The sequence below is a fragment of the Capricornis sumatraensis genome, chromosome 6 (genome assembly GCF_032405125.1).
Source record: "Capricornis sumatraensis isolate serow.1 chromosome 6, serow.2, whole genome shotgun sequence".
Classification (NCBI taxonomy): domain Eukaryota; kingdom Metazoa; phylum Chordata; class Mammalia; order Artiodactyla; family Bovidae; genus Capricornis; species Capricornis sumatraensis.
The window spans coordinates 33245644-33389822 of record NC_091074.1 but is presented as its reverse complement, the minus strand read 5'-3'; the positions used below and the strand labels follow the sequence as shown (position 1 = coordinate 33389822).

At 37.8% G+C, this 144179-nt stretch overlaps 2 protein-coding genes across 11 annotated transcripts; one reads left to right on the top strand and one right to left on the bottom strand.

Moving 5' to 3' along the window:
- Positions 1-56499: 56499 nt before the first annotated feature.
- Positions 56500-137144, top strand: DENND4C (DENN domain containing 4C). Of its 10 annotated transcripts, none has more exons than XM_068974074.1 (32): positions 56500-56804; positions 57916-58168; positions 59124-59193; positions 61095-61264; positions 64325-64563; positions 65468-65534; positions 66590-66648; positions 67590-67734; positions 70614-70789; positions 77727-77827; positions 78415-78633; positions 84435-84580; positions 86471-86506; positions 86596-86726; positions 88536-88668; positions 90808-91014; positions 94418-94546; positions 94731-94875; positions 95171-95299; positions 99608-99718; positions 100808-100954; positions 105349-106502; positions 111742-111919; positions 112747-112856; positions 113182-113357; positions 120271-120453; positions 121550-121745; positions 124264-124509; positions 125902-126019; positions 132247-132397; positions 133823-133887; positions 134133-137144. In XM_068974074.1, the coding sequence occupies exons 1-32, from the start codon at positions 56500-56502 to the stop codon at positions 134267-134269; spliced, it is 5832 nt and encodes a 1943-aa protein (XP_068830175.1). In that variant the 3' UTR covers positions 134270-137144. The 10 variants fall into 10 exon arrangements, with proteins under 10 accessions (XP_068830175.1, XP_068830176.1, XP_068830174.1 ...); XM_068974075.1 differs by having other exon boundaries at positions 95153-95299; positions 105349-106463; XM_068974073.1 differs by having other exon boundaries at positions 95153-95299.
- Positions 137145-137165: 21 nt separating this feature from the next.
- RPS6 (ribosomal protein S6) lies at positions 137166-141923 on the bottom strand. Its single transcript, XM_068974084.1, has 6 exons — positions 141839-141923; positions 141209-141340; positions 140467-140677; positions 140159-140305; positions 137669-137826; positions 137166-137579 (listed from the first exon to the last, which is right to left on the bottom strand). Exons 1-6 carry the CDS (start codon positions 141842-141844, stop codon positions 137484-137486), a joined length of 750 nt encoding a protein of 249 aa, XP_068830185.1. The 5' UTR covers positions 141845-141923; the 3' UTR covers positions 137166-137483.
- Positions 141924-144179: the final 2256 nt, after the last annotated feature.

The following is a 144179-nucleotide window of genomic DNA, read 5'->3' as shown; positions in this document are numbered from 1 at the left end:
ATCTTAGTTTTTTGAATGTTGAATTTTACACCAACTTTTTCACTCTCCTCTTTCACTTTCATCAAGAGGCTTTTTAGTTCTTCTTCAATTTCTGCCATAAGGGTAGTGTCATCTGTATATCTGACGTTATGAACATTTATCTTGGCAATCTTGATTTCAGCTTGTGCTTCATCCAGTCCAGTATTTCTCATGATGTACTCTGCATATAAGTTAAATAAGCAGGGTGACAATATACAGCCTTGATTGTCTCCTTTCCCAATTTGGAACCAGTCTGTTCCATGCTCAGTTCTAACTGTTGTTTCTTGGCATGCATACAGATTTCTCAGGGGGCAGGTCAGGTGATCTGGTATCCCCATCTCTTTAAGAATTTCCACAGTTTATTGTGATCCACACAGTCAAATGCTTTGGCATAGTCAATAAAGCAGAAGTGGATGTTTTTCTGGAACTCTCTTGCTTTTTTGATGATCTAACGGATGTTGGCAATTTGACCTGTATAATCATAAGGGATTTGATTTAGGTCATAGCCAAATGGTCCACTGGTTTTCCCTATTTTCTTCAATTTAAGTCTGAATTTTGCAATAAGGAGTTCATGATCTGAACTTGTTTTTGCTGACTGTAGCCTATAAAATTACCCACCCCGATAAAAACTGGTAACTCCATACCGTAGGGCTGCTCTTACCTTCTGAGACGCTCACACTCTGTCTGTGGAGTGTGTTTCTCTTCATACCTATCACTTTGTCTTTCACTGAATTCTTTCTGTAATGAGACATCAAGAACCTGCATCTCAGACTTCCCCAGTGGCACAGTGGATAAGAATCTGCCTGCCAATGCAGGGGACACAGGTTCGATCCCTGGTCCAGGAAGATTCCACATTCTGTGGGCAACTAAATCCCATGGCCAGAACTACTGAGCCCATGTGCCTAGAGCCTGTGCTCTGCAACAGAAGACACCACAGTGAGAAGCCTGGTCACTGCAAACTAAAGAAAGCCTATGCAAAGCAATGAAGACCCAGCAAGACTGAAAACAAACAAACAACAACAACAAAAAACAAAAAACAAAAAAACCCTGAGCTTCTTCAAGTCCTGAAAATCAGGTGTGATCTCAGTTAAAAGTCTGTGGGTTCAGTCTGGGTTTTGGCTGGGTTTGAGTCCCAATCTGAGTTGCACGGTTTCATAAGTGTCAGTGTTCCTTTCCTTAGCTTTTCCACAGATGTAGAATTTTAGCTCTGGCTCACACTCTTCAATTAAATGAAAACAAAAATATGACTGTGAATTAAGATTAATTTGCAGGCAGCATGGTGAGATAGAATGATTTAAAATTTTTTGTGCATAATACAACTCATTTATCAAATAAGATACAAATTGGAAGCTTAACATGTGGAACAAATGCAGGTATTATAAATAGAGCTCCTTTGATAGAGGTATGGAGGGAAGAAAGCCTTTGCCTCCTCTCCTCCAAATAAAAGCAACTCAGCACAGCTTAAATGGTGTGGGGACTCCACATCCCAGTCTTCGGCAAGGTACAGAAACTCCATGGGCTTCTATTTCCTGTCTGTCAGATGAAGGGTTTGACCTGAAACTTCAAAGCCCCTTACTATTCTCAAAGTCTACCATTATGTGACCCTAAAACAACTAACACCAAGTCTAGTAGCTCTTGGTTTCTAGATGTTTACCAGTCACCCAAGAGCTTAAGGAATGAGATCAAAACAGGACTTAAGCTAAACAGACTTTTCCCAAACCTGTAAAGTAAATAGCAAACTCTGGATGAAAATAGCAGGGCTTATATCAAAGCCAGTGAAAACGTCTGAATAAAGGGCATCTGGTTTCCACTGATCTTTCTTATCTTTCAGATAAAAGTAGTTAATGGGCCATAAATACAAACAAAGGATCTGCCTCTCCCAAGGAGGAAGGCAGTACAGACCTCCCTTCCAGGTGGCAGCATCTCATAGAAAAGCAGAACAATGGGGCTTCTTCGAGACAAGGAACTGGCTGCTCGTCGGAACCACTATGGGACAGGCTAAGTACACACTATGCAAACTCTTAGTTGCAGCATAGGGGATCTAGGCTCCTAACCAGGGATCAAACTCAGGCCCCCTGCATTAGGAGCATGGTTTTAGCCACTTGACCACCAGGGAAGTTCCTCAGTTAAGCATAGGTTAATCTGAATTAATCCTGGCATGTGATAGGTAAAAGATGATATACGATTAACCAATGCCAAGAGTTCTCATCAAGGAAAAAATTCTCTTTTTCTTTGCTTTCTTCTTTTATTGTATCTACATGAGATAGTAGATACTAACTAACTGTGGTTATCTGCTATTCACCTTAAACGTATGCAGTGATATATGTCAGTATCTCAGTAAAACTGGGAGAAAATTCAGTGTAAATGAAGAAGTGGAATTCTAGCATTCTTCAGTTCAGTTCAATTGCCCAGTCATGTCTGACTCTTTGCAACCCCATAGACTGCAGCACACCAGGCTTCCCGGTCCATGAACAACTCCTGGAGATTACTCAGACTCATGTCCATCAAGTCGATGATGCCATCCAACCATCTCATCCTCTGTTGTTCCCTTTTCCACCTGCCTTCAATACTTCAATTCTTACTATCTGGTAAATCTTACTTATAAGACTCCTGAGGGCTGGGTCTGTATCTATTTCACTTATCTAATACACTGCCTTACTGTAACTAGCACTAAATAAATAGTTGAATAAGTGAATGAAGACACAATTAGTACTTTAAAGATAAATTTTATGAAATGTGAATTATACTTCAAAAAAACCCCACCAAAAAAACCTACAATATAATTTCTAAGGGTGGCATGCCAGAAACACCAGACTTAAGCTCCATGAGGGCAGGGCCCATGTCTGGTTTTTTCACCACAATATCCCTAGTAGCATATGTCTAGCACATTGCTCAGAAATATAGGAATAAATGAATGGATGAGTACATGACTGGAAGACAAATTTTCCACGAATATACCTGAAAATGACATAGACAATTAACTACCCTTTAGAGGAAACTTCCCCTTCTTTAATCCTTGGAGTCTCATGAAATCAAAGATGAATTCACCTGACATTGAAAAGGAGCATTAATCTGCTGTGTAGTGTGATATGATGCTTATCCTCACAACTCTGAGTTGAATTTAAACTTTACCATAAAAAGGGGTGAAGTTTAGCCTAAGATGAGTCTGTCTTACACATTCTAAAGTTTGTTTTAGAACGCAACTTATATAGCAGCTTTATCTATAAAGAATTCCCTCTGCATGAATCCTGTCATGGCAGTCCTGGGCAATACTAGGAAAATAAGGAGTTTATATTTGACCCTTTCAGAATTTTTTAAACTTTAAAAAGTATTTTAGTGTGACATTTCATACATACAAAAAAATGTGTTATAAGAATTTGTGTTCTGCTTAAAAACAAGAATATCATCAACATTAAGATTTACTTCCTTTGGGATCATATGCTAATTTCTGAAGGAGTCTGGCTTCTGCTGCTGCTGCTGCTGCTGCTGCTGCTGCTGCTAAGTCGCTTCAGTCGTGTCCGACTCTGTGTGACCCCATAGACGGCAGCCCACCAGGGTCCCCCCTCCCTGGGATACTCCAGGCAAGAACACTGGAGTGGGTTGCCATTTCCTTTTCCAATGCATGGAAGTGAGCTACCTAATATTAATGTAGAAGGTTTGAGAAATACATATTTAACTAGGTGCTACTTGATGAAAATAGTTTTACATTTTTACCATCCTTGGGTGCATAAACATTTTTATAGCATTTTTTCTGATAATAAAAGTATATATATTCAATATAGAAATTTTGGGAAATAGGGAAACATATAAGGAAATAAAAATAGCCAATAATAATCCGACTGTCTCCAGGTAATTGTTCCAGGCAAGAAAACTGGAGTGGGTTGCCATTTCCTTCTCCAATGCATGAAAGTGGAAAGTGAAAGTGAAGTCGCTCAGTCGTGTCTGACCCTCAGCGACCTCATGGACTGTAGCCTTCCAGGCTCCTCTGAGAGGAGTCCATGGGATTCTCCAGGCAAGAATACTAGAGTAGGTTGCCATTACCTTCTCCAGGGGATCTTTCCGACCTAGGGATCGAACCCAGGTCTCCTAAATGAAGGCAGATTCTTTACTTTCTGAGCCACCAGAGAAGCCTGGCCCATGATATGGGTATTAATAATTTAATATTATAATTCAAACAAACTGGCATCAAATTCATAAACTCACAATAAGCTAAGAGTGTTCAGCCAAATTCATGTCAAGTAATCATGTACCTGATGCCATCTACACATTCACAGATACACGTTTATCTGGACTGATGGGCAGAAGACTTTAAACAGTGAAATGATACCAGAATAGAACTAAGGTACAAGGTAACCTTAGCTCCTTCTAATAAACCATGTACCAGACAAGCTGTGTAGGCAAATGTGTCAATTGGGAGAGTAAATGAGCAGATGAGTATTGAATGTAAGACAGACAGGCTTCGAGTGTGTATCATAAATGTCTTTTCTAACAGAATGATGGCAACTAGTACAACAGGTTGTTCTTGTCCCCTTGGGAGAAAAGCCTGTACATACAGATAATTCTTGCACAATGCTTTTTGAATTAACAAATTTTGGTTTTTATGTGAGGACCCTCCACCTAAGAGGAGATCATATCTAGAGACTAAGAAAGATGCTTTTCAAGCTGAGTTAACATTTCTCCTGTGGTTTCAGTCTCAGTTTAAGAGATGTGTGGGTGGAACTTGTGGAGGGTGTCAGGAATTTGAATTACAGCTCAGGAAGAAACAAAAGTGAAAAAATATGACAAAGGTAGGATCCAAAATATGAGGAGCCAAAAGAAACTAAAATCAGAATCTGAAGTTAAGGTCATAAACCACAGTGCCAAGACTAAAAACACCAACAGTAAGATTCAGACTACAAAGAAATCACAGGAAAACTGGTGTCAAATAGTCAGGTCTGTGTATTTTTCTAAAGAGGGTGAAAAATGTAAACAATTGCCCATGTGAGTGGATCTGGCAAGCTTAGAGGGAGATGAGGTCACTTCATCTCTTATGAAGTCAGAGGTTCATATTTGATAGTCAACCTTGATAGCTGACTATGTTACGGATGTTATGGATTAAATCAACCAGTGTAGGTATCCAGCAAACAATGTTAAGCAAACAAATAAGTAGGGCTTACATTTGTCTACATTATTATACTGAGAAGGAAGTCTCAAGAATTAATTTTCAGTTGTGATATCGATAGATAGATAAGACTGTATAATTCACTTGAAAGAGGTCTTCACTTCTAGATTTATCAGAGAATTACCATTTGTATGCTATAAGCTACTGCCAAAAATCTAAACATAACAGCTCAATCTTGCAAAAGCCACTTGCCTACTAATCATGTATGTGCTTAATAGTTTTGCTAGGTTTGATGTTCCCACTATAGCTTTAGGTTTCAAATTCAGGATTCTGGTCATAGTTTGTTCCTTTGCTTCATGGCTATAAACTGATGTTTCATGTTATGTTGATTACATCAACATAGTCCAAAAGCTGGACTTCAGGAGCAGGGATGTTTAACCAAGAGGTAGATCAACACATTTTTTACATCCCTGTTCTCTCTGATATGAAAGTATTTAATACATAGAGGGCTCTTGTTAAACACTAAGCTTAGTCTAAATAATATCCCTATCAGGCAAGATTTTACTGAAAGCATACGCATAAGCTAAATGTAATACTTTTACCACATTTCAAAATATATCACATTTTGGTTTTATGCCCAGACCAAGTGGGAAGGCTTCTTTCTAACTGACCATGAGTATGCTGCTGCTGCTAAGTCACTTCAGTCGTGTCTGACTCTGTGTGACCCCATAGACGGCAGCCCACCAGGCTCCCCCATCCCTGGGATTCTCCAGGCAAGAACACTGAAGTGGGTTGCCATTTCCTTCTCCAATGCGTGAAAGTGAAGTCGCTCAGTCGTGTCCGACTCTTCGCGACCCCATGGACTGCAGCCCACCAGGCTCCTCCATCCATGGGATTTTCCAGGCAAGAGTACTGGAGTGGGGTGCCATTGACTTCTCCAACCTTAAGTATAAGTCTTATAAAATTTCTTCTCCTGACAAGATGGTTCCCATACTTCAGGCCAAACTAGTCTCAAAATTCCTCTGGTAACAAGAGCTCAGTGGGTTTTTCTCCAGCTTAATGAAGTCCATACTATTTTCTTGCTACACAAAATTACTCCAAGAGTTAATTGAGGCTGAGTTCTCTTAGTACGCCTTGCCCTCCAAATCAGTTCAAGGTCCTTATCAGTTTCTTCCTACTGCTTTGTTCTCTTTTCATTTGGTTTGAGAATTAACAGTAAAGAGATGATAGTCTCAAAAATACAACCTTATATGGCAGAGAGTCATTCACTGTCCTCTTAAAAAGAGAGCATACCTCCCTTACCAGTAGCAATCCAGATGTTTCCCGTTTGCTTTTATTTCCTTCATAGTCTAATTCTGATAGACTTTTATTTTTTAACATGTGCTTCATTTAAACATTTTTATAGCGTTTGTCAGATGATTGTAATATCTGTTCATTGAAAATACAGTTAAGTAAATTGAAAATAAATTCTCCATGACCTCACTGATCTCAGTGGCAGTGTTTTTCTATATATGTGTGTATGCATATGTATATTCACACTAATTTAAAAAGCAATCCTCTGTGCATTCTATTTTTTTGGCCTGTACTTTTCCATATAAAAATATATTTTCAACATCATTTTTAATGTGATGCATAGGAGTCCATCTCATTGATGTTGTTCAGTTCAGTGGTTGAATATTTATTATTTTAAATTATTTTTAAGCTATTGGATTTAAACAATCTCATAATTACCTCAAGTAAAAGTAAGCTGTAGCCTTATTTTTTTCATTAAAATTCCTGCAAATAGACTCATTGGATAAAAGTTACACATGATTTGAAGCTATTTAATAAACACTGCCAAATTACCCTGCTAAAAATACTATGAACGAATACTTCTCTTTTAGCTTATAAAAGTGCCTTTTCCCTTGAAACTACCACTTCCCCCTTTTAAAACTCTTTTTACCCCCTATTCTTTGCTGATATGCTGGATGAAAGGCAATAGCTCACTCTTTTTTTTGGATTTAAAAAAATTTTTTTTATTTTATTTTACTTTATAATACTGTATTGGTTTTGCCATACATTGACATGAATCTGCCATGGGTGTACATGAGTTCCCAATCCTGAACCCCCTCCCACCACCCTCCCCGTATCATCTCTCTGGGTCATCCCAGTGCACCAGCCCCAAGCATCCTGTATCCTGTATTGAACCTAGACTGGCGATTTGTTTCTTACATGATAGTATTCATGTTTCAATGCCATTCTCCCAAATTATCTATAGCTCACCCTTTTAATTTGTGTTTTCCCCTTTTACTAGGAAACACATATATTTATTTGCCATATATTTGTATATATTGATTTGTCTTTTGTATTCCATCTGAATTGTCTTGCACTGCTTTTGTTCATTTTTCTCTATATAAATATATTTTATGTTATTTTGTATGTAAATTTGATGCTTATATTTTTTATTATTGATTTGAAAAAGTTGGTTATATTAAAATAGTTTACTTTCATATATTTATCAGAACTTTCTCTATAAGAAAGTTTCCCAGGTTAGAAAAATCCAAAATATACATTAGTAAGTGACTAAGTAAATACATTATCATTCATTCATATAATGGAATATACAAGGCAGATGTTAAAGACAGTAAAGTAGCTGTATATGCGTTGACGAGGAAAGATGCCCAGATACAGTGCTCAGAGAGAAAGACTGGATACAAAATATAACTAAGAATGATTCTTGTTTTGAAAAACTTACATATTTAGATACTCACACTATATGTATATATATGTATTGATGAAAGTCTGGAAATATATAATACACATTATTAAAAGTAGTTACCCATGAAGTGAGGGATTGAAGAAAAGGAGATCCTAATTATCTTATACAACTCTGTATGTTCGATGTTTTTACATTTTACAGTGAATTCACCATGTTTTTACATTTTACACTGAATTCACAATGATACTTTCACAATTGAAAAATGCTAAAGAAAAATGAAACACATTTTAAGTTTTGGGTAACCATATCTTTTCCTGTATGTTTTTTACCTTTGACATCAGGCCTAAAAAGATCTTTCTTGTGCCATGATTATAAAATTATTTTTCATTTTACCATTTTTATGGCTTTACTTTTTGACATTTACACCTTTAATCAATTACAATTTATTTTGCTGTGGTATGAGTCACAAAGCAACACTAACAAAAATTCATTGGTTTTTAACTTTATCTTAATGTAAATTACTTTGTATCCTTAACAAAATCTTGAGTTAAATATTCTGTTTCACTGATTCCTCTTCCTAGTTGAACACTGATATCACGCTTGGTTTAGTCTTCATAACCTTAAACAGATTTTAATGTCTGACAGGTAAACAAACATAATCTATGGTCTAAAGTGAAACTATTTACAACATATATAATGAAAAGCAGTAAATATCCCTAACACGTCAAGAATTTCTTTAAGATGCCTTAGCTGCAAGTATCAGAAACTTATCTTAAAAGGCTTTAAAAAGAAGGAATTTTACTGACTCATACAAATGGAAGTCCAGAGGTAGACAGGGCTCTAGGTTCAGCTCAGTCACATGCTGGCTCTATTTGCCTGTGAATTTCTCTGCTTTTCCCCACGTAAGTCAGCTTTGTCTTCAGAGGTCAGCTTCTCTTATTATCACAAGATGGCTTCCAGCACATACTAGGGCATGTTTCCACCCAAACCCTTCCCTTCAATCCACTGTACCAATTCTGGCAATTTGCCAGCCATGGGCCAAAACGGTGTCCAGGGTTAGTACTCTATGATGATGATTTGAGTAGGAATTACTTCCTGGTCCTTTATCCCCATCCCTAGTTATTTCCCTAGAGAATTCTCATATCTTGGACACTTAAGACACAGCTCTTTTTTCATGCAGTGCTTTTGTGAGAATTCTTTTCTCTGAAGAAATCATCTCTTCATGGCTTACTTGATTTGGAACTCTATAGAAAAGAATACAGCTCAGTTTCATGATAGAGCTGCTTTATTTCACTGTGGTATTTTTGTAACACTTTTGTTTTTATGGCTAAATTTTAGTAATGTGATCTACTGACATCAAGAAAGCTGATATATTTACTGACAGTTTCCCTTTGTATACTGTGTGTGTTAGTCTCAGTCCTGTCCAACTCTTTGTGACTCTGGAGACTATAGTCCACCAGGCTCTTCTGTCCATGGGATTTCCCAGGCAAGAATACTGGAGTGGGTTGCCATTTCCTTCTCCAGGGGATCTTCCCGACCCAGGGATGGAACCCAGGTCTCCTGTGTCGCAGGCAGATTCTTTACCATCTAAGCCACCAGAGAAGCCCTTGTATACTGTAGTCAATGTTTAAAAACATATTTCTATTTAAAGGCTCAAGTTGAGGGAACATCAATTAATACTGGCCAACATACTACAGTTCTGAGCCATGAATGATTATCAAATGAAATATTCAGCATATCATTTGAAATTTAATTGGGGGAAAGGAAAAAAAACACTTCTTAGACTAAATGAAAATAACAGTGAAAAATTTTAACTGTAGAATATTTCATGCAATTTTGGAATTTTTGTCTGTGCTCAGTAACCTGAAATTAATAAACTGCTATTTAATAATTACCTGCAAGAGAAAAGATAATTATCTTTATATATTAAAATATTCAGAGAAGGAAATGGCACCCCACTCCAGTACTCTTGACTGGAAAATCCCATGGATGGAGGAGCCTGGAAGGCTGCAGTCCATGGGGTCGCTAAGGGTCAGACATGACTGAGTGACTTCACTTTCACTTTTCACTTTCATGCATTGGAGAAGGAAATGGCAACCTACTCCAGTATTCTTGCCTGGAGAATCCCAGGGATGGGGGAACCTGGTGGGCTGCCATCTGTGGGGTTGCACAGAGTCGGACACGACTGAAACGACTTAGCAGCAGCAGTAGCAGTAGCATACTAAAATACTGATATATAAATCCAAATGAAATAAATTAGAATAGTGAGGAAATCCCAGGGACAGAGGAGCCTGTTGGGCTGCCGTCTATGGGGTCGCACAGAGTCGGACACGACTGACGCGACTTAGCAGCGGCAGCAGCAGTGTTATCAAAAGTACTTTAGGCATAATACTCTTGGACAATATCATGAAGACAAAAGCTATGTTACAATGAAGTTGAATTTTAGGTTTTTTTGACAGCAGTTTGCATATACTATTCAAATAGGCTTATAACAAATGACCTTCTGAGATGCTGCTGCTGCTGCTGCTGCTGCTGCTGCTGCTGCTAAGTCGCTTCAGTCGTGTCCCACCGACTCTGTGCAACCCCATAGATGGCAGCCCATCAGGCTCCCCTGTCCCTGGGATTCTCCAGGCAAGAATACCAGAGTGGGTTGCCATTTCCTTCTCCGTTCTGAAATGAGAAGGACATATTGAGAACTCTCTTACGAACAAAAATACAATTGTTCAGGATTAATGAATATTCACTTGTTACATAAATTACAACTAATAATATTTTTAATTTAAGTAAGGTGTGGCAGCTCCAGGTATACAAACCTTGGGATAGATGCGAGTCACCTGAGATAATCTGCTCAAGATCCTTGCTTTCACACAAAACATACCAAACTATCCCCAAATCTCTCGTCAGTTTCTTCGAGTGTTTAGCCACCTCAAATGAGAATGTTCTTTCCTAAGAAAGCAGTGATAATAATGTGCCAGGCAGAGTCAGAGAGACCTGAAATCAAATTTAGGCTCAAGGGCCACGCTCCAGAACCTGTGAGCCAAAACTACTAAGCCTGTGTGCCACAACTACTGAAGTCCATGAGCTTAAGGCCTGTGCTCTGCAGCAAGAGGAGCCACAGGAATGAGAAGCCTGAGCATAGCAACTAGAGTAGCTCCCACTAGCCAGCCACAACTAGATAAAGTCCATGAGCAGCAACGAAGACCCAGCGCAACCAAAATAAAATGAGAAAAGACTGCATTAAAAGTAAAAAAGAAAAAAAAAAAAAAAAAACTCAGGCTCAAGTTATTTAATCTCTCTGAATTCCAGATTGGTGGTGGTTTAGTCCATAAGTCATGTCCAGCTCTTGTGACCCCATGGATTGTTGACCATCAGGCTCCTCTGTCGATGGGATTTTCCAGGCAAGAATACTGAAGTGGGTTGCCACTTGCTTCTCCAAGGGAATCTTGGGGAACCCGACCTAGGAATCGGGTCTCTTGCATGGAAGGGCTTCCCTTGCAGCTCAGTTGGTAAAGAATCTGCCTGCAATGTGGGAGACCTGAGTTCAATCCCTGGATTGGGAAGATCCCCTGGAGAAGCAAAAGGCTACGCACTCTAGCATTCTGGCCTGGAGAATTCCATGGACTATACAGTTCATGGGGTTGCAAAGAGTTGCACACAACTTTGACTTTTCACTTTCTTTCTCCTGCATTGCAGGTAGATTGTTTACTGTCTGAGCCACCAGGGAAGCCTGAATTCCAGATTCCCTGTCTATAAAATAAAGAAATAACAGTAGCTACTTCATGGGGTACTTATAAGTCTTAACTGGGTTAATGTATATAAGGCATTTATCAAACCGCCTGGCAGCTATTATAATTAATCATCATTATTTACCAAGATTTTATTCATGTGTAATGCCATCATCAAAAAAAAGTTGCCTTAAATTGATCTTAAATAAATATTCTAGTTTTCTAAAGCTATTCCAATTTTAACCAAAATTGATATTATGCAAATTAATCTTTTCTACATTTAAAAATCCACTTTGATGTAAATTATAAATATATGCAAAGAATTTGACACATGCTCCTACTGAAAAACATTCTTGGAGACCAAAGAGCCATGGAACTCAGTCATAATATCCACATTCTGTTTATCATACATAAAACCCAGTTTAATAGTCTTAGCCACGAATATTTACTTCCTGAAAAAAAAGGGAAGCTATATTTCATCTAGGTTTATGTAATTAATGACTTGCATTGATTGAAAAGAATAAGAATCACAGCACTTTAGAGATTCTCAGCTGAGGACCTAATTCCAGTTGCCTAGGTTCAGTTCAGTTCAGTTCAGTCGCTCAGTCGTGTCCGACTCTTTGCGACCCCATGAATCGCAGCACGCCAGGCCTCCCTGTCCATCACTAACTCCAGGAGTTCACTCAGACTCACGTCCATCAAGTCCATGATGCCATCCAGCCATCTCATCCTCGGTCGTCCCCTCCTCCTCCTGCCCCAAATCCCTCCCAGCATCAGAGTCTTTTCCAATGAGTCAACTCTTCGCATGAAGTGGCCAAAGTACTGGAGCTTCAGCTTTAGCATCATTCCTTCCAAAGAAATCCCAGGGTTGATCTCCTTCAGAATGGACTGGTTGGATCTCCTTGCAGTCCAAGGGACTCTCAAGAGTCTTCTCCAACACCACAGTTCAAAAGCATCAATTCTTCGGCGCTCAGCCTTCTTCACAGTCCAACTCACCCAAAACTCTTGGCTTATTTCTTTCCAGGACACAGTGCTACACCTCAAATGGAAAGAAATTCTAGGGTGGATTCAATGATTAGTTTAACTGCAAAAGCAAAAGTTATGGGAATCTTGCTTTTATATGGCTTCCATTTCTGGATCTCATCAGAATGTAAACTAAAAAAAAAAAAATCATCAGGCTCAACATGTAAGCAAAAATAGTTCTAACACTTCCCCCCTCTTTTCACTTTAATTGGGTAAATTAAAAGTAACTGGCAAGGGAGACGTGGTAGTAGAGGTTAAGAAGACAGGGAAGGCAAGGGATGAAATAATGTTCTCACTATGCCTAAGCTCTTAAGTAATCAGATAATTGGGCAAGCTACCACCAGTCCCAATTCCTGTCTCTTGGAACCTTCTTCAAACTTCCAGCTAAGTGTCCTGTAATCCCCAAAGCATTTTAAAGAACAATTAGGGTGTTCAAAGCTGACTGAGCCCTTGTTAGGAACTGTAAACACCCAGTCCCCAACAGCCCCCTTTTCCATTTCCAGCATAATTTTTCTTCTTACATTTACAACTTCTATCATATTATGTATTTTCCTACTTACCTTGTTTATTGTCTGTCTTCCCCCACTTGAATATAAGCTCCTCATATGAAGGAATTTTTGTGAGTTTTGTCTTGCTGTATCCTCAGTGCCCAGTACAGTGGAGACATATAGATAGATATTCAATAAATACTGAATGAGTGAACAATTACAGCCCCATTGCTTTTCTTTTACTTACTATGAATGTTAAGTTAGATGGGTTTTCTGGCTGATTTACATACACAATTATGGGTCTTTCTCTAAAAGTAAAATCTTTTTCTAACATTTCAGCTCAAAAACCTTATTTTTAGCACACCAGAACATCATTACTAATAGTGTTGTGATTTTTTAGGTGCCTTCTGAGTAAACCAGTCTGTAAGTCCAGCTCTAAAATAACTTTCATATGTTTAAAAAATTAAAGAACTGAAGAAAATCAGAGTCAAACTGAAAAAGAAAATAAGAATTAATTGAACTTAATCTAAGTAGGTAAAGTTAAAAATGCTTCTTAGTTTTGTCCCCAAATAGGATGGAATTTCAGAAGAGTTACCCTAAGATATCAACTCTGTCAATGTTAAGCTAGTTTGAACTCTGCTTAAAAATTCTGGAGATGCTATGACTGGCAAAACTCAGTTTTTAAAAAGGCTTATAAACACTGAATGATGAAAAACAGTAGAGATAAGAGTATATATTAATGAGTCACAACTCCCCTGAAACAACACTGCAGGTGGTTCCTTGTTTGTTTTTTATACTTTCCAGAAATCTCAATCCTGTTACATCACTTTCCTGAAATTAAAAAAAAAATTTTTGAAAGATGATGCTATCTAAAGAAAAAGCAAGAGCATATCAAAAAACAAGATTAAGAACTTCTGACAGTACGGTTTCACTTTCTTTTTAACCACAGAAATATTTCAAATTACCTTTCTATAATCTGGCATTCTGACTGCTGCAATTCCAATAGGTTAAAGAATGAAAACAACTTGATTGATTAACATTGCTGACTACCTAGAGTTAGAGGATTGATGTTGTAAGGCCTGCTCACTCCTGGCCTACAAAGTTTATAGCTCAGACCACTGTCTTCATCAGGCCACTGCCTCTCCTAGCACCTGAGCTTCTACTCAAGCTAGAGCAAGTGCACAGTAAGAATCTTTTGGAAATTGTGAAGCCAGATGATTCCGCCATGCTTATCATTCCTGTCATCATCTTCAATCACTGTTCAAAATCTAAGTTCTTTTTGTCATGGCTTTTTGTGCTGCCCACATTTTTGCTTCCTTTTCCCACTCCCAACCTCCTGATGGCGGAGTGCGCCTATGGGCGTTAGGGAGCAGCTTCAGAGCTCCCAGACGCTCCTTCAGTTACGCCCATTCTTCCGTATGGGTAAGTGACAGTTTCCTTAATCAGTGATACTCCTAGGTTCCTTCTGTTATAAACATTCTAGGGCCACCACTGCTCTTGCTCTTCCCTTATAAATCTTTCCACTCTGCCTCCTGAGACTTTCTATGGTAAACAGATTTCTGCTTTGCATATCTATTCATTGAGGACTTTCTACCTGGCTCTCTGCTGAGGAGTCTAATTCTTCCCTGAGCATGTTGCTTGCTACTTTCTGTATCAGAGGCTCCTCACTCTGCACTATGCAATGTATCTGGAAGTCACAAATTAGGATCTCCATTCACATCCATTTCTGCTATTCTTCCTTCTTCTTCTTCTTTTTTTTGGTAAAAATCTTTGCATCTTTGAAAACTAGTCATTCATGACCCACTCTCTAGCCCTGCTTGTCTGCTTTATTTTTCTGGCCTCCTGCTTAAATAAAAAGTGTATCAGGGACTTCCCTGGTGGTCTAGTGGTTAAGACTCTGTGCTTCCAACGCAGGGGGCATGGGTTTGATCCCAGGGGAACTAAGATCCCATACGCTGCACAGCAAGATCAAAAGGAAAAAAAAAAGTACATCAAACTAACTTTAGTTGGTCTTCTAGCACAGGAGTTGGTGAACTTTTCTGTAAAGGATCAGATAGCAAATAGTTTTGTCTTTGTGGGCCATATGGCCTCTGTCACAACTCGTCAATTCTGCCATTACAGTGCAAAAGCAGCCACAGACAGGAGTAAACAAATAGGCATGCCTGTTCCAACAAAACTTAATTCACAAAAACAGGCATCAGGCTGGATATGGCCCACGGATTGTAGTATGCCAACCCTTGTCCAAGTATATGTCAGTTACTATGACGAGGCTTTCCATATATTATATCATGAGAAACCACAATGACAATTCCCCTATAAGGTTAGGGAGTAGACAAGGAAAGTTAAGTGCTTAGCATAGTGACTGGCCTATGGTAGATGACTGATAAATAGTTGTTGCAAATGATAATTAATCTTATAGGACTCTGCAAGATGGATTATTTCATGCAAAGGGAAATAAGGCCATTAAATAACTTGCCCAGGGAATAAGTCAAAATACTAGGAACTTATTTACAAAACAGAAATAGACTCACACAGGGCCCAGAGGCGTGTGTGGAGCCTTGGTTCTGCCCACTGAGAGGCCCAAGCAGCTTCTGGGCAGAAAACAGAGAGTGCTGGCAGAGATGACAGGGTCCCACCTCAGCAGAGAGGACCTGGGCCGGTCTGGGCAGGGTTGCAGTGACCCAGCTTACCATCAAAGCTCAGCCCATTCTCTCTGACCAGCCCCTCAAATTTATGCTTTCCATTTCAGGCAAAAAGGTTTTGGTTCTGCCTACCTCTACCCTCACAAAGAGTGTGCCTCCCTGAACTGCCCCCAAATGGGCCAGGGCAGACAGAGGTGGTAGGAGTTCTGGACAGGATGACTGCCCTGGGGCGAGTGGCCATGGATGGGCAAGGAACCTCAAATGCCAGCTCCCCCTTTGCCACTAAGACAGCCCCAGAGGGAGAGGGATCCAGGCTGCTGTCAGCGGGGGCAGTAATGACCCTTGTTAGCAGTTATTAGCACATCATAATAGTATCAAAATAGCAAAAACCCTTATGATTAAAGTAAACACAAATATGATTTTTCTTTTGACGTGCTCAAAATACTCTAAGTATTACTAGAGCACTGCGCAGCTTGCAGGATCTTAGTTCCCTGACCAGAGATTGAACCTGGGACCATGGCAGTGGAAGCGCAGAGTCCTAACCACTAGACCACCACAGAATTCATTCCAATAATTCTTGAAGGTAGCAGTCATCAGTAAATAAGCCATTTAGTTGAGAATTAACATGGCATTCAAGTCAGTTAAGACAGAATTTACTAGCTTGCTCTTCACTTTTAGGCATAAGTCAGTTAATCGTTATTGCTATTAGAGAATTGTTTACAATCATATTGAATTCTCTGGACCCAACTCGAAGAACCTTCTTACATAAATTGCGCACAGAGAAGAAATATGGATAGTAAGAGTCCCAGAGACTTCAGACATGCTCAGGCATATTTACAGGATTGGAGAGGGGAGGCCAGCTGATGTTTACCTGTGCTAGGGTTTCAGCAATTTGAAGGACAGAAAGACAACCAGAAGAAACACAAAGGCTGAAAATTGATGGAAAGAATAGACTCTGAAAACGGTTGCTTAATTATGTGAACGATTCAGCATCAAATATTTAAGGAAAATTACTACTGCTTTAGGTAAAAAGATAATAAAAGTTTAATGAAGGAAAATAAAGTTCCTATCCTTAAGTAGCTTACATACTGGTAGGGAAGGTAGTAAACACATAGATAGATAGTAAATGTCATTGACAAGAGTATGAGGAATATTTAAAACAGGGCAGGATGGTATAACAAGATGGTATAACCCTGTTCTAAATAAGGTAGACAGAGAATACTGAGTTAGCAAACACAGCCATTGTTCCTAGCAGAAATAACTGTTAGTTTTCTGAGAGCTTCTATTTGCAACATTTGTGTCAACCGACATTTTTATCAAACACTTGTGTTAGGTGTGTTTCTGCTTAAAAACACCACATGTAACATCATTATTCATTAATATTGAACTCATAGTCAACAACACTGTAACTCCTGCTTATCTAACAAATGTTTTCTCTGTAAGGTGGTGGCTTTATCTTTGCCCAGTCCCTCCCAAGTGTTAGCGGTAAGGTTTTTCCTTCTGTACTACCACTGCTCCTGAGGGTGTCAAGTCAGCCTGGCCTGTATCCTGAAAAACTAAAAAGGGGTAGTTGTTTACATGGACAATGTGGTTAGGGGTTCGTCTCAGGACACAGGCTTACACTCCCTAACTCAAGAACCACAGTTATGAGCAGGCTGCTGTCAATGGAAGGACCATACCCTTCAATCACCAGCCACACAGGTAAGGTGACAACTTTACATGACAGCATGTTATGTACCCCTGAATGGCAATCAATGATCTGCAGACACTGGTCCTTGTGTGGCTCCCTGGCACTGTCCCTGAAAGTGCTGGACAGTTTCATAGTGCTGACTCCTGCCCCATTTCTCTTCTAGCGTGCCAAATGATGTACTGCTGAACCTCGGTTCAGCTGATCCATCTGTGAATCTGGTGATTAAGGAAGATATCATTTGGTAAGAGATGAGATGACGGTATCATACAGTGAAATGAGATAGCTTGAAAAGGAATAGGTCTGGGGTGGGAGGTGATGCAAGACAGGAAGGGAAATAAGAACTGTATCTTGAACATGTACAGTGTGAGATGCCATTTGGACACTGGAGGTAGTTTGATGGTTAAATCTACAGCTTAGGGAAAACTGGAGCTGGAGCAGTAAATTTGGGAGTGAACAACACACAGATAATGCCACCGAGCCGAATGAGATCACTTAAGATGAAGAAGAGCTTAAACATAGAACACAAAGGGGTTGAAATAATTATTTTCTATTGATCCTTTAAAGAGATGGCTTATAGAATTTAGTTCATTTTCTCCTTTTCTGTGTGAAAGGAACCATAAAACTACAGGGAAATTTGAACTGGTATTAAAGGTATCAGCATCAGATCCCCAGTCTTTTTTGGGGGGGGTTAAATAGCAAGAAGAGAAAAGAAAGCCTTCTTCAGCGATCAATGCAAAGAAACAGAGGAAAACAACAGAATGGGAAAGACTAGAGATCTCTTCAAGAAAATTAGAGATACCAAGGGAACATTTCATGCAAAGATGGGCTCGATAAAGGACAGAAATGGTATGGACCTAACAGAAGCAGAAGATATTAAGAAGAGGTGGCAAGAATACACAGAAGAACTGTACAAAAAAGATCTTCACGACCCAGATAATCATGATGTGATCACTAATCTAGAGCCAGACATCTTGGAAAGTGAAGTCAAGTGGGCCTTAGAAAGCATCACTACGAACAAAGCTAGTGGAGGTGATAGCATTCCAGTTGAGCTGTTTCAAATCCTGAAAGATGATGCTGTGAAAGTGCTGCACTCAATATGCCAGCAAATTTGGAAAACTCGGCAGTGGCCACAGGACTGGAAAAGGTCAGTTTTCATTCGAATCCCAAAGAAAGGCAATGCCAAAGAATGCTCAAACTACCGCACAATTGCACTCATCTCACATGCTAGTAAAGTAATGCTCAAAATTCTCCAAGCCAGGCTTCAGCAATACGTGAACCTAGAACTCCCTGATGTTCAAGCTGGTTTTAGAAAAGGCAGAGGAACCAGAGATCAAATTGCCAACATCCACTGGATCATGGAAAAAGCAAGAGAGTTCCAGAAAAGCATCTATTTCTGCTTTATTGACTATGCCAAAGCCTTTGACTGTGTGGATCACAATAAACTGTGGAAAATTCTGAAAGAGATGGAAATACCAGACCACCTGACCTGCCTCTTGAGAAACCTGTATGCAGGTCAGGAAGCAACAGTTAGAACTGGACATGGAACAACAAACTGGTTCCAAATAGGAAAAGGAGTACGTCAAGGCTGTATATTGTCACCCTGCTTATTTTACTTATATGCAGAGTACATCATGAGAAACGCTGGACTGGAAGAAACACAAGCTGAAATCAAGAATGCCGGGAGAAATATCAATAACCTCAGATATGCAGATGACACCACCCTCATGGCAGAAAGTGAAGAGGAGCTAAAAAGCCTCTTGATGAAAGTAAAAGAGGAGAGTAAAAAAGTTGGCTTAAAGCTCAACATTCAGAAAACGAAGATCATGGCATCCGATCCCATCACTTCATGGGAAATAGATGGGGAAACAGTGGAAACAGTGTCAGACTCTATTTTTTTGGGCTCCAAAATCACTGAAGATGGTGATTGCAGCCATGAAATTAAAAGACGCTTACTCCTTGGAAGAAAAGTTATGACCAACCTAGATAGCATATTCAAAAGCAGAGACATTACTTTGCCGACTAAGGTCTGTCTAGTCAAGGCTATGGTTTTTCCTGTGATCATGTATGGATGTGAGAGTTGGACTGTGAAGAAGGCTGAGCGCCGAAGAATTGATGCTTTTGAACTGTGGTGTTGGAGAAGACTCTTGAGAGTCCCTTGGACTGCAAGGAGATCCAACCAGTCCATTCTGAAGGAGATCAACCCTGGGATTTCTTTGGAAGGACTGATGCTGAAGCTGAAACTGCAATACTTTGGCCACCTGATGCAAAGAGCTGACTCATTGGAAAAGACTCTGATGCTGGGAGGGACTGGGGGCAGGAGGAGAAGGGGACGACCAAGGATGAGATGGCTGGATGGCATCACTGACTCAATGGGCATGAGTCTGAGTGAACTCCGGGAGATGGTGATGGACAGGGAGGCCTGGCGTGCTGCGATTCATGGGGTCGCAAAGAGTCGGACACGACTGAGCAACTGAACTGAACTGAACTGAGGGCATGTCAAGCCTTACTTAGCCTATTACACTCAGATTAAATGTATATTGGAGATGATCATTTTTGAGATTTTTAGGCAGTCTCATTCTTTAAGTATTGCAGAGTTTTTGAACTGGATAATAAACCACTTTTGAAGGGAAAATCTAAAAAGAAAGAATCCTTACCCTATATTCTCTGAAGCATGGACAGAACTAGAAAAAAGCTGGGACTGGGAAGTTAACATTCTAGTGCACCAATCAAAAAGGAGTATGGCAAACTCAAACCCTCTGGGCAGGAGTTGTATCCAAGGGACTAGATCCACAAATAGGAAGGGGTGAGAGAAGGTGTAATATCAATATGGTAAGGTTCTTGGTCATGAAAAACATTAACAAAATATTTACTAAAATAAAATATCAATTTAAAAAATTTAGGGCTTCCTTGGTGATCCAGTGGTAAAGAATCCACCTCGCACTGCAGGGGATACAGCTTTGATCCCTGGTTGGGGAACTAAGATTACACATGCCATGGGGCAACTAAGCCCAAATGCTGCAACTACTATGCCCACACTCTAGAGCCTGTGCTCAGCAACAAGAGAAGCCACTGCAATGAGAAGGCCGTGTACTGCAGCTAGAAAGAAGCCTCTGCTTCCTGCAACTAGAGAAAGCCCCATGTATAGCAATGAAAACCAAGTGCAATCAAAAAAGAAAATAGACAGAAAAAGTTGAAAAAAAATTTTTTAATGGCAAAAATGACCTTGTGGGTATAGTTTTTAAAAAGTCCTTATCTTTATCTTACCCACAAAAATGGTGTTATGGGTATGGTTTTTATAAAGTTCTTACAGTTATCCTGAAATACTTACAGGTGAAACACAATGTTGAGTATTTGCTTCAAGATGCTCAGAAGAAAGGAGTCAGAAGGGAATACATGATACAAGATTAATTATGAGTTGAGCCAGGCTTCAGCAATACATGAACCATGAACCTCCAGATGTTCAAGCTGGTTTTAGAAAAAGCAGAGGAACCAGAAATCAAATTGCCAACATCTGCTGGATCATTGAAAAAGCAAGAGAGTTCCAGAAAAGCATCTATTTCTGCTTTAATGACTATGCCAAAGACTTTGACTGTGTGGATCACAATAAACTGTGGAAAATTCTGAAAGAGATGGGAATACCAGAGCACCTGACCTGCCTCTTGAGAAACCTGTATGTGGGTCAGGAAGCAACCGTTAGAACTGGACATGGAACAACAGACTGGTTCCAAATAGGAAAAGGAGTATGTCAAGGCTGTATATTGTCACCCTGTTTATTTAACTTATATATACAGAGTACATCATGAGAAATGCTGGGCTGGAGGAAGCACAAGCTGGAATCAAGAATGCCGGGAGAAATATCAATAACCTCAGATATGCAAATGACACCACCCTTATGGCAGAAAGTGAAGAGGAGCTAAAAAGCCTCTTGATGAAAGTGAAAGAGGAGAGTGAAAGAGTTGGCTTAAAGCTCAACATTCAGAAAACTAAGATCATGGCATCCGGTCCCATCACTTCATGGGAAATAGATGGGGAAACAGTGGCTGACTTTATTTTTTTGGGTTTCAAAATACTGCAGATGGTGACTGAAGCCATGAAATTAAAAGACGCTTACTCCTTGGAAGGAAAGTTATGACCAACCTAGACAGCATATTAAAAAGCAGAGACATTACTTTGTCAACAAAGGTCTGTCTAGTCAAGACTGGTTTTTTCCAACGGTCATGTATGGATGTGAGAGCTGGCCTATAATGAAAGCTGAGTGCCGAACAATTGATGCTTTTAAACTGTGGTGTTGGAGAAGACTCTTGAGAGTCCCTTGGACTGCAAGGAGATCCAACCAGTCCATCCTAAAGGAGATGAGTCCTGGGTGTTCATTGGAAGGACTGATGCTGAAGCTGAAACTGCAATACTTTGGCCACCTGATGCAAAGAGCTGACTCATTTGAAAAGTCCCTGATGCTGGGAAAGATTGAAGGCAGGAGGAGAAGGGGATGACAGAGGATGAGACAGTTGAATGGCATTACCAACTCAATGGACATGGGTTTGGGTGGACTCCAGGAGTTGGTGATAGACAGGGAAGCCTGGCATGTTGTGGTTCATGGGGTCGCAAAGAGTTGGACACAACTGAACCACTGAACTGAACCGAACCGATGGGTACAGAGGCTTCATTATACTCCTATATTTTTTTTTTGTATTTTATCGTTTTGTTTTCTATAATAAAATGCTTTTTAAAATTAACCTTTGAAATAAAGAATACATCTATTTTTTTGATCAGTGGTCAGGACAATGGCACCCCACTCCAGTAACTCTTGCCTGGAAAATCCCATGGACCGAGGAGCCTGGTAGGCTGCAGTCCATGGGGTTGCTGAGTCGGACAGGACTGAGCGACTTCACTTTCACTTTTCACTTTCATGCATTGGAGAAGGAAATGGCAACCCATTCCAGTGTTCTTGCCTGGAGAATCCCAGGGATGAGGGAGCCTGGTGGGCTGCCTGCCGCCTATGGGATCGCACAGGGTCGGACAGGATTGAAGCGACTTAGCAGCAGCAGCAGCAGCAGCAGCAGCAGGACAATTTGCTATGATGTTAGGAATTATCAGTCATGTTTGGGGAGAGTTGGATAAAGAATGTGCTGAGTAACTCCAAAAGACTCTAGATGAGCCTTTACTGATAAAGTTGAGACAGAGTCTCCAGCCAGATAAGATACTGGAGTTGAGAACAAAGAGAAGAGTGTGCTGGAGCTCCCTGTGGAGAGTGGAATACACTGAGTCATTTAGATATCATATGAATAAAGCAGATCTAGTGTTGGCTGATGTCATTCTTACTAAAAACTCTTTCTAAAACAATAAACTAAGAGTGCCTACAGTCACCAGGTCTTCAAACACTATGTTTTTGAGAATTCATTATGAGGGGCTGGAACGAAATAATTTGTTAATCTACAAGGTATGGATTATATGAAATCTGGAGCAAGTTATTCTGTTTGGGAAAATAAAGAGCCATGAATTTAGTACTGTTGACCCCTGAACAACATGTGGGTTAGTGGTACCAATCCCCTTGTGCAGTCCAAAATCTGCATATAACTTTACAGTCAGCCCTTCATATCTGCAACTCCACAACCGAGGATTCAACCAACTGCAGATCTCATAGTACTGTAGCAAGCACTTACTGGAAAAAATCCCCATATCAATAAGTTTGCACAGTTCAAATCCACAGTTCAAACTGCAGTTGTTTGTCAACTGCAGTTCCTACTCAACTATGAAATCACCAAAACTGAGCCTGGGAGACTTCTATTAATAAGTAAGTTAAGAAACTTGGCTAGGCCTTAATTTCCCCATCTATTAAATGAGGTAATTAGACAATCTCTATAGAGATTCCCTTCAGCTCTTTTCAGCTCTGAAATTCCATGAAACAATTAAAACAATGTTCTTTTTACATGAAATTTCAAAAAGACATAAAATGCAGAGAACAACATAAGGAAACCTCAAGTACCAATCACTGCACTTCAACATAATGTCCAATTTTATTTTACCTCAACCCGTACTCACCTTCCTGCTCCTACTATTATTCTGAAGCAAATTCTAGACATCATATGAGATATATTTTAATGATTCTCTTGAAGCAAAGATAGTTTATAAACAACATATCACACAAGTCAGTCTCTCCACTTTTCCAAGATGCCTTCTCTTACTGCAACTGTAAACACTGTCATTTAACTTGACATTGCAGAATGCTAAGGATCACATGCTGAACCCAGATAACACTCAGTAAAGGAGGAGTTACCTTTTTTTTTTCTTTTGCCCTGCAGGTGTAGCTTACAGGATCTTAGCTCCCCCAGCAGGGACTGAAGCCAGCCCCTTGGCAGTGAAAGCATGGATTTCCTAACCACAGATCCACCAGGTAAGTCCCTAGTATGGAAGGACAAGAAGTTCACAAATTAATTCTGAAGTATTAGTTCCTTTGTAAACTTTTGACCAGATAGTCACTGTCAATGACTGGTTACCACTAGGCTGAAAATGATTCCAACCTAGTATTAAATAAGACATTTTTATTGCTGTGCATTTCTACTGAATCAACTCTTTACTGCTAACATGGTCAGGGAGATAGTTTCTGCACCCCATATAGGCAATAAAAGTTGGAAATAAATTGTCAACAGGGCCCTCATGACCAAAGTTTAATCTCATACTTTTCAGAAAAAAAAAGTAAAAAAACATTTAATAAGGAGAAAGTAATTTTCAGGAAAATGATCACTGTGTGTGTGAATACTTATTAGATATGCACAAATTTTGTCAATTAATTCTGACCTGCCACGGAATCTACGAAGTCACTCGCCATTTTTTTTTTTTTGTCCAGAAGGTGAAAATGTTCTAATTTGTTTTAAACCATTTGCTTCTTCCTGAATAACTAGCTGATATTTTTTCATGTATATATAATTGCATATATATAATTATTTCAGGACGTAGTCTAAAACATCTAATTTGTATTAAGGGAACTGATTATGCATGCAGCCGTATATTATATAAGGAGGCTACACTTTAAGGAGCAGGAGCGGGCTGATTATTTAAACGAGAGATTTCCAAGTTCCGAGTTCCCATCGCCAAATCTCAGCCAAAGCAGCGACACCAAGCGCGATCTAAGACTCTCCAGGGGCGCTGCAGCCGGGAAGGGCTTCCGGAAGCCACAGTAGGTGGGGCTCTCTCCTGTCGGGGAGGCCCCCAGTCATACGTGGGAATTCCAACTCCCACCCCGAGAAGGAAGCTTCTTGTCCAGAGACCCGTATCCCTTTCGACAGTGTTCTCAGTGACTTTGAGCGACTTGGCGTCACTTTCCCCGCCTATGAAAAGCCCGAAAGGAGCAGCTGCCACCTGCCCGAGGCCAAGGAAATAAAGCCACACCAAACTGCAAGTCTGAGCCCCGCAGGAAGGGTTGCAAAGCGGTGCCTTGAGCCTCTTCTCCCTGACTAGTTTCTGCTCGGGATCCGCAGGACGGACGCGGAGGAGGTGCTCTCTCAGGGTGGCGGCACCTGGACCGGGCACCCCGCGGGGGTCGCGGATAGCGAGGCGAGGAGGGAGCGGTGGCCTTGCGGCCTCGGCCCTCTCCGGGGGCGGGGCTCGGGCGCTGCCCCGCCCCCCGCGCCCTCTTTTCTCCACCCCTCCCCCACGCCCTTTTCTACCGCCCCCGCAGTAGGAAAGGGAGCGGGAGTTCGGGGGAAGGAAAGTGCTGTTCTATGGAAAGGGGCGGAAGGAGGCGGAGGAAAAGAGAAAAAGAGAACAGAAACATGGCCGTCAGCTGTCGGGACGGCAGTGCGGCGCGCAGCTCCTAGGCAACCCGCCGCTAGCACGGCCGGCCTCCGGTGAGCCGAGGCGCCGGCGCGAGCTCGCGCTCCCGGCCGTTACCCCTCGCTGCAGGAGGCGCCCCTGGAGACCCAGCCCGGGAGCCGGCGCAGGCGCAGACCAGGCGGCGGTGGCCGCGGGAGCCAGTCCCCCGCCCTGCTCTGCCGAGAGAGACCAGGCCCGAAGCCGGCGCTTTCATGCCCCAGGAAGGGGCTGTGCCCGGGTGGCGCTGAAGGAAGATCGGGCAGCAGGTGAGTGTGCGGCAGAGGACCTTTGGCGGAGGAACCCTGCGCCGCGCCTCGGCCGGCCCGAGCTTCCGGGCCGGGCGGGCGCTGGGCAGGTAGCGACTGGGAGGGCTGAGTTCCGACGGCCGGCCTGCGGGGGGTCGCCCGGGAGGCGGAGAGTGGAGGGGGCTGGCATTCCTGGCCTAGTTTCTCTGCGGTTTGCGGGGGCGGGGAGTCCCCAGGAGCCTGCGGGGTATGCTGCGGGGGGAGGCCCCGCCGGGAAGGGCCTCCCCGTGCAGCTGCCCGGGCTTCGGAGAGCCACTGCTGTGGAAGGAAGCGCGAGGGGTCTGGGCCTTGGGGACCGCCAAGGGGACCCCGCGTGGGTGGGGATGGGGGGAAGGGGCGAGGACGAGGGTTCTCGAGGGCTTTGGGGCGGAGTGGGTGAAGAGCCGAGATCGGGGGTCTGGAGAGGGGTTTGGCGCCAGGGCGGGGGGAGAACTCGGGACCTGGGCAGGTGTCGCCGGTGAATTGAGGACATCTCGTCCGCCTTACCGTGGCGGATCCTCAGGGCTTCTTTGTTGGCGGTGACTTTTAGGAAAGTGACTAAACACAAATAAAACCAACTAATGAGCCCCTAATGCTGACTCTTGTAAAGAGCTGTGACTTTTCTACATTGAAGATGCTATCATCTGTCTGCCCTCCCATTCTCCCGGTTTTCTGCTTCATAGACACTTCCCTCTGAAAGATGGTGCCTCGTCAGGATAAATAAATGACCCAATTTTTAAACAGTGCCCCCCCCCCCATTACCTGTTTGTTTAACACTGGAAAATTTAGGTCAGTTACCGAAGTTACTTGTGCAAACGCGAGGAAGAGTCATCTCCAGTAATAAGCCCTCAGCTGTCTGTGTGTTTTGCTTCTGAGAAATTGTCAAGCCTTGTAGTTGGGTAATTGATTTACTGAACCCGCTTAATTGTGTGGGAACTCGCGTTAAGAAGTTCTCGCTAGACCCTAATTTAAGGTAGGGGTAGGTTTTCCCTTCCGGTCTCTTGGTTTAGAAGATGAAAGGTGTGGTAAGGAGAGAATGTTAGTGCTAAGGCGCTAAGTTTTCAATAAATGTTACATTTGAGGTGATCATGTGTATTAAGCTTTCCGAAATTGAGAATTGTATGATTTTTATGTGTACACGTGACACGAGCAAAACTGAAGGAAGACTTCATCTCAGCACTGAAGGATACCTATTCTTTTATCAGTATTACCATGACAAAAAAAAAACCAACCCTCGCTTTTATTTTTCGCCCTGTATTACTGTGGAAAATTTGATAAACTGCTTCTTAGTGTGAGACTGGAATTCAAAACTGAACTTAGATTTGTATTCATGAGGTTAATCTGCTTCTCATTTAAACTTGCTTTGACTCGTTTTTCTAGTAATGTCAAACTCGATCCACACTTTCCCCTCATTGGTATCTCCTGTGGCCATTTTGCCGAATAGTTGATTAGGATTATATTATTTACCGACAGTGTGGCAGTTCACTTTGTCCGTAGTACCTCACTTACTTTACTGTTTAGACTTGCATGATGGAAAAGCTATGATGTTAGAAATTTTGATGTTGTAAGGTGGGAGTCATTTACTAGTGTGTGATTTGTAAATGAGTGCATTATGTTGCTGAGAGTAAATATAGTATTTTGTAGTTTAAACTTGAGCTTTCAGCTGGGGAAATTGGCAGTAGAGTTGGTGTGTGGAGACTGATTTTAAAACACAACATGTTTTAAATTACAAGGGACTGCAGTGGTGTGTGTAAGCTGTAACAATTCATAGTGCCAGATTTGGAAGGTTATTTGGTTGAGGCAGCTCTGTAAGGAAACATGTTAAGTATCTGCAATAAAAGCTAGTTTGTAGCTATAGACAAGAGATTCTGCATGGTAAATAATAACCCAAGGAGGCATCTTTCCTCTGTCAATTGAGACCAAAATATTTCATGTTTTCACTGGAGTTTCCTGCTAAGACAGATACTGATTTTGCATTGAGTTTGCTGCTCAGTTTGAAAGTTAGGTTTCAGTCTTATTCTTGCAACTTAAATACAGGTTGTAAAGTAAAAAAGGAAAGCTGCTGAGTTAGGGGCAGGTTGTCTCATTTCGTCTTTTTGATTTGCAGATGGAATTTGTTTTAATTTGTATTTCCAATATAATCTATTTTCTGAAACTTAGATATTAAGGGTAAATAAGCTTTTATAGTACATGAATTAAAATTTTGACTTGTGTATGCTGGTACCACAAGTTTTAAAATTGTCAGTTTGACATACTTGCAGTAATAGGACACCTTGTTGGAACTGGAGAATCATTTGAAAGAATTAAAACTTGGGGAATGAGTTTGTATAGTATAGCTGGTATAAAATGGTAAGTCTGTAGCATCAGATTGTAGGAAATTCCAAAATCCAGTAACTTCGTATTTGAAATTTAAAACTTAAATTTTAATTAATAGATTTATTTATTTAGTGTGGGGGGAAATGAGGTAGTGTTTAGTTTTTAAACTTAGAATTTTTTCTAAATTTGTGTCAGTATGTAATACATATGAGTAAGTAAATGTAATAGAATTCTCTTTGTGTGGTATTTGAAAACTAACATGGTGCTCCATATTGCTATATTTTACGGTTTTGTGTAGTAGTAGTCCAAAGTTTACTATCAGTTTACTGTGATAACAGTTTACTGGTTAAAAGCAGTATTCTGTCTTTTTAATATTTTAGTAATTCCACGTTTTGAGTCTTAAAATAATGCTATAATGAAATCTTTTTGCTAGTATGATGGTCCAACCTACATTAAACTTTTGAAAATGTTATCATTCTATGTACCACCTTTGCAGTGGATCGTGAGGGCTGTTACAATACAGTATTTGATTGAGGAATGAAAGCAAGGTGAAAACTGTAGATGTGCATCTGTGACTTGACTTCATTGGGTAGAGATCAAAATATAACTTCACAAGTCTCTGTTACTGATTTGCTGCAAGTGTTTCAATATAATAAAATTCTTAACTCTCATAGTAATATTGTGGGGCATAAATATTTCTAACTGGACCCCATTTCAGCCAAATTTAACATTTGCAAATACATGTTTATAATCATTTGACTTACAGAATAGTTATTTTATGGTTTTTTTTTTTTTAATCTTTGAAATATTTTAAAGGATTCTTTGACTCTCATTTATCATTGTGTATGTGTGGTTCCTTTGTCTCTTAGGGATGCCTAGATTCTGAAAGCATAAATGTTAGGAGTCTTTGTTTAATTGTAGAAACAAGTCTCTATTAAATAGGTACTGTGCTATCTGCTAGGGATAAAAAGATGAATAACATACAGTCTGCCTGTTAAAGTCTAGCAGGATGAACATCCTAGTCGTGTAGACAAGCATCCACATCATGACAAACCTAGAATAGAGTAAATGGTGCTGTTGTAGCAGAAAGAAATACCTAGGTGCTTTTGGTGTGGATTAAATATAGTTTACATAGAAGACATTTGACTTAAAACTCAAAGATGTGAAAGGCACAAAGTAATGAAAGAATGTGATGGGCTTTATTAAAATGCAAGTAATTTAGTTTTGGGGCACAGGTAATTTTGAAGGGAAGTGGGGAGTAATCTAGAGGGGTAAATAGGGACTATGTCATGAAGAATCTTAAAAGTCAGATAGGAAATTAAGACCATAGACACTGTAGGGAACAGGGAGTCATTTAATGATATTAAGGTGTTCAGTATCTGGCTCAATAGTGAAGGATGCATTTGGGAAAGCAGCTTGAGTGAGGCTGCACATTCATCAGCTAGAAGCTCTTGTAGGCATCTGCACGAGAATTGAGAACACCAGTGGTAGGGATGAAAGCAAGTGGGTAGAACTGAAAACTGTGCAGACATTTTCCTTTGCTTGAAAAGCCCTACCTCTGTACTTGCCTTCTGGACACCTGTCACACCAGCCTACTTTTAGATTGCTTCCCTCAGAGCCTTTGTATGTACTGTTCCATTTACCTGTTACTTTTCCGAGAGGTCTTTTCCATTTCTTTTCCTTTCTTTTTATTTGGCCACGCAGCATGGCTTGTGGGGTATTAGTTCCCTGATCCGGAGAAGGCAATGGCACCCCACTCCAGTACTCTTGCCTGGAAAATCCCATGGACGGAGGAGCCTGGTAGGCTGCAGTCCATGGGGTCACTGAGAGTTGGACAGGACTCAGTGACTTCACTTTCACTTTTCACTTTCATGCATTGGAGAAGGAAATGGCAACCCACTTCAGTGTTCTTGCCTGGAGAATCCCAGGGACGGGGGAGCTTGGTGGGCTGCCGTCTGTGGGGTCGCACAGACACAGAGTCGGACACCACTGAAGCGACTTAGCAGCAGCAGTTCCCTGATCAGGCATTGAATCTGGGCTCACGGCAGTGAAAGCGCTCAGTCTTAACCACTGGACTGCCAGGGCATTCTCCTGAAAGGTCTTTTCTGATTACACTGTCTAGTTAGATCAAGAGAGATCAGTTATTATCTTAGCACCTTGTTATTTTATTCTGTAGAGTTCAATTTTTCTTCCTTCCCCCCTCCCTCCCTTGCTTCATATTAGTCCCTCTTACTAGTTTGGAGGTTATGTGCAGTCTGATTCCTTTCTTTTTTATTTTATTTTTTTTAAAACTGTGGGTCTGTTTCTGGTCTTTTCTGTTCCTTTGGTCTAAATGTCTATCGTTATGCCAATACTGTGTTGTCTTCATTGCTGTTTCTTTATAGCAAATCTTGCAATCAGTTAGTATTTATTTTTTTACCTTTTTTTTCCTTATCAAAATTGTTTTGGTTACTTATATCCTTAGCATTTTCTTATAAGTTGTAGAATAAACTTGTCACTGTCTACTGGTATTTTAATATGGCATAACTTTTCTTTATTTAAATATCTTTAGTTTTTTTTCCCAGTGTTTTATGATTTTCATTTTATAGGTCATGCTCATATTTTGTTCAATTTATCCCCAGGTATTTCTTGTTTTTTGATACTATTGTCAATGATACTGTATTTTAAAATTTCTTTTTCCAGTCATTTGATAGTATATAAAAATGCAATACAAAGTTAACTTTGTAGTCTGTCTTACTAAATTAGCTTAAATTTTTTTTTTTGATTCATTTTTGGCTATGCTGGGTCTTTGTTGCTTTGCGGGGGCTTTTCTCTAATTGCTGTGAGTGGGGGCTGCTGCTCATTGTGTTGTGTGGGCTTCTCACTGTGGTGGCTTCTCTTGTTGTGGAGCACAGGCTCTAGGCACATGGGCTTCAGTAGTTGGCAGCACACAGGCTCAGTAGTCGTGGCTTGATGACCCTAGAGTGCACAGGCTTCGGTGGTTGTCACTCATGGGCTTAGTTGCTCTGAGGCAGGTGGAATCTTCCTGGACGAGGCATTGAACCCGTGTCCCCTGCGTTGGCGGGCAGATTCTCATCCATTGCACTACCAGGGAAGTCTGTAAATTAATTCCTTAGTTCCAGTAGCTTTCGTGTATATTCCTTAGGCTTTTCTTTTCTTAAAATAATGTTACTTATTTCATTTTTGGCTGTACTGGGTCTTCATTGTTGCATGGGCTTTTCTCCCATTGCAGAGAGTGGGGGCTACTCTTTTTTGCAGTGCGTGGCTTCTCTTGTTGTGGAGCAGGGGCCCTAGGGCATGTGGGTTTCAGTAGTTTCAGTTCCCAGGCTCGAGAGCACAGGCTCAATAGTTATGGTGCATAGGCTTAGTTGCTCCATGGCATGTGAGATCTTCCTGGATCAGGGATTGAACCTGTGTCTCCTGCATTGGCAGGCAGATTCTTTACCACTGAGCCACCAGGGAAGCCCCCTTAGGATTTTCTTAGTACAGAATCATAATGTCTGCAGAGAAAACCAGTTTTGCTTCTTCATTTCCAATTAGTATTCCTTTAGCTTTCTCTTGCCTTATTGTACTAGCTAAATTAGTGATGTTCACTAGAAATAATGTAAGCCATGAGTATAATTTTAAGTTTTCTAGTAGCTCCACACTAAGAAGTAACAAAAACTGTCATTAAATTTAATAACATTTTTTATTCCACTGTGTCCAGAATGTTAACATGTGTAGTAGTTTCCCTAGAGTAGCCATAACAAATAACCACAAACCATGTGATTTAATTAGCAGGTTTATTCTTTCACAGTTTTGGAAAATCTTAAGTCTAAAATCAAGGTGTTAGCAGGAACATGCTCCCTCTCAAGACTCAAGAAAGAATCCTTCCTTGCCTTTTACAACTTTGGTGGTTGTTGGCAAGTCATAGATATTGGACTGTTTGGATTTTCTGTTCTTATGTCAATTTTGTAATTTCTGTCTTTAAAAAATTGTCCTTTTCATCTATGTTGTTGAATTTATTGGCATGAAAGTGTTTATATCTTTCTCTTGTTATTTTTTAAATGTCTAATGATGTGCTTTCATTGTAATGATCATTTCTCATTGGTAATTTTTGCTTCCTGATTTTTTCCTAATTTAGAGGCATTGATATCTATTGCTTGTCCATTTTCAATTTTATGGATTTCTCCTCTTTTTATTTTTTCCTGTACATACTCTTGATTTGATTTGCTTTTCTTTTTCTAGCATCCTAAGGTGGACACTTAGATTACTGATTGAAAACTTTTCCTCTTTTCCAATATAATTAGTAAAATAGGTAAAATTTAGAAAATTTTTCTTTTTATTTTTAATTAAAACTTTTATTCATTTATTTACTTATTTTTTGCTCTGCTGGGTCTTTGTTGCTGTGCGTGGGTTTTCTCTAGCTTCGACAAGTGGGGGCTGTCCTGTAGTTCGGTGCACAGGCTTCTCATTGCAGTGGCTTCTTGTGGAGCTTGAGCTCTAGGGTTTGGGAGATTCTGTAGTGGCAGCTCACAGGCTCAGAGTGCAGGCTCAGCGGTTGTGGCAGACGGGGCTTAGTTCCCCTGTGACTTGTGGAATCTTCCCAAATCAGAGATGGAACCCATGTCCCCTACATTGGCAGGTGGATTTTTAACCATTGGACCACCATAGAAGTCCAAGAATTTCCGTTTAAACACTGCTTTAGCTGCATCTCACAAATTGATTTCTGTTATTTTCATTTGGGCTTCCCTGGTGGCGCTAGTGGTAAAGAATCTGCCTGCCAGTTCAGGAGACACAAGGGATGTGGGTTCAATCCCTGGATTGGGAAGAGCTCCTGGAGTAGGAAATGGTACCCCATTCCAGTATTCTTGCCTGGAAAATAGCATAGGCAGATAGCCTGGCAGGCTACAGTCTATACAGCTACAAAGAGTCAAACACAGCTAAGGGACTGAATACACATACATTTTCATTCAGTTCAAAATACCTTCTATTTTCTCTTACAGTTTCTTTTTTGATTCATCGATTTATTGATGACGTAGAAGACTGTTGTTTAGTTTTGAAATTTAATTCCATGTTCTGTGTGTTTTATATGGGCTGCCCTGGTGGCTCAGCGGCAAAGAACCTGCCTGCAATGCAGGAGATATGGGTTCAATTCCTGGGTCAGGAAGACCCCTGGAGGAGGAAATGGCAACCCACCTCAGTATTCTCCCCTGGAAGTTTCATGGACAGAGGAGCTACAGTCCATTAAGTCACAAAGAGTTGGACACGACTGAGCAATGACAGTGACTGTATGTTTTATAATATTTTCAGATTTATCCAGGCTGTTTTATGGACCAGCATATGGTTTATCTTAGTGAATGTTCTGTATGTACTTGAAGCGATTTTGGATTTTGCTGTTGTTGGAGTATTCTATAAATACTAATTGTGTGAAGTTAAGTTGATAGTGTTCTTCAAATTTAAGTATCCTTCTGATTTTTTGTGTACCTGTTGTATGAATTACTGAATGAGGAATGTTGAATCCTCTTTAATTATGAATCTGTTTATTTCTTCTTTAATTTCTGTTAGTTTTTGCTCCATGTACTTTAATGCTCTCTTGGGAGACATGTACATGTTTAGGATTGTTATGTCTTGATGATTTAACTTGTAGTGTTATTATGAAATGTTTCTTTTTATCTCTGCTCCCAAGTCTGCCTGTTATTAGTATGGCCACTCTGGCTTTCTTGTGATTAAAATGTACATGATATGTATTTTTGCATCCTTGAAAAAATACTTTATTTTTAAGAACAGTTTTACCTTTACAGAGAGTTCTCTATATCCCAGACCCAGTTTCCTAACATCTTATACCAGTATATTGTATTTGTTACAATTAAATGAACCAGTATTGACACATTATTATTAACTAAAGTCTCTAGTTTATTCAGATTTCCCGTTTTTAACTAATGTCCTTTTTTCTGTTCGAGAATCCCGCCCAAATACAACTTTGTTAGATTTAGCTGTGTCTCCAGACTACTTTTGAGCGTAGCAGTTTCTTAGATTTTCCCTGTTGTTGATGGCTATGACAAATTTGCCAAGTACTGGTCAAACATTTTGTAGGATGTCCCTCTATTGGAATTGTTCTCATTTATTTTTTTCAAGGTTAGATTGAGGTTATATGTTTTTGTGAGGAAGGTTGCAGAGATAAAGCCCTATTACAACATCTCAAGAGTACATATTATCACACGACTTCTTTCATTTTTTAGAGAGTTAACTTTTTTTTTTAATATTTTTATTTATTTATTGATTTGGCTGTGCTGGTCTTAATTGTAGCACATGGACTTTGGTCTTCACTGCAGTGTGCATGATCTTTTAGCTGTGGCACGCGAACTCTTGGTTGCTGCATGAGGAATCTAGTTTGCTGACCAGCCACTGAACCTGGGCCCCCTGCACTGGGAGCGTGGGGTCTCTCTCTCAGCCACTGGACCGTCTGGGAAGCACCTTGACGTGTGATTTTGATGTCGGTCATGACTACTTGGCTGATGTAGTGTTTGTCACGTTCTCCACTGTAAAGTTAGTCTCTTCCCCACTTCCATTCTGTACTCTTTGAAGAAGTCGCTTAGCTCCTCCCACACATAAGGAGTAGAGGATTACTCACTCTTTGAGGACAGTATTTGCTCCAGTTATTTAGAATTTTTTGCATTGAGAGAGTAGTCTCTTTTCCTTCATTTATTTATTCATACCAATTTGTATCAGGATGGACTTACACTTATTTTATACTTTGGGTTATAATGCAGTCTTACCTTATTTGCTCAAATTGTTCTGACCTTGGCAATTGGGAGCTCTCTTCGTTGACTTTAGTTGACTCCTGTGCTCCTGTGACACACACCCTTAAGTGTCAGTTTGCTGTTGCTCTTGTCTGTTTATATGTTTGTTAATTCTGGCGCTAAAAAAATGCCCCATTTTGGAACTTTGTTCCAGGTTTACTGGAACTTTGCTCCAGGTTCACTGTGTTTTTTAAAGTTTTTTCTCAAAAATTTTCAACTGAAATATAATTGATTTGTAGTGTTGTATTAGTTCTCGGTGTAGAGCAAAATGATTCAGTAGTGTGTGTGTGTATACACTGTATATATTCATACATATATATATTCTTTTTCAGATTCTTTTATATAGGTTTTTACAAAATATTGATTATAGTTCCCTGTGCTATACAGTAGATCCGTGTTGGTTATCTATTTTATATATTGTTGTATATAAAGTCCTTTATTTTATATTTAGTAATGTGTATATATCGGGGCTTCCCTCGTAGCTCAGATGGTAAAGAATCTGCTGCAGTGTGTTTGATCCCTGGGTCAGGAATAGCCCCTGGAGAAGGGAATGGCTACCCACTCCAGTATTCTTGCCTAAAGAATTCCACAGACAGGGAGCCCTGGTGAGCTACAGATCATGGGGTTGCAAAGAACCGGACACAACTGCATTTCACTTGAATTCAGTGTATATATGCTACTCCCAAACTCCTAATGTATCCCTCCACCCCCTCTGCCACCTTTGGTAACCATAAGTTTATTTTCTGTGTCTGTGCAGGCTCATTCTGTGTAGAGGTTTCCTCTGCTTTATGAAAGTAGAGTGTTCTTATGAAACCTTTCATAAACCAGTACGGTGTAAAACAAAGAAACAGTTACCTTAGGACACATCTTGCTAACGGTTGTGCACAATAAATTTAGATGAAGCACAGATGCTTTTAGACACAGTTCAAAGCTGTGTCAGCTTGATGCTGATATGCTGAGTGTAGTTACTGGGGAGGGAGTTTGGTTAGGCTTTTCTCCCTCCTCTGCTTGGGGTGCCTGCTGCCTTTAAAACTGCTTGCTGCAAAACAAATGCCATCCTATTTTTGCTTTTCACCTCTTTCCATAAAAGTGTGTTCTTTAAAATTCAGATTTCTTTTGGATTTGCAAAAACCAGGTGCTTATATAGGTCTTTTGTAAAAGTGAAGTGGCATAAAGCAAACTTTTGAAAAGCAAGGGATACCTGTGTTTCCTGTTCCAATCATATAATCAATCATTTCTTCAAGAAGCCTTGGCTCCTTCTATTGGAAAATAGCGTTAGAAATCAGGATCTAGGTGCTAGGTGTGCCGATTACAGTGGGGTGTCCTTACTTCTAGGTCTTTTTAGTTGATTGAGTAAGGAAATATACTTGTGTATATTAACCTATTATATACCTATGTCTGTAACTCTACCTATATGTCACATTCTGTATTTATATTAAACTAGATGAGTTCATAGTGAGCTCCAACTTTAATCCACTCTCTGTAAATTTCTCCTTAGTGAAAAAATGTGGCTCCCACCATCTATCATCCATTTATGTAATTGTTCAGTACCAGTATACATGTATACCAGCATCAGAACTGTTAACTCATAGCCCTGTGTGAAACCGTTTTATCAGCTAGAGTGCCTGTTTGCAGTTCCTGTTGCTTTTAAAGACTGTACTCATTTCTAAAGTTACTTTGGCTAGCATCTTGCCCTCCACACCCCCCAGCCCTAACCCCTTCAGTGAAATTGTTTCATACATTTGTAATGTTCTCATGACCTACTCCATATTCCTTCAGAGTATCCCATGAGGTCCTCACTGGATTTAATAATTTTGCATACATTAAAATTCACTCTCTGTGCTCTAAAGTTTTGTGAATTTTGACAAATGCTTAATGTTGGTATCTACCGTTACCTTATCAGATTGAGTAGTTTTACATCTGTAAGAATCCCACACTTCAGCTCTTCAGCCCTCTTTGCCAAAACCCCACAGCCCTGGAAACCGCTGATCTCTTTACTGTTTCTGTAGTTTTGACTTTTCCAGAATGCCATGTAAAAAGGATCATATAAAAAAACAGCCTTTTCAGACTTTCTTCTTTCCCTTTGCAATACGCATTTAAGGTTCCTCCAAGTCTTTTTATGGCCTGATAGCTTATTTATCACTGAATGTATTAGGTTTTTGTTTGATTTGTTTTTTAATCTATTCACCTATTGAAGGACTTTTTCTTGGCTTCTAATTTTTGGTGATTATGACTAAAGCTGCTGTCAACATTGTATGTAGGTTTTATATGGATGTATGGTTTTAAATCAGTTGCTTAAGTACCTAGGAGTGTGATTGCTGGTACAATCACACTCCTTACAAGGAGCTTACAAAGATTGTAAGCTTATGTCTAGCTTTGTAAGAAACTATTAAACTGTCTTTCAGAGTGGCTGTTCCATTTTACTTTCCCATGAGCAATGATTGGGAGTTTCTGTTTGACATCCTTTTCAGCATTCAGTATTGTCAATTTTAAAAAAATTGTTAGCCATTTAAATGAAGTGAAAGTGAAAGTCGCTCCGTCATTTGCGACTCCATGGACTGTAGCCTGCCAGGCTCCTTTGTCCATGGAATTACTCAGGCAAGAATACTTTAATGGGTAGCCTTTCCCTTCTCCTAGGGATCTTCCCAACCCAGGGATTGAACCCAGGTCTCTTTCATTGCAGGCAGTTTCTTTACTGTCTGAGCCACCAGGAAAGCCCATTTTAATAGGTGTGTATTATTCCATCTCATTATTTCAGCTTGCATTTCTCTAATGGCTAAATATGTTGAGCATTTTTTCAGATTCATATTTGCCATGTGTATGTGTCCTTTGATAACATGTATGTGCCAATATTTCCTAATTGGATTGTCTGTTTTCTTACTGTTTAGTTCTCTGTGTTTTTGCTGTATTTTGGATAGTAGCTCTTTATCAGATACGTCTTTTGCAAATATTTTATCTCACTCTGTGGCTTGTCTTTTCATTCTCTTTGTTTTTAGCTGAGCACAGGTTTTTAGTAAAGTCTACCGTATCTGTTTTTTTCTTGGGTTGTGCTTTTGGTGTTGTATCTAAAAATTCATTGCCAAACCTGAGATCACATAGAGACTTTTGCCTGTATTTTCTTCTACAAGTTTTATAGTATTGCATTTTATATTTGGTCTGTGATTCATTTCAAATTATTCTTATAGAAAGTATAAGGTCTCAGTCTTGTTGCATATGGAAATCTAACTTTTCCACTTGTACTTGTTGAAGCTGTCTTTTCTCCTTTGAATTGTCTTTGCTCCTTTGTCCAGTCAGTCATTTTTTAATGGTATTTTTAATGCATTTCTGTCTTTGTATTTAAAGCATATTTCCTGTAGATAGCTTAGAGTTGAGTCTTACATTTTTATATCTGGTCTAATAATTTCTGCCTTTATTTAGGAGTGTTTAGACCATTTGATAATTTGCTTTTCAAAATAGGCTTTATTGAGATAGAACTTATACACCATAAAATTCACCTATTTAAAAGGTTCAATTCAGTTGTTCTAGACTATTTAGAGTTTTACAGCCATTGGCATAATCTTATTTAGAGCATTTTCACCATGTTAGAAAGAAATCTTTGTCCATTCATGGTCGCTATCCAGCCCTCCTCTCTCCCCCGCCAGCCCTAGGCAACCACTAATCTATTTTTTGTCTCTGTAGATTTTCCTGTTCTAAACATTTTCTATAAATAAAGTCATACAGTATGTGATTTTTTTATGACTGGCTTCATTACAGGGTAATATTTTTGAGGTTCATGTTGTTATATATATATCAGTATTTCCTTTAAAAAAAATCGTGGTGAGACTTTCCTGGTGATCCAGGGGCTGAGACTCCAGGCTCCCAGTACAGAAGGCTCAGGTTCAATCCCTGGTCCAGGGAACTAGATCCCAACGTGCCACAGCTGAAAAAAAAGATCCTAGGCCGCACAACTAAAGCTTCTGCGTGCCACTGGGAAGAGCAGAGGTACCGAGTGCCACAACCAAGACTTGACGCGGCCAAATTAGTAAATAAATAAGTAACAATATTTTCTCAGAAATTATTTAAAAATTGTGTCATAGCTCCTATAGTGTAAAATTCATCATATTAACAACTTAAAAATCTATTAATACAATGCAGTGGCATTTACTGCATTCTCAGTGATATGCAGCTGTTATCACTGTCCAGTTCCAGAGTGTTTTTATCACTCTGAGAGGAAGCCCTTTTCCCTTTAGGCAGTCACGCCCCATTCCCTTTCCCCCTCCCTCCTCTTCCTGACAACCGCTGGTCTTGCTTTCTCTGTAGATTTGCTTGTTCTGGGTATTTATTGTAAATGGAATAGTACAATGTGTGACTTCCATGTCTGCGCTTCTTTCTCTTCGCATAACGCCTTCTAGATTAATCCACGTCACAGCATGAATCATTAATACTTCATTCCTTGTATGGCTGAATAGTACTCCTTTGCATGGAAATTCCACATCATGACTTGATGGACATTTGGGTTGTTTCTACATTTTGGCTATTTTGAGTAGTGTTGCAATGCATATTTGTATCCAAGTTTTTATATGGACTTTTTTTCAGATTTATTTGTATTTTTTGGAATTGAGGTATAGATGATGTCTAAGTTTCAGGTGTACAGTGTAGTGATTCACAATTTTAAAAAGTTATCCTCCATTTATAGTTATAAAATACTGGCTGTGTTCCCTGGACTGTGTAATATATCCTTGTAGCGTATTTATTTTATATGTAGTAGCTTGTACCTTTTAATCCCCAACCCCTATCTTGTCCCTCCCCTCTTCCCTCTTCCTGTTGGTCACAGCTAGTTGTTCTCTCCATCTGTGAGTCTGTTTCTTTTTTGTTACATTCACTAGCTTGTTTTATTTTTTAGATTTTGCATATCGTACCACACAGTTTGTCTTTATCTAACTTGTTTCACTAAACCTAATATCCTGAAGTCCATCCCCATTGTTGCAAATGGTGAAACTTCATTCTTCTTACATAGTTAAGGAGTATTAACTACTTTTGTAGTAGTATTAACTACATTTTGTGTATGTATACATGTATCATCCGTTGATGGACATTTAGGTTGCTTCCATATCTTGGCTATCAAAAATAATATGGCTGAAAACATTGGGGTGCATATATCTTTTCAAATTAGGGTTTTCCTTTTTTCCCCCCAAGTATTTGCCCGGCAGTGGAATTGCTGGGTTATATGGTAGTTCTATTTTAGCTTTTTGAGGAACTGCCATACTGTTTTCCATAGTGGAGGCACCAATTTACACTGCCACCAACAGTGCAGTTCCTTTTTTTCACATCCTTACCAGCACTTGTTATCTGTGTTCTTTTTGAAGCTAGCCATTCCGACAGGTGTGAGGTCATATCTCATTGTGGTTTTGATTTGCATTTCTCCGATGACTAGCATTGTTGAGCATCCTTTCAAGTATTATGGACATACATTTTCATTTGTCTTGGTGTAGACTGCTTAGATTTAGCAAAATTATTGATATGGTTGGGTTTGCATGTATTATCTTGCTATGTTTTTAATGTCCTGTTATTTGTTTCTTTTTGGATTGAGTCTAGTATAGTATTCCATTTATCATGACATTGATTTATTAACTATACATCCTGTTTTTTTTTAAGTAGTTGGCTTAAAATTTATTACATGCATCTTTAGCTTTCAGTAGTTTACCTTCAAACAGTATTATACTACTTCATATACAACCTAGGACTTTTAATTTTGTATATTTCATTCTCTTCCATTCTTCTTCATCAAAAGAGGATAATACTAGTTACACCTTGTTGGGTTTTTCAGTTCAGTTCAGTCGCTCAGTCGTGTCCAACTCTTTGCGACCCCATGAATCGCAGCACGTCAGGCCTCCCTGTCCATCACCATCTTCCGGAGTTCACTCAGACTCACGTCCATCCAGTCCGTGATGCCATCCAGCCATCTCATCCTCTGTCGTTCCCTTCTCCTCCTGCTCCCAATCCCTCCCAGCATCAGAGTCTTTTCCAATGAGTCAACTCTTTGCATGAGGTGGCCAAAGTACTGGAGTTTCAGCTTTAGCATCATTCCTTCCAAAGAAATCCCAGGGCTGATCTCCTTCAGAACGGACTGATTGGATCTCCTTGCAGTCCATGGGACTCTCAAGAGTCTTCTCCAACACCACAGTTCAAACGCATCAATTCTTCGGCGCTCAGCCTTCTTCACAGTCCAACTCTCACATCCATACATGACCACAGGAAAAACCATAGCCTTGACTAGGCGGACCTTAGTCGTCAAAGTAATGTCTCTGCTTTTGAATATACTCTCTAGGTTGGTCATAACTTTTCTTCCAAGGAGTAAGCGTCTTTTAATTTCATGGCTGCAGTCACCATCTGCAGTGATTTGGGAGCCCCAAAAAATAAAGTCTGACACTGTTTCTACTGTTTCCCCATCTATTTGCCATGAAGTGATGGGGCCAGATGCCATGATCTTCGTCTTCTGAATGTTGAGCTTTAAGCCAACTTGAAAACTCTCCTCTTTTCTTTGTTGGGTTTTCAGGAGTATGAAATGAGGTAATGCATGTAAGATATTTTAGAGTATAGCTCATGCTTTTATTTATTTTGAGAATAATAGAAGAAGATGACTGACTTCATATGAAGTTCTTGAATCTGCAGATTGCAAGTTTCTCTTCTAGTTTGCCTCAACCTCCCATTTCCATGATCACACCCAAAGTTATTGGTTCTCAGTTCTGACTGTATATTACGGTTAACTGGGCATCTTAAAAATTTTTGATGTGAGTGTGGCACCCTCAGAAATTCTTATTTCCTTGGTCTGATTTTTTTTTTTAAAGTATTCTAGCAGACTCCAGTGTATAGTTAGAATAGAGAACCATTGCCCTAGACTTAATCTTCATGGTGTATAACTTAAAATATTTTCAGCATCTAATGCTGACTTCTGTTTCTCTTTTGCTAGCTTGTACTTTAATACCCTGTTTTGATATTTCTTTGGAGAAGGAAATGGCAACCCACTCCAGTATTCTTCCCTGGAAAATCCCATGGACCAAGGAGCCTGGCAGACTAGTCCATGGGGTCGCAAAGAGTCGGACACGACTGAGCGACTTCACTTTGATGTTTCTTGGATTCTATCCAGACCACCAGGCCATTGTTCAGACCACTTTTTCACTGTCCCTCATCCCCCTGATAAACAGTAACTTGTTTCCTTACCCAATTACATTGATTCATTGAAAAAATAGAAAAGTTAATGCCTACTAATGTTCTGTACTATTTTGTGAGGTCAAGTTACCATCTCTTGTTTCTTGCTTCCTTCACTGTAATTAGGGTAAAACTTCGGCACCGATAAAACACAGTTCTTTGCAAACCTTGTGTTCCCTTAAACCTGAGCAGCAGAGTGTGACTAGAGAAAACAAACAACAGTGCTGTCTCTCTCTACACTTATGGCCACAAATGCCACCAGCGTTAGGTAGCCATTTACGCTTCTGCTTGCGTCACTAAACAGAGCACTTAACCTCTTTTTTCCCTTTACTGTTCTCTCTCTCTCTGCTGCGTTCTTCATCTCTGCTGCATCTCCTCACCTGTTTAAGGATTTAGCTTCTGCTGCTACCTTTTGTCTCCCTTGCATCATCCTTCTTTCCTTCTGAATCATATTTGCAAGCATATAAACATGCTGTAACATCTCAAATCTGTCTCTCTGTCACATATACACACACCCCTTTTTGTTCATTTATAGCAAAATTTGTTGAAAAGACTTGGTCGTATCGTCTCTATTTTCTTTCTTTGCATTTTCTCTCCAGCTTGCTTGAGGCTGACTCTTCTCCGTCTTCACCAACTAAACCCCCTTAGGTCAGTGTTCTCAGTCTTAAAGCTACTCTGCCTCTCATCAACATTTGACACGATTGATCAGTCACTGTTTGTGGAATAATCTCACTTGGTTTTCTGGATGCCATATCATCCTGATTCTTTTCTGGTTTATGGCAGTTCCTTCTCAGTCAGTTGTGTTTTCTAGCTTCTTTTCCCTTACCTCAAAAGTTGGAATGCCCTAGGCTTAGGCCTTATACCTTTACTACATCAGTATAGATAGCTTACTTAATACTGTGATTGTTAGTATCATCAGTTCGCTGCTGACTGTAGCCTTGATATTTTTATCAAACTCCACACTGTGTTGGACTGCCTTCTCTCTTTGTATGTTTTAGTAGGCATCTGAAACTTAACTTGTCTGATACAGAATTTGGGTTTATTTACTCAAACTTACTCTTTTTTCAGACTCTCAGTATCTGGCATCAACCATTCACCCACTCAGTTAGGCCACAAACTTGTTGTCCTTAGGTTCTGTTTTGCCTCTTACCTCCAGTTCATCAGTAGCAGTTTTACCTTTAAATTGTATCTCAAATTCTGCCATTTCTTATCACTCCTTTCCATAATATAAGTCATTATTATCTCTTTCTGGACTGCTGAAGTTACGTTCTAACTGCTTTCCCTGCTTCTGCTCTATTCTCCCTCTGTGTAGAGCAGCTGCTGTGATTTTTTAAAAAGACATAAATAATAGCACATCACCCTCATCTGGACACTGCTAGTCGCTTCCCAGCACACTTAGAGTAAAATCTAAAGGCTTTACCTAAGGTGCTGTATGATTTCCTCTTTCACTGACCTCCTCTTTCAGTACTCCCTAAGTTCTAGAGCCATCTCCTTCTTGCTTTTCTCAAAGATCAAGGTATTGACCTGCTCTCAGGCTTTTATTTTTTATTTCTTTTTCCTTGCAGTGTTTTCTATCATCATATGATTTACTCTTTCCTATTACTTCAACCTTTGCTCAGATTTTACTTCCTTACTTCTTCAAAGAGATCTTCCTTGATTGCACTATAAAAAGCACTTCAATATAAGCACTTCGTATAAACACTTCAATATAATTTTCTTACTCTATTTTGCTTTATTTTTTATTCATAGCAGGTTTGCTTTCTGAAATTATTTATAAGTCTATGCTGTTTACTGAATATTTCCCAGCTGTAATGTAAGCGCCATAAAGATGTGGCCTTTTGTATTTTCAGTGCTTTAAACAAGGACTGAGACTCAGTCATAGTTTGTTAATATACCAGCAGTGATTGTTTGGCAAACATAAAAGCTCCTTCCCGTTAGCCACAAAATTGTAAAATAATTATGAATAATCTTAACAAACAATCTGGAGGACATGGATGGAGAAAATCATGAGACTTTACTTAACAGGCTTAACAGGAACAAAAAAAGAGCTGAATAAAAAGGAAAGCCATACCATACTCACTTGACTGAAGAACTTAATGTAAGGATGCTTATTTTCCTTAAATCTGAGTTTTAGACCTGTTTCTAACAAAGATCTCTACTTTCTTCCTCCGAAACCTTCAGAAGCTTGGATGAATAAACCTGGAACTTTTTTTTTTTTAAATTCACTTTTCCAATGAGTATTTATTCTTAGTTAAGCGATGATTCAGAATCCCAGGGTGAGTATCACCCCAGGTGCCCTTTCATTGCCCTGAGAAAGGGGGAGGACAGAAGAGGTGAGGGGGAGCCAGTTCAGATCTTCCCAGGAAACGTTCCTTCTGCCTGGCTATCGTCCCAGGCTGACAGCCAGGATATAGGGTGGAGGGACTTGTACACACACCGATATCATTCACACAAGGGGACATCACCCGCTTTAGCAGGCATTGCCTTCTCATAGCTGTGGAGGTCCAGTTCTGCCAGCAGTTCCTGGTCTGGTTCTGGTTGGAGAAGCGGCTGTTAAAAGGAGCAGGCTGGTAGTTTTTGATTTTGATGTTTTCTGCCATAGTGCTGGCTCCTAAAGATACCCCTGACGCCACTATGTGATCCTCACCAAAGACGCCAGTCAAGTTTTTAAAATGGAAAAGTTTTAAAAAAAGGTGAAGAGGGAGTTTATCTACCAGATCAAAAAACATGCAGAACTGTTACAGTTAACTATGGGTGGTACTAGGTTGGAAGTTGGCTAATGAAACAAAATAGAAGTTAGATTTTTTTTTTAAGGATTATATGGAATTTTGGTATATATGATTTTAGTATTTAGTAAATAGATAAAAGTGAGAAAAGAATGTAAGTTAACCTTTCCATTATAAGTAGATGACAGGACTATAAACGCTGTAGAGCATTTGTAAAACTGTGATACCCTGTAGATATATTGCAGGTGTGTGGAGCTCTTACAGTTTGGGATTTAATTAACTAAGCCTTTAGGTCATCTTCTGTTTCATAAACTATTTCCCTCACTCCTTGACAACTTTAATTTTTTGATCTGATAGTGTGTTTACCTCTCTTAATTTGTTATTATTTCCACTGTGTATTTAGTAGTCAAATGAACTTAGTAGAATTTTTTGTAAGCTATCATTAACTAGACTGCGAATGAGACTGAAATGCATTAAGCATATATGTTTTGCTGCTTTGTGAAACCTATTGCCGTTCTTTTTTAAAATTTATACATTTGGCTGTTTTGAGGCTTGGTTGCAGCGCACAGGCTCAGTTGCCCTGTGGCATGTGGAGTTTTCCCAGACCAAGGATTGAACCCATGTCTGCTGCATTGGCAGGAGAATTTTTAACCACTGGACCACCAGGGAAATTCGTATCTATCTTTTTGAATCAGTGCTTTTGTTTTCTTCCAATAAATACCTGGGAGTAGAATTGCTGGATTGTTATGATAGTTTTATTTAAGTCTTTAATGGATTTTGAACTTATTTTTGTGCATGCTGTGAGAAAGTAGTTCAGTTTGTTTCTTTTGCATGTAACTTTGTAGTTTCCCAGTGCCATTTATTGAAGAGGCTGTGTTTTCTCCACTGTATATTCTTGACCGCCTTGTCATAGATTAATTGCCCATGAAAATAGATTAGTTTTGGCCTACTTCCGTCTATTTCATTGATCTGTATATCTGTGCTTGTGCCAGTGCCATGCTGTTCCATCACTGTAGCTTTGCAGTGTAGTTTGAAATCAGCTCATGTGGTACCTTCAGCTTTGTCCTCCTTTCTCAAGATTGTTTTGGCTATTTGGATTTTTTTGTGTTTCCATACAAATTTTAGAATTATTTGTTCTAGTTCTGTGAAGTTTGCCCTTGATATTTTGATAGAGACTAGCATGAATCTCTAGATTGCCTTGGATAGTACAGCATTAGTTCATCTAGTCCATGAGCATGGAATATCTTTCCATCTGTTTGTTTTGTCTTCACTTTCTTTCATCAGTTTTCCAAATACAGATCTTACATTTCCTTAGGTGGATTTATTCCTAGATATTTGTTTTTGATGCAACTGTAAATATGTTCTTAATTTCTCTTTCTGATCGTTAGTTGTTAATGTATAAAATGCAACAATTTCTGTATATTCATTCTGTTTTCTGCAGTCTTGCCAAATTCCTTGAGTCCTCATTGCTTTTTTATTTGGCTGTGCTGGGTCTTTGTTGCTTTGCGGGCTTTTCTCTAGTTGTGGAGAGTGGGGGCTACTCTTCATTGCAGTGTGTGGGCTTCTCATTGCAGTGGCTTCTCTTGCTGCAGAGCAAGGATTCTAGGGTGCTTGGGCCTCAGTAGTTGCTGCATGTGGGCTCAGTAGTTTTCATTCCTGGATTCTCGACCACAGGCTTAATCATTGTGGCAAATGCGTTTAGTTGTCCCAAGGCATGTGGGATCTCTCTGGACCAGGGATTGAACCCAGGACTCCTGCACTGGCGGGTGAATTCTTTACCACTGAGCAACTAGGGAAGTGCCCCCGCCCCAACCCCTGCCCCATCCCTTTGTTTTTTTCTTTTTTAGCCACACTGTGTGGCTTGTGGGATCTTAGTTCCCCAACCAGGGAAACTATTGAGCCCATGTCCTCAGCCTTGAAAGGGTGGAGTTCTAACCACTGGACCACCAGGGAATCCCTCTTTAGGATTTTCTATGTATAGTAGCATGTCTTCTGCAAACAGTGAGTTTTATTTCTTCCTTTCGAAATTGGATTTCCCGTCTGTTTCTCTGATTTGCTCTGACTGGAACTTTTAATAGTGTGTTTAATGAAAATGGTAAGAGGTGGACATCCTTGTCTTTTTCCTGATCTTAGAGGAAATGCTTTCAGCTTTCCACTGTTGAGTATGATTTGTTAACGTGGTGTATTATGCTGAGTGGTTTGTGTATCCTCAACCAGCCTTGCATCCCAGGAATAAATCCCACTTGATTATGAGGTATGATCCATTTAATGTATTGTTGAATTTGGTTTGGTAATATTTTGTTGAGGATTTTTACATCTGTGTTTATCAGTGATATTGGCTGCCCTGTATTTGTGTGTGTGTGTGATACTTTCTGGTTTTGGTGTGGGGTGATTCTGGCCTCGTAGAACGAGTTTGGAAGTGCTTGTTCTTCTGCAATTCTTTGGAATAGTTTGAGAAGGTGAATTTGTCCATTTCTTCTAGGTTGTCCATTTTATTGTCATACGATTGTTCAGTAATCTCTCATCATAATTTGTATTTCTGTGGTGTGGGTTGTAATGTCTCCCTTTCATTTTCAATGTTATTTATTTGGGCCCTTTTTTTTCATGATGTGTCTGGCTAAATGTTTATCATCAGTTCTGGTTATCTTTTCAAAGAATCAGTTCTTAGTTTCACTGATCTTTTCTATTTTTTTTTATAGCCTCTATTTCATTTCTTCTCTGATCTTTATAATTTCTTTTCTTCTACTAACTTTGGGTTTGATTGCTCTTCTTTTTCTCATTCTTTTATTTATTTATTTTTCTTTTTTCTTTTTTCCCCCTGATTCCTTTAGCTATAAGTTTAGGTTATTTACTTGAGATTTTTCTTGTTTTCTGAGGTAGGTTTGTGTCTCTGTAAGCTTCCTTCTTAGAATGGCTTTTCCTACATTATCATAGATTTTTGATTGCTATATTTTAATTTCTTTTTGACATCATATATTTTTTTTTGTTTTCTGTATCCCTTAACAACTTACTGCAGGTGTAGACGATTTTACTACATTGGTCTTTTAACCTTCCTACTAGGTTTGTAAGTAGTTGATTTATTACCTTTACATTTGCCTTTATCAATGAGATTTTTCCTTTTGTAACATTTATTTTTCTAGTTGTAACCTTTTATTTTCCACTTTAGAGAAGTCTCTTTAACATTTCTTGTAAAAATACTGGGTCTTGAGCCCTTGGTGAAAGTACCTGGGTCCTGAGGCAGATGGGGTGGGTGTCTTAAGCTGGCTGGGCCACAGGTTGGTAGGGCCTGGGTAGCCGCATGGCTTGAGTTGTCCCAGTACTGGCACTGACAGACTGGTGAGCTGGGACAGGTCCCAGTGCTAGTAAGTTAGAAGATTCCAAAATGACATTTGCCAGCCCCTGTGTGTTCATGGTGTATGAGCTCCCCAAATGGTTGTTGCCAGTATCTGTGTCCACAGGGTAAGCTCCAGTTGCCTCCTGCTGTTCCAGAGATTCTCCAAGATTAGCAGGTGGGTCTAACCCAGGTTTCTTTCAAATAACTGCTTATGCTCTGGTTCTCAGTGTGAGATTTTGAGTGTACCCTTTTAAGAGTTGAGTCTTTATTTCCTAGAGTTGTTTGACTTTCCTGAAAGTAAGCCCCACTGGCCCTCACAACCAAACATTGTAGGAGCTCATCTTCCTGGTTGTGGTCTCTGGGCTAGGGAGCCTGATGTGGGGCACCGTTGGGAGTTACTTCTGCATTGTAATTATCCTGTTTGTGGTTCCCACCTGGAGGTGTGGTTCTCTACCATATCCTGTCTCTACCCCTCTTATTTGTTTCATTGTTACTTTGTACTTTCAGTTGTAGAACATCTTTTCTGCTAGTTTTCAGGTCTTACCAATGTTACTCTGTAAATAGTTGTAATTTTGGTGTGCCCTTGGGAGGAGGTGGGCTCCCTTGGTGGTTGAGCTGGTAGAGAATACCCCTGCTATGCGGGAAACCAGGGTTCGATCCCTGGGTTGGCAAGATCCCTTGGAGAAGGGAACAGCTACCCACTCCAGTATTCTGGCCTGGAGAATTCCATGGACTGTACATCCATGACGCTGCAGCTTTCACTTTAACTTCACTTGAGAGGAGGTAAGCTCAAGGTCTTTCTATTCTGCCATCTTGACCACTTTTTTATCCAGTCATTTTAGCATCCATTTGGTGATTCTTACTTGAATCTGAATACTGTGATGCTTGTAAAATGGCTTTTAATCATTTCTTATGTGTTTATTACGTTGCATTCTGTTTTGAAGAGTCTTCCTTTGCTTCTTTCACTTTTATTCATTTATTTTATAATATCAGCAGTGTGGACTCGGGGCCTAAAAAAAAGTCAGTGTTTTATTAGTCCATTACTGTCACTCATTTTGATGCTAAATTTGTTCCCAGATTGGCTAATGGAAGACTCTTCAAGCAGTTTCAGTCCCCTTTTGATAGAACCCCCATTAGTCTTTGACCAGGGCTCTTTTCCCTCCATTGTATAAAATGTTCTAGGTGTATCCTGTGTTAGGGGTTTTTTTTAATATAATTTTTAAAAATTGTGTGTGTGGTTTTTTTTTTTTTTAATAACAATTCCTGCCTTGGAATTGGCCATTTTTCCAAGAAGCTCTAGTATCTCTTGACTGGAAATGTCTCAAAGAAACAAAGATTTAGGTGCTGGGCTTGTTTGTTGCTGGTGGAATGACACAGCTTCTGCATTTTTTTTTTTTTTTAATAGCAGAGAGGAGGAGGAGATACAGTGACTCACGCATACGTATTTTAAGTTTTATTGAGCTGTAATTTATACACCACACAGTTCATCTGTTTAAAATATATAATTTACTGATTTTTAGAGTAGTCATAGATTGCTCAACTGTCACCACAAACAATTTTAGAACATTTTTATTCCCTCAAAGAAGCCCCCTACCCACTGTCAGTCATTCCCTATCCCCCGCACCCTCGGGCCTAGCGGCCAACCACGTCTTCTGTGGACCTGCCTGTGCGGCATCGTATCAGTGGAGTCTGGCTATCGGTCTTCTGTGACTGACGTCTTCCACTTGGCATGTTTTCAGGGGTCATCCATGTCGTGGCGTGTATTAGTGCTTAATTTCTTTTTATTGCTGAACAGTAGTTAATTGTATGAATATACTGCATTTTATTTATCTCTTTATCAGTTGATGGACATTTGGACTGTGACCATTCAATACATGTTCACACACATGTATTGAAACATTTTTATTTTTGAATTATTTTAGGTTTACAGAAAGGTTGAAAAAATAGCACAGAGAATTCCTGTATTTTTCTATGGCTGACATATATTACCACTGTACATTTTTCAAAACTTAAGACATCAATACTGTTACATTGTTGTTAACTGAAATCCAAATTTTATTTTAATTTGACTAATTTTTGCATTAATAAAAGATTTCTGTGATCCAGTTCAAGGGGCACATGCCTTCACTGTATATATATTTTAAAATTGTGAGTTTGTACTGATACCTCTTAATTCCATTCTCAATAGAGATTCTTACTTGTCTTATCCCATCCCTTAGTTATAGCTCCCTTTTCTCATAGCAAAAACTCTGGCTTCCAACAATTATGCAATCGTAGAGTACATATTGAATAACTTGAGAATTGCTACAAACATACCAGTATAAAAAAAAAAAAAGCCTTCTAAGTAAAGGTTAAGATTTATTTTCAGTTCCTCATGTTAAATTGTCCAAAATTTTCTTGGATTAGTTTTCCTTTTTCATTCTCTTCTATGTGATTACATTATCAGTTTGATATACAGTTAGGTTCATTGGCTCACACAAATTTCATGATGAAGTTGGGTATCTAACCAGGTCAGTATTTTTAAATGAAATTTAGAAATTGTTCTTTTATAGATATTTAATCTTAGAGTGAATATAGCCTGCTTATGCATTTTATTTGTATAGTGTTTAAGGATTTTTAATTAGTGGCTGATGTTAAAGCTTGGTGATTTAAATAAAAATTTGTATTATTTCAGTGCTCAACTCTGTGCAGTCAGGGTAAAGTTGGAAAGGAACTATCTGGGCTCTCTACAGCCCAGGCAGTCACACTTGGCATGGGAGGTAGATGACACATGGTTTATGGAGGTGTGTGGTGATGGGGGGCAGAATCTGAATTATTTCTGTTTTCTCTTGAAAAAAGACAAGAAGGATTTTACCAAGTCCGTTTGGCAGTAGTTGGATGACTTTGACCAGTAGTGGCTGCCTGTGTTCTCTCTTTAGTGCTGATAGCTTATATCTTCTGTGACTCCTTTAAAGCATTTCTGTTTTCAGCCTTTCTTTATATCCCTTCTTCCTTATAAAACTGTCAGTTGCAGGTGCAACTATGGGGAATTATATTGCTTTGTTTTCTTAAAAAGAAGCAGACTTTATCTGAAATGAGTTACTTTTTTGATTTTGTAATTCCATGATTCAGCCAACATAACTGATGTTGATAATACTTTTTATATGGAATCACTAAGGCCTTAATTATGGCAGATAACTTTGGTAATACTTTAGTTTCATTGTGGTTTAAACAATATTTTTTTTTCATTCTCTATGGTTTGGAATACCAGGGAACAGATATTTTTGAACCTTTAAAAAATCTTTTTATTTCAGTGACAGGAATTTTGTAAACACATTTAGCCTTGTAAATCTAACCAGTCCATCCTAAAGGAGATCGGTCCTGGGTGTTCATTGGAAGGACTGATGCTAAAGCTGAAACTCCAATACTTTGGCCACCTCATGAGAAGAGTTGACTCATTGGAAAAGACTCTGATGCTGGGAGGGATTGGGGACAGGAGGAGAAGGGGACGACAGAGGATGAGATGGCTGGATGGCATCACTGACTTGACGGACGTGAGTTTGAATGAACTCCAGGAGTTGGTGATGAACAGGGAGGCCTGGCGTGCTGTGGTATTCATGGGGTCACAAAGAGTTCTACACAACTGAGCGACTGAACTGAACTGAACTGAATATTCTGTTGATATTAAGAATATTTATTTATTAAAATGTATGCCATTCTAAATAGTAAGGTGAAATGAAATTGATTCTGAAAGGGTATCTTGCCTATAGTTGGAAAATGAAGTCTAATTATTTAACTGTATAAGTTTTAATAAATATTTTAATACTTTTCAGAAGTTTTTGTTAATACAGACTAATTTTTACGAGAGATAAAGCATGTCATTTCATAATGATAAAGGGGGTCTGTTCATCAAAAGGACATAGTAATTCTAGATAGTTATGTCTGCAGAGCTTTAAATTACATGAAGCAAAAACTGATAGAACTAAAAGGAGAGACATCAATAGATGTATAATTATAGTCAGATTTCAATAACACTGTGTTAATAATTAAACAAGTAGGCAGAAAATTAGCAAAGATATATAGATTTGAATAACACTAATAACCTTCTTGGCCTTTCTCCAGCAAAAATAGAACATACATTCCACTAAAATGTACATTGTATTTATCAAAGAGACTATATTCTTAGCTGTGAAACTAATCTCAATAGAAATAAAAGACGGCAAGTCGTATGTAGTATATCCTCCAAGCATAGTATATTTAAGTTAGAAATCAGTAACCAAAAGATTCTTGGAAAATTTCCAGGTACAAAATTTGGAAACTGAAAAGCATACTGTATGTAGCCCATTGGTCAAAGAAAATAAGAAAGAGAAATTTTAAAATACGTTCAACTGTATAAGAAGACGACATAACTGAGTTCGTGAGATGCCACAAAGATGATATTGAAGAGGAACATTTTCGCTCTGAATTCATACATTAGAAAAGAAAGATCTCAGTGACCTCAGCTCTGACCTTAAGAAACTAGACATAGAGCGAATTAAAGTCTACATAAACAGAGGAAAGAAAGTTATAAAATAGAGAAAAACCAGTGACACTGAAAGCTGGTTCTTAGAGAAGATCAATAACATAGACAGTTTTCTAGCCAGACTCACCAGGATAAAAAGAAGGCACAGACGTGATTGATATCATAAATGAGAAATGCGGCATCACTACATATTCTACAGATACTAAGAGAATAAGGGGATATTATGAAAAACTTTATGCAAGTAAATTACACAACTTAGATGAAATGGACGAATTCCTGGCCGTATGCCCTCTCCCAGTTCTTCATTTATTCATTTATTTATTTTAAGTTTCAGCTGCATTGGGTCTTGCTTGCGGCCTGACGGTTTCGTTGCTCTGCTGTCCCACGGCTTGTGGGATCTTAGTCCCCAGACCAGGAATTGAACCTGCATCCCCTGCATTGGAAGGAAAATTCTTAACCACTGGACCACTGGGAAGTCCCCCCAGTTCTTATGTTAAAATGTAACCCCCAGGGTGATGTATATGGAAGTAGGGCTTTGGGAGGTGTTTAGGTCATGTGGATGCAACCCTCATCAGTGGTTTTAGTGTCTTTCTCAAAGTGACTCCAAGAAGACCCTTTGCTCCTTTCCACCCTGAGAGGTTACAGTGAAAAGACAGCCTTCAGTGACCTAGGAAGCCAGCCATTACTAGACACTGAATCTACCAGTGATCTTAAATTTCCCACCTTCGAGAAATAAATTTTTGTTGTTTATGTCACCCAACCTATGATATTCTGGTATAGCAGCCTGAATGGATGAAGATTTGATACAAACTGTGAAACTACAAACTGTGAAAGTTTACTCAAGAAAAAATAGGTAACCTGAATTGCCCTACATGTTAAAAGAAATGAATTTATAGTTTACAATATACTCTCAAAGTAAACTCTAGACCTGGATGATGGAAAAAATTAGCAATTCTATACAAATTCTTGAAAACTGAAAGAGAAAGTTTTCTCAAGTCATTCTGTGGGACTATCACATTCAGTTCAGTTCAGTCGCTCAGTCGTGTCCAATTCTTTGTGACTCCATGGACTTCAGCTCACCAGGCCTCCCTGTCCATCACCAACTCTTGGAGTTTACCCAAACTCATGTCCATCGAGTCGGTGATGCCATCCAACCATTTCATTCTCTGTTGTCCCCTTCTCTTGCCCTCAGTATTTCCCAGCAGCAGGGTCTTTTCAAATGAGTCAGCTCTTTGCATCAGGTGGCCAAATTATTGGAGTTTCAGCTTCAACATCAGTACTGTCATATTACCTTGATATCAAAATCAGTTAAAGACAGTATAAGGCGGGGGGCGGGGGGGGAAGAACTATAGACTGGTATCCCTCATTAACAAATGTAAAATTTCAAACAAAATTTTAGCAAGTAGAATCCAATAATACATGAAAAGGGTAATATATAGATGGAGAATAAGCACATGAAAAGGTGGTCAGCATCACCAGTTATTAGAAAGATGCAAATTACATCTACAGCTAAGTATCACTATAGGCATAATAGAATGTAGTCTAAATTAAAAAAACTGACCTTCTAGAGTGTTGGAAAGGATATGGAACTACTGGAACTCTCAAATACTGATGATAGGAATGTAAAATGATATAGTCATTCTAGAAAACTATTTGGCACTTTTTAAGAATTGGATATACCTACCAGGTGATCCATTCATTCCATCTTAAAATTTGACTAAGATAAATGAAGGCATATGTCTGTTAGACTTGTACATGGATTTTCATGTTAGCTTTCTTTATATAAATAATAGCTCCAAGCTGAAAATAACCCATATGTTTATTAATGTAGGTGAATGGATAAGCGTCTTGTGGTATATTCAGACATGGAATTGTTAATTGTTTTAGTTGCTAAGTCGTATCCGACTCTTTTCCACCCCACAGACTGCAGCCTGCCAGAGGAATACTGCTCAGCAATAAAAAGGAATGAACTGTTGATTTAAACACTAACGTGGACGAATCTCAGAATAATTACATAAATGCATGAAAGAAGCCAGACCAAAAAAGAATACACTGTGTAGTTTGATGTATATCAATTCTAGAAACTAATCTATAATAACACAAAGCAGGTCACTCATTGCCTGGGAAGGGAGGGATGATGAAGGGGTACAAGAGTATTTTGGACGTTGATGAATGTATTCTCTATCTTGATTGTGATATTGTTTCATGGGTGTATACATTTGTGAAAACTTAACAATTGTACACTTTAAATATGTACATTTTATTGTATGTAAATTGTACCTTAATAAAGTGTTTTGAAGAAGCACATAAAATCCATAGAAATATTTAAGATCTCAGATACTTTATTTTTAGTGTTGCTGAGTTTAAAAATAATAGAAATCTTGACTCAGCATTCATATTCTCTAGATTTCTACCATGTATTACCTGTGTCTTTTAATATGTATTTTATATAATTTTGTCTTCTTTGGTTATTTTTTTATGCTGTATCTGGTATTTATATATTAAATAGTTAATGACCCCTAATAACCTCAGATATGTAGTTTGACACCACCCTTATGGCAGAAAGTGAAGAGGAACTAAAATGCCTCTTGATGAAAGTGAAAGAGTAGAGCAAAAAAGTTGGCTTAAAGCTCAACATTCAGAAAACGAAGATTGTGCCATCTGGTCCCATCACTTCATGGGAAACAGTGGAAACAGTGTCAGACTTTACTTTTCTGGGCTCCAAAATCACTGCAGATGGTGACTGCAGCCATGAAATTAAAAGATGCTTACTCCTTGGAAGAAAAGTTATGACCAACCTAGATAGTATATTCAAAAGCAAAGACATTACTTTGCCAACAAAGGTCCGCCTAGTCAAGGCTATGGTTTTTCCAGTAGTCATGTATGAATATGAGAGTTGGACTGTGAAGAAGGCTGAGCGCCGAAGAATTGATGCGTTTGAACTATGGTGTTGGAGAAGACTCTTGAGAGTCCCTTGGACTGCAAGGAGATCCAACCAGTCCATACTAAAGGAGGTCAGTCCTGGGTGTTCATTGAAAGGACTGATGCTGAAGCTGAAACTCCAGTACGTTGGCCACCTCATGCGAAGAGTTGACTCATTGGAGAAGACTGATGCTGGGAGGGATGAGGGGCAGGAGAAGAAGGGGACGACAGAGGATGAGATGGCTGGATGGCATCACCGACATGGACATGAGTTTGAGTGAACTCTGGGAGTTGGTGATAGACAGGGAGGCCTGGCATGCTGCGGTTCATAGGGTCTCAAAGAGTCAGACACGACTGAGCAACTGAACTGAACTGAACTGAACTTAAACATATTCACTTTTGACCCTTAAACACTCTTAGTTTACCCAGTGTTTACTCAAAGCTTTTTACCTATAGCGGCATATTCCTGATTGGGTTAAGAGCCTGGCTTAATTATTTTTATTGCTTTTTGTTGTTGTTTAGTTGCTAAGTCCTGTCCAACTCTTTATGACTTCATGGCTCCTCTGTCCATGAGATTTCCCAGGCAAAAACTCTGGAGTAGGTTGCCATTTCCTTTTCCAGGGAATCTTCCCCACGCAGGGGTTGAACCCGTGTCTCTTGCGTTGCAGGCGGTTCTTTACCACTGAGCCACCAGGGAAGCCCAGTTATATTTATTACTAGGATCTTTATTTTTTTTTTTTGTTAGACCTTGAATAATTCGTGATGAACTCAGTTCATTTGTGTAAATGTAAAGTTTAGCTCTTAAGAATTCTGTAACTTAGAATGGTTTTTTAAAATAGTGTGCATTTTGTTCGTGTGTGTTTGTGTGCATTTTGTTCATTTGTGTATGCATGCATTTTGTTCATACACGTGTGTATGCATTTTGCTGAAAGGAAAGCGTCACGGCCCACTTCTGATAGTTTGATTATCCTTAACAGGACCTTAGGCATATGATAGAATCACAGTTGTCTTACAAATGAATTTGTGCTGTAAACTTCTACTTTGTAGGAGGTAAAAACTGATTAAATGCTATATAACAAGCTTCTACAGAATGACAACTGTTTGACTGTAAATCCCACTGGGAAGCGGCTGGTCAATTATTGTTAATTCAGGAGTATTTTAATTTAGTGAGTCAGGGTAAGACATTTCATTTAATCGATGTATTTTTTTTTTCTCTTTCTCTCTCTCTCTTCCAGGAAACCTAGTAGCAGCCATGATAGAAAACAAAGGGCCAAGAGTGGTGGACTACTTTGTTGTGGCAGGTCTCACTGATACATCTACTCTTCTGGATCAAGAAATAAATCGTTTAGATACTAAGTCAACTGGACCTAAAGCTCCAATTACAGACATTGCAGTTATTAACAAATCAGCTGGGGAAACAGTACCTGAAGGTTACACCTGTGTTGAAGCCACTCCATCAGGTCTCCAGGCCAACTTGAACTATGGAAGTCTGAAAAGCCCAGAACTGTTTCTCTGTTACAAGAGAGGGAGAGAGAAACCACCCCTTACTGACATTGGGTATGGTGACTTTCTTTTGCTGTAGTGAAGGGAATAAAATTTATTTAAGGTGCACAGGAATAGAAATTTTAAAATCCTTGATGGTTCTGTTATTATTTGTTACTTCAAAGTCAAGTGTAGTAAGATATGTACCTCTCTCCATTCTTACTGAATTTCTCTGCATTGTACTGAGTCATTAGATTATTTCCTTTCAAAAGAATATTGAAATGAAGGCATTAGAGCCTGAAATGTGATTTCGTAAACATAAGAGAACAAAAAGCTGTAGTGAAAGTATATTTTTAAGGAGCTAGTTAGGTTATGTGATGAGAGTTTGTGAAGCCCTGAACTCACTTAACAAAAGCAGGCAGCAGCAGCTGGGATTTAGATCATAATTGTGTTGACCCTGTAGATGTTTCCAGAAAGTTGATATCTAATCAATACTAAGTCATCTTAATCCATGACTATGAGATGGCGTTTTATTTATTGTTGTTGTTGATTATTGCTGAGTCATGTCCGATTCTTTGTGAACCCCTGGACTGTAGTCTGCTAGGCTTCTCTGTCCCTGCTGTTTCCCAGGTATACTAGAGTGGGTTGCCATTTCTTACTCCAGGGGCTCATCCCAACCCAGGGACTGAACCTGCATTTCCTGCATTACAGGCTCTGTCCCGCTGAGCCATCAGGGAAAGCCCTTTTTATTTATTAGCTCATCTGTAATGTCTTTAAACAGTGTTTTATAGTTTCAGTTGAGGAATTTTTAAAGGGAAAATTTTGAGGAGAATTATGAAAAGTAAGTTTTGTGAAAACATCTGAATATTAGAAAAAACTTCTAAGAATTGACCTGAGGATGGTTGGAGTAGTGCCTCTCTTTTGTTTCATGTTTCTTATAACAAGCAATAAAAACAAAAACAAATTGTTTGATCCTATTTGCACTTCTTAAATTGTGTTCTGTTAAAAAATAGTTAAGAGATTTATAATTCCCAAAGTAATACTTTTAGTTTTGGTTTGTAATTAAGTTTTGGGAAACAACAGGGGAGACCAAAAGATATATATATATTTTGTTATCAAGGAGAAAAAAGTAGTGTTAACCTGACATAAGTTTACATGTCAATTTTTTTTCTTCCCTTCCATACAGAGTTTTATATGATGGGAAAGAAAGGCTTATTCCAGGATGTGAAGTGATCCAAGCCACACCCTATGGTCGCTGTGCCAATGTCAACAATAGTTCAACTACTTCACAAAGAATCTTTATCACTTATCGAAGGGCTCCTTTAATTCGGCCCCAGAATTCTTTGGCTGTAACTGACATCTGTGTTATTGTAACCAGTAAGGGAGAAACCCCTCCCCATACTTTCTGCAAAGTTGATAAAAACTTAAATTGCGGAATGGTAAGAATAAAGTTTCATTTCCGAAATTTCATATGAAAATTAAGAAAAATTTTTTGGATTCCTCTTTATCATTTGGCTTAATATTTACTCTCAGTTTATATTTTCATGATTAAAAAAAAATTTTAGCCTTCTAATTTTCATGGTTCATCATAACTTAAAAAATCCTTAGCTATCTGATGTTTTAGAATAATTTCATCCAGAAAATAGATATTTAAAGTAAGGGATTTTTTTTTTTCTTGGTATGTGCTAATACATCGCACTAAGGTACAGATTTTACTAGCTTTTGGGTTTCAGTGTTGTCTTCAAGGACAACTTTGGGGAGACTGGGTTGAGATACTGCTTATATTTATTTAATTATCTTAGATATTATAGTTTTCATGCTTATTTTAAAAGGGTTGTAGTGAAAAAGAAAAATATAACATATGCATTAGATTTATAGTTTTTTATGACCCTAAAGTTATGTTTATTTTGAGGTGTGTTTATGTTGAATTACATTTATTTTGAAAAATATTTTAAATCAAACTGAAAGCCTAAATGATATAGTCAGAGCTGACCAGTGCACCCAAGGCTGTTAGTCAAGACCAGTTTGACTCTGAAGATAATGACTTCATAGCATCTAGTGGCCCCAGTCTTCCCTAGTGTGGGCTCAGCATCCACTCCATTTTGTGCTATTTCTTTCAAATAGAGGCAGCCTCTGTATGATTACAGAGTTCTGAACTTTTTGAAACAAACCTCACATCAGTTTAATTTTTGTGGCAATGTTTTTTTTATTACTCCTTTTCTTGTAGTGTTTTCAGTCTCATGCTTTGTTATATTGTATACTATACAGTCTGTTTGATAAACATGTTTTAAATAGACTTCCCTGAAGAAATAATCAAAATCTTTAGAAGACATTCGACAAAATCAATTGATTTTCACTCTTTTATCTTTTTAAAACCTAATTTATATTTTACAGTGGGGTTCCAGTGTGTTTCTGTGTTATAAGAAGTCTGTGCCTGCTTCTAATGCTATAGCATATAAAGCTGGTAAGTAAATTTGAAAAAAAAAAAAAAAAGGTTTCTATTACTATAGGAATTGTTACACACTAACATTTGGTTAGAAGAGACAGTGTTTGCTCCCTTATACAGTTTGTGGAATTGATCTATTCATAAATTGAGTTAATTATAACTTTAGCATGTAAAGACATAAGTTTTCTTAAATTCATACTACAGGATATATTAATATTACCCCTTACCAACAAAAATACACTGTTAATTGAACAGAAAATTTTATTCCAAACAAGCGTTTGTGGAATAAACATTCGAACTGTTAGTCTACACTAATAGATTTAATAGTTGAGTGGAAAATGCTTACTCTCTGACCTTTTTATATTTTGACAATCAGAAAGGTGTCAAACTGCATCTTTACTTCTTATATATCTCCTTCTCTTATCTCTGTGTGTCTGATTTGAAACCACATGTTACTTGCCATGAGAGGTGGACTTGCTTCCTTTTTCCCTTGTTGCAAAGAATCAGCTATATGGAAGAGAGGAGGGCCTGAGAACCTTTTCTGCCATGAAGTGTTTGAGAAATCTATCGTCACATTCTTACTGCACAGTAAAGTGTCAAGGGCTGTAAAGAGTTAAGTGTGACCTCTTCATCCCACCGGTATGGTGGGATAAAAAGTGAAAATACAGGTATGCTTCAGCTGTAAATAGAAGAGATACTGGAATACTTCTTGGTGAAAAGAAGCAGTGTCATTACTTTTTGTCATGCACAATTTTGGAATAAGGTTTTACTTCAGGGAAGTCAGGCAGATCCATATATGAGAACTCTTAATTGTCCTCATAAAGACATCCGTATTAATGAATCAAACCATTTAATTTATAACATGAAAATAAAGGCAGCAACTGACAGTTATAAATTTCAATATCACTTTAAAATGTAATACTGTTAATATTGCCGTAGTGTGTTGATTATATGTGATTTCCTTAAAAAAATTTTTTTTGACGTGTGTCACTTAAACTTACAGAATTAACTTATAGAAACAAGTTTTGTGAAACTGTTCAGGCGTTTGATATAAGACATACATATTAGAATAAAGAGTTTTGGAGACTGAATTGGACTTAAAAATTCAGCTACTGATTTTCAAATTTTTAACCTAGAAGTGTCTGCATATTAGAGATATTAGAGACACGACGTAGCTGTTTTATTCTGAGGAGGCTTTGTTAGGCTTCTCAGAGTGCCCCCTTCCTCCTGCTTTCTTGATCTCTTATACTTTGTACTTAGTCACAAGAGTTTCTATCTCATTTACTTTTCATCTTGCATTCATTTTACACTGCTGCTCTCTCAAAATAAGTTTAGGGGCTAAGATAATTTCTGCTGCCTTGGCAATACTGTCCCTTCCCTGAGTTTATTATTTTTTTTATAGGAGGCTAACTGAAATAGTTGGTAAATTTCCCTGAATGTTTCCTGCATTCTCTAAGACGTTGGCAGTATACAGGAAAAATAAATTAATGGTTCTGTTAAATAGAGTTTTAACTAGTATATTTAATACATTTAGTGTTATAGTGAACTCTAAGTCCGTGAATAAAAATAAATGTTAAATTTGTTATTCTCATTTCTGATATGGCAAGAGAAAAGTTGATCTTGAAATTTCACACATAAATATTTCACATATAAAATTTGCTATTAAAATATCCTATTAGTATGTTCTACATACTAATAACTATTTTAAAATAACTATTTAAAAGTTAAAAAAAAAGTTGTCAAGTTGCCTGGTAGTCCAGTGGTTAGGACGGTGCACTTGCACTGCGGTGGGCCTGGGTTCATTCCCTGATCCGGGAACTGAGATCCCACAAGTTGTGCAGTGCAGACAAAGAGTGAAAAATGAAGAGAAAAAATAAGGAGTCAATGGATAAATAATCATTATCTTCTTTCTCCAAAAGGTTTAATTTTTAGATATCCAGAAGAGGACTATGAGTCGTTTCCACTCTCAGAATGTGTCCCTCTCTTCTGCCTTCCAATGGGAGCTACTATTGAATGTTGGGATCCCCAAAGCAAATACCCACTTCCAGTTTTCTCAACTTTTGTTCTCACAGCTTCTTCTGCTGAAAAGGTATATGTTTTCCTTTTATTAAACCAATTTTGCCCATGTTTTTAATCCACAGACTGTTTAATATGAGATATCTTATTTGAATGTTAGGATCCTATTCAGACACAATACATTTTTAATTTAAATTTTGTACTATAATGCCCAAAGTGAGAAGTCAACATGAAGATTGGAATCAGGATACTAATACCACTCGATTGTTCTTAGGAGCAAATATAAAGTCCCTGGAGAGATACAGCCAAAACCCAGGACTCAAGATGAGATTCTAGTAAAAGATAGAAGACATAGGTACCATAGGAAGAATCAATAAGATACAGACCTGGATTATACCTTTAAGATATTGAAATGATAGAATGATAATATCAAAGATATTATAAATGGAATATATAGTTGAAATATTCAAGACCTAAGAGACAAGCTCAACACATCAAAGAAAGAACAGGATATTTTGAAAAATGAGTAGACAGGTTGGAAAAAGAAGTGTCTAGAAATGCAAAATCGGAGAAGGCGATGGCACCCCACTCCAGTACTCTTGCCTGGAAAATCTCATGGATGGAGGAGCCTGGTGGGCTGCAGTCCATGGGGTCGCCAAGAGTCGGACACGACTGAGCGACTTCCCTTTCACTTTTCACTTTCATGCATTGGAGAAGGAAATGGCAACCCACTCCAGTATTCTTGCCTGGAGAACCCCAGGGATGGGGGAGCCTGGTGGGCTGCTGTCTATGGGGTTACACAGAGTCGGACACGACTGAAGTGACTTACTTAGCAGAAGCAGCAGAAATTCAAAATATGATCCTTAAAACGAAAAATTTAATCAGTGGCTTAAACAGCAGGTCAGTCATGCATGAAGGAAGAATTAATGAAGTGGAAAATAAGTTATCTCCAATGTGGCACAGGAAAACATAAAAGGAGTTTTAAAGTGTAGAGAATAGAATAAAAAAGACCAATAGATACTTAATAATCTAGAAGGAGAGATTAGAAAGAGGAGAGGCAGCATTTTAAGAGCTAGTGGCTGATTGAGAGTTTTCCAGGGTTGATGAAAAATTGAGTTTTCAGGTTAAAGATGTACTCTGAATCTTAAGGAGGAAAAAAAAATACATATATACAAATACATATATATATATGTAGAACCACTTACTTTCATGTTCTAGTAAAACCATGGAATACCAAAGACAAAAACCATCCCGAAAGGAAAGACATAGCACTAGCCACGAAAGAAAAGGTGAATAACAGGACCTTATCGAAGTTAAGGACACCTGTTCGTTCAAAGGTACCTTTAAGAAGGTGAAAATGGAAAAAAGAAGGGTGGAAAAGGAGAAGGTCATGTGATACAATATGTCTTCCACAAGGGTCTTGTATTCAGAATATTTAAAGAACTTCTATGTTGTCAACAGTATAAGAGATAACTCTGTGGCCCAACAGTTATACACCTGAGCATATCCCAGGAGAAATGAGTGTATATATTCTCCAAAGCACATGGATATTTGTAGGTTCCAAAAACTCAAAACATGTATAAATAGTAATAATGACAAAAATAATCATTCAAAATAAAAAAGAAATGGCAAAAAAAATTAGGAAATAAAAAGTGAATAAAACTACAGATCTCATGGAAATTTAAAAATTGAAACCTTTCATAGGATATTTGATAGAATACTCAATTTTATTGAAAAGTGTAACTGACAGAGGGTGACTTTTGTGAAGCAAACACAAATGCATCTCTGTCCATGAGCAGCCTTCATGCTTTCAACCACTGTAAGATGGTAGGTAGGGTTAAGTGTCCAGCACAGTGTCTGGAACATAGTAAAATACTCAGTGAATGAAGGCCAATACTGCATTGACTGGATTGCTTACAAGTAAGCTAACTTTCTAGCTTAATAATCATTTATAGTTTATTACTTTGAAAGCAGTAAATAAAAATGAATTTTTAAAGATCTTCAAACAGTTGAGTTACCAAATATACCTTGACTAGTAGAGAACAACAGAGCCTCTTTGAGATACTTTTGTCATATTGCTTGTTAAAAACCCTTGAGATGCCTTTGAAATAATTGTATCCGAGACTGTTGTTTGTATCTGTAAATTAAAGAGTAAATACGATGTAATTCACACAGACATAAATATGACATATATACACATGTATATACATACACACACACATATATATAGTTAGAAGATTTATAAAAGTGTCATTTCTCTATTCTCAGTTACAAGATTTATAAAAGTATCACTTATCATTTTCAGAACTTTTTCATCACTTGAAACAGAAGCTTCTTCTAATCCTACCGTATGTCCCTCTTTTCTACTATCTGTCTCTACCAGTTTGTCTATTCTAGGTAGCATATATAAATGGAATCATATAATATTTGTCTTCATGTGTCTAGCTTGTTTCACTTAGCATAATGTTGTCAAGGTTTGTCTATGTTGCAGTATTTTTCAGAATTTGATTCCTTGTTAGGGATGAATAATACATATGAGTATATGACATTATTCAAATCGGTGTATCTTTCCTTTTCCCCTTTGCTTTTTGCTTCCCTTCTTTTCATGAATATGTACAGTCAGCCCACCGTATCTATGGATACCAAACCTGTGGATCTGGAGGGCTGATTGTACTACTCATACATTTTGTATAAGGAACTTGAGCATTCATGCACCTTGGTATCCTCTGGGGGTTCTGGAGGCAACCACCCTTAAATACTGAAGGACGACTATACCACATTTTGTATATCTGTTCATTTGTTGGTGGACATTTGGGTTGTTTCCATTTTTTTTGGTTATTGTGAATAATGCTGCTATGAACATTGGTGTACAGATATTTGAGTCCCTGCTTTCTATTGTTTTGAGTATATACGTAGGTGAATCATGGTAATTGTTTAACTTTTGGAGGAGCTGCCAACTGTTTTCCACCATAGCTGCAATCATTTTATATTCCCATCAGCAGTGCTTGAGATTTTTTTTTTCATTTATCTGTCATATGTACTCTAAGCAAATATTTCTTTTGGAATCGAGAAAGAGAGAAATTAAGTTTTAAAAAACACTCAAATTTTACCACGAAATTGTTTTACTCTGTAGGTGTATGGAGCTGCAATCCAGTTTTATGAGCCTTACTCTCGAGAACTTCTAACAGAAAAACAGCTTATGCAGCTGGGCCTGTTGACACCTGTGGAGAGAAAAATGGTCTCTAAATCCATCAATTCAAACAAATGCATTTGTTTACTCTCGCACTGGCCTTTTTTTGAAGCTTTTAGAAAATTTCTCATGTTTATCTACAAACTTTCTGTGTCTGGACCACATCCTCTTCCCATTGAGAAGTATGTATAATGATTTGAAGGGTGTCTGATGGAAAAATTGGATGTATATATGTACATTTCATTGTTCACCTAACTTTGCATAGAGTTGAAAGGGAAGGAGAATCACAGTCATCCTACTTTTTACTTGCTCACTTCTTCACAGGATCCCTGACTACAAATTTAAAACTGAGGAGTGGTGGTGAGAACGATCACATAAAAGTGTGAGAATTCTTTTGAGAATTCAGCTAAGGAAGAAAGATACACGTTGCACTGTGTGTGCTCTTCCTGCTCATTCTCGAATAACCAAGAGAAAAATAGCTGTTGATGCACACATACCCCAACCAATCCAAATGACCATTTCAAGTTAAAACATCTCTAAACTGATGTAGAAATTAAGGGTGAGGTAGTTGAGACTTCCCTGGTGGCTCAGACCGTAAAAACGTCTGCCTACAATGTGAGAGACCCAGGTTTGATCCCTGAGTTGGGAAGATCCCCTGGAGAAGGAAATGGCAACCCACTCCAGTACTCTTGCCTGGAAAATCCCATGGATGGAGGAGCCTGGTAGGCTACAGTCCAGGGGGTCAAAAAGAGTCGGACAGGACTGAGTGACTTCACTTTCACTTCCTCTGATTGATACTAAAGTAAGGTTTTGGTTTTAGTGTTGACTGACCTCCGCATGTTTTCCCTTCAATTTGTAATTCTCTTTGTCATGGAAATGTTTTGTGAGCCAGAAAAATAGATGTGGAGTCACTGTCTTTTTAAAGTCACATCTTTTCTGACTTCTAATGGCACATTGACTTTTGTTTATTAAGTTTTAGGTAAGTGGCTTTATCAAATCCAGGATGATAAATTATATTTAAGATCTGTTAAAATCCATGAAGTATTTTAGAAAAGTAATTGTCTTTATTTCAAATTTTTTTTCTAGGCACATTTCACATTTTATGCAAAACATCCCTTTTCCTTCACCTCAAAGACCAAGAATCCTGGTACAGGTAATCAAAAAAGAATATGTTTGAGGGGAGCGCTGCATATGTTCACTCCAGTCATTGCAGTGTGGACTCTATGGCCCTTTGGGTTTGAGGTGGAGCAAGATGCATCCATTAAGTCCTTGAATTCTTATATTTTGCATCTTTAGCGAATACTCTTTAGTACTGTTTTTTTGAACTTAGGGTATACAGAATTGTAATAATTATAATACTTGTTCATGACATCATCATTGATCCATTTGTGGCCTAAATTTATGTAGCTGATTTTAATAACATAAAACCCAGAATTATGTTGAGGGCAAGTTTTTAATATCAGAGTGACTTAATAAATATTAAATGTGAAATCAGTTATGGTTGGAGGGCATAAGTAAAGTTATCTGTAATAGTGCTCTTCAAACTGTCTTTGTTAAAGGACCAGTTTCTTTTTTATTTCCAGGCGATGGCAGACCTATGTAAGCATATAGCTTGTGACATAAACAGTCAGTATAGACTTGAACAGGTCTATACTCTGTCCAAAGACATGAGTTCACTGATAATGTAATTGGATATGAGAGCAATGTCAAATTGCCATAAAAGTTTCTAGATCACTTTCTCTATATATACTATTTCTTCCTAGACTGATAATAGTTTGTAGACTGGCACTTTGAGTCTGATCTATAGAGGCAAGCCATTTAAACATTTTTTCTAAGATAATTACCAACCTTATAGGATAGTCAGGTATTCATCTTGAATGTATTTTAGTTCAGCAAGTGTTAATACAATACATACTAAGTAGTAGCCAAATATAGAGTTAGTACATATAAGGCTTTTAAAAAGCAGTTACTTTTTTTAAACAGGTGTATTTTAATTGACTAACTGAATCAAAATTCATTTGATTTGATCATTTAATTATAAAGAACTATATACTTCTAAGTAAATACAGCTGTTGTTTTATATTTTAGTACATTGTTCCAAAACTGTATCAGTCTGTATATTAAACAGTTTTCCATTTTACCCTTGATATAAATATTTAGGTTTCAAAACTGGCTTTGTTAATTTATCATTTTTTTTCTTTTTTTAAGCTATCAGTCCACGATGCATTAATACTATCACAACCAGTTTCTACACCTTTACCACTAAGGTAATTAATGGTATATAAAATAATACATTTATTCACTTGGATCAGAATACTTTAAAATATTTTAAGAGCATAATAGAGCTGTGCTATTTTTACAAACTGAGAATAGCCTTAATGTTTCTAAGTTTGATAGCTGGTTGGATGGCAGAGGTCATTCACCATTTTAAAAATGAAACACTTAAAGAGAGTTGAAAGATCACATGTAGGGAGTATTTCCCTCTTCCTCTCATCTCCCCTCTCCATATCCAGTTTATTACTAAATATTTCAGGTGAACTGACTTTACCTTCTAAACTGTCTTGAATCTATTAGGTTCTCTTCTTCTGCATTGCTAGTCCAGGCTTTGCATGGTCTTTTACCTGAACTATTTCATTATGAACCTCTTAATTGGCACCTTTTTGCTCTTGTTTTTCAGTTTTTTATTCACACTGCAGTGTGTCTTTTTGAGAATGCTAGTATAAAATTGTTGGAGAATGCAAATATTTTTATTTGGGGCATAATCTTACTGTATTCACTCCTTCTTTCCTATGCTTTAGACACAATATGTTTATTTCAATTCCTTGAACATGGCAGATGGTTTTTCTTGCCTCAGGAACTTTGCAAATGTTGTCTCCCCACCAACCCCTACCTTCTTTCTTTTGAGCTACCATCTATGGGGTCGCAGAGAGTCGGACACGACTGAAGTGACTTAGCAGCAAACAGCTGTTCTTTAGGGAGATCTTTCCTGATAAATGCCCCTTTGTTTCCGAAGGATGAGTTTGAATCATTCTGTTACACCATCTCATTAACTTTGCTAGTTTTTAGTAATGAAAACTTAATCAGGCCCTAAATCAGGACTTGAGGTTAATATTATATTCTCAACTTTTAATATTCAGAAAATAATTTAATAAGCAAATCTTAATACCTTTTGGCGAAATAGTTTATAATCTTTTCTCTCCTTTTCTAGTGGAGCTAACTTCAGCACCTTGTTAATGAATCTGGGTCCTGAGAATTGTGCAACACTCCTGCTCTTTGTTTTACTTGAGAGTAAGATTTTGCTGCATTCTTTGAGGCCAGCTGTGTTGACTGGAGTAGCTGAAGCTGTTGTAGCTGTAAGTATAGAATTTTCTTTTTAGTACAGAATTCTTGAGAGAATTTTTACTCTGAAGGGAAATTTCCTTCAATGAAAGCAACTTTGAAATTACCACTGAATGTTTAACATAAATGTAATAGAATGGCAAAGAGATAATATAAAGAAAAAAAGTAATTTGTATTGAGAGAAAATTTCAGTTTCTAATTTTTCATATCTTGGAGTTCTTCAGAGAAGCTACATGTTTACATAAAAATAGAACTTGTGAATGAAGCTTACTGTATTAAATGAGAAGCTCTAGTCAGTTTCAGCTGCCCTAAAATTGTGGGCATGACTAATTTCTCCCAATTTGAACTGTTAATCACTGTGGGTCAGTAACATACAGGAAAATCTAGGTGATTGTAAAATTGAATAATGTACAAATGCTTTGCTATTGTGAAAAGCATAAATAAAAATATAAGTTCTCTCCTGTTTTAAAACCTCTTGATGGCATCCCATTGCAATTAGAAAGAGGTCTGATCATTAGGGCTTTATAGGTCCATAATGTTGAATTTTGGATGTTCCATTTCTTTATCTTCCATTATTTGTTTAATTTAAAATGGTTGACTCTTCTCTCTTCCCTTCCCCATTTTACTGTCATGCAGGTAAAGATCTAGGTCTCTTTTTCACTCCTATGTCCTCAGCACTTATTACAGTTAGATAGCATGGAGTAAACACTCAGTAAATACTTGTTGAATTGACAAATGGGGTATGTCTCCAAGATCTTAATCTGGTCAAAGAAATGCTGCTAGGACTGAAAACACTAATAACTATTTGAGATGGTTCATGGAGGGGCAAAGATCCTTGTTTTATACTAATTATTCCAAACCTCCCCAGTTGCATGTGAAAGCAAAAGTAGTTATAACATGAAAATATTTGTTAATAAACTGACTAGTTTTAGAAAGTTCCCACTCAGATATTCCTTCTTATAAAACTTTAGGGATTATCTACTGCCCTGTCTCTGAATCTTTGTAGTTTAGTCTCTTGCAATGTGAACTTGGAAATCTTATTAAAATGCAAGATTGCTTGAAATTTATGTAACTGATGTTGCTTGCAAGGCTATTGATAAATGAGGATTTGATAGTAAGGCAACTTATCATTTAAAGAGAAGAAAATTGAAAAGAATGGTGATAGGATAAATTCTGCAAAAGGAGAATGATTTTAATATCAAAGAATATTGAAGAGTTAATGGAACCCTATAGCAAGAATTCGTGGAACCAGTGAGTATTTTTGTGAAATTGACTGTATTTTTGATTGTGCTGAAAAAGTTGAAGATAAAGATGTTGTATTTTGTTGTTCAGTAGTTTTATTCTGAAATTTCTTACATAGTTGGAGGTGTAACGTACCTTTTGTTGAATGGAAGATAGTCAGTTTTCACTGGAGGAAATCTGGAGTCCTTGCAAGGTCCTTTGCAAGCACTTCTGTCCCTCTGCTCTCTGATCTCATTTTCGACTTCTCTCCCCTTTGCTCACTCTGCTCCGGCTGCGCTGGCCTGTGCTACCCCTGGAGCATATTAGGCAGTCCTCACACCATACGGTCTTTGCCCTGGCTGTTCCTTTTCTTCAAAGTGCTTTTCTAGATATCCCCTTGACTAAATCCCTTACCACCTTCAAGTTTCAGCCCAGTGTCTTTTTCTTAATGAGGCCTACCCGGTTTGGCCTGTTTAATAATACAGCCTGCTTTCCCTCTTTCTTCTCTACTGTTCTAAACTCTGGGACCTTTCACTTGGCTTGAATGTCTGTTTTCTTTTCCTCATAGCACTTAGCACTCTCTCACATGGCACATAGTCTGTTTATTATGTCTTCTTTTTGTTTTCTCTCTTCCTGCTAGACCAGGTGTTTGAGTCAAATCCTGGCTGCCGTTTGTTTTCCGTAAATACGTTTTACTGGAACATAGGCCGTTTATTTATATATTTCCTCTGTTTTCATACATGAAGGCAGAGTTAATTTGTGACAGATGCATTATGGTTTGCAAGCCATAACGTACTCTGTATATTTTACAGAAAAAGTTTGCTGACTCTTCTGCTGTACTCTAAACCTCATGAGGGCATTGGATCTTTGTTTTATACACTGTTATAGCCCCATCATGTAGAACAGTTTTTGGTACATGTTAAGTGCTCAATTGCCAGAAAGCAAGTAAATGATTGAAGACAAAATTCCAATTCTGTGTAACCATCTGGAATAACTGGCAGCGGTAGTAAATGCTGTAGGTAATTATTTGGGGTGAATAATGATGGGTAAGGTGACAGTTGAACTAGACCTTGAAAGATTACAAAGATTTTTATAATAGACGAAAGATTTTGTCATCAGTGATTAAAATTTTAATATTAGTTGAAGTGGATCATTTTATGTTTATTTGGGCAGTTAGGAAAACTTTTTGTTGAAATTTTTAGTTGACTATTATTATTCCCAAGATAATTGTTTAAATTTTTTGTTTTGTTTAGCTCTTGGTGTTCTTAGTTGAAGTTTAATCAGAGGTTATCTTGAAATTTAATAGACGGATGAAATGCATCAGTTAAAAATCATGAATTTGTTTTATAAAATTTCCATCAATTTTTCCCCTTCTCTCCCTTTCTCCTTAAAATAGGAATGTGGATTTCCTATAGACATGAGAATTAACGTTCAAAGAGCTGTTAGCATTTTAATTGTGCTTATGATCATTGTCATGCCTAAAGGCTTTAATCACATTGGTTCATAGGATTAACCTGTAATGTTGTATAGTCATTTATATTTTGGAATGAAGTTTGAAGTGAAAGAAACTAGACTTTAGCTGCTTTTTAACGGTCCCTGTCAGTAATATTAGTTAATTACGTAATTCTCAATGCAATAAAAGTTGGTTAATTTCTTAAAACTTTTTTCCCAGATGATCTTTCCGTTTCAGTGGCAGTGCCCGTATATTCCCCTTTGTCCTCTTTCACTGGCGGCAGTGCTCAGTGCACCTTTACCATTTATAGTTGGAGTTGACTCAAGGTATTTTGATCTTCATGACCCACCACAAGATGTTGTTTGCATTGACTTGGATACAAACATGTTATATCTGTAAGTTGATTCTTTTTATGTTATCTCCCTTTATATTTTTCTCCACATGTAATTGTAGCTCTTTGAAAGCATATACAAATTGCTACTTTTAAAAGTTGTTAGTAAGTCTTCAATTCAGTGATTCACAGTCAGGACAGGTAACAGAATCCTGGAATGTTATGTGGTTTGAAAAAGATTCAGTGTGTTCAGTATTATAATAGTTTATATTGGATAATAATGTTATCAGTAGGCAGGAGATGTTTATGTTTATCAGAAGATAATATGGATTCTTAAAAAGAAAAAGGATAAACCCTGCTTTCAGAGCTCAAGAGATATGATATGTAGGTTTAATTCAGAATCCATGTGTAAGTCACAACATAGTGACCTTAGTCACAATATAGGGTAATATTATGCTGTTGCCTTAGTTCAAGATTTGAATTTTACAGGGATTGTAGAGAAATTGATACTAAAAATCAATCACAGGTTGTGTTTACAGAGGTGATAAATTTGTATGGCAGTGGTAACTGAGGGTTCAGAGAGTAGGGTACCACACTTGTGAAAGCAGCTTCATCCATCCAGTTCTAGATGGGTGTTTAGGTGCTCCCTCCACACCCCATCGCCCAACAATAACAACAGCAAAGTGGGAAAGAGCAGTAAATAGTGAAAGTTCCCTAGTGTAAATGTCAAATTCCAGATCCTGGAGTGCTTTTATTCTTTCCTGTTTGATATTGGTAGAAAATGAATAGAGGAAGAATTCGGGATGAGACTTCAGTGGTCACAGCAGTAGAACTGGTTGGGGAAATAGGCTTGCATGAACCTGAAGAATAACTTAAGGAAGGAAGAAAACGTTTGATGTACCTTTAAAAATAATTTTGAAATGAATCTACCATTGTATTTCGAAAACTAATTGTGGTATTGTTGTAGCTCCATACTATGTTTGTTAATTGAGCCTTCAATACTTTTAAGAATTGAAGTATAGTTGATTTACAATATTACACTATTTTCAGGTGTATAGCATACTGATATAGTATTTTTATAGCTTATATTCCAATAAAAGTTACTAAAAGCTAATGGCTATAATTCCTTGTGCTATACAGCAGTGGTCCCCAACCTTGGTGGTGCCAGGGACTAGTTTCTTGGAAGATAATTTTTCCATGGACGGGGGGTGGGTGGAATGGTTAGGGAATGATTTGAGCAACATTACATTTATTGTACACTTTATTTCTAATCTAATACTGCCATTAAAGTACCTGTCTATGGCCCAGAGGTTGAGGACCCCTGCTATACAGCATATCCTTGTTGCTTATTTATTTTGTATATAGTAGTTTGTGTCTTTTAATCCTATACCCTTATCTTGCCCCTCTCCCCTTTCTTCTCTCTACTGGTAACCGTTAGTTTGTTTTCTATAAATGTGAGTGTGTTTTGCTGTGTTCATTTTTTTGTTTTGTTTTGTATTTTAGATTCCTGTAAATGATATCACATAGTATTTATCTTTGTCTGACTCAGTTTACTAGGCGTAATATTCTCTAGACCATCCATGATGCTGCAAATGGCAGATTTTCACTTTTTTTACCAGTCTGTTCAGTTCAGTCACTCAGTTGTGTCTGACTCTGCGACCCCATGAACTGCAGCATGCCAGGCTTTCCTGTGCATCACCAACTCCTGGAGCTTGCTTAAACTCATTGTCCACTGAGTCCATGATGCTATTCAACTGTCTCATCTTCTGTTGTCCCCTTTTCTTCCTGCCTTCAATCATTCCCAGCATCAGGGTCTTTTCCAATGAGTCAGTTCTTTGCATCAGTTGGCCAAACTATTTGAGCTTCAGCTTTAGCATCAGTCTGAATATTCAGGACTGATTTCCATTAGGATGGACTGGTTTGGATCTCCTTGCAGTCCAAAAGACTGTCAAGAGCCTTCTCCAACACCGCAGTTCAAAAGCATCAATTCTTCGGTGCTCAGCTTTCTTTATATTTTCTCACATCCATACATGACTACTAGAAAAACCATAGCTTTGGCTAGACGAACCTTTGTTTGTAAAGTAATGTCTCTGCTTTTTAATATGCTGTCTAGGTTGGTTATCACTATTCTTCCAAGGAGCAAGCATCTTTTAATTTCATGGCTGCAGTGACCATCTGCAGTGATTTTGGAGACCCCCAAAATAAAGTCTGTTACTGTTTCCATTGTTTCCCCATCTATTTGCCGTGAAGTGATGGGACCCGATGCCATGATCTTAGTTTTCTGAATGTTGAGTTTTAAGCCAACTTTTTCACTCCTCTTTCACTTTCATCAAGAAGCTCTTTAGTTCTTTGCTTTCTGCCATAAGGGTGGTGTCATCTGCGTATCTGAGGTTATTGATATTTCTCCTGGCAATCTTGATTCCAGCTTGGGCTTCATCCAGTCCAGCATTTCTCATGATGTACTCTGCATATAAGTTAAATAAGCAGGGAGACAATATACAGCCTTGACATACTCCTTACCCTATTTAGAATCAGTCTGTTAATAATTTTTATTCATTTATCTGTTGATGGACACAGGCTGCTTCCGTGTTTTGGCAGTTGTAAATAGTGCTGCTATGAATAATGGGGTGCATATATCTTTTCAAATTAGTGTTTTCTTTTTTTTCTGGACATATACCCAGGAGTGGAATTGCTGGGTCATATGGTAATTCTATTTTTAGTTTTTTGAGGAACTGCTATACTTTTTTCCATAGTGCCACTACCAATTTACATTTCCACCAACAGTGTATGGGTGTTCTCTTTTCTCCATATCATCGCCAACATTTGTTGTTTGTCTTCTTATTGATGATAGCCATTCTGACAGATATGAGGTGACAGCTCAAAATTGTTTTGACTTTCATTTCTGTAGTTATTAGTGATATTGAGCATCTTTTCATGTGCCTGTTAGCCATCTGTATGTCTTTGGAAAAATGTCTCTTGAGTTCTTTCTGCCCATTTATTTTTATTGAATTGTTTGCTTTTTTGATAATAAGGTGTATGAGCTGATAATGAGTTGTATTGTTTGCTTTTTTGATACTGAGTTGTAGGAGATGTTTTGGGTGTTAATTCCTTGTTGGTCATGTCATTTGCAGGTATTTTCTTCTGTTCCATAGGTTATCATTTTGATCTGTTGATGATTTCCTTTGCTGTTCCAAAGCTTTTAAGTTTAATTAGTTCTCATTTGTTTATTTTTGCATTTATTTTGCCTTAGGGGAGTGATCCAAAAGATACTGCTATGACTTATGTCAAAGAGTGTCTTGCCTTTGTTCTCTTTGTCTTAGAGTTTTATGGTTTCAGGTCATATGTTTAGGCCTTTAATCCATTTTGAATTTGTTTGGATATTTGGTGTGAGGGAATGTTCTAATCTCATTTGTTTTACCTGTAGCCCTCCAGTTTTCCCAGCACCAATTGTTGAAAAAACTGTCTTTTCTTCATTGTAAATCTTGCCTCCTTTATCATAGATTAATAGATTGTAGGTGCCTGGGTTTGTTTCTGGGCTTGCTGTGTAGTTCAGTTGATCTATGTGTCTGGTGTTTTGCCGGACATAAAATGTGCTGTTGCTGTTTTGTTTTGTATTTTTGCTGTTGCTGTTTTGATCACTGTAACTTTGTAGTACAGTGGAAATCGGGGATGCGATGCTTTCAGCTTTGTTCTTTCTCCTCAGGATTGCTTTGGTAATTTGAGGGTTTTTGTGGTCGTTCATGAATTTTAGGATTAGTTGTTCTATTTCTGTGAAAAATGTCATGAGTATTTTGATGGGGGTTGTATTAAGTCTGTAGATTACTTTGAGTAATATGACTATTTTAGTGATATTAATTTTTGCAGTTCAAGAAGAGCAAGGGATATCTTTCCATTTCTTTGTATCATCTCCACTTTCCTTCCATGACTTTTCAGAGTGTAGGTCTTTCATATTCTTGGTTAAGTTTATTTCTGGATATTTTATTCTTTTTGATACAGCTTTAAATGGAATCTATTTAAAAAACTTTCTGGTAATTCATTATTGCTGTATAGAAAAGCAACAGATTTCTGTCTGTTAATCTTGTATACTGCAAACTTGCTGAATTCATTTATTAGTTCTAGTAGTTTTTGTGTGGAGACTTCAGGATTTTCTTCAAAAAATATTTTTTTAATTGAAGTATTGTTGACTTACAGTGTTGTGCCAGTTTCTGCTGTACAGTATAATGACTCAGTGATACACACACATACATACATTCTTTTTTAATACTCTTTTCAGCTATGGTATATCACAGGGTACTGAATACAGCTCCCTGTGCTGTACATTAGGGTTTGTCTATCCATTCTGAATGTAATAGTTTGCATCGTCCATCCCCAAACTCCCAGTCCATCTGTCTCCCTCCCCTGTTCCCCTTTGTCCACCACCAGTCTGTTCTCTGTGTCTGTGAATCTCTTCCTGTTTTATAGGTAAGTTCATCTGTGTTGTACTTCTGGGGTTTTCTATATAAAGTATCATGTCATCTATAAAGAGTAACAGTTTGACATCTTCCCTTCCAATTGGGTGCTTAATTTAACAGGAAGGATGTCAGCTTTTCACCATTCAATATGATGTTAGCTGTGAATTGTCATATATGGCCTTTATTATGTTGAGATTTGTTCCCTCTGTAGCCACTTTATTGAGAGTTTTTATGATGGTGGTTGAATTTTTTCAGTTGCTTTTACAATGTCGGTTGAGATGATCATGTGGTTTTCCTCTTTCCTTTTGTTAATGTGGTGTGTCACGTTGATTGATTTCTTTATATTTAACCATCCTTGTGTTGCTAGAGTAAGTCTAACTTGATTGTGGTGTATGATCCTTTTTATATATTGTTGGATTTGATTAGCTAATATTTTCATGAGAATTTTCACAATTATATTCAAAGATATGGGCCTGTAATTGTCTCTTTTGTAGTGCCTTTGTCTGGATTTGATAACAGAGTATTGGTGGCCTTGTGATGAATTTGGGAGTGTTTCATCCTCTTTAATAATTTGAAGTGCTCTTAGAAAGAAAAGTTTCGTAGAATTTCCCCAAGGAACTGCCTGGTCCTGGACTTTGTTTTCTGGAAATTTTTTAAAATTGCAAATTCAATTTTAGTACTAGTGATTGGTCTGTTCACAATGTCTTTTTCTTTTGCTGCCTTTAGTATTTGCTGTTTACCTTTAATTTCTGCCATTTTAAGTATGGTATCTCTTGCTGTGGGTCTGTTTGGGTTCATCTTGTTTGGGATCCTCTGTGCTTCCTTTATCTGGATATGTTTCTTTTCTCAGGTTTGGGGAGTTTTTAGCTATAATCTCCTTAAATACAATTTTGATCCCCTTTTCTGTTTTCTGGTACCCCTCCCTATAAGGTGAATTTTGGTACATTTAATGTTATTCTTGAGAGCTCTTAAACTGTTTCCATTTTGAAAATTTTGTTTTTCTTTTACCTCTTGTTAGTCCCAGCAGTTCTCCAAACAGGCTTGTCTCCCTTGCGTAGGATTCCTGGACTGCGGTGCCCTGCATTTGGCTCTCACTGCTCCCTCCTCTGGGTGGGTGTCCACTTTATAATCTTCTTTTTCCTCTGAGTCCCCTCCATGGACACAGGTCCGAACTCAAATCACTTTTATTTCCTTCCATGTGTATCTGTCTTATTGCCTTGGTGGTACACTAGTTCACCTGTCAGTTTTCAGTTAGTTTTTCATGAGGATTGTTCCACGTGTCAGTGTATCTTCTGGTGTGTTGATGGGAGGAAGTGAGCTCCATATCCTCTTAGTCCACCTTCTTGATCGATCTCTACTGTGGACATTTAGATTTACTTATTGCCTGGAAACAATGAACTACTTGGCAAGCACTAAATATTTCTCGTAGTACACATTTTGTTATTTTTTAGTAACTATCCCTGAAAAAGTTACTTCAAGGTTGAATATATTGTGGTGATTTGGAAATTATTTTGAAGTTGTAGCTCAAAGATTTACCCCATTTTATTTGCTATTCTGAATGAAATAATACAGAGATTGTTAATTTTGCCCAGGTTTAAAAACTTCTGTGTAATTTCTATAGATCAAAACACTATTTCTAAAATAGTTTTGAATGTTTAATGATACAATTATGAAATGTTCTAGGTACCAAAGAATTATGGAGAATAATGTAAATAATTTGCATGAATCTTCCACTAAGAGTCCAGATTCCACCAATATACACTATATTTATACTAGTATAAGTGATATTTTGTTCTGCATGCTTTCAAAGTTTTTACGTTTGTACAGTTTTCTGATTTGCTGTTTTCCTTAGCATTTTCTATGAGCATTTCTATGTTGATACATGTAGCTCTACTTTGTTTTCAATATTTACCAGTGTTGATGGCTATTTAGATTGCAGTTAAATTTTAAAGTATGGCCAAAGCCTCTCTGATCATTATTATGCATATTTCTTTGAATATATGGTTAATATACTCAAAAATATCCCTGAAATATATACCTAAGAATTTAAGATTCTAGCATTGATGTTCATAAGTGATATTGGCTTGATATATAGCATTAGCTCCAGCTCATGGTTGGCACATAGTGCTTTCATCTTTGTAGAGTTTGTTACTATTTGTAACGTACAGACTGTATGTTACTGACTCTGATATTTGTTGAGATTTGCTTCTAATAGGTACTTTTAAGTCTCAAGTCAGTTAAGTTTGACACTTATTATAATTCTAAAATGTATCTTTGAAACAATATTTGTGTTGTGTTCATGACTCCAGTTAATGAAAGTCTGTGTTGGAGGGTTGGAATGAGATGACCAAATTTGGCTGAGGTTGATTGAAATGAAAAGAGAACTTCTTGGAAATCACTTAAGAATTTAAGTGGTCATTTAAGATTGCAGATTCTTAAATTGTAACATCAGTATAAATATCCTTTCCGTTTTCTTTTTTAGTTTGACATAAGAATTTTAAGTAAAGACAGATTATAGCAGACTTTATTAATTATGTTGTTGTTTAATAGATCAGATGAAAAGAAGAACATGAACTGGAAGCAGCTTCCCAAAAAGCCATGCAAAAATCTGATTAGCACCTTGAAGAAATTGTATCCCCAGCTATTCTCAGGTAAATGTGAGGAAAAAAGAAGGAATTTTTTTTTTTAACTTTTCATTTTATATTGGAGTATAGCTGATTTAACAATATTGTGACAGTTTCAGGTGAACAGCAGAGGGACTCAGCCATACATATACATGTATCATTCTCCCCCAAATTCTCTTTCCATTCAAGCTGCCACATAACTTTGAGCAGATTTCCCTGTGCTATACAATAGGTCCTTGTTCGTTATCCATTTTAAATATAGTAGTGTATACATGTCGATCCCAAACTCCCTAACTATAAGAAGGGATATTTTTAATGAAAGAATGTATATTAAAAAATTCTTTTTAAATTTAAATGTAGTTTTGCTGTGTTTAACGGGAGTCTCATTGCAAAACAAATTCCAGTAGTGAGAAATTACTGTTGTGGTTCCTGGTGTCTGTGTGTGCTTTCTGTGCTTTCCTGTGAGCCTCTGACAGTGATCTCTTCACATTAATGTGGAGAGGATTTTTAAGAAACCATGGGCTTTATTTTGACAGTTCCCTTAATTTTTGAGTTATTATATATGTATAACATTATGTATTAATGTCATTCATTTCTCTTTCTTCATTTGTCAGTTCACCGAAAAACTCAAGAAGGTTCAGCAATTGAGATGACTCCAATTGAAGCAGATTTCTCTTGGCAAAAGAAGATGACACAACTTGAGATGGAAATTCAAGAGGCATTTTTGCGCTTTATGGCATCGATTTTAAAGGGCTACAGAACATATCTCAGACCGATCACAGAGGCTCCTTCAAATAAAGCTACAGCTGCTGATTCATTGTTTGACCGACAGGGTGAGTAGCATTGAAAATATAAATACTTTTTATTGAAATGAAAAAATTTTCTATTTGGTAGTACTACCAAGAAATATTTACTGTATAAGTTCTTAGAAGTTTTATATTAAAATATGGTGATCTTCTGTGTATTTGTAATCTAGTTCTATGAATAGAATTACTTTTAACTTTTATACCTTATTTTTTTTCCTGAGAAATTTGAAATTGGAGGTATTTAATTATGAAATGTCAAAGATGTTGCTTGTATTTATAGTAGTCTGTGATCAGTTATCTCAGTAGAATGAAGCTGGTCATTTGCTTTTAGGTGTTTTCTCAGCTTTGTAAAATTTTTGACCTTATACATTCTTGGCTTTACAGTATTCTCTAACAAATAGAGTTTGGAATAAAGCCACCAGTGTTAAAAATTTTTTGAAAAGTACAGCCTTGTTCCAGAGGAAAATACCATACTCATTCTCTTTAGTATTTGTAGTTTTAGGAAATTACAAAGATTTGTGTTGGTATTCAGCAGTTCTTATGTATATAGTGGAAAACTTACAAATACATCAGTATTCATAACGATAATTATTTTACATATCTATATTTTGGCCCTGCAGTTATTATTTTTTTAATCTGTATTTTCCCAATAATCCTTTTATCTTTTCTCATTTCTGGTTTAGGACGACTTATTTCTCAAATATTTAGTTACCACTTACTCAGTTCAATTAGTTATTATTTAGGGATATAGAGGCGTACAAAATCTATCTCTTTGGGATACCCAATGGAAAATAATTTAACATGTTTTAAGAAATAGAACAAATACTCAAGAAAAAGATTTTACATAATCATTCAATGAGAAGGCATAAACATTCAGAAAAAGGAAACATTCTTAAAGATACTCATCATAAAGTCTTTGGAAGACTTCATGGAAAGAAGAGCATGACTTTAAAGAATGGATATAATTGCTGTGATCAGCCTAGACAGCATATTAAAAAGCAGAGACGTTACTTTACCAGCAAAGGTCCGTCTAGTCAAAGTTATGGTTTTTCCAGTGGTCATGTATGGAGGTGAGAGTTGGACTGTGAAGAAAGCTGAGTGCCGAAGAATTGATGCTTTTGATCTGTGCTACTGAAGAAGACTCTTGAGAGTCCCTTGGACTGCAAGGAGATCCAACCAGTCCATCCTAAAGGAGACCAATCCTGGGTGTTCATTGGAAGGAATGATGCTGAGGCTGAAACTCCAATACTTTGGCCACCTCATGCGAAGAGTTGACTCATTAGAAAAGACCCTGATGCTGGGAGGGATTGGGGGCAGGAGGAGAAGGGGATGACAGAGGATGAGATGGCTGGATGGCATCACCGATGCGACGCACATGAGTTTGGGTGAACTCCGGGAGTTGGTGATGGACAGGGAGGCCTGGCATGCTGTGACTCATGGGGTCACAGAGTCAGACATGATTGAGCAACTGAACTGAACTGAACTGAACCATTTTTAGTATTCCTAAGATTGATCCATGGGTTCAGGTGTTATCAGACTCATTCAGTTATTATAATTTCCCCATCAGCCTTTCATTTAATTATATTAGTACTCTTTGCTGATCATTGCCTAGATCCATTAGAAGAAAAGACTTCTTGTTACTGCTTGGAAAGAATTATTTATTTATGTTTTATTGGAGCTTTTCTCAACTAAGTAATATTTCAAGGTGATTTAGTAAGGACAACAGCATGTAGAGTGCCCTGAAGCATAACAGAAAGGCTGGAGGAAAAACTGACCTTAAAAGGCATACTTGAAATGGTGGATGAAAGCCAGATCATGTTGGCTCTTTTTGGAACAATGAAGGATTTCAGTGTTTATTCTAAGAGTAATCGAAAGTCAGTGAGGGATATTTAAGTAGGTAATAGGATCAGGTTTATGTTTGTAAAACAAACAGACAAGAAAACCTCTTCGACTTCTCTGCAGAGATTCAATTGGAGGTACCCAAAGTATGGATCTACTTATTAGTTGATTAGTGCATTGGTTCAAATGAAGTGACCTGGATTATTTGATAGCATGAATGGAAAAGTGGTTTTTAGGATGTAAATTGGATAGAGCTTGGTAATTGAATATGGGATGTATGAGGAAGATATCAAGAACAACTTGGAGCTTCATGTCTTTTAACAACCAAGTGGATGGTTTATTGTTTATTTAAGTGCCCTTTATTGAGAAGAAAAATGGCAGAAAGGGGAAGGATCTAGTTATTTGTTAAGGAAAAGTTTTTCATTTTATTTATTTTATTGAAGTATAATTGATGTGCAGCATTTATATGTTACAGGTGTACAACACAGCCTAGTAATTCACAATACTTGCAGGCTATACTCCGTTTATGGGGGCTTCCCAGGTGGCACTAGTGGTAAAGAACACACCTGCTAGTGCAGGAGATGTGAGAGATGCAGGTTCAGTCCCTGGGTTGGGAGGATTCCCTGGAGGAGGGGATAGCAACCCACTCCAGCTTCTTGGTTAGAGAATCCTGTGGACAGAGGAGCTTGGCAGGCTGCAGAGTAGCACAGAGTTGGACATGTTTGAAGCAACTTAGCGCGCACACACGCCCTCCAGTTATAGCTGTTATAAAATACTGACTATATTCCCTGTGCTGTGTGTCCTCACAGCCTATTTATCTTACGCATGATAGTTTGCACTTCTTAATCCCCTACCCCTATCTAACCTCTCCCTGCTTCCCTCTCCCCACTGGTAGCCACTAGTTTGTTTTCTATATCTGTGAATCTGTTCTTTTTCTTTATATTTACTAATTTGTTTTATTTTTTAGATTCCATATATAAGTGATAATATAGAGAATTTTTCTGTGTTTGACTTGTTTCACTAAGCATTAAACTCAACTATGTTGTTGGAAATGGCAGAATTTCATTCTTCTTTATGAATGAGTAATAGTCCATTATGTGTGTGTGTGTGTGTGTGTGTATCACAGCTTCTTTATCCATCCATCTGTTGACTAGTTAGGTTACTTCCTTGCCTTGACTATTATAAATAGTGCAGCTATGAATATTGGGGTGCATATATCTTTGTGAATTCGTGGTTTTGTTTTTTCTGGATATGTATCCTGGAGTGTGGAATTGCTGGATCATATGGTAATTCTATTTTTAGTTTTCTGAGGAACCTCCATACTGTTTTCCACAGCGATGCCATCAATTTACATTTCCACCAACAGTGTATGAGGGTTCGCTTTTCTCCACCTCCTCGCTAACATTTGTTATTTTTGTCCTTTTTGATGATAGCCACTCTGAAAGGTGTGAGATGATGTCTCATTGTGGTTTTGATTTGCATTTCTTTAATGATTAATGATATTGAGCATCTTTTTATGTTCTTATTGGCCCTCTGAATGTCCTCTTTGAAAAAATGTTTGAGGAAAGATTTTTAAAATGAGAGAGACTTACGTATACTGGTTACTAGCTAATAGAATCTTCCAGAGAACACTGAAAGAGCTGTATCCCAGGCTCATGGTGGGCTTGGCCTTAAATAGGAGGGGAGGGTCATACTTACTGTAAAACATGGTAAGGAATAAACAAAAGCAGACAGAGTAATAGATTTTATAGTGAGATAATATAGTTCTGATATGCAGATGACACCACCCTTATGGCAGAAAGTGAAGAGGAACTAAAAAGCCTCTTGATGAAAGTGAAAGAGGAGAGTGAAAAAGTTGACTTAAAGCTTAACATTCAGAAAACGAAGATCATGGCATCCGGTCCCGTCACTTCATGGGAAATAGATGGGGAATCAGTGGAAACAGTGTCAGACTTTTTTTGGGGGGGCTGCAAAATCACTGCATATGGTAATTGCAGCCATGAAATTAAAAGACGCTTACTCCTTGGAAGAAGAGTTATGACCAACCTAGATAGCATATTGAAAAACAGAGACATTACTTTGCTGACTAAGGTCCATCTAGTCAAGGCTATGGTTTTCGTGTGGTCGTGTATGGATGTGAGAGTTGGACTGTGAAGAAGGCTGAGCGCCGAAGAATTGCTGCTTTTGAACTGTGGTTTGGAAAAGACTATTGCGAGTCCCTTGGACTGCAAGGAGATCCAACCAGTCCATCCTAAAGGAGATCAGCCCTGGGATTTCTTTGGAGGGAATGATGCTGAAGCCGAAACTCCAGTACTTTTGGCCACTTCATGCAAAGAGTTGACTCACTGGAAAAGCCTCTGATGCTGGGAGGGATTAGGGGCAGGAGGAGAAGGGGACGACAGAAGATGAGATGGCTGGATGGCATCACTGACTAGATGGACATGAGTCTTAGTGAACTCCGGGAGTTGGTGATGGACAGGGAGGCCTGGCGTGCTGCTATTCATGGGGTCGCAAAGAGTTGGACACAACTGAGTGACTGAACTGAACTGAACTGAATGTAGTTCTCAGTTAATGATTTTCATTTTCTCTGCAAGTTATCACCATTCAGGGATGAGGGGGAGAACATGGAGGGAGAACATTTAAACACTGAAAATAACTGTGAAAACACGAGTAAAGGAAAGTTCAGACTCCAGAAGTGTAGTGTGATTACTGGTCAGGGATAAAGGTGTAAGTTAAGTGGTTTTAATTCACCTAGTTACGTAACTCCACCCCCTACCCACCCAACTAGCGCTCAGCCACACAGGTGCAGATCCAGAGAAAGCAGACAATGTATTGCTCCAGAGCTAGGTTATACTAGATGAGTTTGACAAAGAAGACAAAAGGGCATAAAAATTGAGAGTGTTGACAAAATAATTAAAATGGACATGGAATCAATGTTAGCTAAAGACGTGAAAAGAGGAGGGTGTATGTAGAATGTAAAAGGGTGAATGGATTGCAGATTATCCCTCACAAAAGGCTTGGTAGGAAGAATTTAAGCATACCAGATAGACAGGAGTAACAGAGAGTAATTTGTAAATTAGAGATTTGGGCCGCAAAGCTGTTTATAGTGCTATGAGGAAAAGTCCAGGGAGTATGAAACTATGTATAGAAGTTGGTGATTGAGGTGGAGTTGGGAGAAGGCAGTGGCACCACACTCCAGTACTCTTGCCTGGAGAATCCCATGGACCGAGGAGCCTTGGTGGGCTGCAGTCCATGGGGTCGCTGGGAATCAGATGCAACTTCACTTTCACTTTCACGTTTATGCATTGGAGAAGGAAGTGGCAACCCACTCCAGTGTTCTTGCCTGGAGAATCCCAAGGACGGGGAAGCCTGGTGGGCTGCCGTGTTATGGGGTTGCACAGAGTCGGGCACAACCGAAGCGACTTAGCAGCAGCAGCAGCAGCAGCAGCAGACCATAGACTGTTGAAAGTCAGGGAATTAAAAACTCTGAAATGTTGAATGGTTGGTGTTTATGAGTGTTGAAGAATGATGATGGGAGGAGTTGGAGAGAAGACTTTGAATTAGGTGCCCTGCTCTTCAGTGGATGAAGGAAAGAGTGTTTCTAAAGTCAACAGCTGTCTATAGTTAGTTGAGGAATGGATAAAATAAGAGCCAGAAGAGCAGAAGTGTTTATAAGATGATACGGAAGTAATTGTCTGGTAGCATTGCTGAGAAAAGATTTGACCCTTTCTGCTTGAGAGTATGTAGAGTATCAGAAATTTTCTACTTGAAATCTGTAGGGCTAGAGACTCCTTTTAGGAGATTCAGATTTCAGTGAAAAGGTTAATTGTGTAAGTTAAGAGTTTTCATGGCTGAATTAGGCATAAGGGACTATCGTCCTTTTATATATGTCTGTATATAAAGATAAAATAATATATATAAAACTTTAAAAATAATACATCTAGTTCTGCTTTGAAATCTGAATTTAATTCTAATTTTATTTTTTTCAGGATTTTTAAAAAGTCGAGATCGTGCCTATACAAAATTCTACACGCTTTTATCCAAAACACAGATTTTTATTCGTTTCATTGAAGAATGTAGTTTTGTAAGTGATAAAGATACTGGATTGGCCTTTTTTGATGACTGCATAGAAAAGGTAAAAGTTTGTCCTGTAAATCAATATTAAAGAAAAGCTTTTAATAATTTGTTTATCTTTATAATCATTATTGTTTTATTAGCCCAAATGATCTGAGGAAAGCATTAAAGTTCTGGTGTGTGTGTGTGTGTGTGTGTGTTTGTGCACACAAGTACACATGCAAATTTTCAGTGCTACACTTAAGGTAAGAATTGTTTTCCTTTGTGGTGTCTAATACTACCAAACAGCTAATTTTTCTCTTTGAATCTCACTTTTGTTTTGTATCAAGTACTAAGAACATCACTGAAACTCCTGAATCTTTTTATTTTTTTAACATGACATCTGCCTGCAATGCAGGAGACCCGAGTTTGATTCCTGGGTCGGGAAGATCCCCTGGAGAAGGAAATGGCAATCCACTCCAGCACTCTTGCCTGGAAAATCCCATGGATGGAGGAGCCTGATAGGCTACAGTCCATGGGGTTGCAAAGAGTCGGACACGATTGAGCGACTTCACTTTCACTTTCAAGATAAGATTTAGTAGTTTATTAAAAAAAATTTAGTTTGGGGAATTCCCTGGTGCTCCAGTGATTAGGACACCTCGCTTTCACTGCCAAGGGCCCAGGTTCAGTCAGTATTCAGGGAACTAAAATTCCAGAAGCCACACAGGGCAGCTATAAAGAAACCCCCAAAAAACAAACCAAAAAAAAAAGGTTAGTTTTGTGGGTAAAATCCTGTGGGGTTTTTTTTTGTTAGTTTGTTTTAGTGTCTTTACAGATACTTTTGCTTTTATATTTCTTTTGTCCTAATGGAAACTATTTGGAAATATGTTAAGGCTTTACTCACTCATAAAAAGTGACTTTTAAAAATTTATTTATTTTTGCCTGTGATGAAGGGCAGCATGAGGCATTCATGCTGCATGCAGGCTTTTTCTGGTTGCTGAGTGCAGGAGCCACTCTGTAGTTGCCATGCAAGGGCTTCTCTTTGCAGTGGCTTCTTGTGTTGCAGAGTATGGACTCTAGGGTGCGAGGGGCTTAGTACTTACAGTACTCAGGCTCAGTAGTTGTGGTGCACGGGCTTAGTTGCCCCGTGGCATGTGGAACCTTCCCAGACCAGTGATCAAACCCATGTTCTGTGCATTGACAGGCAGATTCTTAACCACTGGACCACCATGGTAGTCCTATGTTGATTTCTGACGGTGACAACTCACGTATTTTTTCTCATTTTTCGTGGAGCTCTTATTTTTGCTAGGTGGGTTGTAGGACTTACTGTTTATGCAAACTGTATTTATAAAATTAGAGATTGTATCAAAAAAAGGTAGAATATTATGACATTGTAATTGTATAGGCTCCTAATGATTTGTGTATCTTAGAAGACTTGCATAATTTTCTCCCATTACATCAGTGTGATCTGAAACTCTAGGAATATGATTTAAACTTTTCAACATTTTTGTTTACTTAAATATTGATAGTCCAATAGCATTCAGTTAGAGAAGCTTGCATGTTGTCAGTTACCACTCTAGTATGCTTGTCTGGAAAATTCCGTGGACTGAAGAGCCTGTAGACTACAGTCCATGAGGTCGCAAAGAGTTGGACATGACTGAGCAACTAAGCTCAGTCAGTAATGCAGAAGTTTGTTAATAATGAAATTTTTGGTTTGAGAAATCAGGTTCTTGTGATTGCCTGTCTTTTCCTTCTAAAGAGGGATATATGAACAAACTAGTCAAAATGAACTGTTTTCTATCCTAATAGTCAAAAGAAAAATATTATACAAGTATGGGGTCTACCAAATACATTGTGAAGTGTTTCATATCTGCCTGGTATTAAAAAAGAATAGTTTTTTAAATTAGAATTTAAGGTAGTCTCTATTAAATTCACAGTAGACATTTTCACTGAGAATTCTTTTTTTTCCTAGTTGTTTCCTGATAAAGGCACAGAGAAAACAGATAAGGTATATTTTTTTCTTAAATACAAGTTTCAACATTTTAGAATCAGGTCTTGCTGATATGCAGATTAATTGAAGAAAATAATTGTTTTTAGGTTGACTTTGATTCAGCAGAAGATACCAAATTGATAGAGCTAGATGATTCACAGAAAAGTGAGCACACGGTATTCATAATGCCACCTGAGCCGCCTCCTGATGATGGAAAGGATCTGTCCCCCAAGTACAGGTACCAGGAATGGTTCTCAAGTTGTTTGGGTACAATTTAATAGTTTGATTGTTTGCAACTATTAGTAGATATGTATATTGTAAAGGTCATTTTCAAAATGTATTCTGTGAACTGGTGGAGATGAATATTCTATGGAGATACCACCAGGGATTGTAATTTAAGAACCCGACTGCCCTGTTTGAAGGGAAGCCAGATGCTGATCACTATTAACCTAAACCTTTACCACATTTTAATCTTTAAAATTTTCACTTCTGAAGAAGAAAAATATTTGTGAGGATCCCCTCCTTTTGGGGTGTTTTGTTGTCAGTGAAAAAGTGTGAAATTCTTATGCATTAGTAAGCTATCACTTAAAAGTAGAGGGCCAGGAATCACTCTTTATTAAAATAAACTTAGAGAATTTGGATGGGAATCTTTTAAGAAATTAAAAAGTTTGTTTATTATTATGATCGTGGTAATACTTTAATACATTCAGAAAACCACACAAAAATAATTCTTACATCATTTTAGCACTAATACTTAATGTCTGTTAACAATTGTATGTATATATTTTTGTCTTTTTTGTACATATGTTTGAATTTACTTAAAACAAATATTAGTTCATCTTGCACATATTTGTTGTGATGTGTGTTTACCTTTAATGGTCTGAACATTTTTCCATGCAAATAAATGTTTTTGTGCCATGTCATTTTGAATAACTACATTGCATGCAATTAAACTAGTTTCCTATGGAATTTATTTGTAGTTTTCTACTGTCTATATCTTTGTGTGTACACACAGTTATTTTCTTCGGCTGTATTCATAAAATAATTTCTAGGGCAATGGGAATATAAAAGAACTGTTTCTAAAAATAAAATTAATATATAATCTCACTAGGACTACATAAGAATGAAGACTGTATGCCTGAGATTGAGTGATTTAAATAAGTACTCTTTTGATTGCATATCAATTATAGAAAGAGAGCTCTTTTTTTACTTTGACTTTAATCACTATACATTGGAATGCAGGTATTGACAGATAAGTATATCAAATAGGAAAGGTAATATATTTCAGAAGAAAAATTGGCCAGAGGAAATAAGTAGGCCATTTCTGAGAAGAAAACCCAATAGTCAATGATATGAAAGTGTGTTAAGCTTTTCTAGTATTTAAGGAAATGCAGATCAAATGATGAGTAGAAGCATTTTTATTCTATCAGCTTGAGGATATGAGTATAACCTTTCTGGAAATAATTTGACAGTGATTATAATAATTTTTATTTTTTTGATAGACATTTACCATAGAAAACTCTTATAGGGTCTTATTCTAAGAAATTAAGCAAAATATTCACAAAGATAAATGTACAAAGTTGAGAAATAACCTACAAATGTCTAAACAGTAAAGAATTTGTTAAATTATGGCACATCCCTAATATAAAAATATTATGGCATTTTTCCTTTTATGTGAATACAAGGTACTTTTGTAAAGAAAAACAAAATTACAAAGTATATATACTAAATGTTTTAATATAAATTATCATTGAATACATGTGTTCCATTGAAAGAGTTATTCTTCAGTCAAAATATCAGGGTTTTCTATGTTGTAGGCATTGGTTGAAAATAACATACAGGATGGGGAGGAGCCAAAGTTTCCATGTAGATAGTCTATCTTATAATTACATCATCTTACATATTTGAAAAAGAAATGTGTATACAAGGATTTTGGAGAATAATGTTGGTTACATTTGAGGTTTAGAAATACTCACCTAAATTCTGAAATAATATGAAGAGTTAATGTATTTTAAATCAGCAGTTCTATTTTTGCTTTTTATTTTAGTTACAAATACTTTCCAAGACTGGACCTTAAGCTTTTTGACAGACCACAGGAGTTGAAACTTTGTTTTAGTAGACACCCTACTGGGAGTAGCATTACAAACAGTCCAGCTCTCATGGCTAAGAGAACTAAACAGGTCAGATATTCTTTATCTAATTGAAAATGTAAACTATGTATATGTGATATGTAGCTCATAGTTTAGACTTATCACCCACAGGAATTATTTGAAGATCCACTATGGTTGTTAATGAATTAAAATTGATTTCTTGCAACCCTTCTTATAATTTGAGGGTGAAGGTTTTGAATGCTTATGTTTATGTTCTAAGAGAAGCTTGGGAACTAAATACAGCTTTAGAAAACTTTATTGAAATATAATTCACATGCCGTACAATTCACTGTTTTGAGTATACTCTCTGGCTTTCAGTACATTCACAGGGTTGTGCAGCTACCACTACAGCCAATTATAGAACATTTTCATCACCCTAAAAAGAAAGCCCACATCCCTAAGCTGTTAACCCCCCTAGTTCCTCCATCTTCCATAGCCCCAGGCAATCATTAATCTGTTTTCTGTCTCTCTAGTTTTGCCTATCCTGGGCATTTCATAAAAATGGAATTGTACAGTTTGTGGTCTTTTGTGACTGGCTTCTTTCACTTAGCATAATGTTTTTAAGGTTCATCAGTGTTGCAGAATGTATCAGTATTTCATGTATTTTTATTGCTGACTAATATTCCATTGTGTGGAATATTTTATTTATCCATTCATGTACATGTGGTTGGTTCTTTCTTTTTGGCTATTATGCATAGTAGTTTGTGTGGTTATGTTTTCATTTCTTTGGGTATATGCCTAAGTAGAATTGCTGTGTCATATAGTTACACTGTGTTTAACCTTTTAAGAAATTGTCAGACTATTTTCCAAAGTGGGCATACCATTTAAAATTCCCACCAGCAGTGGGAATTTCACCACATTCTTGTTATTGTCTGTCTTTTTGGGTTTAGCCATCTAGTGCATATGAAGTGGTATCTCATTGTGATTTTAATTTTTCCTCATGGTTAGTATAAATATATTTTATACTGAATATTACATTTTATAAAGGGAGTTAACTTAGGACAACTTCGACGTCTTGCTTTAATACTATATTTGATTTAGGTATAAAGAGTTAAACTATGGTTAGGTGCAAGTTAAAATCAAACATCCTTTATATATATATATACACATGTATATACTGATATTTGGGGGGTCTCCAAAACATGGAAAATTTCAGAATGAAATTCTTAGTTCAGGTTTTACCAGTTCAAGTGCAGTCCCTCAAATCCTAGAGGTAACTTGAGGTGGTCTTTAATCTCATATAATACACAGTTCTCTCAGTGTGTCTGAGGGGAATTTTTTTTAGTATATATACTGTTATCAGCTTAATAAAAGGCAAGTTTTTTAAAATGGGAGAATTTTGCTACTAAGTCTCTAGATCTCATTTGCCCCAGAACTAACTTTGCAGGCACACCTCTTGGAAATAGAGCTCATAACAGTATGTTTATTTAGAACACATCCAGCAAGAGGGGTCTGTAATGCAAGGCTGACAGAGTCAGTCTGATGTGTGGAGGGCTCTTTAGTTTCTGAGTGTCTGTAGAGTTCGATAAAGCTCAGCAGATTTGATACCTTTTCTGTCTTCCACCTAAGTCAGAATGAAAATCAGAAGTAGAAAATATACCTATCAAACTATTAGGTAGGGACATCTGTGATCTTTCTCAGAATATGTTGCCTGCAAAGAAATAGGTGATTTGAAAGAATCTGTGACGAAATTAACACAGAAGGTAGAATAGAAATCTTGGGGAGTAACTCAGCACTCAGAACATCTTAAACTTTTTAGTTGGGAGAAGCGTGAGAAGGCTCTGACTTTTCAAGAATGATATTATAGAACTCATAAGCTATGAATGGCTAAATCCTTTCATTCATCAAACATTTGAGTGCCATATATGTGAAGAGCACTTAATTACCCATTATATTATTATAATATGAATGATGTCCACTTTTAAGGAATTTCTAGTCTCTTAGACACATGCTTGCCAAAAAAATAGTTAAAACAGTATAAAGTGCTCCTTTATAAAAAGAACCATGTGGCACTAACTAGGAAGCCATTCACAAAAGCAAAAATATGAAATGCTTGATTTCAGAGTCAAATTTTACATTAAGTTCTTCTCTCCCTTTTACTTTTCACTTTTCCTATCATCCTAATAAATTTTACTGAATGTCATAATTTTTTATTTATTCTTTTTCTAGGAGATAAAAACAGCTCATAAGCTGGCGAAGAGATGTTACACAAATCCGCCACAATGGGCCAAGTGTCTCTTCAGTCATTGTTACAGCCTATGGTTTATTTGTCTCCCAGCCTATGTTAGAGTTTCTCATCCTAAGGTCAGAGCACTTCAGCAGGCATATGATGTGCTTATTAAGATGAGGAAAACAGATGTGGATCCTCTAGATGAGGCAAGTATAACACTGAGTTGTTACTAAGATAAATTCTATTTGTATTTTTAAGAAAATTTAGGTCTCAGTTGCTTTCAGTAACCTCAGGTATTTTCATTAAACTGTTACCCTGTTTCATAGAGCTAATACCTATTGTTTATTTTAAAATACATTTATTTAAAAGTTATTGCTTTGAAATTCAGTGAGGATTGACTGACTTGGACCAGATTATTTACGCTTGATAAATAGAAAAAAATATTGATTTAATTTTATTCTTGAGATAACTTTACTAAGAATCAAATAGGCTTTTAATAAGTGGCTTTCCACTTAGGACCTGTGTCCTAGGTGGATTACATAACCTATCTGTGATTCAGATATTATGTATCTGAAGCTGGAGGTCTGAGTTGCTCAGCCTTGGCACTGTTGACATTTTGGCCCACATAATTATTTATTGTGAGGTCCTTTCCTATACATCTAGAATGTTTAGCAGTATCCTTGCCTCCACCCAGTAGATGCCAGTAGCTCCATGTAATCAGAAATATCTGAAGTATAATGATACTTAGTTCCTTTCCTCAGATGGCTAATGTCCACATGTCTAGACGAGTACCTGATAGTGCTCAGTCAACAGTGTGCTGCACCTCTGCAGGCTCAGAACCATCCTAAGAGATAGGCGGTGGTATTACGCAACAGACAGCTGAAGAAACTGAGTTACTGATTTAGTTCTCCTCTTTGCTGTTTTTCTCTTTAAAAATTATTTTTGTGTTAAAATAACTGTAAATGATATTAGAACCAGATTAGAATTTAAAATATAGTTGGAATAAAAATTCAGAGTAATGGGTATTTGGGAAGAAGGAGACAGCACAAGATTTGAAGAGAAATATAATTGAAGAAGGGCACATGATAGAGTAATTTTTATGTTTAATTTTTTTCCTCTTTTAAAATAAAAAAGATCTGAGTCTAGTAAAGCATGTACCTTATTAAGATCCGCACTAAACTTGTTTTTCTCGAAGTATTATCTGTATGTTATAAAAACTTTTCAAATACAAAGATAGAGTTACAGAACAAATACTAACATATCCATTCTCACATTTGATTGCATATTCTCTCATCTGATGTTTATGAAACTGTTTGGAAATTTAAAGTGTTTGATCAGTATTAGTGTTTTGTACCTCATATGTTTTAAAAATTTATTCTGATAGAGTTAGTTTTTGTATCTAAGATATATTTTAGGATATATTTCAACTTTGTGAAAGCATATCGTATTTTTAAAGTGCTTTAAAATATGCTCCGTGAGAGAGCTAGTATTAATTGTTACTGCACTGTAAAGTCAAAGCACATTATTTGGTTAAGTTTCTTTGGTAAGTTCATAAGACAAATTTCCTGAAAAGTTGTTTCCTCTATATGTATGTATTAAGGTTCTACGGTAGTTACAAGTAAGTAATTACATTTTCTTGTTTTCTCACATGCAGCAGATACAACTAGTAAGCTAAAAAATGTTTTTAATTATCTTCCCAATAAACATTCTGTTAGGAGGCTTAAAATTTGGAGGTTAATTTGTTGTATTCCTACTTCTAGCAAGTTATATTGACAGATTTGTAGTCACCTAAAATAATTACATCTCTACAACTGGAAGAAAGAAGTGTTTATTTTAAAACTTTAAGGATGTCTATTTGCTTGGCATATTTGATGCATTTTATTTAAGGATTGCACATTAAAATTTTCACAATATTTTTGTGTAATTATTTCCTTTGGTATTCCCAGCAATGCTTTGAGGCAATTATATATTATAATGTTACATTTTACAAAGAAATAAAATTTGAAAGTTAGATGAATGACATATATAAGGCCACCTAGCAAGTAAGTGGTTTTGATTTTTAGGTTCATACTCCATTAGAAACGACTGTCTCATTCATATGCTTAATGTTTGTTTTAATCTGACAGCTTTGTGATCTACATGTTATGTTTGTAAAACTTGTAATAATGTAGATTTTTAAATGAAACACATAGAAACCCAGAAATAGCATATGCCACGTAGGCTAAATTAAAGTTAAAATGCATAACGTGTTTTGCTTTTAATACCATTTATTGAATTTTTAATGGAAATGAAATGTTTGTGTCAAGCTCATTCTTACATGCTGGTCTGATTTGGAAGGTCCAGGACAGCTTAACTCAAATACCGGCCTAGGTACCTTGGCAGGGTGATCTGGAAAACCAGGCCCAGATGGACCGCTCTTCCTCCCTGTAGTCTCAGACTCCTCCATGTGATACTTGGGCTTTCCCTGTGATAGCTTAGCACTGCAAGAGCATGTGTTTCAAGAGAGAAGTAGAAACTGACTTTTCTTAAGGCTTAAACTAGGAAACTGGTACAGTTGTCACTTCAGGCAAATCCTATTGGTCATGCAATCTCAGAGGCTTTCCCCTTCAATTCAAGGAGAAGGGACAGAGCCCTCTCAATGGGAGGAGTAGTAAAGAGTTTGTAGCCATCTTTTATCTACCATAGATATCCAAAAGGTACCATGTTATAGGCAACAACATACTGCAATTAAAAAATTATACCCCTGACGTTTTTACTGTTTCTTTAGTTTGGTGTCTGCCTCTTATACAAGTAAGCCTGGAAGTTTGAAGGAATACTTTGTCGACTTCAGAATAAATTTTTGAGAATGGTTTTGGGAAATCCAGATTAATCCCAGTTTGACACAGAAAGTAATTTATTTATTCATGACTCATAGAGTCTTAGAGTCAAATAGAACTTGAAGATATTTTAGTAAAACTTCAACATAAAACCTGAGATGTTGGAAGTCTGTTACATATGGGACCTTGTCTGTGCTTGAGCTGGCTCTGTTAGAAACTGTGTTTTATGCTGAGTAAATGTGAGATCCTAAACTTTTAGGAGTTGCCAGTTGGATTGTCCTCTTATGATCAATTCTACCCCTCTTCACTAAACATATATTCTCAGAAAAGCCTTTGCTAATAATATTACAGTGTTTTCAACTTTCTTCTTTTTTTAAGACATGGGTTTATAGAATTCTTTGTTATGTAGGCATCCTAGAGATGCTGCTTTTAATTCCTTTAGCATAAAATATAAAACATGATTTAGGAGAGAGCCATTTTAATCATGTGTGATTTTAAAAATGAATTCCTTCTCAAATTATGGAAAATAATAGTTGGTCTCTTTGTGTAAATTTTGTTACTGAAACCAATGGTATGTGTGCCCATAGGTCTTATATGGAAAAGTTAATAGTGCTGGTACTTCCATTAATGAATAGGTTTTTAGAATAGTTTACCAAGACTCTCAAATCACAACAAAAGACAGAAGAGTAATAACTATTGCTTGATAACTTTGACAGGAATTGAGTGAAGTCATTTAAAAACCTTTACAAGTCACAGACTAATATGCTAATGCTCTGATGTAATTTTTTGTTAGGTTTGCTATCGAGTAGTGATGCAACTTTGTGGACTTTGGGGTCATCCTGTTTTAGCAGTGAGAGTTTTATTTGAAATGAAAACTGCTAAAATAAAGCCAAATGCTATTACTTATGGCTATTATAATAAGGTAAGTAGGATTGACATTAGGCAATATATGCTGTTTATTAAGACTGATACATTTTGATACATTTTATTATTTAGTAAACTTAGAGGTTTGGGGGTAGAATTCTTTTTGTATATATTATATGTGTGTGCATTTAAAAATTCAGTATTCCTAATAATCATTATTTTAACCGTTATTTTACCTTTAGGTAGTTTTGGAGAGCCCGTGGCCTAGCAGTACCCGCAGTGGTATCTTCTTGTGGACGAAGGTACGGAATGTGGTACGTGGCTTGGCACAGTTTAGGCAGCCACTTAAAAATACCGTGCAAAAGTCACAGGTCTCCTCAATATCAGGTAATACATGTGATTGGAAAGATAACTTTTCTTGCTGAACCATAAGTTTTAGAGGCATATGAATTTTTAATTATATGAGGCAGAAAAGAGAGGTGAAATTCTAGTCGATATTTTCATATACTACTAAAGATAGAGGTTGCTTTAGCCCAAAATTATTTTCTTCTCTCACAGATTTAGAAAGTATTCTGCAACTTTAAAAGAACTGTGAGTCACTCATGTTTAGTTTCAGAGATTATCAGTGCATGAGTTACTGAATTGCTGTTGTGCTTGTCTTCAGCTCCCCAGAACGCCACAGGTGGAAGTGATGGGGACACGGTGAGCCACGGTAGCGTGGATAGTTCTAATGATGCTAACAGTGGGGAGCACACAGTCTTCGTCAGAGATTTAATCAGGCTTGATTCCACTGACAATCACTCTAGCACAGGTACTAAAATCTGGATTCACTAACCCTTCACTTAACTCTCACGTTAAGTCTTCCATTTTTCAAAAAAGCTTTTACCTGCCTCTTTCAAGCTTATGCAGTACGAGTACCTTAAAATACCATGTATAAATAAGGGGAGAAGGTACACCTCTGACTGCAGATCATGTCTCTTTATTTCCTGTAGTATAAAATTAACTTCGGAGTGCTGTACAAGAGGCTCTCAACGGTACTTTGTGTTTGTTCATCATTAATTTGTGCAAGTATATGATATAATTGTTAGGAATTATATAATCGGCCTTTTAAGTATTGTGAGCTAAGAAAGTTGACTGCTAGTAGTACAGATTGCAAGTCCTTTTTTTCATTAAGTGGATAATAGTTATTAAATATTTGAATTATGAATATTAAAAAGGAACAAAAAGAAGTCACACACCGTGAGAAAAAAGTATTCTTTGCTTGGTCATTACCTTAAATGACACTTTTTAAAATCTGCAAAACTGCTGAAGTTTTGTAGTTTTACATACAAAGCCATGGGCATTCAAAGCTCTAGCCTCTGAAGTTAGAAATAAGCTTAATTAAAGTAGCATATTTTACATGTGTGTTACACATCCTTCTTGTGTTTTTTCTTTTTGTTGTTAATTGTTAGTATCTCAAGCTTTTCTTTATAAAGAACTCTGAGTCTTAATTCCTATGCTTCATCTGATGAACTTGTCTCAATGACTGAAGTTTCCTTTTCTCTGCTCTTTGTTGCTCTGCTTTATGCTCTGTGCTGTTTCTGGGTGCTGCATTTGTCCTTGGCTGTTATGGTGTGGGGTGCAGACAGACTTGTATGACGTGAAGCTATGGATACACGTGTGCATTAATTCTACCCTTGAATCTTAACCACTTCAGGTAATTTCCCATTTATTAGGTTAAACTTTGCTGACATGCATGGGTGGGGGAAAGGCCTTTGGTTTTAAGTACCTTTACAAGAAGAAAGCAATTTTAGTTTTCTTGGCTTTTTCTTCTGTATAATCATATATGTACTACTGAAAATGCCCAAGTAACCTTATGATTAACTTGCAAAGCATATTTGTTACCTTATTTGAAAATATGCTATGCCTGTCTACGTTTCTTATTTTGAGGGTGATTTGTAGCATCATTGTGTCAGATAGTTTTATGGGCATTAAAGATTTAAGTATTCTAGCTGTTGAGGTAGGTTTTGGTTGCTAAAACTAAACTGCTGATTCTTATGCTAGAAACTACTCCCATGATTACAGAAGCAGGTATAAGTCAACATAAAATTATAAGTTACAATATAATTTACAATGTTTGTAAATTTCTTTCAACATGTAGGAATTTTCATGAGATTTTAATTTGAAAACTTATTTTATTTCCTCGTATATTTTTTCCTAGTACTTACAGAATAAACTGATTTCATTTGTGAAAAACCAAGAAAATAATTTGTGGTATGAAACCATTTCACCGCTTACAGTAATTATTATTATTATAGTAAGCACTCTCCTCTCTCTAGATTATTAAGTTGGTCTCCTTTAAGGGGGAAAAAGGATCTAGTAATATTGGGAAACTGCATGAAGATTCTTTATTCCCCAGTTGGGGAGGAAACTTCAGATCCCTTTTTCATATATTTCTTTCCAGTTACATTTCAGTTGACTGAAGCTCTAGTATTGAATTTACTATGATTATGTCTCTGTAGAGTTTCTGGTGATGTCATCTGATACTTTTGGAAACCTCCAGCCCAGATGCTTAAGTTACTCTTTTCATGAAGGATTATCTCATAGCATCTTTCCATTTGGTACCTGATACTGAGTCAGTTAGCTTATTGAAGGCATATCTGAGTTTAATCAGTTTACTCAGTTCCCAGTCCAGTGTCCGTTTCGTGGCACCATAATGTTTTACCAGACTTTCTGAGGGGCCAATAAAAAAATGACTGAATGTAGTCATTCTTAATAGCAGTATTTTTCATAAATTTTTTTAAAAAAAATTTGAAGTACAATAGACTTATTGTGTTAATTTCAGATGTACAATGATTTAGTTATATATATATATATATATTCTTTTTCAGGTTCTTTTCCCTTATAGGTTATTAAAAAATATTGAGTATAGTTCCCTGTGCTATACAGTGGGTCCTTGTTGGTGATCTGAATAGCAAGTTTTTTAAGTTTGATTCTTTCATTATTGGCAAACCCATAGTTTCATTGGTACCTTAAAGAGTGACAGAAAGTGGAAAAAAAAAAAAAAAGTGGTAGACAGTGGAAGTCACTATATTTTTTGTTTTATGTGTTTTTCATTGACACCCTTGATAATGTTTCCCTAGTAACTTGCCTTTATTTCCTTAAATTTATTTTATTTCCTTAAAATGATGGAACATTAAAGCCAAAGTAGACTTTTAAAAAACTATTTTGAAATCATTTTAAGCTTATTAAATGTTTCAAGAGTACTACAAAGAACTCTTGAACATCTTTTATCTAGCTTCATTCACTTTTAGGTTAACACATTTATCATTTTCTTTCTGTATGCATACACACATTTTCCCCCATTATGTGAGAGCAGATTGCATACATTTTGCCCTCTTACCTCTTCATACTACAGTAGTGTTTGCTCTTATAGGACTGCAGTATGGTTTACCAATTCAGGGAAGCATTTATGTACCACTTTAATGTATAGTTGTTATCCCAGTGTGGTCAGTTGTAATGTCCTTTATGGTACTTAACTCGTTCTCTTTAGTCACCTTTAACCAGCATAGTTCCTCACCATTTCTTTGTCTTTCATGATCTCGACCTTTTTGAAGAGTAAGTCAAGTCATTTTGTGAAACGCTGCCAAATTTGAGTTTGTCTGATGGTTCCCTGTGATTAAATTAGATTATGCATCCATGGCTCTTCTACAGAAATACAGAAATGCTGTTATAGCCTTCTGAGATGGTCACATCTCAGAGGCCACAGTTCTGTCTGTTCCTTATTGGTGGTGCTGATTTTGGTTGCTTGGTGTCACTGTTTGATTTCTGTTAGTTACTATTAGCCCTCCTGCAGATAATAAGCCACTTGTGAAGAGATACTCTGAGAGTATGCAATAATATCTGCTTTTTCATCACACATTCCCTTTTAAGTTTAGCATCCATTGATGATTCTTGCCTGGACCAGTCTTACTACTGTGATGGTTGTAAGGTGGTGAATGTCCTTTAGAAATGTCCTCTCGTGTTTTCTAGCAGTTGCTTTCTTACATAACAAAGTGTTCCTGGCTCATTCTTGTACCTTCCCTGCCTGAGCTCTGGAATCAGCCGTTTCTTCAAGGATCTCAGCTTCCTTTTAATGGGCAATAGATTTTAGAAACCAAGATCTGGGCCCTAGATATGCTACTCCCTCCAGGGTGGTGGTCTGGACTTTTTCAGCAGAGCTAGAAAAATTTTTATGTTATTTTAGAAATATTTTTAATTGCAACTCAGTTACACAAGTTTTTCTTTGCCTTTCTGCATATCATTTTTTTTCTTTTGTAAAAAATCTCTCTTCTTCCGTAGTAAGAATCTTGGTTCCCAACATCATCACATTTACTCAGTTGCTCAGTCTTCCAGTACACATAATATAGTTTCAGCCCTGCTACACACATTTCTCTGTGAGGAACGAACTGAAGGAGTTCAGAATTTGACTGCTATCCCTCAGGCTTAGGGTGTATACTCAATGTGTTAAAAGTTACTTGGATTTGTCCTCTCCCATCCTTTAAGTGTGGTTATGTCACAAACAATTGATTTTTTTTGTTTCTGTGTACATTCAGTTTTAGTTGCACCCCACCCCCAGTTTTGCTGATTTAATTTTTGAATATGTAGAAATTACGTTTCCAAAAATAAAAAAGCAATATGATAACCGTAGTTAGAGCAGTTTCCTCTCTATCCCTTCCATTCTGTTTTCCCCCACCTTTTGTTGGTGACCAGTTGTTTTATGGTTTATTATTCTTGCATTTCTTTTTGTAGAAGTAAACAGGTATATGTTTTATTTCCACTTCTGTCTTAACACAAAAGGTAGCGTTTTATAAATACACTCCAAAAGAAACTTTCAAAGCATCCAAATCTACTAATTTATACATGAGGAAATTAAGATTCATTGCTTTCAAGTATGTAATGGTTTTTAGTTTTGAAATTCCCTTCTGCTGTTCTTTGCTTCTTATCTTTGTTGTAAAATGTTTTGTGTGCTTTGTGAGCTTTTGTCTCTTCTTTCTTTTTAGAAGTTGAATTGCGTAAGTTGGTGGAATTTCCTTTTGACATTTCATAGCTGGACTGTAAGTATATGAAAACATATGTCAGTCTTTATTCTTTTTAACAGGTGGTCAGTCTGACCAAGGCTATGGGTCTAAGGATGAACTTTTAAAGGATGATGCAGAAATTCATGTGCCTGAAGAACAAATATCAGGAGACTTAATAACTAAAACAGAAGGTTAAGTACTGATATTTACTTAGCTTTACTTAGTGAGTTACCTCTATTATTTAAAAGTTTTATTTGATAATTTTGGTGATAGTGTTCAGAAATGTAAAGTCTGGGCTTATATTATGTACTGTTATCCATGGTGGCGCTAGTGGTAAAGAACCTGCCTGCCAATGCAGGAGACCAAGAGAAGCACATTCGATCTCTGGGTCAGGAAGATCTCCTGGGAGAAGGGCATGGCAACCCATTCCAGTATTCTTGCCTGGAGAATTGCATGGACAAAGGACCCTGGCGGGCTACAGTCCATAGGGTTGCACTGAGTTGGACATGACTGAAATAACTTAGTTCAAACTCTCTGTCATATATGATAGATTTTTGGTAGTCTCTGAATTTTAGAATTTAAGAGATTTTTAGAGACTCTGTAGGTCAGCCCTCAGTTTTGTAGGAAAGTGCAACCCATCATGGTATTCATTTGCCAGTGTAAAGTAGCTGTTTCGTGACAGAACCAGGACAAAACTTTGAGTCATCAAACTTGAATTCCAGTGTACCTTTTATCTTAAAATGCTCTTTCACTAGAAGTCCTTCACATATCTGAGTTGACATTTTTCATTTGTAAGTTCCAGTATAGTCTGTGTAGTTTTTCTTCTTTTAGGTTACTCACTGAGATAGAAATGTTTTCTAGTAATCACTTTAAGAAAATATGGAGGAATATTTGGCTTTATAGTAACACAGTGTTCTTCTTGTCCTCTTACACAAAAATTCCCTTTCTTTAATGGTGTCACTTATTTTATGCTCCAGAATTATACAGAAGCAAGCCCCTCTCCTACTTGAGAAGTGATGAGGAATGTGACGAAAGGCCAGTCTTAATTGATTCACTCAGCAATGTTCAAGTTAGAATTATGAATGCTAAAATAAAGCATTTATTTCAGTCAATACTGGCAACATTTATGGCATAAAGTAAATCAGAATAAATCAGTAATAAAATAATCATGTATTCATCTCCACATAGAAAAAAAAAGTCCATAAGATATATTTAAAAGTACTGTTTCTGTTCAGTACTGGCGAAAATAGGAATGATAACGTCCAAATATTTTTCCCCAGAGGTGTGCAATGTCTCTGCTGTTGTGGCCAAACATTCTCAACCTAGTGCAGAGCCCCAGAGTCCCGCTGAACCTCCTGCGTGGGGCAGCAGTATTGTGAAAGTTCCATCTGGTATATTTGATATCAACGGCAGAAAAAGTAGCACTGGTAAGTCTTTACATTTAAGTTATTAAATAATTTTCTTTTAATTAATTTATTATTTTTTGTTGCACTGGGTCTTTGTTGCTACATGCAGACTTTTCTCTAGTTGTGGCAAGCTGGACACTACTCTCTAGTTGTATGCAGGCTTCTTATTGTTGTAGCTTCTCTTGTTGCAAAGAACAAGCTCTAGGATGAGGGCCTCAGTAGTTGCAGCACATGGGCTCAGTAGTTGCACTTCCTGGGCTCTAAAGTGTGGGCTCGATCGTTGCAGTACATGGATTTAGTTGCCTCTCGGCATGTGGAATCTTCCTGCACCAGGTATCAAACCCGTGTCTCCTGCATTGCAAGGCAGATTTTTAACCACTGGAGCACCAGGGAAGTCCAACACTTTTGTTATTAAGTGTTTAAAACATACTTCTCTAGGTCCATGTGTGTCTTTAGTGACATTATAAATTGCTAACTTAATTGTAATGAACATGCTCAAGAGTCAGAAGTAATAAGCTGAATCCCGTAAATGGGCTAAAGAGGAAATTAAATTAGTTATTTAAAAATACTTCATGTTTAAAAGGAAGAGTATTAAATGTGTTTAGATGTTATTTGGAAAAGCTTTTTTAAAAAATAAGACTGCAGTCATATATTCTGTAATTTTTTAAAATTTTTATTCTTTATGGCTGCACTGGGTCTTCACTGCTGTGTGCAGCTTTTCCCTAGTTGCAGTGAGCCGAAGCTGCTCTCCACTTGCGATGTGTGGGCATCTTCTTGTAGCAGCTTCTCTTGTTGGAGAGTCTTCTCTAGGACTCATAGGCTTTCAAACACGGGTTCAATAGTGGTGCATGAATTTGGTTGCTCTGCAGTATGTGGGATCTTCTCAGACCAGAGATCAAACCTGTCTCTCCTGCTTTGACAGGTGGAGTCTTAACCCTGGACTACCGGGGAAGTCCTGAAATACTTTTCTTATTGTCGTGCCTGTTCTGAGTTCTGTCCTCCTTTCTCATGGTTGATAATGAGAGAGGAACTGTGGGATAGGCCTCATACTTATCCTGAACAGAGAGGAAATTATGTGGTCAGATTCCAACAGGCTTGTGCGTAGCAGGATAATTCCTATACCTGAAAGGAAACAGAAGAAAAAGATTCATATCACTTAGATTCTACACAAAAATACCAGTGGGTCTTTAATTTTTGCCCAATTATTATAGGTACCCTGAGCGACTTCTTATTTATGATTGAGTCATACAGTCACAGTGTTAGTTGCTTAGTTGTGTCCGACTCTTTGCAATCACATGGACTGTAGCCCACCAGGCTCCTCTGTCCCTGGGATTCTCCAGGTAAGAGTATTGGAGTTGGTTGCCACTCCCTTCTCCAGGGGATTAGTATTTGTAATGAGTAACTCTTATACTACTTTCAATTATGTTGTAGCCCTCCCAAATACCCTTAAGGCAAACATTTAAGTGTATGATTTTAAAAGACAATGAGATTGGCCTGTGTTATTTGCACTTTGTAGTAGCTACAGTTCACTTCCCTAAAGTCAGTTGTCTTATCTGTAAGTATATCTGTTTGTGACTTCATAGAAGTTAAATTTGCTCAGCTTTTTAACCTGGAAATACTTCTCATTCCTAAAGTTGTTTTTTTTTTTTTTTAATTGTGATAGTGATACCAATTTCTGTTATTTTGCAGGGGGTGAGGGGTTTTGTTCAAGAGGTAGAGCTAAATGTTTTTTTGAAAAAGTAATTGATATATATATTTATAATCCTATTTTTCCAGTGTATTGATAGCAGATTAAAAAGAAAAAGGAGGGCAGAGTTTTCGTCATCAAATGTTTAGAATCTTCTCAGAATATTGAAATGGACATAGTTTGGGGACTGGTGTGGTTTTTTTTCTCTTTTTATTGATCTTATTTCCATGTTACATTTTGATGTAGAAAAGTTACTCTATTAAGAAAGGAGGGAATGGAATGAGGCTTTTGCCAGTATGTCAAACATTTTAATTTATTTTAAGTATGTCAAACATATTTTAACATATTTTAAGTCAAAGTCAATTTAAAATTGAACAAAACGTGCCACTAAACTCCCAGAAATAAGAACCAGTAAATTTGCAAAGATCTTTTCTAAAATATTGGTAAAATTTTTTTGAAGCAGGTACAAACTCCAGAGTTACAAAACAGGCTAATTTAATTCCCCTAAAAGCTTTAAAAAATAAATGCTTATTATTAGTTCTCTTTAGTTGATTGATTATGATTATTAGATACCAATTTGGAATATTAAAAAAATCTTTAAATCAATTTGAAAGATTAAAAAAGAAGACTTTATCAAAAACAACTTTTGTCCCAGACTCTAAGGTTTTTAAAAAACCAATGAGAATCTTAAATATGAATGCTTAGACTTAAGTTCTAATCCCAGTTAGTCTGTGGTAAAGAATCCATGTGCAATGCAGGAGACGCTGGTTTGATCCCTGGGTCGGGAAGATCCCCTGGAGGAGGGCATGCTGCCTAGAGAATCCCATGAACAGAGGAGCCTGGCAGGGCTACAGTTCACAGGGTCGCGCATGACTGAAGCGACTCAGCATGCACGCAGTGATGCAACTAGAGATAGTTTTTGGTCTTGGCGTGGAAAAAATTGCATGGTAGCAAGGAGTTAATGACTGCCTGCATCTCCTAAAGCGGGGGGGAGGTTCCTATAGACACTTAATGAAACATGATTGATCTCTGTGAAGGCTGGGATTATGTCTGTTTTATTCTCCATTGTATTAGCACTTCATGTAGTGGGTGCTAGTAGGCATTCAGATACTTGTTGAAGGAGTAAACTTAACAGAAAAACTTTTGGCTATTCAGGTTTTATTAGGCTTCTTATCATTTGCTGATTCTAAGCGCTCCATTCTAGATCCTTTTATTCAGTACTTTGGAGAAGTAAGACTTTGGTTATAGCAAATACGTAATCTGTGACTATGAATTTGCTTTGTGCAAAGTAGATTTCTGGTAAATACTTGTTGAATTAGGTATATGAAATCTAGGATAGAAGAGATTATTTCTTTTTCTGTCTGTTTAGGTGCTACATCGTGTCTAACTCTGCGACCCCATGGACTGTGGTGCACCAGGCTTCCCTGTCCTTCACTATCTCCTGGAATTTACTCAGACTCAAGTCCATTGAGTCGGTGATGCCATCTAATCATCTCACCCTTTATCACCCCTTCCTTCTTCTGCCCTCAGTCTCTCCCAGCATCAGGATCTTTTCCAGTGAGTCAGCTCTTCTCATCAGATAGCCAAAGTACTGGAGCTTCAGGTTCAGCTTCAGCCTCAGTCCTTCCAGTGAATATTCAGGGTTGACTTCTTTAGGATTGATGGTTTGATCTCCTTGCTGTTCAAGGGATTCTCAAGAGAATTCTCCAGCACCACAATTAGAAAGCATCAATTCCTTGGCATTCAGCCTTCCTTATGGTTCAACTCTCATATCTGTACATGACTACTAGAAATAGTTTGCTTTGACTATATGGATCTTTGTTGGCAAAGTGATGTCTCTGCTTTTTAATATGCTCTCTAGGTTTGTCAAAGCTTTTCTTCCAAAGAGCAGGCGTTTTTAAATTTTGTGGCTGCAGTCGCCATCCGCAGTGATTTTAGAGCCCAAGAAAATAAAGTCTGTGGCTATTTCCATTGTTTCTCCATCTATTTGCCATGAAATGGTGGGACGAGATGCCATGATCTTTGTTTTTTGAATGTTGAGTTTTAAGCCAGCTTTTTCACTCTCCTTTCATCCTCATTAAGAGGCTCTTTAGTTCCTCTTCACTTTCTGCCATTCAAGTGGTATCATCTGCATACCTAAAGTTGTTGGTATTTCTCGGGGCAGTCTTGATTCCAGCTTGTGATTCATCCATCCTGGCATTTCGTATGATGTACTCTGCATGTAAGTTAAATAAGCAGGGTGACAATATACAGCCTTGACGTACTCCTTTTCCAACTTTGAACCATTCCTTTGTTCCATGTCTGATTCGAACTGTTGATTCTTGACCTGCATACAGCTCTGCTGTTTCTTTTTAGGTCTGCTGTTTAACACAATGTATTTCTTAAGTTGAATGTAAAACTCTTAAAATATAAAACATGTTTATAGATTATATTTATTAATAGGTGTGATATCTGTCAGTGAACAATACAGGTTTATACAGTATATACTGCTTGATCTTTTCTTAAAATGTGTATGTATATGCATAGAGGATAAAAGACATATTAGACATTAAAATGTTCTTAAAACACAGGGTCAAGCAGTGCTTTTGGACTTTTCCTGTATACCATCTAACCTTTCTGAATCTTTTACTCTATGTTCTCACTTTCAAAAATCAGAAAAAAACATTTTTTTAATAAAAGTTACATCAGAAAATAGGTGTATTTTTAATATTGTATTTTCTCTTTTTAGGTAGTACATCAAATGTATTATTTTCTAGTCAAGATCCAGTTGAAGATGCCGTCTTTGGTGAAGTTATTAATCTCAAGAAGAATGGGGACAGAGGAGAAAAAAGACAAAAGCATTTTCCAGAGAGAAGCTGTAGTTTTAGTTCTGAAAGTCGAGCAGGAATGTTACTTAAGAAGAGCAGTTTGGATTTGAATTCAAGTGAAGTGGCTATCATGATGGGAGCAGACGCCAAGATTCTCACAGCGCTGACAAGCCCTAAGACTTCTCCACTCCATAATGCGAGAGCCCACAGCTTTGGGAGTATTAGCTGCCATCCCGCTGACACTAGGACTCGTGTGTCTGAAAGCACTTGGGATTCGGAGCACCGATCATCGGTGTTAGAGATGCTTGAGGAGAGCCAAGAGTTGATGGAACCTGGGGTTGATGAAAATGTAGCTAAAGCTACTATGACAAAGGATACATGTGACAGTTTACAAAATGATAGTAATCAGTCCAGAGACTCGAAAGCAGGATCCAGAGATCTAGCAAATAAGAGAAATAGCTTGTATGGTGTTGCTAAAGCTGTTGAGAGGGAAGATGTTGAAACTGGCCTAGATCCTTTGTCGCTTTTAGCCACTGAATGTATAGGAGAAAAAACTGATTCAGAAGAGAAGCTGTTTTCTCCAGTTATTGCACGTAATCTGGCTGATGAAATCGAAAGCTATATGAATCTAAAGAGTCCCTTAGGTAGCAAGTCCACTAGTATGGAACTACATGGAGAGGGAAGCAGAGAGTCTGGTGCTACCGGTGCATTTGTTCACTCTTTAGAGAGGAGATCAAGCCTCCCTTTAGATCATGGTCCACCAGCACAGGAGAGCCCTGAAAGTGAAAAGGGCTCCCCTGCAGTGTCCCGGTCTAAAACTCTGACGGGGCGTCTCAAGCAACAGACTCCCTCCAGGAGTCCTAAGGAGCGTTCAACTTCTTTATCAGCACTGGTCCGTTCTTCACCGCACGGCTCGTTGGGTTCTGTGGTAAATTCTTTGTCAGGGCTAAAGCTGGACAATATCCTCTCAGGACCCAAGATGGATGTGCTAAAATCTGGCATGAAACAAGCAGCAACAGTAGCCAGTAAGATGTGGGTAGCTGTAGCGTCTGCCTACAGCTACTCAGATGACGAGGTGAGAGTGCTTTATGTGTGTCCTCTCCCTGATGTTGCAGTGTTTGGAGTATTTTTTTAATATATGAATTATTATTTAGATTTTTCTGGTAATTTTGTTTTTTAATATCTTTAAACATGCATATCCTACTTCTTTCTTGAAATGACTTAAGTATACATGTAAGGAATTTAATAATGAAGAAATAGAATATCAGGACTACTTTATAATTCCACAGCTCAGTCTAAGCTAACACATTGTCTATTTAGTTGAAAGAATTAATGATTAATTGATTAATTATTAATTGATCTAATAATAATGCCATGTTGTATTTGCATATCACTTCACTTTTATTAAGTGGAGGATAATTGCTTTATAATGTGGTGGTGGTCTCTGATGTACATCATTGTGAGTCACTGTGTTTTTTTATATATATATTTGGGCTTCCCTGATAGCTAAGTTGGCAAAGAATGTGCCTGCAGTGCAGGAGAGCCTGGTTCGATTCCTGGGTCGGAAAGATCCACTGGAGAAGGGATAGGCTACCCACTCCAGTGTTCTTGGGCTTCCTTTGTGACTCAGCTGGTAAACAACCGCCTGCAGTGCAGAAGACCTGGGTTTCATCCTTGGGTTGGGAAGATCCCCTGGAGAAGGGAAAGGCTACCCACTCCAGTATTCTGGCCTGGAGAATTCCCTGGATTACATACAGTCCATGGGGTTGCAAAGAGTTGGACACGACTGAGTGACTTTCACTTCACATATATATGTGTATGTATATATATAGCTAGCAAGATGCTGCTAGATGACACAGGGAGTCCAGCCTGGCAATTTAGGACAACCTAGAAGTGTGGACGGGAGTGGGGCAAGGGTCAAGATGGAGGGGATATATATATAGTTACATATACTATATATAAGTTATATATGTATAATTATATAACTGCTCCCTGCCACACCCCTGGGTTGTTCCAGGCCGGCTCCCTATGTCACTTAGCAGCTTCCTGCTAGTTACATTTTACACATGAGAGCGTATATATGTCAGTGCTACTTTCTCAATTTGCCCCACCCTCTCTTTCCCCCCACTGTGTCCACCAGTCTGTTCTGCATATGTCACTTCACTTTTTAAATAACTTTAACCACTGTTATTTCTTTAAGATACATAAATCACTCTACAGCTCAATTTATAGATTTCATACTGCATAAGTAAAGCTGCTGACTTTTTATTGAAGTTAAGTTGATTTTACAGTACTGTAATAGTTGATTTTATAATACTGTATTAGTCTTAGGTGTACAGCATAGTGCACATTATATTCTATTACAGGTTATTACAAGATATTGGGTATAATTCCCTGTTACAGACAGTAAATTCTTTTTGTTGTTTTTCTTTTAATTTTTGCATACTTTGTAGACTGTTACATTTTTTTATAGTATCATAACACATTTACAGGAGACTTGGAAAATTATAAAACAAAGTTATATATAGTTCCACTGTATAATACAATTATTTTTAGGTAGATAAATTAAGATTTTTATATAGAGTTTCAGTATCAAACTTTAATCAAAAATTAACAGAATGAATAGAAAAGTAGAAGGGAAGAGCAGATCTGAAAAGCACTCTGAACCGATGGGAAATAATTAACGATTTCTACGGTTTTCACACAACAACAGGATACAAATTCTTTTCAAGTTTCCATAGATTGTAAGCCAGGAGACCCTGGAACATATCCAGCGACATTAAACAAGGTGCAAACATTTCATGGTCTAATGTAATTGAAGGCATACAGAATCTGTCCTCTTTCAGTTCAGTTGCTTAGTCGTGTTCTACTCTTTGCGACCTCATGAACTTCAGGACGCCAAGCCTCCCTGTCCATCACCAATTCCTGGACTCCACCCAAACCCATGTCCATTGAGTCGGTGATGCCATCCAAACATCTCATCCTCTGTCGTCCCCTTCTCCTCCTGCCTTCAGTCTTTCCCAGCATCAGGGTCTTTTCAGATGAGTCAGCTCTTCACATCAGGTGGCCAAAGTATTGGAGTTTCATCTTCAGCATCAGTCCTTCCAATGAACACCCAGGACTGATCTCCTTTAGGATGGACTGGTTGGATCTCCTTGCAGTCCAAGGGACTCTCAAGAGTCTTCTCCAACACCACAGTTCAAAAGCATCAATTGTTTGGTGCTCAGCTTTCTTTATAGTCCAACTCTCACATCCATACATGACCACTGGAAAAACCATAGCCTTGACTAGATGGACCTTTATTGGCAAAGTAGTATCTCTGCTTTTTAATATGCTGTCTAGCTTGGTCATAACTTTCCTTCCAAGGAGTAAGCTTCTTTTAATTTCATGGCTGCAGTCACCATCTTCAGTGATTTTGGAGCCCAGAAAAGTAAAGTCAGCCACTGTTTCCCCATCTATTTCCCATGAAGTGATGGGACCAGATGCCATGATCTCAGTTTTCTGAATGTTGAGCTTCAAGCCAACTTTTTCAGTCTCCTCTTTCACTTTCATCAAGAGGCTCTTTAGTTCTTCTTCACTTTCTGCCATAAGGGTGGTGTCATCTGCATATCTGAGGTTATGGATATTTCTCCCAGCAATCTTGATTCCAGCTTGTGCTTCCTCCAGCCCAGCGTTTCTCATGATGTACTCTGCGTATAAGTTAAATAAGCAGGGTGACAATATACAGCCTTGATGTACTCCTTTTCCTATTTGGAACCAGTCTGTTGTTCCATGTCCAGTTCTAACTGTTGCCTCCTAACCTGCATACAGATTTCTCAAGAGGCCGGTCAGGTGGTCTGGTATTCCCATCTCTTTCAGAATTTTCCACAGTTTATTGTGATCCACACAGTCAAAGGCTTTGGCATAGTCAATAAAGCAGAAATAGATGTTTTTCTGAAACTTTCTTGCCTTTTCAATGATCCATCAGAGGTTGGCAATTTGATCTCTGGTTCTTCTGCCTTTTCTAAAACCAGCTTGAACATCTGGAAGTTCATGGTTCACATATTGCTGAAGTTTGGCTTGGAGAGTTTTGAGCATTACTTTACTAGCGTGTGAGATGAGTACAATTGTGCGATAGTTTGAGCATTCTTTGTCATTACCTTTCTTTGGCATTGGAATGAAAACTGACCTTTTCCAGTCCTGTGGCCACAGTTGAGTTCTCCAAATTTGCTGGCATATTGAGTGCAGCACTTTCACAGCATCATCTTTCAGGATTTGAAAGAGCTCAGTTGGAATTCCATCACCTCCGTTAGCTTTGTTCGTACTGATGCTTCCTAAGGCTCACTTGACTTCACATTCCAGGATGTCTGGCTCTAAGTGAGTGTGAGCGATCACACCATCATGATTATCTGGGTCGTGAAGATTTTTTTGTATAGTTCTTCTGTGTATTCTTGCCATCTCTTCTTAATATCTTCTGCTTCTGTTAGGTCCATACCATTTCTGTCCTTTATTGAGCCCATCTTTGTATGAAATGTTCCCTTGGTAACTCTAATTTTCTTGAAGAGATCTCTAGTCTTTCCCATTCTATTGTTTTCCTCTGTTTCTTTGCATTGATTGCTGAGGAAGGCTTTCTTATCTCTCCTTGCTATTCTCTTACCATTATGGAATTATGTTAGAAATCAATATCAAAAGGTATTTGAAACTACCCTACATATTTTCAAGTGCAATGTGACATTTACCCAGAGAGATCTTTGGCTTAGCCATTGAAATCCTCATTAAAGTTAAAAGACTGAAAAAATACAGAGTGATTGCAGAGAAAAAAGCATTTAAATGAGAATATTAGTATCAAAATGAGAAATCTCAAAGATACTTTAAAAACCTATGTAATTGGAAATTAAATGTCCACTTTTAAATGATGGGTGTATCAAAGAAACTATAACAAGGAAAATTAGAAAATATTTGTAACATAATAATAAAAGAGAGTTTACCAGACTTTGTTGCCTGTAGCTGAAGCTGTTCCATGCAACTAAATACAACATGGAATTTTGAATAAAGTGTGAAAACAAATAATAGACACTAGCATAAAATTTTGTGAAATTTGAACAAAATCTGTACTTTTGTTAATATTGTATCATGTTAATTCCCTTAGTTTTTTTAAACCACATACTATTTCTTAGACAGTAAATTCTTGTTGCTTATCTATTTTATGTAAAGTAGTTTGTATGCGTTAAATCCATGACCCTGATTTGTCCCTGTCGCCTTACTCTTTGGTAACCGCAAGTTTGTTTTCTATTTCTGTGAGTCTGTTTCTGTTTTGTATATACATTCATTTGTGTTACTTACAGATTCCACATATGAATGATATCATACAGCGTTGCTCTTTCTCTTACTTATTTCCCTAGCCATAATATGCAGTCCATCCATGTTGCTGCAGATGGCAATTTTTCATTTATTCTAAATGACTGAGTAACATTCCATTGTGTGTGTGTGTGTGTGTGTGTATCACATCTGCATGATCCTGTCATCTGTCGATAAGCACTTGGGTTGCTTCCGTGTCTTGGCTATTTTATATAGTGCTGCTATGAGCTTTGGGGTGCCTGTCTCTTTTTGAATGTGTTTCTGTTTTTTCTGGATGTATACCCAGAAGTAGTTTTATAATAAGGAAGGCATATACATCTTCTTTAAAGCAAAGATTAAAAAGGAAACTGCTTAGTGAAATGTTTTCTATCTTAAAGTATCAGCAATCACTTAAAGCATTACAGTCACTGTAATCAACAATTACAGTGTTCAGAACTTTGTTCATGTTTTACTCCTCTAATAATGATGGTTGTTTTCAGAATAATCATATTGCCAACAAAAATTCTCACAATTATCTGATTTTAATGTACTCATATTACCCACATTTTTCAGATAACATAATTAAAAAGGAAGTTGAGTCATTTCTGTAGGATCACAGTATGTAATGGGGAACCAAGATCACAGTCTGGCTCTCTTGACTCTTAAGCCCCTACTGTGTTTGTACTGGGGTCTCTGATTACATCGGACGTAGCGAGCTCCTAGAGTTCTTTCATTTTATAGTTTGAATATTGGGATAAACCCCACAGTCCTAATATACACTAGGGTCGCAGCATGATCTTAAGGCATAGGTCATTGCTTGAATGTCTTAAGAGTATGGAAGAGAAATTGCAAATAATAGAAAGAGGTCAAGGTTTCAGAACATATGGTGATGATTTAAGAATTATAGATGAATTTAATTCTGAAAGGATAGAGTGAATATATTCTCATTGGAGAAGATCTTATGTATGTATGTGGGATTTTATTTTTTCCAAATAAAGGAGGAAACAAATAGAGATTACAGTTTCCCAGCTGGCCTTGAAGACCATATTTTGGGAGAGAATATATCACCTAATACGAGTATCTCAGGGTTGGTCCCCAGTGAACTTACCCAGAGCAACACCAGCCTCGGCAGTAGTAGCAGCAGTGGAGATGTAGGAAAACTGCATTACTCACCAGGTAAGGGGGAGGGTTGTCCTCTTCTGATTTATATGCCCATAATTCTTATCCCTGTACCATACACACAGTAAGCCCCATTTGTCGAGATGATCGGATAGATTTGTGTATAGCCATACCATATTAACCACTGTTAGTTTATAAGATCTTAAAGTACTGTGTGGAATCAAACTGTGGCTTCCCTGGTGGCTGAGTGGTAAAGAATCTGCCTGCAGTGCCAGAGATGTGGGTTCAGTTCCTGGGTTGGGAAGATCCCTTAGAAAAGGAAATGGCAACCCACTCCAGCATTTTTGCCTGGGAAATCCACTGAGTTTATTTTTATTTATGTATATTTGTGGATTGTATCATTAGTTCTCAAACTTTAGTGTATCTCAGAATCACCTGGGATATTTGTTTATAAGTATATACAAATATCCAAGCCCTAGGCTAAAACTTTTGAGACTTAATCTGTGGAATGGGACTTTAAGAATATATATTTTTGACCAGCTTTCCAGGTGAATCAGTTATTTATTAGAGTTTGTGAATTTCTTTGCTATGTTTCTGAAATCTCCTAGTTCTGTGTTATTTTTTAAATTGTAATTTTATTCACTTTTTCCAACTTTTTATTATGAAAAATTTCCAATACTTTAAAAAGTTGAAAGAATCATATAGTGAACAGTCATATATTTTATACCTAGATTTAATTAACTTGTTAAATGTACATAAGTACATTTTGATACTAAACCATTTGAAAATAAATTGTAGACTTCATGGTATTTCCCCCTAAATTTGCATTTCCAAAGAATAAGGACATTTTCATACATAATGTGTGTTACGATGTTTCTCTCTAGGTGAACTTCCATTTCCAAGAGGCATAAAAGGGCAGGAATTTGAAAAGTCAGATCATGGTTCTTCTCCAAACACCAGCATGTCCAGCATCTATCAGAACTGTGCAATGGAGGTAAAAGTTCTATATTCAGCCCATAATACAGTGGCAGTAAACGTATTTTTATTTCAGAGTGGCATTTTAACAATTCTACGATACCTTTATGGACAGAATAATAAAATAAGTCATTTTGTTGAATTTCCTTGGTGTCTTATGTAAACAAGGCAATAAGCTAGTAGTTTTACCTATAAAGTACTTGTTCTGTTATTAATTTTAAATGTGACCACAGAATAAATACAATTCTGTTTGTCTCAAGAGGGTGGACTGTTAAGAGTATGAAGGCTGTTAAGACCACTATTCACTGTAGTGGTTTTCAGTGTGGGTGTTCTTCTGCTCTTAGGTTTTGATGTCAAGCTGTTCACAGTGCAGAGTTTGTGGAGCTTTAGTTTATGATGAAGAAATTATGGCTGGATGGACGGCAGATGATTCAAATTTGAATACAGCCTGTCCCTTCTGTAAAAGCAACTTCTTGCCTCTTCTCAATATAGAATTTAAAGACTTGAGAGGCTCTGCAAGGTTAGTATTGTAAAAGCTCCCTTAGAGAGGTAAGTACCCTCTAAAAGGCGGAAGAGTGAAGTAGTCACGGGTGCTCCAGGTGTTCCTTTCCTTGCCCCCCTTCATTTTCAGTGTTTGAGAGAAAATACTCATATTGTAGGAGGCTGTTCTTCCATGTTATTTAACAAATGATTATTATTAATAGTTAATTTTTGGAGCTAAACTTTATAGGTTATATAAGTATATCAGTTATTATAAATTTTAAATTCTAACATTAGTTATTGATTTAATATTTCTGCCTTAATGACCTTGATTACGTGCTCTGGAGCCTTCCCCCCCCAACCACCACCAAAAAAAAAAAAAGGATGAAAGGGACTTTAACTCTTCTCTTAACTTGTTGCCCCTTTATAGTGGTGCTCTGTAATGTGAAATGACTAATTCTAGGCATTAGAAAAGAGATTAACTGATTTGTAATCAGTCATTAAGTAATTGAGAGTTTGGTAACTGTTTGCTGACCTAAGTACTTATAATTTTTTTTTTCTTCTTATGGTGATTGTAAATGGTATTGTTCTCTCAGTTCCCCTTTCTGCTAGCTCATTAGTATATAGAAATGCAACAGGTTTTTATTGGTTTTATGCCCTGCAACTTCACTAATTTATTACTAATAGTTTTTTGGTGGATTCTTTAGGGTTTTCTAGATATAAAATCATGTCACCTGCAAACAATGAGTTTTACTTATTCCTTTCTAAATTAGATGGCTTTTTTTCCTCTTTTTTGCCTAATTTCTGTGGCTAGGAGTTCTGTGTTATGTTTCAGCTTTTCACCTTTGAAAATGATGTTAGCTAGGGACTTGTCATATATAACCTTTATTATGTTGAGGTATATTCCTTCTATATCCACTTTGTGGAGAGTTTTTATTATAAAGGGATGACTGGTTTTGTCAGCTGCTTTTTCTGCACCTGTTGAGATTATCATATTTTTTATCCTTCATTTTGTTAATGTATGTATCACATTGATTGATTTGCAGATGTTGAACCATCCTTGCATCCCATGGACAAATCCCACTTGATCACGGTATATGATCCTTTTAATGTATTGTTGCATTTGGTTTGCTGGTATTTGGTTGAGGATTTTTGCATCTTTGTACATCAGAGATACCAACCTGTGGTTTTTTTACTTTGTGTGGTCTTTATCTGATTTTGGCATCTGGGTGATGTTGGCCTTGTAAAATGAGTTAGAAAGTATTCCCTCCTCTTGAATTGTTCAGTATAGTTTGAAAACAATAGGTATTAAATCTATAGATGTTTGGTAGAATTCATTTGTGACACTGCCTGGTCCTGGCCATTTGTTTTTTAGAGGCTTTTTGATTACTGCTTCAGACTGTGCTAACAATGAATCAGTTCAAATCTTCTCTTCATGATTCAGTCTTGGAAGGTTGTACAAGTCCAAGAATTTGTACATTTCTTCTAGGTTGTCCTGTTTGTTGGTATATAGCTGGTTTTTAAAATATTCTTATAATCCTTTGTATTCCTCTGGTGCCCTTTGTTATTTTCTTTTTGTTTCTGATTGTATTTATCAGAGCCTTCTCTTAGTCTAGCTAAAGATTTGTCTGTTGTGTTTATCTTTTTAAGAACCAGCTTTTAGTTCCACTGATACTTTCTGTTGTCAGTTTAGTCTCACCCATTGGTGGCTCAGAGGTTAAAGCGTCTGCCTCCAATGCGGGAGACCCGGGTTCGATCCCTGGGTCGGGAAGATGCCCTGGAGAAGGAAATGGTAACCCACTCCAGCATTCTTGCCTGGAGAATCCCATGGATGGAGAAGCCTGGTAGGCTATGGTCCACGGGGTCGCAAAGAGTCGGACATGACTGAGCGACATCATTTTCCCTTTCATTTATTTCCACTCTGATCTTTACCATTTATTTCTTTCCTTCTACTGACTTTGGGGTTTGTTTGTTCTTCTTCTTACATTATTTTTGGCTGTGCCCTGTGATTTGTGGGATCTTAGTTCCCTGACTAGGCATCCAGCTTGGGGCCCTGGCAGTGAAAGCACGGAGTCCTGACCATTGGACCACCAGGGAACTCCTTGTTCTTTTTCTGGTTCCTTTATGTGTAAGGTTAAGTTGTTTATTTCAGATTTCTCTTGTTTCTGGAAGCAGGCCTGTATTGCTCTAAACTTCCCTCTTAGTACTGTTTTTGCAGCATCTCATAGATTTTTGGTATGTCATACTTTCATTTGTCTTCAGGTAAATTTTTGTTTCTCTTTTGATTTCTTCATTAAACCAGTGTTTCAGTAGCGTATTGTTCATTAGCCACATATTTGTGATTTTTTTTCAGCTTTCTTATAGTTGATTTCCAGTTCTGTACCACTGTGATTAGAAAAGATAACTTCATATGATTTCAGTCTTTTATTTATTAAGTTTTATTTACTTATTGAGCATTGTTTTCTGTCTCAGCATATGGTGTATCCTTGAGAAAGTTCCATGTATACTTGAGAAGAATGTGTATTCTAATGCATTTGGATGGAATGTTCTATATAAATTTATCAAATTCTTCTGATCTTAGGTTTCATTTAAGGTTGCTTTCCTCTTTGGATGATCTATCCATTGATGTAAACGGGGTATTAGAAAGTCTCTTACTGTGTTAGTCAGTTTCTCTCTTTAGATCTGGTACTTTTTAATATATTTTGGTGTTTCTAGATATTAATAATATGGTGCATATATATTAATAATATGTCTTCTTGATGAATATTATTTATCATTTCATTTCAGTTCAGTCGCTCAGTCATGTCCAACTCTTTGTGACCCCATGAATTGCAGCACGCCAGGCCTCCCTGTCCATCACCAACTCCTGGAGTTCACTCAGACTTATATCCATCGAGTCAGTGATGCCATCCAGCCATCTCATCCTTGGTCGTCCCCTTCTCCTCCTGCCCCCAATTCCTCCCATCATCAGAGTCTTTTCCAATGAGTCAGCTCTTCGCATGAGGTGCCAAAGTACTGGAGTTTCAGCTTTAGCATCATTCCCTCCAAAGAAATCCCAGGGCTGATCTCCTTCAGAATGGACTGGTTGGATCTCCTTGCAGTCCAAGGGACTCTCAAGAGTCTTAAGTCTGACACTGTTTCCACCGTTTCCCCATCTATTTCCCATGAAGTGATGGGACCAGATGCCATGATCTTCGTTTTCTGAATGTTGAGCTTTAAGCCAACCTTTTCACTCTCCTCTTTCACTTTCATCAAGAGGCTTTTTAGTTCCTCTTCACTTTTCTGCCATAAGGGTGGTGTCATCTGCATATCTGAGGTTAATAAATGATAAATATTTATCATTATTTACTATCCAGTTTTGTCCCTTATTGCCTTTTTTGGTTTGAAGTCTGTTTTGTCTGATAAGGGTAGGGCTGTACCTACTTTCTTTTGGCAGCAGTTTTCTTGGAGTATCATATTCTTTTCCTTCACACGTAGTCTACATTTGTCCTTGGAGCTGAGGTGAGTCTTCTAGAGACAGCAAGTCATGGGGTGTTGTCTTATGTGGGAGTTTTGCTTTTCTTTTTTATTATTATTTTTATACAATTTTTATTTTCCATTTACAGTTACTACAGAATATTGACTGTATTCCTCATGTTGTACAATACATCCTTGAGCCTATCTTACACCTAGTCATCCCAGATACTCTTTGCTTTATAGAGTATTCTCTCTGTTGAGTAATTTCATTTCTGAGATTGAACTGCCTGAATTTCCTTTTAGCTTAACTGAGTTTCTTATTACAGCTATTTTGCATTATCTTAATCAGTTAGATTGCAATATTTATAGCTTTAAGTTTGGGTTCTGGGGGAGTGTAATTTTTTGTGTGTGTGGGGAGGATACATGTTACTCTGGTGCTTCATGGTGCTTGATGAGTTGTTCCCTTGCCAACATATTTGAAGTACTGAACACCTTTCTGCTTGATTCTGACAGTTCAACTGGTCAAAAAATAGAGGCCTCTTGTTTTCCAGTAGGTGGTGGTATATTAATAGCACAAGTCTTTGGATCCTCTTACCTGAACTGCCTCTATTATATTTGAGTTTGCACTTTCCACACTCCACTGCCTCTGTCAGAGAAGTGGCCTTGTGACCTCGTTATTGCTTTTTGGGCCTTGGGGTCATTGGTGCTTCGCTGCTGCCAGTGTTGCTGGGGTCTTATGACCTGGTGCGTTGGGATGATGAGCTCTTCCCCCTTGTCTGGAATCCCCTGGGTTGCAGGCTCTGCCACTGCTGGTAGTGGTCATCTGATTTTCTAAAGTTTGTGGGCTCCACTGGCGTGGGAAGGTGGGGCAGGGGGCCAGAATTGTGAGTTCCTCAGTGGCCAGAGGGATGAGGTCCAAAGCCCCTTTGCCACTCAGTTACCGGTCGTGACAGGCGCTGCTGCCTCTGGGAAGCTGGCGTTGTGTGCACTTGCCTCCACTGCTGCTAGGCTTTCTGAGGCTGCAGACTCAGCTTGCCAGAGCAGAAAGCCAAGACTGGAGGCTGTACTTTTTCACCTCCGCTGTGCGTTCTAGTCCATCCACCTTTAGATGTGCAGGTGTGTGGGAATCTCCAGTGTATTAGACAGAGGTACCTTTGTTGCATTGTTAATGTTTTACTGCTTGTAAATTGAAGGGGCAAGATAAAGGTAGCTTTCCACTGTGGCACTTTGCAGATGTCACTTGCTTTTACTCATTTTTGTATTTAGTTTTCTTTTTCCTGTTGATCTGTCTTGGCTCTTCTTTTTTTTTTTTTCTTGGCTGCACCATGCCACTTGTGGGATCTTAGTTCCCTGACCAGGGATGGAACCCAGGCCCTAGGCTGTGAGAGTTCAGTTCAGTTCGGTCGCTCAATCGTGTCCGACTCTTTGTGACCCCATGAATCACAGCACGCCAGGCCTCCCTGTCCATCACTAACTCCCAAAGTTCACTCAGATTTGCGTCCATCGAGTCAGTGATACCATCCAGCCATCTCATCCTCTGTCGTCCCCTTCTCCTGCCCCCAATCCCTCCCAGCATCAGAGTCTTTTCCAATGAGTCAACTCTTTGCATGAGGTGGCCAAAGTACTGGAGTTTCGGCTTTAGCATCATTCCCTCCAAAGAAATCCCAGGGCTGATCTAGAAGTACAGAGTCCCAACTACTAGACTGGTAGGGAATTCCTGTCTTGAATATTCTTGATGTTAATTCCTTGAAGAGAAATGACCGGTTTTGATGTTATTATCGTGCATTAGTTTTCCACCTTATGATTTGTGCATTTGAAATCTTTTTAAACAAGATTCCGAAGATTCCCATCTCTAGTACATGAAAATCTCTTCCTGGTGTTCTTCCGTACCTTTATATTTTCCCTGTGGTATTTGGGTTTTAAATACATCTGTAGTCTACGTTTGTATATGATCATAGAGATCCAGGCTTATTTTTCTCCATATAATGAGCCAGTTTTACATCCTTCCTTCATTAATATTATATGTAGTATCACCTTTATCATCTATCAAGTTCCTATGTATACCTCACTCTGGTTTTGTGTCCTGTCAATACTGTATTATTTTTATTACTATATTTATGTTATGCCTGGTTGGTAGGGTAAGTTCCCCCTTTGGAAATTTCTTATAGTTATTTGGTTATGCATATAAAACTTTAGAGTAACTTTGAGTCCTCCCCCACAGAAAAAGTCCACCTTAAGTTTTCATGAGATTCAAATAGATTTGTAGCTTAATTCTGGGGAAATGGACATCTTTAGTATTATTCTCCTATGAGCATGGTATGTATCTCCCTGTTTTAGATCTTCTTTTAATAGAGTTTTAAATTATTCTCCATAAATTTTGTACTTTTTTGCTAATTGTGTTTCTTAAGCTTTTGTGATATCTTATTTTATATTTTGTAATTGAATATAAACCAGCATTATTAATCTTCCTCCCCAGTAGGTCATTATGGAAAATTCCTACTTATGGCCAAGTTTAATTAAAGATTTTTTTTTATATAGTACATCCAAATATCCACCCCTATAGTCTTAGTTAATTTATATTGCTTGCTTTATCACCTATCTATTCTTCCATCCTTCCACCAGTCCATCTTATATTTTTATTTGTTTAAAATAAGATGTAGATAGGGGGGAGGGGGGTGGAATTCCCTGGCAGTCCAGTGGTTAGGGCTCTGTGCTTTGCAGGAGACATAGGTTCAGCCCTGGTCAGGGAACTAAAATCCTTGCATGCTTCTCAGGATGGCCTATTAGTAATAATAATATGTAGTAATATTATGTTATTAATAATAAAAATACCTTTCCCCCAAAGACTTGAGCATTCATATCATTAACTAGAGTTCAGTATTTATTTACAGTTTTTTTTCATTTAAGGTAAATTCGATTTCTGCAAATCAAGATACAGAACATTATTATGACTTCAGAAAGCACTCTTTATGTCCCTTGCAAGGCAAAGCTCTCACCCCATCCCCACCCAGAAGGAGAAAGAAAGAGAGAAGATGAAAATAAATTACTGAATTAATAAGAGGGGAGAGAGAATGACTAAAGACAAAAATGGAGATTCTTAAGCGGGGGGAAGGGTATTATAAATAGTTATAGATTAATACATGTTAAAATGCTATTCTTTATTTTTTTTAACTAAGAAAATTAATGAAATATTTTGCTTTCCAACTTCCTTCATAGCTTTCTTTAGTGTCTCTCAAAAACTGAAGGGATCTTGTATTGAACTATAGTGACCTGCTCTGGATCTTTTCATTTGAAAAGGTTCAGACAAGAGAAGAAGAGAGAATGAGAGCAAGAGTGTGTGTATGTGTGTGTTTGAAATAGGCAGTATTTCTATGGATTTGTATAATTCATTAGTATTTTACTATACAATGATTGTAAATATGATGACATTTGGAGGAGTCTAGGATTTTTATAGACTTTCTTATACTTTCTTTTTTTTTGGACGGGTCCATATTTAGCTTTTTCTTGAAACCAAGTACCTCTGGTGACAGTTTACAAAGTGGCAGCATTCCATTGACAAGTGAACCTTTGGAGCACAAACCCATATCCAGTTCAGCAGAACCTGACCTGATCAACTTTATGGATTTGCCAAAACATAACCAGACCATTACTGAAGAAACAAGCTCTGCAGTTGAATCAAGGTAGCATAGAATTCAGAGAACTCTCCATAAAAAATTGGGTGCCCCTGTAAAAATTTCATCTTTAAATACAACCTGGCTGACATAGACATAAGTTCTGGCATTTTTAATAATGTAACTTTAAAGACTATCCACTCCCGTATTCTGGCCTGGAGAATTCCATGGACTGTATAGTCCATGGGATTGCAAAGAGTCAGACACGACTGAGCTGTTTTCACATTGTTTAAATATCTAATGAATGAATCTAATGATAAACCATTTTTAATACTGTTTAATGTTTTACAGTGGTCTTTTCCAAAAATGAACTTCCCAACAGTAAAAAAGTATTTTCCCTTTCAGTGTAGTCATTGCCAGTTACCAGATATATACTCTCTTTACAGTGAAGTATACCTTTAACTCTTAAATATTGATTCAAATATTTATTGAGAGCCTATTGTATGCTCAGCATTATGCTAAACACTAAAAATAAAAATGTAAATAAAATCTGACCTCTATTCTTAGTTCGGTCATGGCCTGAAAGTGAAAGTCACTCAGTCTTGTCCGACTCTTTGCAGCCCCATAACTACACAGTCCATGGAATTCTCCAGGCCAGACTACTGAAGTGGGTAGCCTTTCCCTTCTTCAGGGAATATTCCTAACCCAGGGATCAAACCTAGGTCTTCCTCATTGCAGGCAGATTCTTTACCAGCTGAGCTACAAGGGAAGCCCGGGTCATGGCCTAGTAGAGATTAAATACTTGACAGTGAATCTACATTACTTACTTGGATGCATTATACATACTTCCAGGTGATTTTGTTTAATAAAGGTAAAATAATGTTTGAATAGAGCACATGAATGGGCACTTAGTCTTTTTAAAATAATACCATAATACTTAACTATATACCCTCTTCCTACCCTTCATCAGCTCATCCACTTCATCCTGTTTTTCTGACTGATTTTACAGAAATACCTGAAGAAAAGTTAATTCCTATAAGGCAGTACTGACTCTTCTCAGATATATTCAGTACATTCAAAATTTATTGTAGAAAATACTCTAGCTCTACAGATTTAGATTGTTTAAACCAATCTAACCACAGCATTTCTTCTTCATTTTTTTAAGTGATGAAATAATGAAAGCCAGCGGAGATGTCCAAACTGTGAAAGTTTCACCTGTGCCTAATAGTTTATCAAAACGAAATGTGTCTTTGACTAGAAGTCACAGTGTTGGAGGTCCCTTGCAAAATATGGACTTTTCCCAGCGACCGTTTCATGGCATTTCAACAGTTAGTCTTCCAAACAGTCTGCAGGAATTTGTGGTATGTAACAACATTATAATTATGCTGTGTGTTCATGTAAGTATTTATTAAAATAGCATCTTCTTCTGTAATAGGTTTTTTTAATCACGTGAAAAGTGATACATTTTCATAAGCAGGCTAAGAACTTTCAGATTTCAAAAATGTACATAAATAAACAGAGGAGTATAGTGAGTCCTTCGGTGGCACCATCCAGCTTCAGTGATTTTCAGCTTACAACATTTTTCTGTCACCTATGCCCTCATTCAGTTCTTCTGTAGATCCATCGGAAGCAAGTTTCAAACGTAGACTCCATTTGTCAGTATTTCAGTGTTTATCTCTAAGAGATAAGGACTCTTAAAAATGTAATGCCGTTGGTTCAGTCATTAGGATTCCGCACTCCTGATGCGAGGGGTGCAGGTCGGTCCCTGGTCAGGTAGTTACCGTCTCACTTGCCACACGGTGCGGCCAAAGGTCAAACAAACAAAAAAGTGCCATTATCAGACCCAGGAAATAACCAATGCTATCAGGGTCATTCAGTCTTCGTTCAAATCTCTAGTGGTTTCAGGTGTCAAGTATGTGTGCTTTGCAGCTTGGGGAACCAGGATCAAATAATGCTTTGTAGCTGGTGATCTGCTTTCTGGTCTTTTTAAATCTATAAACTCCTTTTTCCCTTGCAGTTTATTTGTTGAATACAACCCTGTAAGTTGGTAATTGCAGCCCGAAGCCTGATCAGGTTCAGGTTTTTTGTTCTGTTTTGTTCATTTGTTTATTTTTACAAGGCAACTTCATCAGTAGTGGCATGTCTTGAGGGACGTGAACTATCTCTGTGGGGGTTAGCAGCTGTTAACCCCTTAGTGCCTAGATAAGTTATCTGTTTGGAGCTATAAAATGACAATAGTCTAATTCTGTCATCTTCTTTATTATATGAAATATATTTATAAAGAGAAACTTATAGGATGGCTTTTGTCTGATTTTTTCCAAAGATGCAGTTTATGTTGGAAAGGCAAGATAAATGTTTGATTTTCTTTTTTCCTTTTATTTATCAAACTTCATAGTGACAAGTTGGGTTCCTAGCGTTCTCCAAGGTGATACATTATCTGGGGGCATAGGGTTTCATTATGATCTCATGGGTTTAAACATTTATGTTTATATCCACTGCTGCTGTTACCCTTATTGATGCTTATTTTATTTCTTTTTTGGTCACCCAGAAGCCTCTACCTGTTAGTGCCTTATTCCTTTTGACACAACTCTAGTAGCTTTTGTGAGTCTTCCCCGATCACTCAGTTGGTAAAGAAGCCCCCTGCAATGCAGGAGACCCCGGTTTGATTTCTGGGTTGGGAAGACCAACTGGAGAAGGGATAGGCTACCCACTCCAGTATTCTTGGGCTTCCCTGGTGGCTCAGCTGGTAAAGAATGTGCCTGCCATGCAGGAGATCTGGGTTTGATCCCTGGGTTGGGAAGATCCCCTGGAGAAGGGAAAGGCTACTCACTCCAGTATTCTGGCCTGGCTAATTCCATGGAGTAGTCCACGGGGTCGCACAGAGTAAGACACGACTGAGCGACTTTCACCTTTGTATGAAAGTGAAAGTGAAGTCGCTCAGTCGTGTCTGACTCTGCGACCCGTGGACTGTAGCCCACCAAGCTCCTCTGTCCATGGGATTCTCCAGGCAAGAATACTGGAGTGGGTTGCCATTTCCCTCTCCAGGGGATCATCCTGACCCAGGGATTGAACCCAGGTCTACCACATTGCAGGCATACACTTTAACCTTTGCACCACCAGGGAAGCTTTCACCTTTGTATAAGTTTTTTTAAAGTTTCCTTGCTTTCTTGTATTATAAGATGTTTGATGCTCAGGTGTTACATATTTCCTTCTTCAGACCTCAAATCAGTCATTTCTTTAAGAAACATTCCTTTTAGAGAAAAATAGTATTTGGAGATCTCAATCTGGGCACCATGGGTGCTGATTAATATTAGTCATAAACACTTTATCCTAATTGTGCACAACTTACAAAGTCTAGGTTGGGTTTCTTTTTCATTATTTTCGTTATTTCATTTGATTTATAAAATTGCTCTTTAGTTTTTATTGCAAATATATAAACAAGTTAGATATATTTTAAAGACTCATCAAGAAATACTAACACAAAAAATGGCCTCATCTGTTGAGAGTTTTACATGGAAGATAAAGTCAGATTTTTTTGGTATCATGATGAAACATCAGAAATGCAAATATTTCTTGTAAAAAGTTGAAAAGGAAAAATCAGTCATACATAGGGCATTGCTCTTAATGTGATAAGAGAAACTCATGTTTAAAATAGGGCCTACTATATGGATTAATAATTTTTGTTCATAATCATTTAACTTAAGGGTATTTATGATAAAGTACTTTTTCTTCTTTTATGTTTTCTTCAGGGTGTTCTCCATGTACTCATGGCCCTGAAATAAGTTTGAAAGGACAGGAAAGTGTGCTGTCATTGAGACATACTCTGAAACATACATAATAAAATTGATCATATTTTCTTTCTATATTTCTGTTTTTAAGGATCCTTTAGGAAAAAGACCCAACCCTCCCCCTGTTTCTGTGCCTTACTTGAGTCCTCTAGTGCTTCGCAAAGAACTTGAATCTTTGCTAGAAAATGAAGGCGATCAGGTGATTCACACGTCCTCATTCATCAATCAACATCCAATAATTTTCTGGAACCTCGTTTGGTATTTCAGGCGTTTGGATCTTCCTAGTAACTTGCCAGGACTTATCCTCACTTCTGAACATTGTAATGGAGGCGTACAGGTAGGGAACCAACTTCTATACTTACACTGTATTCATGTTGGTTAGGTAGTGTTAGGTCATAGGTTATTTCTCTCTCGTTTAAAAATTTAGATAGGTGGTCCAGGGATGGTATAATGCTAGAGACTTGAGAGCCTTCTATCTTTTTTGCTTGCAGTGTGGCCTCCATTTCCAAGTCTTACACCCGGTCTAGGATAGCTGTACTCTACTTCCAAGCTACCGCATCCATATTCCAGCCAGCAGTAAGAAGAAAAATGGATGGAGAATATATTCTTTCTTTAGGGATAGTTCCTAGATGTGCATATAATGTTTTCATATGTATTTGTTTGGCCTAAATTTAGTTATATGATCATTTCTAGTGGCAGGAGTAGCTAGAAAAGTAGTTTTTATTCTGAAATAGAATATTCCCAGCTGTGAGGGGTGTTTGGGGGAGAATGGATACATGTATATGTATGGTTGAGTCACTTTGTTGTCCACCTGAAACTGTCACAACATTGTTAATCAACTACACTCCAATAGAAAATAAAAAAAATTTTTTAAGATATTCCCAGCTGAAATTCTCACAACTTTATTTAAAAGGATTTGTATTAGCCACATGTTTTCAGTTTTATTTAAAAACTAGTGAAGTTATTTTGCTAGGTCACATACTGAATAAGTGATGGGGGGCTAAGACCACAGTCTGGCTCTCTGACTCTGCTTGAGCTGGCATCCTTGACTCCCAGGGAGACAGTAAGCTTATGATACTGAATACTGAGAGATACCCCTCACCCCAAACGTACATCAGAGGCACAATAAACTTTTAGAGTCTTGTAAACTGTTTGACTGATTTATGTACTAGTCAGTACAGTGAGATAGTAGTAACTGTTGTACTTTCTCGTACCTTAAAATTTGTTGTGAATCACATTCACGTGACTGCTGTGCCAGTTACCAAGTTGTCACTCAGTCCCCGAAAGTCAGAATGAGAATCTTGCACCTCAGAAAATAATAACATTTGTACTTAGATACAAATAAAAATTACAATTTTCCTTCAGTTTTAGGTCTAGAATTTTATGTTTTTTACAAACCCTTATGTCGAGGCCTGACTTTTAGTAGATCACAGTGAGGGAGCTGCTCTGCTGGGTACTCAGTCTCGACTCAGAAGCAAGTCATCTGAGTGGTTTAGCACCAGATTCCTCAGGAACGTGCAGTGCGTGACGGGCAAGGGGGCAGGGCGGCTGCCTTTCCAGCTGCGCCCTGTGTCCCAGGAGGAACACTATGCCGCGCTCCAGGTCTAGAATTTTAAAAAGGACTCATCTGTTTTATATAATCAAGCTTTGCTAGGTCCACTGGTAATTACTATTATGCTTAGTTACTACTGTGCTTAGGGTACTAATGCTTTCTATTGATCTTTTTTAGCTTCCCCTGTCATCTCTGTCCCAGGATAGCAAACTTGTTTATATTCAGCTGTTATGGGATAATATCAACCTTCATCAGGAACCAGGAGAACCTCTGTATGTCGCATGGAGAAATCTTAGTAAGTAAAATAAAGACATAAAAGACTCAAACTGGAAACAACCAAATATCCATCCACAAGTGACTGCATAAATTACTATACAGTCCATCCACACAGTAGAATACTGTTTAGCAGTAAATAAAAATGGATGCCTGAGGGAAAAATAGAATTGAGATGAGATTAATTATTTTGCTTTGTTTTAAAAATCTTTCATTCACTTTTAGTATCTCCTCAGGCTTTTTTCCATTTTATTTCAAATTTATTTGTTGTACCAACCTGTTTATCAGATGTCCAGTTGAGCTGAAGAGTGGCTTTTTTGTGTGATTCTTACAGTCTATCTGTCAGATATTAATTTGGTGAGGTGTTTGGACAGTAAATTCTGTATAGCAGATGTGTTTGTGTAGATGATAATTTCAATTATATGGGTACAAGCTTTTGGCTTGTACAAAGATTTTGGCTTTATTTACAGTTTTTTATATATAGAACATATTTTTACGAGGGGTTTAAAAGGTTATCCAGTATTCAGAAGCTTTGTGAGTCCATAAGAAACCACAGACAATCCAATAGGTCAATGAGTAAATGGTATCAGTAGGCAGTTCATGGAAGAAACATTAAAATGCTCTGTTCTGTAAATATACAGTATACAAAGCTGTCGGTACCATGATGCTTCACAAAAGATTATAATAATGAAAAACTTAATACCCAACAAGAGAGTTGTAATAAACCCACATTATGAAATGTTGGCAAACAAGAAAAGGAAGGAGTTATTTCCATATAGGTTCCTGAAAGGATGGATGCCTATTATATTAAGTGGAAAAAAGGCAAGTTGTAGAACAGTATATGATCTTTGCAAGAGAACAAAACCAAGTATTTTCTTACCATTCACTTATTTTTGGCTGTGCTGGGTCTCCACTGCTGCACGGGCGTTTCTCTGGTTGTGGCGAGTGGTGGGCTGCTCTCTGGCTGTGGTGCAGGGGCTTCTCATTCGGTGGCTTCCCTTGGTGTGGAGCACAGGCGCTAGGGCACGCGCGCTTCAGGAGTCGTGGCTCCCAGGCTCCAGAGCACAGGCGCAGTAGTTGTGGCACATGGGCTTAATTGCTCTGCAGCATGTGGGATCCTCCTGGATCAGGGATTGAACCCACGTCTCCTGCATTGGCAGGCAGATTCTTCACCACTGAGCCGCCAGGGAAGCTGCTGTATGTTTTCAATGTATGCATAGAAAAAGGTCTAAGACTATATATATCCCAAATGTTAGCAGTACCTGCTCAGAAGAGAAAAGGGATTGTATTTTTTCCTACAGTCTTTTACTACTTAACGTTTTACTTAAGCTAGAAGAGAAGAGAAGAATCTGACATTTTCCCTTGAAATATGTCAATCACAAAATTATGACTAAATATATCTATTTTTGTCTTTTTGTTGTTTTTCCAGTTGTGATATTTGAATACTTTTTAAGCAGGAGCAGAATAGCCTTGAAAAAAATAGAATTATAACCTCAATTTCTTTAGTTGTTTCCCCTCATATCTTGAAATAGACAAGTGTTTTAGAATGTTCTATAATTTGTGGTAGGAACAAAATTCAGAATTCCCAAGAATAGCTTTCTTTACTTGGTTTCATTAATGAAGAACTGGCACATAATAAGATTATAAGACATAATAGAATTGAGTAGTGACTTTTGGAAAAGCAGTATGGGGAGCTGCACGGTCCCAATTCCCAGCAAAACAACATAATTGGTGAAAGTTATTAAAGACAAAAAAAAGGTATCTGTGTGTGTCTATGACTATAGAGGAAAATGAAGAAACATTTATTTAAGAAAATATGTATTAAATTGCAGTAAAAACAGTGATTTCTGTAGCACTTGGGCTACAACTTGCTGCTCCCCACCAGCCCCCAGTTAAGGGGCTACAGCATCTCCCTGGGAAAGACAGGTTGTCAGCAGTTCTCATCCTCCCAGTTCTACCAGCTCTATAGCACAGAGGTTCAGTTCCAGGACATGAGGAGGCTCACTTCCTCCACTCAGCCCCCATTCATTGCCTGTTTCAGCAACCTTTGAATACTGGGGCTCTGATTGTTCTCACAGCATCTTGCTCATAAGGGAGAGGTTTTATGCCGTTTGAGGCAAGCTGAAGAATCAGAGGCAACTGCATCGCTCCAGTGCCCCACTTACAAAGTAGAGGAATCATTCTAAGAGAAGGCCACAGTTCCCAGCCCCGGCTCCAGAGCAGTGGCCGAGAGACAGGCCATAAGAACAGAGAGCTCAAAAATTCTCCCCAAAGGAAATGATCTTATTTGGGACAGACTGGAGACGTTCAAGCCTAAAAGCAGTCTTGGAAAAAGTGGAGATTTTGGTGAGAGGGCCAGTATTACCCTGATGCATAAACCAAAGGTATCACAGGAAACAAAAATGAAAAATCCATATCACTTATGAATATAGACATAAGGATCCTCAGCAAAATACTATAAACCAAAGCCAGCAATTTAAACATCATGACCAGTGCTGTTACCCCAGACATGCTGTGTTGATTTGAAAATCACTTACTATAATACAGCATATCAATCAGAATAAAGGACAAAATCCACATGATATCTGAGTGGGCACAAATAAAGCATTTCACAAAATCTGTTGTCCTTTGTTAAAAACACTCAACAAGCTAGGAATAGAAAGAAACCTCCTCAGCCTGATTATGAATATCTGAAAACCCACAACTGGTCTCATACTTAGTGAAGAAGGACTAAATACTTTCCCTCTAAACACAGGAACAAGACAAAGATGTCTGTTTTCATTATTTCTTTTCAACATTGTACTGGAGGTTCTTGTTAGAGCAATGAGATGGGAAAATAAAAGGCATCTAAATTAGAAATGAAAAACTATCCCTATTTGCAGGTTCTGTGATCTTATATATGGAAAATCTTAAATTAGAAAATCCTAAGGAATACACAAACACACACAGAAAAAGACAAATGGATAAGTTCAGCAGAGTTACAGGATATATGATCAATATATAGAAATCAACTGTATTTCTATATAATTGCAACTAATCCAAAAATTAAGAAAATAACTCCATTTATAATAGCATTAAAAATAATAAAATACTTAGGGATAAATTCAATAAAAGAAGTTAAGAAAGTAAAAACACCTAAATAAATAGAAAGAAATCCCATGTTCATGGACTAGAAATGTTAATATTGTTGAGATGGCAGTACTCCCAAACTGATCTATAGATTCAGTACAATCTATATCAAAATTCCAGGTAGCTTTTAATAGAAATCGGCAAGCCTATCCTAAAATTCATATGGGTTTCAAGGGACCTAGAATAGTCAAAATAAGTCATAGGACTCATATTTCTTGATTTGAAAACTTACTGTAAAGCTACAGTAGTCAAAAAATTGGAAAACTGGCATAGGATAGATATATCGATCAATGGAATAAAGTTGAGTTTCCAGAAATAAACCCACACATGCTAAGTTAATTGCCTTTCAACAAGAGTGCAAGGACCATTCAGTGGGGAATGAATAGTCACAATTGGAACAACATGCAGGAAAGATAAAGGTGGATTTCTTCCTCACATCATACATAAAAATGAACTCAAAATGGATCATATACCTAAATGTAGGAGCTAAAACTATAAAACTCTTTAAAGAAAACATTGGCGTATATATTTTCACGACCTTTTATAGGACCAGGCCTTCTTAAATACAACCCCAAGAGGTGACAAAAGAAAAAGTAGATAAATTGGACTTAAAAACATCTGTGCTGAAAAATCAACCATTAAAAAGTGAAATGTCAGCCCACAGAGTTGGGGGAGATATTTGCAAAGTATCTTAAGGATTTGTATTCAGAATATATAAAGAAGTCTCAAAACTCATCACAAAGAAGATAACTCACCTAAAAACTGGGCAGAAGATCTGTCTTAATTAGTTTGGGCTACTGTTACAAAATAGCACAAACTGAGTGCTAAATAGCTTACTAAAAAGTGTACTTACTATTACTTTATTAGCTTATACAAATTTTTATTTCTCACAGTTCTGGAAACTTGGAAGTCCAATGCCAGGTTGCTGGCATGGTCAGTGAGGGCCCTCTTCTGGATGGCAGACTTATTATGCCCTCAGGCAGTACAAGGGATAAGGGATCTCACCGGTGCCCCCTTTTTAAGGGGTGCTAAACTAATCCATTCATGAGGACTTTGCCCTCATGATCTTACCACCCACTGATGGTCTCACCTCCCAATACCATTTAGTAAGCATTCCTTTTCAACGTATGAATTTTGGGGTGACACAGACATTGAGATCCTAGCAGGATCCTGAATTGACAGATATCTTTAAAAAAGACATGTAAATGGCCAGAAATGAAAGGATGCTTGTTAACACTAAATATCAAGGACATGTAAGTCAAAACCACAAAGAGATACCACTTCATACTCACTAGATTGGCTTTAACCAAAAGGGCAGATACTAAGTTGTGGTGAGGGTATAGAGAAACTGGAACCCCAGTTCATTGCTAATTGGGATAAAAAATAGTTCTGTTGCTTTGGTATAAATAGTTTCACAGTTCCTCAAAATGGTAAACACTTAACCGTATGACACAGCAGTTGCACTCTTAGGTATACACCCAAGAGAAATAAAGGCGCACATCCACATTAAAACTTGTACACTGTTTTCAGCAATATTTTTCTTACACTCCAAATAATGGATGCAATCTAAATGTTCATATTAACTGATAAATGGATAAAGTATGGTATATCCATATAATGGGATATTATGCGGGAATAAAAAGTAGTGAATGCTGATATATTACAAAATGAATTAATTTTAAAATATTACAGAAGAAGCCAGACACTAGAGTATGATTGCATTTATATGAAACAATAAGAACAGGCAAATCTGTAGAGACAAAATTAGATTAGTGGTTGCCTAGGGCTGGAGGGGGTGGGAAGACAAGAGAAGTAACTGGTAATAGGTAGATTTCTTTTGAAAGTGATAAAAATGTTCTGAAATTGGTGATGGTTGTACAACTCCATGAATAAAGGAGCAGTAGTGAAGTTGCATATTATCTTTGAGTTGAATGCCCTAAAATCATAGCATACAATGAAAATCAAATCTGTTCAGCAGTAGAAAAACTAGGATTGAAACCCATAGAGGGCTTCCCTTGGTGGCTCACTGGTAGAGGATCTGCCTGCCAATGCAGGAGACACAGGTTCAGTCCTTGGTCTGGGAAGATACCACATGCCACGGAACAGCGAAGCCGGTGAGCCACAAATACTGAGCCTGTGCTCTAGAGCCCGGAAACAAACACTGCTGAGCCCATGCGCTGCAACTGCTGAAGCCCGCTCACTCAAGAGCCTGTGCTCCATGACAAGAGAAGCCCTGTGCACCATTGCTACAGAGTAGCCCATCCTCACCGCAACTGGAAGAAAGCCCCAGCAGCAGCAGAGACCCAGTACAGCCAAACATAAACCCAGAGCAGCCAGCATTTCCTCTTGTAACAGAGAACTTTGCTTTTCTTTGGTTCAACACAAAGGAAATATTACTAGTTACCTTTATTAAGGCGCTGGGTTGTATGCAAATTAAATAGCTTGCTTTATGACAGATGCTCAAAAAGAGGCTGACTGGGCAACTTCTGGATACACAGTTCCCTCTCAGCTGGTGCAGGTATAATAAAACTGTATGGCTGCTGGGGTTACCTACAGTATTAAAGTTTACCCTTTTTCTGGGCCAAACTTACATTGTTGATTTGGTGTATTTTTAATGTTAACTGTGATTCAGTTCAAATATGCCACTGAAGCACTTTTATAATATATGAAATTGGTATAAGTATTTTTTCTTAATAATTCAGGAATTTACTCTTGTATCAGTCAGGATTATACTCTACTGTATTTAATAGAAAATGACAGAATCTTAAATAGGTAAAGATTATTCTCTCACATGAAGAATTTATGTAGACACTCCATGACTGGTACGCAACTCCTCTGTCATCAGGGGCCTTAGACGCCTTATGCTTTGTCTGCTTTTCCATCTGTAAAGATTCATGGTCATAAGATGGCTGCAGGAGTACAGGCTGTCACATCCCAGCCTCAAGCACAGAGCCCTTAAGTTCAGTAAAAGGAAAAAGGGACAGGCCTCTCCTATCTGAAGAAAGCAAGAAAAATATTTTTTAGCTGGTTACATTGCTGCATAATTGTGAAGGTGAAAAGAAATAACTTCTTTAATAGATTGATTAAGTGTATTCTTTATTACTGTGTTCATCTCGTTAGATTCTGAAAAGAAGTCATCTCTCCTGTCAGAGGAACAACAAGCAACAAGCACTTTAGTAGAGATCATCAGGCAGAGCATTCAACAGAATGATGTTCTTAAACCTATCAACCTACTTTCACAACAGATGAAGGGAGATGGGAAAAGGCAAAGGTAACAATCCAGTACTTTTCACTTGATGTCACTGGAAATAACTTCATTTTTAAAAAATTACTTTCAAAACTATCTCCAGTTGTAAAAGAAACACATACTCACTGTGGAACATCGGATTCTTTTTTAAAATGCTGCCCAAGTATATACATTCATACTTCAGCACAAACATAAAAATGTCTGAGAAATAGATTAAATTTTAGTAGGTGATGCATTCATATCTAAAATATACTCAGTCTTTGGGAAACACTTCTATTCACTGGAAGCCTATAAATACGTTTAACATCGATGTTAAACATATCTACTGCCTGTTCAGGCCATGTCACACAGTTTATCTTGTGGGATGTAAAAAAAATATTAGTAGAAACAAGAAAATGATGGAAGCAATGAATCACGAAGTATATGGAGCTATCCTGATCCTCTATTTATTATCTGCTAACTTATTTGGATCAGCACTCACCCCAGTCTCACTCAGCCTAAGTGAATTTTGTGATATGCTTCAGAGAAGGGGACATAGTATCTTCTTTCAAACATAAACAGTGTTTCCAGGTGCTCTTCAAGTTTGTAGTCACTGCGTCTTTGAAGACAGTCTCAGAAGTAATAGGATAAGAATTCATGATAGAAATCGATAGTTTTTTTTATAATTTTAGCAGTTGATATGGAGATTATCTCCTTCACAGGCTAAAGAGTAGCTAGTTACAAGCATCTGATTTAAGGGCAGGGAAAGGATATGAGAAATTATATAGCTTCTGAAGCTTTTAAAGAAAGCTGCATGGAGCATCATCAGAATCAGCATTACAATTTTTTTCTGTATAAATAAATACTCAGAAGTCAGTTCCTAAATTCCCCCCCTTTTTAACAACTGTCATGAATTTGATTTTTAAGGTTTCATTTGTCTCACTTTTATGTTCACAAATCAGATAAAGGTGATTTTTCTTTTACTGTTGCGTTAAATTACTGGTAAGACACCACACAACCTGTTTGTGTCCAAGGGTTTAGACCCCTAACTTACTTTGAAATTAATTTCTTACTTTGTCATGTAGCAAAAAATTGCAAGTATGAATTAGAAATTAGAATTGAAAGTTATCTATTACATTACTAAATATCAATAACTTTAAGTTCAGCCATTTTTGTTTTGAACATGAAGCTTTATGCCCATTAACTGTAAACTTTTTAATTTGAAAAAGAAGTTTGTAGGAAATGGCAAAGAAAGTATCTGTGGACCCTCTAGCCAGCTTTTCCCAAAGGTGACACCCAACAACTGTAGTGTAGTCAAAACTGTGGCACTGACATGAACGAACACACAGAACCTAAAGTACAGTTGACTTACAGTGCTCTTAGTTTCAGGCATTTTTTTCACCATTTAAAAAAATCTTAGCATATTTTTCTGCTCTTTGCCCATTCACTTCAAACTATTTTGTTTTATAGGAGTTTATACAGAGAAATCCTCTTCTTATCATTAGTATCTCTTGGAAGAGAGAATATTGATATTGGTAAGTTGGTCAGATGGGGACTACTAAAGGTGGTTTAGTCTTATTCTCATAAGTAATTTAAAAAATTCTCATAAGTAATTTAAAAAATTCTAACTGGTATGGGTAAATACTCCATTTGCCTTTTAAAAGATTTCTATCTTTAAATGTGCAGTTTATGTATATAAAATGATTTGACTATCACTTGTAAATGCATAGCTTTCGTCTTATGAACAAATTCCAACTACGTTTTTGAAAATATCTTTCAGAGGCTTTTGACAATGAGTATGGACTTGCATACAACAATCTGTCTCCAGAGATTCTTGAAAAGTTGCAGAAAATTGATGCTCCACCAAGTATCAGTGTGGAATGGTGCAGGAAGTGTTTTGGAGCGCCTCTCATTTAAATATAACAGATTGACTAGATTTTTGACACAGTGCTGGGGGAATAGACTCAATCTTGAGACATTCAAGGTTTTTTCATATTACAAATTGGTGAAAACAGAAATGAACTTACTCTTGGGACAGTATTTATGATGAAATCATACTGAATCATCTCAGTGTAAAAATGCCATTAAAATGCCCCAGGGTTTATTGAAGAATTACAATTTCTGAGCTGTTTATATCTGCTGAAAATTGGTATCACATTTCTCAGTATTTCTTGTAGTTTGATAATGGAAAGCCATATTCACTCTTGGCATTTTGTTTGAAGCTATTGAGTTTGGGGAACGGCAAATTAATGTAAACTTGCCTAACCCTCAAACAAATGAAATCTCAATTATAACAGCAACTATTTGTGTATTGTGTATATATGTGTGGCTGTGTGGGTGTCTATTCAGCCATATTATATTTATTAAAATTCTTAAATTGCATGTTGCAATAGTTTTTTGAAAGGGGTTTCCAACTATTAAAATGACTACTACTAAATTCAAATGTAGTCATTTAAGTTCAAAATTACCTGAAAGTCTGAGGAAAACTGCCATGCCTTTGACTTTAAAATTAATATATTTTTACCCTTCATGTTATATATTAGCTCCCTTAACGGGTTATATTTTGAATATCCAGTTCCTTCACCCTCTTCCCAGTACCATGTTAATTTGCAACAGCTTTAAAATGGAATAAATGAGCCAAATAGTTTAAATGAAATTAGATCAGCTTCATAATTTACAAAATTAAAATTCTTGTGTGTGTCTTTGGGTCTGAAATTGTTCAGGCACATAAATTGTCACTATTGTTCACTTTTAAAAACCTGTGGAATAACTTGCACTGCACAGAATTCTATTCTTGTATATTTAGATTGTATGCTTATTTGTGCATTTGTAAATATGGTTTTTTAGGATGAATCAATTAAGTCTTAAAACATTAAAGCTTATTAAGCTTGTTGCTTGTAGGTTTAAGAAAATCATGACCTCACATGCCTCACTGACATTCATGCCTTTCATTAAACCATCCCTTAACGATAGTAATTTGTCTTCCTTACCTTTGCATGCATGGTTTGAAAAACCAATGATTGTGTGTGCTTCCTTTTACAGTAATTATGCAGATGACTGAATCACATTTGATAACTATTTCCAGATGGTACAGTTAACATCACACAGTTACTATACCAATCTTCCAAGATTTCAGGGTTATTAAGACCTATGCAGAATCCTTGTTTCAACTTATGGTTAAAGTGCTGAGTGAAAGAACTTTAGAATTCTCATTGCCTTAAAAATGGATCTTTTGCACTCTCAGAGTATATATTTTTTGCAACTTAAAACTTGGTACTAGTTTTAACACTTTTAACACTGCTGCAACAGAAAGTTTGGAATTACCTTGCATATAAAAAAAATTGAGGTTGAATAAAGTGAAAACTTCACAAGTTTGCTGTTCTTGTCTCTTCCATTTTTAAGGCTCCTGAAATGTGCACAGTAATTCAAGTTCTTGTCTTCAGAATTCCAGTATCAATGTTTTCCCACTTTTCTGTGGTTTTCAATAATTTGAACTAAATTACTTAACAGCACTTCCCACTAAAAATTACTGATGTATTCCTAAATCTTATACATTTAGGAATATTATGAATTTTACAGTAACTTTTACTATTAATCTAAAAAACATTCATTATAAAGCTTAGCCTATTTAGAAATAAGACTGATTTGTATTAAAGTTGCTTAAAGGCCTTTTCTAGCACCTACCACTGGGCAATAGAAATTTATAGCAAAAACAAAGACAAAACATCAAATCATTGAGACTTAAATCTAATTAATTTCTGAAAACCCATCTTTCAAAATATGCCAGGTTAGCATTTCCTTACTCTGGTTTTAGATTAACTGCATCGGCTGCATTTTATACATTGATTATAGTAACCTGCATTTTGCAGTGTTAAAGTTTTAAATCTACCAGATTTCATGAGCTAGAATGGTCAAGGGCCACCTTATTTGTCCACATTAGGGACTGTACTCCTTGAAATCAGGGTGGTTCTTGTGTTTTATGCATTAGAATCAACCAACTACTGGGTTACAATTCTGGATTTATACCAGACCCGCCTGCCTTTTGGTCTGTTACCTTTTAGAACTCTAACTTCTGTCAATCGCCAATTGAAGTTTTGTAACTCTTCAGAGCTAATGGTCCTATACAGGAGAAACTAACAACACTGTAAATCACCTGCACTCCAATTTAAAAAAGACTTGTGTGGGGATCCCTTCTATGAATCTTGCCCCAAACTACCCAGTCATCATCCACTTTTTAACCAGATCCTTGGGTGATTCTTCTGCATACTCTTTAACTGAAGCACTTCCTCAGTCTCTACATGCCAAAGCCACTTTGCAAGGCCCTCTCGTCTGTTAAGGGTTTGAATAAAGGTTCTAACTGCAGCTACTGTAGAAAGCAGGCATGGTACATACAGGATTTGGGAATTCCCTGATGGCCCAGTGGTTAGGAGTGTGCTCTGAATGCCACAGGTCTGGGTTCAGTCCCTAATCAGGAAGCTAAGAGCCTACATCCCATAAACCACACAGTGCAAGGTATACTTTCTGTGCACATCCTTCATAGATGCAAGTGTCTAAAAACAGGTACAGTCAAGTCCCTTGCAGAGTGTGAAATATAATAAAAATGTAAATAAATTCACTTGAGTTGAAAAGATTTCTGTTAATGTATTAAATCTGCACTGTCTTTAAGAGCTTTGTAAAAACTATTCTAGAAATGGCATCCATTAACTGTTTTTCACAAGTTATTCTTTTTACATATGACAATGTCCATCTTCACAAGGGCACTTTTCATATAGCGTGTAGAAACTGCATTCCTTCAAATAAAGTCTGTCAAAGATTAATAGTCCTAAGTCATTTATTTCCTCTATCTTGTCCCATGCCTTGCTGAAAAGTCAATCAATCAATGTACGAATTCTGAGACACCCACTAAAGGAACTCTGTTCTGGCCCTGGCTTCCACTATCGTATGTGGTCTGGTTCTGGATCTGGAGGACTGTCACTTTGAAGGCTCTCCTGCAGACCTATTCCACCGCTAGATGATGCAGCACCTCCTTCTCCATGTTTCTGGACCTTCACTTATCTATCTGATCATCAATTAAAAGTCAAGGAGGGAGAGCTGGTGTCTGGTCTGCTTTATTTGTCACTCTCAGAACACCTCATTTTTGACTGGACTCAGACTTGGAAGTAGAAGCTCTCAGGGAGGACAGCCTCCGTCTCTTGGCGATCTGCTCCTGCCGTTTTTCTTTGGCCTCCTGAACAAAACAAAAAACAAAGTGCAGTTAGAGCTCATCTGGATTAAAAAACGCAAATCCCATAACTCCTATTTCCCCCTGAGATTTACCTTCATTCTCTTGGCCAAAAGTTTAGCATATTCTGCAGCCTCTTCTTTATTTTTCTTAGTACGCTGTTTCTTCAGAGCAATACGCCGGCGTTTGTGTTGCAGAACTCGGGGAGTCACGAGACGCTGAATCTTGGGTGCTTTAGTCCTAGGTTTCTTACCTAAAAATTTAGATGACTCAATCACTTCCATACCCTTGCTCAAGAGGACCCACATTTATATTTTTAAAACATCAGAGATTCAAACTTAGTAGCACATTTAATCCTAGCGGCTCACTAAATACCAATAGTTTGGATATCAAGTTCAAACAAATTTATGTTACTTAGCTGAAAAGATGGAAGTCCTATCTTAATTTTTACTACTCACTTTGATATCCCTTCCATAATTACATTGTCTTAGTAGGATATTATGTATCTATACCATAAGACACATGAACATTACTTTAAAACAGTATTTGTTATGAAAACTAAGTAAAGCATTAGCTGCATCACTGTCCCACCCGCCATGCTTTGAAGTCCCAACTGGTAGTCAAATTTTCCAAGACAGAAAGGACCTGCTTATCTGCTTATGAGGAGTAAAACCATCAACATTCATTAAATTTTTTTTGCTGCTTGTAGGAGCTTAGTTCCCCAACCAGGATTTGAACCTGGGCCACCACAGTAAAAGCAGAGTCCTAACCACTGGACCACCAACAAATTCCTAGGAGTATCTTCATTGAGCCTGTCTGGATTATAAATCTGCTTCACAGCAGGAATCTTTTCAGATGTAATGGTTTTAGTTTGTAGACCCCTGTGAGATCAATAAACACTCCATATAAACAGAGTCTAAGACTAAATGATCAACTGTCCAGGTTCTGCTAAATGATAAAGGAGTTAAAAAGAAACAAGAACTATCTTATAAATACTATGAGCTACTCTTGCCTGGAAAATCCCATGGACAGAGGAGCCTGGTAGGCTGCAGTCCATAGGGTCGCTAAGAGTTGGACTGAGCAACTTCACTTTCACGCATTGGAGAAGGAAATGGCAACCCACTCCCGTGTTCTTGCCTGGAGAATCCCAGGGACGGGGGAGCCCAGTGGGCTGCCGTCTATGGGGTCGCACAGAGTCGGACACGACTGATGTGACTTAGCAGCAGCACTTACTAATGTTATTTCCAGAGATGCGACTACAATTGTGTATTTATACCATATCTTCAGCACTTAATAGAACCTGGCACAGAGAAGGTTTCCAGATATTTGGAATGAGTGACCAATAAGCACTCACCACATGCCAGGTATTAATTAGCTTATTTAAGCCCACAGTCCTGGAAACAAATACCCCAGTTTTTTTCCGATTTGTCAGGAAAACTCAACCTGAAACTAGCATGTTATTTATGATGATGTGTTATGTTGACTAACAATATACCTGCTTAAAATGTAAAACACCAAGTTTTCTTGAAAAAACTAAAAACTGAGTTCCCATATGATCCAACAATCTCACTCCAAGGCATATATCCAGACACGACTGTAATTCAGAAAGATACATGCTCCCCTATGTCCATAGCAGCACTATTCACAATAGCCAAGACAGGAAAACAACCTCAGTGTCCACCAACAGATGAATGGATGTCAGGCATATATACAGTGGAATACTAAACTACAAAAAATGACAGTGTCATTTGCAGAACATGGATGAACCTAGAGATGATCACACCGAATGAAGCCACAGTTAAGACAATACCATATCACTTAACCATGTGGATTCTAAAATATAACACAAACTTTACAAAACAGACTCAGTGACACAGAGAACAGACTGGTGGCTGCCAAGGGAGGTTGGGTGTGGAGGGATGGATTTGGAGTTAGGGATTCTCAGATGCAAATTATTACACATGGAATAAAGTCCTACTCATATCATAGCACAGGGAATATATTCAATACCCTGAGATAAATCAACGGAAAAGATTTTACACATATCTGAATCACTGCTGTACAACAAAATTAACTTAAAACATTTTTATAGTAAGTTCACTGTACTTCAACATAAGTTATATGTATGTTCCCTGGTATTTTGAATGGTTTTCTAATTCGCAAAACTATCGCTATCCACATTCAGAAGTTAAGGCAACTTACGTTAATGAAGGCATCAATTTTGGTAAACAAAAAAACTAAAACCACTGATATGTTAAGAAAGCAAGTGTGTGGGCATGAGAGCATATTCAATCACAATCCCAGACTTTTCTCTTAACCCCAAAGCAATGAACTTAACTGATGTTATCTTTGAATGAACTCATACAATGACTCAAAAGCAAATTTTCAAGAAAAATTCTAACACTATAGGGCACTGGCTATAATGAGGATTAATTCCAATTGCATCATCTTGACCCTTTTCCACACTAATTTCCTAAAAATGCATATTCTAGGTAAATAGTAGGCAGAGATTGGCTTCCAACATGCATATAGAATGGTACAACCAATGAAATTAAGAAATCTCTATATTGCATAATCCCTCATACCGTCTTTGTTTAGGGGCTTTCGCACAACATATTGGCGGACATCATCTTCTTTAGAGAGATTGAAAAGTTTGCGGATTCTGCTAGCTCTTTTGGGACCCAGGCGACGAGGCACTGTAGTATCAGTGAGTCCAGGAATATCCTTCTCCCCTAAAAGAAAAAAGTGAACAGATGTTTTTAATTCAACAACTTCCTTACAAACAAGAACCCTAAACTGTTCAGGCATTACAAAAGCCACTTAGTCCACTTTCAAAGACAATCAGCTTTAAGTCAGTGTTGACAAAAATAAAACTCCAGAATAAAAGGCTCACCTTTCTTCACGATGACCAAATTGAGAACACTCAGATTGGCATCCACAATGCAACCCCGCACAGATTTGCGCTTTCTCTCTCCAGTCCTCCTTGGTCTGTAACAGGAATGCCCCTTACTCAGAAGCAGGCGAACTCGGCCATGGGTCAAGACACCCTGCTTCATGGGGAAACCCTGCTTGTCGTTCCCGCCACTGATTCGGACCACATAACCCTGCAAAAGAACACGATGACACATTAAAAACGAAGCACTGTGGCCTCTAAGTACACCCTTAATTCTACTTAGTACCGTTCATTAGGACCGATTTCACATTTTAAATACTTTCCTCTGGTCACTAAATTCTGTCTATACTAACAGTTTCCCAAGTTAGACTGGCAAAATCCTTTCAACCAAGTCATATTTCTAGCCTTTATTTTACCAGAGTTGTTAACTCCTGGGGTAGAAAGAGTATGTTATGAAACCAAAGTATCAAGGAACCATAAATCAGAAACAACCTTCTTGGCACTTTTGAAGATCCCTTTGGAGGCCTTTAGCTTGCAGGTCAAGAACGATATATTTTTCATTTGATCTACATAAACATAACCCTGCCAAGTGATAGCGCCACCTTATAAAGTGACATTTGGAACTAACAACCCGAGTGTGAACCCCATTACATTTACCAATTACCAACAGCGTTTACCACCTCTCTTAAATAGAGCTAACAATTCAACGCGACAGTTCAACTTGTAACAATTCAACTTTTACCTTCCATTCTTCACCCAGAGCGTCAGCAGCAACTTCTGTGGCCATACGCTTCTCGTAGAAGGTACGAAGTTTTCGTTCATCGTCCACTTCAATGAGCTTCTGGCAGCCAGTGGCCGGGAAAGAGATGTTCAGCTAAAAATTACAGACAAGGGGGAAAAGAACTTCATGAAAATCGCAGAACCACTAGAAAAGTTATCCCATAGCAAAAAGCCTTTCCTGTCACCCGCACACAACTAACAGAAAATTTGAAAGGACACGTGCAAGGCGCCACAAACACAGCACTAAAAACAGGACCCATCTTGCAAGGCTTGCGGAATGCCGCCACGGAGAATTACTGTCCATAGCCGTTCACGCTCTCAGATCAAGGAGCCTGACCTACGTGCCGTCAGCCCGGCCGCCTCTATCCCGCCTGGGGGTCAAGACGCCACCATGGCGCTCCCAGACCGGCGTAGCTCCAGCTGCAATCGCTCGCCATCCGCTCTCCCATGGAGCTCCGGCCCCAGAAGAGCGATCCTTCTGCTGCCTCAGACCCTTCTCCATCCAGGGCCAGGATTTTCGAGCCCAACGACACATCGTAGGGCTTGCTCCACGTTCCACAAGCCTTCCCGGATACCCGTCACCAGGTCCTACCTTCATTCTGAAGCGGCCGACAGCCTCCGAGGCGCCACGAAAAAGAGACCTAACTTCCGCTTAGCCCAGGTCACATAGGCTCTTCCAGTTCTCGCGAGATGTGCAGACGCCTGGTATAGTGGAAGTGAGCATTGATAGGCAGTACTTCCGGGGTGGGGCTAATCAGCGGTTGGGAGATAAGAGTCTGTGGGCGGTGCGTACGAGGCGGCACAGGTTTAGTACGGAAGATTAGTTTTTCTACTGTGTTCTTTCCTGTATGATTCTGGGTTAGGGAGCAGTTCTGGTCCCGGACACGGCTTCTGATGATACCAAGGAAGGAGGCGGGATCGGAGTTCGACTGTCCTGCGCTCTCCTGTACCTCAGGCTCCCATCCGAAGTTTTGCAGTTTAGGAGCGTGCCCTGCCCTGGTTCCGGTCTTGAAAACTTGTGCTTTGTTTTTGCTTAAATACTTGATCATCCAGTTGTCCTTTAACCGCTTTGCAGTCATCGTTCTGTCATGTGCATGAGTACTAAGTCCCTTGGGTCGTGTCCGACTCTTGCGACCCCATGGAATGAAGCCCTCCAGGCTCCTCTGTCCATGTGATTCTCCAGGCAAGAATACTGGACTGGGTTGCCATGCCCTCTCCCAGATGATCTTCCCGACCCAGGGATGGAACCCGCGTTCTTTCTGTCTCCTGCATTGGCAGGCGAGTTCTTTACCACTAGCGCCACCTGCAGTTCTATCACAGAATGATGCATTCAGCCAGCCTTTCTTGAAAGCCAGTTAACCATAGTTACTCCAAGTCCTGGTGCCTCCTGAAGAGCCTCTGTGCTTTCTGCCTTTTCTCTGCGATCTTTTTAAAATACAAAGTTCTGTCAACTCCATTGTTGGAGATGCGCAATTTATTTCCCACTATAATTAAATACTTTCCAAACTTCTTAACCTACTTTCATATATTTTCCACAGTCCAAAACTCAACTATTGCCATTTGTTAATACCATGCAAGGCTTTCAGCTTACATGTCCTTCCTAAGAGAAGCCTTTCCTGACCACACAACCAGAAACTGTATTCCTCTCCTCTAGTGTAGCACTATTTTCCTTTATAGTACTATTTAATCATGATACACAAATGGTCTGCTTATGGTCTGTCTGCATACTAGATGGTAAATTAGGCTAGGTCTCATAACTTCACTATGGTATACTCAGGAAGCAGTAAAATGCATGGCACTTAATAAGTAAGGCTTAGTCATATTATGTGATCATAACCCTAGTTTTGATATGTATTAGTCTTTCAGAGTGTGGTAGTATGGAGCCAGCTAGCAGAGGAAGAATGAGTTGAGTGTATTGCAGTAAATCTTGAATCAGCAATGATTCAGCTCTTAATAGAACAGAAAGATGTGGGGAAAATACGGTGCATTTGATAGTCCTCCAGAACATTGTTGGGAGAATGAAAATCCAGAAGATCTAACTTTGAAACCCACTGTACACTGAAGAATGGAACACTTACTATCTATTACATATTTACTCCATATTTTTTCCTCAAGAAAAAAAAAAACCTGCGTTTAAAATAAATTTTTACTTTCCAAAATTATCACATCCATCTTCTGCTTCAGTATCACAAAGGTTTGAGTTTAGGCCTGCTTCACATTCAAAGTTGAAAGATTCTGCTAAACCCTATTTGTGTGGTAAGTCTCTTCATTTGTGTTCGACTCTTTGCGGCCTTGTGGACTGTAGCCCACCAGGCTCCTCTGTCCATGGGATTCTCCAGGCAAAAATACTGGAGTGGATTATCATGCCCTCCTCCAGGAGATCTTCCTGACCCAGAGATCAAACCCACGACTCTTATATCTCTTTCATTGGCACTTAGGTTCTTTACCACTAGCGCCACCTAGGAGGCCCAAATCCTGTTTGGGCATCTGACATTAATGTAGAAAGTGTGTCCAAATGATGCATTTAAATTCAGTATATGTAATTTTTGTTGCTAAGGTGAAATTGACGTAGCATAAAACCATTCATTTTTATGTGAACAATTCAGTGGCACTTAGCACTCACGGTGTTGTACAGTCAGCACGTCTCTCGGTGCCAAGACAGTTTCATCACCCCAAAAGGAAACCTTGTATCCATTAAGCAATTGCTCCCCATTCCCCTCTTCCACCAGCCCTTGGTAGCCACAATCTGTGCACTGTCTATATGGATTTACTTAATCTCTATTTCATATAAATGAAATTATACAGTATGTGATGCCTGTATCTGCCTTCAAATTTTTTTTTTACATTCATCCACATTGTAGTGTGTATCTGTTTCTTTAATTCCTTTTAATGGTTGAATAATATCACTTTGTACATGTAGGTCACAATTTGTT

Excerpts from the sequence above, each read along its gene's own strand:
- DENND4C (XM_068974073.1), top strand. The coding sequence starts at position 56,500 with ATGATAGAAAACAAAGGGCCAAGAGTGGTGGACTACTTTGTTGTGGCA. Across the intron at positions 58,169-59,123 it reads AAAACTTAAATTGCGGAATG|TGGGGTTCCAGTGTGTTTCT; the intron begins GTAAGAATAAAG and ends TATATTTTACAG. Across the intron at positions 86,727-88,535 it reads GATCTGTCCCCCAAGTACAG|TTACAAATACTTTCCAAGAC; the intron begins GTACCAGGAATG and ends TTTTTATTTTAG.
- RPS6 (XM_068974084.1), bottom strand. Across the intron at positions 137,827-140,158 it reads AAAGCCCCTAAACAAAGACG|GTAAGAAACCTAGGACTAAA; the intron begins GTATGAGGGATT and ends CTAAATTTTTAG. Across the intron at positions 137,580-137,668 it reads TTTTGGCCAAGAGAATGAAG|GAGGCCAAAGAAAAACGGCA; the intron begins GTAAATCTCAGG and ends TGTTTTGTTCAG.